At 35.8% G+C, this 144179-nt stretch overlaps 5 protein-coding genes across 9 annotated transcripts; 3 read left to right on the top strand and 2 right to left on the bottom strand.

Annotated features, from left to right (window-relative positions):
• Nucleotides 1–74782: 74782 nt before the first annotated feature.
• On the bottom strand, nucleotides 74783–88211 carry LOC119628645 (uncharacterized). 5 transcript variants are annotated; one of them, XR_009973408.1, is made up of 2 exons: nucleotides 84670–88211; nucleotides 74783–75207 (listed from the first exon to the last, which is right to left on the bottom strand). XR_009973408.1 is itself a non-coding variant. In XM_062669115.1 (2 exons), exons 1-2 carry the CDS (start codon nucleotides 87467–87469, stop codon nucleotides 84163–84165), a joined length of 1752 nt encoding a protein of 583 aa, XP_062525099.1. In that variant the 5' UTR covers nucleotides 87470–88206; the 3' UTR covers nucleotides 80665–84162. The 5 variants fall into 5 exon arrangements, 3 of the variants coding, with proteins under 3 accessions (XP_062525099.1, XP_037867701.1, XP_062525100.1); XR_009973407.1 differs by lacking the exon at nucleotides 74783–75207 and adding an exon at nucleotides 80665–84279; XM_062669115.1 differs by lacking the exon at nucleotides 74783–75207 and adding an exon at nucleotides 80665–84279 and having other exon boundaries at nucleotides 85835–88206.
• Nucleotides 88212–93451: 5240 nt separating this feature from the next.
• LOC119628644 (uncharacterized) lies at nucleotides 93452–98245 on the top strand. The gene is made up of 2 exons (XM_062669126.1): nucleotides 93452–95086; nucleotides 95178–98245. Exons 1-2 carry the CDS (start codon nucleotides 93452–93454, stop codon nucleotides 95184–95186), a joined length of 1644 nt encoding a protein of 547 aa, XP_062525110.1. The 3' UTR covers nucleotides 95187–98245.
• Nucleotides 98246–100070: 1825 nt separating this feature from the next.
• LOC119628643 (retrovirus-related Pol polyprotein from transposon opus) lies at nucleotides 100071–110683 on the top strand. The gene is made up of 2 exons (XM_038011769.2): nucleotides 100071–108258; nucleotides 110199–110683. The coding sequence occupies exon 1, from the start codon at nucleotides 100071–100073 to the stop codon at nucleotides 103797–103799; it is 3729 nt and encodes a 1242-aa protein (XP_037867697.2). The 3' UTR covers nucleotides 103800–108258; nucleotides 110199–110683.
• Nucleotides 110684–114598: 3915 nt separating this feature from the next.
• LOC101742341 (uncharacterized) lies at nucleotides 114599–127390 on the bottom strand. The gene is made up of 11 exons (XM_021347684.3): nucleotides 127167–127390; nucleotides 126378–126403; nucleotides 125597–125636; nucleotides 125186–125202; nucleotides 124426–124443; nucleotides 123644–123667; nucleotides 122542–122593; nucleotides 120969–121043; nucleotides 119302–119498; nucleotides 118479–118694; nucleotides 114599–114766 (listed from the first exon to the last, which is right to left on the bottom strand). The coding sequence occupies exons 1-11, from the start codon at nucleotides 127234–127236 to the stop codon at nucleotides 114614–114616; spliced, it is 888 nt and encodes a 295-aa protein (XP_021203359.1). The 5' UTR covers nucleotides 127237–127390; the 3' UTR covers nucleotides 114599–114613.
• A 1634-nt stretch (nucleotides 127391–129024) lies between these two features.
• LOC101740090 (uncharacterized) lies at nucleotides 129025–135983 on the top strand. Its single transcript, XM_004925628.5, has 8 exons — nucleotides 129025–129136; nucleotides 130098–130132; nucleotides 131428–131445; nucleotides 131522–131573; nucleotides 131770–131844; nucleotides 133062–133258; nucleotides 134900–135115; nucleotides 135753–135983. Exons 1-8 carry the CDS (start codon nucleotides 129067–129069, stop codon nucleotides 135903–135905), a joined length of 816 nt encoding a protein of 271 aa, XP_004925685.1. The 5' UTR covers nucleotides 129025–129066; the 3' UTR covers nucleotides 135906–135983.
• The last annotated feature ends 8196 nt before the right edge of the window (nucleotides 135984–144179 follow it).

Below are 144179 nucleotides of genomic sequence, written 5' to 3'. Positions count from 1 at the left end.
AGGTATTTCGCACGAAAAAACGCCCCGTGATGGACACTAGTAGTATTTGGCTTGGTCTCCCCGAGGCCCAAACCGTGTCCCCGTGAGGGGTCACGATTACCCAGAAGTATGATTGCTGACAATGTTAAAGTTACAGCTAGGCTTAAAGCAGTGCTTCATTTGGCACGATAATAAATCAATAGATAATTCAAAGCTGATAAAAAACCTTATTATTAAGCACATATTTACAACAAAATCTTGATATGGTTCAGTAACCAAAAAATATTCCTGAGGTATAACGCTGTATTTAATAATTGTGTACATATTTCTTGAATTATTTCGAAACGCACTGTCTATTTTGAATATGAAGAGCTATTTAATCGAAATTTGAAAGTATGTATCGTAGCCTACGAAAAAGTTTAAATAATTTATTTAATTATTAAATACAGCGTTATACCTCAGAAATATCTTTTTGGTTACTGAACCATTAATTAAGATTTTGTTGTAAATATGTGCTTAATAATCAGGTTTTTTATCAGAATAAATTTAACGAATAAATTTTAATAATTTATTCGCTACAATACAGACTTTCAAATTTCATTTAAATAATTCTTATTATATTCAAAATAGATAGTGCTTCATACAAATACAATACATACGATAGTTACAAATCTACATAATAATACAACCCCATATACCGCTCTTAAATCGTGTATGATTTCAGAACTGTCATTTGTCTAGACACTTCACTTGACGCAGCTTATACGTAGTTTGAACTCTAAAGCGGAGTGCAATGAACGCATTCGATATATGTCCTCGTACCGGTTAAATCGTATAATCCCATTCAGTACAGTTCACAATTACGATTTATGGCCCGACTCATTAACAGGAAATGTAAGCGCCAAATACGAGATACGTCACCTCAAATCAATAATCATTGGATCGCGAGTTATACGAAGCCAGTGATTACACGGACTCATGGTCTTAATTACAGCGTCTCCATTCGTTTGATCTTAGCGAAAAAGTGGAGGAAAACCTGTAATTTATTTTCTCTCGTCGAGGTGGAAATACAATTTCTGGAAACGGACGGTGAGCTTGGGACTTTCGTAATGTGGTTTATAGACTGAACTTTCTTGCCATAGTATTGTATCTTTTTTCTAATTAGTGAATACCAGCCACTCTTTGATGTTATAATAATAATCCACTAATTCTTTTGTTTGCTTATTTAATGTTTTCTAGGTACGGGCGTATCCCAGGCTCATAGTACAAATTGGTCACAGGACTCTTCTAGGATATGTGGTCAAAGTCTCAATTGTGTAATATAACGACAGTTCCGACCTTCAAGCCGGAACTTATGTTTGCTGCACTGAAGAAATAGACTAGGTACACAGATGGCCGCACCTATACTATCTCGAGGTGGGTAGTGGCACTTACATTGTAGATGTCTATGGGCACCGGTAACCACTAAACACCAGGTGGGCCGTGAGCTCGTCCACCCATCTAAGCGATAAAAAAGAACTACCTGTACGTATTCAAAAGACAGGCGTACGGATAAGGCTACTAGTAGTATTTGCAGCCGTAATATCCTGGGATGACACTCGGGGAACCCTGGTGCCCAGCGCAGACAGAAGTCTATGTCCTACCTATGGCTAGTGACTAGTCCTGCACTGGCCGTTTCCAGCGGATTCTTGCGACCTTTGAGATGTGTTCAGATCACCTTATGTGCAGTTTACTTATGCCACGTCTTGTGTTCTACCTACTTCCACTTTAACTTCTCGTGATTCTTCGGACTCTATCGATTGTCATAGCTCTCCCGCGAATCTCATTATTCCTGATAAGGCTTGGCAAGGAACTTCGAAGGGAGACCTGTTTAGGTGACTTTGACCCTTTCTGATAAGGCTATTGTGAGCGACCTCGTCTCTATACTGTGTATGTCGTTACTGGCTACTTACACAGGTCAAATACTTATCTTGAGACGCTACGGTACTGAGAATGAGAAGATTCTGGATCTACGCCATATCATACCGCATCCCTTAGTTATCCTAAACGACACTTACGGGAAGATTTGAGCTGTTCTGTTTTAAAACAACCCACAGTCTAAGTGAAAGAGTTCTCTTTATTGAAAGTACTTGCGCGTTCTTACGTGGTTTCAAACTAGAAGTGTCAATAAGTACTATAACTATTATCGACTCAATTTTACAGGTGACGTCAGAAGTATACCAAGTATACCATATAAAAATATATATTAAGTGTTAAGAATTTATTTAACAACCTTCTAAATCCAAAACATTCGCATTATGAAGCTTTAATATAAAATGGGAAATCCTTGCAGCTGTAGTTTGTTCTATAAAAAGCAACATACTGTAGCTATCATTAGGGCTGCCTTTCGTGTTCTTTTTCGCTAGCACAAGTAACACTCGTACGTTTTTAAAACAAGTTAACGATTGTATTTTAAGCTTTTAAATAGTTTTTTTTGATGGGTCGACAATCTCTATTAAGTGGTAAGACGAGTTCGAAGATATCGTTACATCAAAACTGCCACCCAGTTTTAGTTATAAAGCCTAATATTCTGTTCTACACATTAGTGAATACATAGCTGACTTAACACCTTGGCTGCGACAGGTTAAATCGCAAATCTAATCTGGTGCGGCGTCGGGTCGAAATGCGCAACGACTTTTCCACCAGTGCATGGCAGGTTTTTCTCGACCTACCCGAACTAGGGTAGATTAAAAAATGCCATAACTTTGCGGGAACATACCGTATACAGTTTGTAGTATATAGTTGTCGGTGTCGAACTCTTCCAAACACCTGAGATATTTGTTTCGCACCAGCGAGAGGGACATGGTTATCTTCGTCCGCACCAGCGGAAAGTATTGCGGTGGGCCGATGTACTCCTATTTCGCATTGAAAGTGTTAAATGAGAAGTAATGCGCTCAAATTGCACTTTCTGCATTAATTTTTTTGACAGAACGGAAAATATTCGTTGTTGAAGGCCAAGTGTAATTGTTATTATCTCGTAAATATTTCTGACATTACAAGAAATCAATCGATAAAATCAATAAATGAATAAACCCTTACTCTCTTATCTAGCTACACGCGTTCAAATTCGCCTCCCCTCCTGGCTAATCCGTAACTGTAATTGCCATTCCCTACTTTGAGATATGAGGTAAATATAACGCATTAATTTTATCTTTGAACTTCCTTGATACAAGACACGTTCACTGATATTCAACAGTATATGGTAGCGGCTATGGTATCAACCCTGGTCATATGTAGGGGGGATTATGTTTGATACGCAGCCCGTATCGAGCGCTCTGTGATTTCCCAGTGGGCTGTATCTTACACAGATAACACATCAAAAGTGAATTGTATGGGACCTTTCCAATAAATTTTCGTTATTTACAATCTTACGCGCGATACCTGTCTATTAATCGTTACAAGACAGTAATTGAAATGGGTCAGAGGCAATTTGTCTTACTATGGGACTTAGGCCTCTTCAAGTTTCTGTTAATAATTTGCTATCATCCAGCGTAGTAAATAATAGTATCGTCACCAGCATTCCTAAGTAATTTCTGAAAATTAGATGCTGTCTAAAATACCGGTGGATGGACATATTACAAGCCTCAGTTGGGCTTACGATAGTCCTTATGTTGAGAGGTCACTGTCACTCGTGAACATTAGATTCCTGAAAATTAGATGCTGTTTTAAATACCGGTGGATGGACATATTGCAAGCCCCGGCTGGACTAACGATAGTCCTTATGTTGTTTTTTTTTTCCTACCTATGCTGATAGCCTTGAGAGGCTATTTCAGCGTAACCTTAACTAGTAGGTGAGCTCGCAGGGCTCAAACCTGACGACGTTGCTAACACAAACCCTAACAAGAGCGGTGCTTCGCAGAATCTACCACCGGTTATGTTGAGAGATCGCTTTTTTATTTATTTTTTATTTCCTTTCTAGGTAGACGAGCATACGGCCCACCTGATGGTGAGTGGTTACCGTCGCCCATGGACTTCAGCAATGCCAAGGGCAGAGCCAAGCCGCTGCCTGTCACTCGTGAATATTAGTGAATCTTAAGAGCATAACTAACCCGCTTCAGACCGCTTATGGTTCTTCAAAAGACAATTTAAAAAGGATACTCCTATCGCTCAGTGAACACACGTGCGTTTCGGTGCACTCTAGAGGCGAATAGTATGGGTTTTTTTTAAATCTGTGAACATATTTTTATGAACGCAGTGGTTCTAGGAAGTGGGATGAAATTTTTGTCGTATCCTCTAACGTTTCGTCAAAGCACTCTCTGTATGTTTCACCGAAACGCATACGGTATCAAAAATACGACATCAATAACTGTAAATAGACATGCTTTAACAAAAACCGACCTCAAATAAATAAAAAGATATTACAAAACAAATTAATATACATTAAAAACAATAATCATCGAAATCGGTTGGCGTGATATTGAGTTATTCATATATTTGTCGCGCAAATTTAAGACTTATATGGTTTTCTCATGGATATCATTATCAGAACTGGACTATACATATAAGGTATATGAATATGGGACCACACGGGAAGCGACAGCTTTCTAAAAAAGAAAAAATCATCAGAATCGATTCACCCAATCAAAAGTGATGAGGTAACAAACAAAAAAAAAACATACAGTCGAATTGAAAATCTCCTCCTTTTTTGAAGTCGGTTAAAAAACAGAGTGAACCGAAATCTCGAAGAAAAAGAGACAAAAAATAACTTTGATTGTTTATAAAATATCTGAAAACTAGAAGTTGGAGCTTTTCGTGAAAAGTCTTTACATAAAGCCTTTAAATAAAATAAACAATATTTATATGTATACACAAATCAAAAACTGTAATTATGAAGTTATTTAAAATTAATTATGTGGCTACAGTTAAATACGTCTGCTTAAAACAAAAGTAAAGGTACAGCGGCTGATTAAAAAGATGATTCCTTCTTGAATCTTAAATGATAAAGTGTAATAAATCATAGTGTTGTATTAACACCGAGCAGGCAAATTCGTTTTAGAGCTTACACAAATCTCAAAGCAATGGCAAAAAGCAACCAATATTCAAACTTAAGTCGTAAACAAAAAAAAAAAAAAACAAAACAACTAAATTCCCGTGAATCGTTCACGAAAACCTAATTCTATTTACCCTTCTATAGCAGTTTTACGAATCCAAGGAGCAGTGACACCGAATCTTGGCGTCCCATTACACGCATGCCTACCGCAGGGTCGATTAGATTGAGGCCTGAGGCCTTGCTCTTACTTTTGTAACTCACTTTGAAGTTATCTGTTCCCTTCACAACGCTTCATCGAGCCTTCACCTGCGAGCTTGACAGAGGTAAAGCGGATTTGGCGTTTTCGAAATCATATATTTCCTGCTTTTAATATTTCGAAAGGACCTTGTTATTATTTTGGGTATACCGAAATGCTTATTCAAACAGGGATTACGTGTAACAGATGTGAGGCGTGATGCCACGGTGCTGTTCCGTGTTTTGTAGCGGTTCGGAAGGTATTCTAATTTGATATAAGGAAAGCGTCTTTTAATAATATATTTACTATATACGAGTATGTAGCATAACAAATCCGTTTTGCTTCGAATCAGTAAAATAAACTAGCACGTTTTTAATGCGCTTTTATTAGCTTCAGACTTATGTATGTTTGTAACGGAATTTTTGAACGTGATTTTGACCCCCTTCAAAACGTCAGATTAACTCAAAATTTGGTATCTACCTATATATAGTTATATTAATACGTGAAGCAAAAACTTTGTATCCCTTTTTACGAAATATGCGCGGACGGAGGAGTATGTAATTTTCCACACTTATAGAGAATATAGAGAAGAAGTGCACAATGCTAATATTTTTTTAAAATAATGCATAAAATATACATTAAATCAATAAAGAAAACATTACACACACTACATATCATGTATTTGACGCACACACGCATGCATACTATTTATTGTCAAACTTTTGTTCTTGACGTCTGTTGTCAAATTGAGATTAAATATTGTTTGTCTTTGTTAATGTTTTTATAGTGTAGTCTTGGCGAAATTCGTGATTGTAGAAGTATAAAACACAATCATAATAGTGTACAAACTTACAATTCCAATTAGTTATAGTCGAATTAAGAATTAAGAATTATTAAGGACCGATGACAATTCAATGTACAAAAAAAAATTAAAAAAAATTAAATTCAACTAAAAATGAAAAATAAATAATAGTTTAAAAAAACCAATAAAATACGCTTTTATAGAAAATCCAACTAAAAAATAGAAAATATTTTTTTATAAATTTGAATTCAAAATAATGTAAAAAAAATGATTTTATTGTAAAAAAAGCGTAGGATGCATGGTATCAGAAGTTATAAATATTTTATAATATGAACAGATATGAGTAGAAGGGTTATTTTGATAATATCCTGAAAAGCACCATATCGAGCTCACAGCCCACCTGGTGTTAAGTGGTTACTGGAGCCCATAGACATCTCCAACGTAAATGCGTCGCCCACCGTGAGATATAAGTTCTAAGGTCTCAGTACAGTTACAACGGCTGCCCCACTCTTCAAACCGAAACGCGTTACTGCTTCACGGCAGAAATAGACAGGCCTTCATTAAGCAATAGGCAGTCTCTTACCTCTGCACCTCGTATTGCATCAGTATTATGTCACAGTCAAGTAAATAATATACCTAAAAACGGTTAATTTTGAAATTGGCTCGAAAATTCAACGAATGTTTTTTCCTGCGAAGTTAATGTTGATTTTACACTTACGTAAATGGGTAATGATTACAGAGCAGTCCCCCGGGCGTTTCGCAGCCGCCTGCCTCTGTTTTGTTACTAAAGTACCGGATCGGAGCGGTTTCCGAATAATTTGATGAATGGTTTTCAACAGTTGACTTAAAATAAGATAATTCTTTTTGCTTTGGTTGCCTTACGTGAATTTTCGTTCATGGCGTACCTCTTAAATATGATTTTAGATAACTTTTATGACATTATAACAGACAAATACATTTGACCTCTAGTTAGAATTTTTCACATTTTATAGGGATCTGACCCGAGTCTTTATTGGTGGTAGGACATCTTGTGAGTCCGCACGGGTAGCTACCACCACCCTGCCTATTTCTGCAGTAATGCAGTAATGCGTTTCGGTATAAAGAATGGGGCAGCCGTTGTAACTATACTGAGACCTTATCAAATCAAATCAAATCAAATCAAATCAAAAAAAGTTTTATTCAACATAAATGAAAGTACATACTAGTTGAACGTCAAAAGAACTACCGCCAATTCACAAGAATTAGCCTCCGTCCTGAGAAGAATTGGCAAGAAACTCAGCGGGCATGTTTTTTTTTTTTATATATTACATTAAAAAAAAAAAATTAGATTTTTTTAAATATTCATTTTTAAAATAAGTAATTATAACATAACAATTTTACAATACTGAAATGCCCGGAGCGAGCAACTCATTCCCACTTTGTGCAATCTTCTAGATAATCATTGACTTTATAGTAAGCTTTATTGCACAGATGTTCTTTAATAGTTTTCTTAAACTTATGTATATGTAGGTTCTGAACATCTTGTAGGATTTTGTTGTACAGGCGCACAGACAAACACCAAAATGAATTTCGTATCTTATGTAACCTACTCATCGGCACAACAAGCTTGTGTTTGTTCCTAGTATTTCTATTATGTATATCCGACATTTTAGGAAACTCCTCAATATGTTTACGAACATACATCAAATTTTCAAAGATATACTGGGATGGCATAGTGAGAACTTTAATTCCTTTAAATTTTTCCCTCAGGGATTCCCTTGAGTGCATGTTATAAATAGCACGTATAGCTCTTTTCTGCAGAATAAATATCATTTCTACATCGGCCGCATTGCCCCATAGCAAAATGCCATAGCACATGACACTGTGGAAGTAACTAAAGTAAATTAAACGAGCCGTGTCCGCATTTGTTAACATTCTAATTTTTTTTACTGCGTATGCTGCAGAGCTAAGCTTACTCGCCAATTTATGAATATGAGGTCCCCACTGCAGTTTGGAGTCCACTGTTATACCAAGAAATACGGTTGACTCAACAAGCTCCAATGATTTCTCAGAAACAATTACATTACTATCTACTTGTCTCACATTTAAAGATGATTTAATACATTTTAAAGTAAATTTAATACATTTAGTTTTCTTACTATTCAATAATAGGTTATTGATACGGAACCAATGAACCACACACGAAATCGCATCATTCACTTCGTCATAGACTTGTAATTGTCGTTTAATTTTAAATAATAAAGATGTATCATCTGCGAATAATACGACCTCGTGTCGGGACTCAATAAAACTAGGCAAATCGTTTATATAGATTAGAAATAAAAAAGACCCAAAATGGAACCCTGAGGTACACCTATTTTCAACGTGGTGCCTGAAGATCTATTACCTTTCACATCTACTGTTTGTATCCTTTTTGATAAATAGGAAGTAATAAGTTCCAATGCACCATCCCTAATACCATAGTGATGTAGTTTCCTCACCAATGTTTCATGTTCAACACAGTCAAATGCTTTGGATAAGTCACAGAAAATTCCAAGACAATCATGCGATTCCTCCCAAGATTGAAAGATATTTTTGATTAGATAAGCACCTGCATCAGTTGTAGAGCGACCCCTGGTAAACCCGAATTGTTTATTATGAAGCAGGTTATTTGAATTAAAATGTTCTAAAAGTTGTGTCAAAATAATTATTTCAAAGATTTTACTCAACGTAGGGAGTACTGAAATAGGTCTATAGTTAGAGGGATCATCAGTACTACCAGATTTAAAAAGAGGAATCACTTTACTATGTTTCATTAAGTCAGGAAATACACCACACTTAATACAATCATTAAAAATACTAACAAGATGAGAAGCAATGATGTCTATTACAGACTTCAAAACCTTTACTGATATTCCCCACAAGTCAGCTGTATTTTTTGCATTAAGGCTATTAAAACTTTTTATTATATTGCTTGAATTAATTTTCTTAAATTTAAAAATTTCATTACCTTTGTTGACATGGTTATGCAATAATATTTCAGCTGCTGTGGGGGATGAATTTAGAGAAGTGGTAGTTGAAACTGGAACGTCAGAGAAAAACTTTTCAAAAGCATTAGCCACATCTTCATGACTAGTTACCAATTTATCGTCTATTTTTAATGTGAATTCTTGATGGCTATTTCTGATTTTTCCACTTTCTCTACCAATGATGTTCCAAGTCATCTTTATCTTGTCAGGGGCATTTTTTTATTAAATCACTTAAATGTAAAGATTTTGCCGCTAAACAAACTTTTCTAAATAGTTTTGAATAGTTCCTGACATATTGATGAAATGTTTCATCATTATTATAAAGTTTTTCAGAGTACAGATCATACAACTTTTTTCTACTTTCGTACACTCCGGTGGTAGCCCACTCGCTGAACACCGTTTTGTTTTTTACTGTTACAGTTTTAGGAATAAATACATCAGTAAAGACCAAATTAATTCTCTCAAACATATTCTGGTATGATAAATTTGGGTTTTTGTTATAAATAATTTCTGAATGTTCTTGCTTAATATTATTTCTAAACTTCTCAATTCGTTTTTTATTAATAGGAACAATCACAAGAGTATTTTTATCTTTAGAATTCATAATAGATTCAAAAGACACAAATTGTCCACTATTGTCTGATGTTAATTGATTAATAATTTTTTTGTTAATCGGTGTTACCTTTGTAAATATGTTATCTAAACATGTTGCCGATGTGGTCGTTGTCCTAGTAGGCTCTAGAAATAAGTTTGGGAGGTTATATGACTTTAACAATGTTCTGAATCTAATAGTGGTATTTGTGTTTTCTAAAAGATTGATATTAAAATCAACACATACAAAAATTTGTTTATTAGAGACAGAAAGCTTTAGCAATACATTTTCCAAAATATTTTCAAAAGAATCATATAACGCATCAGGAGGTCTGTACACACTTACAAAAATGAATCGCTCAAGCTCTACACAGGCCATTTCAATAATCCGTTCCACAGAGAGGCTCACAATGTATCTACGTCCCTTAGATTTATAATCTTTATTAACAATGATCAGTGAGCCACCTCGTATAGCATTCTCTCTGCAATCTTAGAACTCATATCTTAAGGTGGGTGGCGCATTTACGTTGTAGATGTCTATGGGCTCCAATAGCCACTTAACAGGTGGGCTCTGGGCGCGTTCACCCATCCAAGCAATAAAAAATAATAATTTAAAATTGGATTTTAAAGAAAAGAAGAAAATGGTATCAAGCCAATTTCAAATGCAAATACTGCACGTTTTATCATCCAAAAGTAATTTAAAAACTAATTTACATGCCTCCGGCTGCACATCAGCACACCGACCTGGTTTAATCGTATAGGCATACAAGAGCAATATCGGTAAAAAATTACATTTTCTCCATGAATTTTTCATGTGATCAAAGCACAGCAAAATTTATCAGTAAGTTGAACGGTATTTTTTGATGGCAGAAAATATGTTGAGAAAGCATACCAAGGGATCGTAGGGCAGTATAAATGAAATATGATAAAAATCTGTTCCACTAATAACTATAGGATACGGCTATATGACACTCATTTTGAGAAATTCTCTCAGGAATTGTTCAGAGATCTCAAAGAACCTTTCTGTCGCGTACTATCCGGCAATAAACTCACATCCAATCAACCGGTATAAAACATTTCAATTCTAGGTTCGGCTTGCCCTTAATATGTATTCTTTGGTTTTTAAACCATTCTATTCCTTGGATGATTTAGAAGATTGAAAGAGTTTACGACCCACCTAATTATGGTAGGTGGTTACCGTCACTCATGAACTTGGCGCTCATTCTCATGACGATATGACGACCCTATGTTCATTAAGGATACAAATATAAACATCCATATATAGGAATAATGTCAACGTATTCAGTAAATGGAAAAAAGACATGGGAGGAGAATTATAAAAGACTAGCTGTACCCGTCCGCTCAGCTGGGCATTTAAAATTAGCATTATTATTTCTCACCCCCACAAAGATTCTCATCATTAACGCCCCCGCAACTTCTGTAGGGAGTCCAACACTCATATAAATATTAGCCTATCCATTAAGTACATATATTTTCTACATGGATACCAAGTTTCAAGTCAATCGGATGCACGGTTCAGTAGTTATAACGGAACATCCGTAAAAGTCACTGTAGATTTATATATTAGTATAGATTTCGGATTGCATGACTGCTTTGAGGTAGAAATAGTAAGGACGTCGGACCTACCCGCAAGGGTCTACAATACACCCTACCTTTAAAGTAATAGTTTGTTTGTTCGTATTCTATGCGTTCGGAATTTTTCGATTGAGTATTTTCTATAGTTATTATAAAATTCCTTAAAAAAAAGCATTTGAAAATTTCCCAACATTATACTGAGATGTAGGAAATTTCCTTTTTCAAAAGCTCTTTTTAATTTTTAATATTCACGAAGACCAAAGAATGAAATATACAGGGTAAGATCTTTTGTATCATCATTTATTCAGGTACGTATTCATTATCCTTATTGCGTTAATAAATATTTAGGAGACGGAAAATGAACATAATTATAATATAATCGCGTTATTTATGGGTCTTCATAGCCCTTAATCCGATTGTTCCGTTTAATCCTATATTCTAAATGAGATGTAAAAGTTTTTGAGCATTTCATTTTCAATTATGATACTTTCGTATTTTCCTTAACCAAATCGACTTATACATCGCATTCAGCATGACATATCTTACAATAGCAGAGCTAAGCCCGTTAAATATTGTTGTACTATTAATTTTCTAATAATATATAGTATAGCTGAAGTTATTAGTTATTCTCAGTTAGTCTCAGTTTTTTAGAATAACTGTGGCAACACTATTCAAACCGAAACCTATTACTGCTTCAAGGCAGAAATAGGCAGCGCGGTTGTGCCTACCCGTGCAGGCTTACGGGACGCCCTACCACCAAGAAAATAACCGAAACTCCAGACATAATATAATGACAATAAAAAACTTGACATTAAGAGTACTTTTACTCTTAATTATAGCTTTAGTTTAACAAAAAAAAAACCGAATGTTATTATATATGTTACGAATATTGTATACATGCGAGGTTTCCACTAGGTAATTTAGGGCTAACTTGCGCTAGTAGTTTCTCGAATCCAGCCAAACAGGCAGGCATAACATTTCGTACCATCAATACCTTGGACTGACATCGTCACAATAGTTCAGAATTCCAATAAAGTAGTTTTACTCACGAATAATGGAAAATAGGAACAATTTAAATGTAACAGAGTAATTAAAGCCTACAGTTCTGTAAATTAAGAGATTTTCGGAAATTTTATAGACTTAACTTGTGGCCCTGAACGATGCGACCTACGGCTTAAGCTACGGACACTTAATTAAGTTCAGAATTTTATAACGGTACCTTGGTGATAAAGTTTATTTTAAAATTATTCGGTACCATTTTTATTCGTTTAAATATAGCTTAAAAATTTCGAGCTCTTTTTATATTCAAATATGGAGTCGAGGGAAAGGGTCCAAATTGTTTTATGACATCCAGTTTAATTGATCGTAACTGAAAATAATATGTTGGGTGGGTTAAATGGAAAAATTAAAAAAATTATGAATTTCTTCAGGTCAATTAAAATTTAGATAGCGTTAAAATTTACTGCTTGCGTTAATGTTTCGTTGGTTAATGCTGTTGGAACGAAGTTCCTTATCGCGCGTTGTGAAAGGGGGCTAGACGGAAAAAATTCTTACGAAAAGCTGTCACGACACTTTTTACATCCGTCATTCTGACCAATCAACGTGTAGGCGCTTATCGCGTGACATTGCTCGTATCCGGTATTGGTCCGCGTAATGAGTACAGTTTCTCGAGATAGCGTTTCAACAATAGTAATTTAGTTCATAGTATTGTTTTTTTCTTCTTCATAATGCCGTAATTTATTATTATAACTTAAAAAAAAAAATACAATTCCTTCACTAATTAATCGAAAGGAACTTCGTTTCATCCGGGTGTCCCTTGACACCTCTGAAGTTTTTTTTATTTCAGTGTTAGTTTTAGAATCATCGTTACTCGGTCAATTGCTGGTCTTTTACTAATTGAAATATCTGTTTGAATGTAGACACATGCATGTACATTTGCAAATGAGTACGTACTGGTGGTAGGACCTCTTGAGAGTCCGCGCGTGTAGGTACCACCACCCCGCCAATTTCTGGCGTAAAGCAGTAATGCGTTTCGGTTTGAAGGGTGGGGCAGCCGTTGTAAGTATATTTGAGATCTTAGAACTTATATCTCTAGGTGGGTGGCGCACTTACGTTGTAGATGTCTATGGGCTCCAGTAACCACTTAACACCAGGTGAGCTGTGAGCTCGTCCACCAATATAAGCAATAAATTTTTTTTTTTTAAATTTCTTTGTACATTTCCTCTTCCTATAAAATACATTTTATGTTACTAAAGTTTTGATCTCCTCGGTGAAAACTCATTTTGAGTTATCGCTCTTGTTTAGTACAATGACATGCCATTTTAAATATTCCTATATTGCTTTCTATGCAAATCAAAACACCAAAATATCAACAACGAAGTTGAAGTTAAGAAAACACTTACCTAATGTAAGTACAGTAATATTTAATTTGGCTTAAAACTGGCCCCAAATCATCCATCAAGGAAATTAGGCTTTGTATTTCCATACCCGGATAAATTAGTAGGAGTTTGAAATGAAATACCACTTTAATGCTATAACAAAGAAAAATGACATCGAAATATAGGGTTGATACGCGTATCATTAAAAATATATTCAAATTTAACAGCTTGCTGAATAGTCGACCAGACAAGTATTGTGTCTCTTGACCTTCAATAAAACGCTATATAACTATAACAATAATAAATAGTTTTTAAAAGCTTAATCTCACATGTAATGATTAGAAAGATTAAGAGTATGACTTAGAAATATATGCATTATTTAGAGCTTTTTCGTGTAGGAATTTTTCTGGAATGCTGCTGTAGTAGAAAAGTTATCGCTTACGAGACTTTTACCGAAACGAGATTATCCTTCGAGATGATCTGTAACAACGAATGAGATTTTCACTGAATTTTCAGAAGTTGATCCTCTGTGTTATTTGATTGTATATATGAATGTGGTTTCTGTTGTTATAGCTGAGTCATGAAGAATGAATCATCATTATCCTGCCCTTCTCCCAATCACCTGGGGTCGGCGCAGCATGTTTTCTCCTTCCATACTCTTCTATCATATACCATTTCTTCGCTCACTCCCCTCTTACCTATATCGTCTTTCACACAATCTATCCATTTCTTCTTAGGTCTACCTCTTCCTCTATATCTTTCCACATTCATAGTTAACACTCTCTTATGAATATAATGAAGAATGAATATAATAGTTATATTAAAAAAAATCGATTTCCCACCTGATGTCTGACAGCAACCGATCAACGATAATCTATCCTGATATGAGTCGTCAAACCTCAGCTTTGAAATCACAACATCGCAATAGTAGATAGAACCGTGGTACCGGTTTCAAAATAGGAGGAAGTATTAAATCAAGGAGGACATGGCGATTTAGACGAGAAAATAAACTGAGAGCGTGACTATCAAAAAAATATGTAGCAGATACTTTTATTACTACTATTACTTTACTATTATTACTACTATTACTTTATTTTGCCACGTATCATCCGGCTATGGAATGAGCTCCCTCCACGGTGTTTCCCGAGCGCTATGACATGTCCTTCTTTAAAAGAGGCTTGTGGAGAGTATTAAGCGGAAGGCAGCGGCTTAGTTCTACCCCTGACATTGCTGAAGTCCATGGGTGACGGCAACCACTCACCATCAGGTGGGCCGTATGCTCGTCTGCCTACAGGGGCAAAAAAAACGGTGAAAATATTTTTATAAATTTAAAAACGAAACCTAAAAATTAATAACGAAACAAAATCACTTCAAGCATCGAATCGTAACATTATCGATAATATGGGCTCTGTGAATTCGTGCTTCAAAATCCCATGCTCTATGATTTTATTCTCACTTTCATCTGTTATCGAGATATAGCGAAAGACGTCTCATTACTGTTTCCATTTCAACGGAGAGAAAGGTTTCATTGAAAATTTATGTTCGTCTGTTCGCAAATTTAAAATAATCTTTTCAAATCTTTGTAAGTTCTTGCGGTTTATTATTTCTTAGCACGCGCATAGATAAATCATTTGATTTTTTTAAAAATGGAATTAGGGTAATTTGTTTATATGAAGATAAACGAAGTAGATCTAGAAATATTATGTTTTATTCTAGCTTCAACATGCTGGTAATAATTAACTATACTGAGACCTTAGAACTTGTATCTCAAGGTGGGTGGCGCATTTGCGTTGCAAATGTCAATGGGCTCCAGTAACCACTTAACACCAGGTGAGCTGTGAGCTCGTCACCCATCTGAGCAATAAAAAAAAATGATGAACCGATTCCGTTTTACATCATCCTATTAATTAATATTCAAGATCCTAAAGTTGGTAAATTGAGTTCATATAATTTATTTGATAAGAGAGGGTTGGCTTACTTTCATATTATGTTAGTTCGAAGCCGCTAATAGTTTCGATTCTAATCAAAGTATGAAAGTTCCGTTTTTTTTGGTATCACAAGGAAGATTTATTATTATTTAATCGCTCGGTTTGCAGACATATCATTTGTCATTAATTTATAACCGGACTATCTGGGTAAAATAATGGCCGATAATCATTTTGAGTCATACCGTTTCAAGTCGTTCGAGTTTTCCCACCCAGAAACAAAAAAAATTGGAAGATTTAGATAGAGAAGAATTAGATAATGTTAATAGAAATGAAATCAATTTATCTAGTTGATTAAAACTATATTTCTCACTCTGTGTGGATCGAAGGCAGGCCCTACCTACATCAAATTAGTTTCAGCAGGTGCATAATTAAATTATTAATACCGGCGTAAATAATAAACGTCTCGTTAAGCAATCTCTTACTCGTAATCATTAACATTTAATCAGACGACTGACTGTGTCGCGTGACTTAATTGCACATTATTATGACTATGTACTTGATCGCTACGTTACGGAGACCAAATCCATTGACGAGAAAGCACGCCATTCAAAATTGCTTGTCTAATTTTCATATATGGGATTCTTAATTCGTTTATTTTGGTACTAAAAATTAGAAGATCCTGAATTACTTAAGCTAGTACTAGTAGTAGTATATTTCCGTATCCATCTACCTATGGTCATCACCGATTTTGCTATTTAAATTCTCCCACGTAGATATCTAAAGCACTGTTGGTATCTTGGGCCATGAATTAATACCACCAATTCGTCTTAAATAACAACATCCCACCGCTCCTGGATGAGGCCATGCTCGCCCACCTGGTCAAACTGGAAAGGCCTATGTATCGGCCACCAAAAATCCCATCCTTTTAAAAAAATTACTACAACACTAAATCGTCTAAAACTAGAATAATTTAAAACTGTTAAGGATACAACGAGAACATATTACACAGTGCGATTATTAATCGATATCCGAATGATCCGAAACGGTTGGGGGCTCGTGTCCCCTCACGGGGGCAAGGTTCAGGCTTCGAGGTAACACCTCTGCCCGGGCTTGAACTTCCTGTCGAATAGGGCAGGGGTGATGATTAGGTCTGGTGTGAAATATTGTGCAATGTCATTGATATACAGGATGAAAGGCGTGGAAGAGAGCACCGAATATTGTGGAATGCCATCGTTAATGGTCATGGTATCGGAGCAGCAATCGTGATCCTCCGCCCAACCAAATTTCATTAATAATTAGAATTATCCAAATTACATTAATTTTACATTAATAAAAAATATAGAACAGACAATGATGAAATTCAGTCCCAACGGGAAACGCTCATATGGGTGGCCTAACAGTCGTCGAGAATCTTTATATCCAAACTATTATCTGAAGGTGACGGAGCTGCTACGGCAACGCATTATCACCAGTGGAGATGCTTGTGGGAGCCGTTTTCGGATCGATCGTACGTGTTACGAGCAAGACTGGACGCGAACTCCCCGAGCGACTCTACACCGAAAATCCCAGGCGATGACATTATTCCTGACGTACTTTGAAAGACTTTGCTGGGTCTGCAGTTTCGTTCGCTGGGGCGGCAACAAGAGACTGTACCAGGCCAAAGTAACATATTTAAGGCGGGAGTGGACACTTATTGTTTTTTCTTATTGCCCTTGTAGACAGACGAGCGTACAGCTCACCTGATGGTGATAAGGTATCGTCGCTCATGGACGGCGGCAATACCAGGGGCGGAGCCAAGCTGTTGCCCATCGCTAAGACTGATAGGTCTTGTAAATATCGAGCTTAGTCCTGGCCGGAAGCCCGGACGCAAGCATCGGCCATAGCAAGAACCTGGCCGCGGGGTCTGACCGATATTTCCTGACCGTGGGCTTCAATTCAACATTCACACGTCAGATACTAAGTTTCTTTGGGACCTCTGTACTGGGCTGTACAGTCATGCTGCGATCTTTCCCACATTTGACCGCGACTCTACACTGGTCCAGCCACTGGTTCGAATATTGTTATTCCGAACATATAAAGACATGTTTAACTTGTAAATGTCGTTAGCACGATTCATGTTTTTGTCGAATTCCTTAATGATAGCTAAAGCTTTAAATGAAAACCAACAAGTCTTGCTAAAATTTATTAAAAATAAAAACTGAAGTGTACATGTTTTTAAGTATATTATGGCAAACCTTTAAGGAGATCTATAATAAGTAGCAATTGAAGTCTTTAGAGTGATGCTAATACTTTTAAGTACCTACAATAAATAGTATTCACGCTCGCAGATGCGCGAGCACCGTCACACATACAATACATACATTGCAATTTCCTTTTTTTCCCAGCAAAATCTTAAAAACCCCTCGCATTACGTAAAAGCACTAGCCGCCTTGTAAAAAGTGCATGTCTAACTGCTTCTAGACTCAAGTCGGCCACCTTTTCATACTATCAATTTTCTAGGCAGACGAGCATACGGCCCACCTGATGGTGAGTGGTTACCGTCGCCCATGGACTTCAACAATGCCAGGGGCAGAATCAAGGCGCTGTCTACTGCCTAAAATAGAATCTAATAACGATTTCAAGAAAACGACCTAAAAACGCAGCGTTTTTTTCCATTTGTGGATCACACCCTTAAAAACGTGAAACCAGGCAAAGGTATTGTCGGATTTAAGGCAGTTGCGCTTGAGGAAATCTCCCTACGCATTGAGCAAACCTCGTGAAATTATTAATAAGCAACACGTAAGAACGGCCACATATCGACTTTCGCACCTGCGTTACAGCTGCGACAACCGCATATTTGTGTTCCTCATTTTGAAGCTTCACGTAACTAAACTGGTTACGTTTGTGTAACTTAGTTTACTAAAGATAGCTTCGTTTTTAAGGCAGTATATAAAACGTCGTCGTAAAGGATCGTATTAATATATAGGATCAGGGGTAGACATTATCTTGTTGAACACTAAGTAAAACGAAGACAATTTTTGATTCCTGATTTAATCAACAATATGATAACTTAATTCACTTTGACAGTTATAACGGCCGGGGCACCTGGCTTATCTATGAGTCACTCCTGTTGCACGTGCTGTTTTACGAGCGGAATGACACGGCCGGCGCATCTAGCTTGTGTATGAGTCACTCCTATTGCACGTGCTGTATAACAGAAATATCGTTAACGCCGTCAAATATATTAAATACGTGAAGCAAAAACTTTGTATCCCTTTTAACGAAAATTGCGCGGACGGAGGAGTATCAAATTTCCCACAGTTATAGAGAATACATAGAAGGAGTGCAGAAAGCCATTTTTTTTTCAAATTATGCATTATTAATACAATAAAAAAAAACATTACACATACTACCACGTATTTTACGCACACACACATATCGACGCTTGAAAGGCAAACGTGACTAAGCGACAATAACTACTTTGTACATAAATGATAGGCAATAACCATATTCGATGCGCAAAAAAAATATATTTCTAGGTCTATTAAAATCATTTCAATCCTACAGCTACTAGCTAGATTTTACTACAGCTAGATTGGTTAAAATAAATTTTGTTTTCAGGTATTTCAACTATAAATTAGTCTACTGTAAAGTTCACGCATTGTCGCTTAGTCACGTTTGCCTTTCAAGCGTCGATATATATTATACACTTTGTTTATTGTCTAACTATTGTTATTGTTTAAAGTCTGTGGTCAAATTGAGAATAGATTAATATTGTTTATCTTTAATATTATTTGTCTATAGTGTCGTCTTGATGAAATCATTGAAAAAAAGAAGTGTAGTGGTCTTTGAAAATAGAACTTTAATAATGTTCAAACTTATAATTTTAATTAATTATAGTCGAATTTCGACTACTGCGGGATCACTAGTCTATATATTAATACGTGAAGGAAAAACTTTGTATCCCTTTTTACGAAAATTGCGCGGACGGAGGAGTATAAAATTTCCCACACTTATAGAGAATATAGAGAAGGAGTGCAGAATGTTAATATTTTTTTTTAATTATGCTTAAAAATACATTAAATCAATAAGAAAAACACTACACACCCTACCATCGTTACCATGTATTTGAAACACACACGCATGCATACTCGTCGTGGCCTAAAGGATAAGACGTCCGGTGCATTCGTGTTGAAGCGATGCACCGGTGTTCGAATCCCGCAGGCGGGTACCAATTTTTCTAATGAAATATGTACTCAACAAATGTTCACGATTGACTTCCACGGTGAAGGAATAACATCGTGTAATAAAAATCAAACCCGCAAAATTATAATTTGCGTAATTACTGGTGGTAGGACCTCTTGTGAGTCCGCGCGGATAGGTACCACCGCCCTGCTTATTTCTGCCGTGAAGCAGTAATGCGTTTCGGTTTGAAGGGTGGGGTAGCCGTTGTAACTATACTGAGACTTTAGAACTTGTATCTCAAGGTGGGTGGCGCGTCTACGTTGTAGATGTCTATGGGCTCCAGTAACCACTTAACATCAGGTGGGCTGTGAGCTCGTCCACACATCTAAGCAATAAAAAAAAAAAAAAAAAAAAATATTTATTTATTGTCAAACGTTTGTTCTTGACTTCTGTGGTAAAATTGAGAATGGATTAAATATTGTTTGTCTTTATTAATATTTTTCTATAGTGTAGTCTTGGCGAATTTTGTGATTATAGAAGTATATAGTCTTTGAAAATAGAATCATAATAGTGTACAAACTTATAATTTCAATTAATTATAGTCGAATTTCGACTACTCCGGGACCACTAGTTTATGTAAATTCACTAGCTCAAACCATCTATAGTTTGTAAGAGCTTGTATTTGACAGGGACTGTGCGAAAACAAAAGACGCTAGATTCGTTTAATATTTAAATACTCAACAGTTTTTACCAGTTCAAATACTTGTCATAATAATAATTAACAAACACAAACAAAAAATGGGTTGTAATGAATTGGTTTCACGAAATTCTAATACAGAATTTTCTGCGTCTTTGATCCGGCGATTTGACCTCGTGCCAAATAACTTAGTTTGTATCAAGTTGTTCGTTAACCAAGTATTCTAATTATCTTTGCCCTAATTTTGTTAACTCATCTACAAAGAAATTTATTTATATATTTATTTATTTAATCAACAATGTTTCAACAGCATTTAACTAGACACAGGGTACAGAGGATGTTTTCACAAACATGAGCCAATTAAAGAAACACATTATGTTTCCGAAAAATGTTAACATGATTAATGATTAATTTGGAAAGAATATAATTTTTCGAATTTAGAATCGGGAAAGAATAAAATTTAAAAAAAATAAAAAGGTCGTCGATAATAGTCTAAAAACAATTACCAAATAAAACTAAGGAAATCTAACGAGAATAACACACGTATAAAATATAGTAAAAACTATTTAATAACAACAATAAATAAAAATCGGTAAAAAACTTTTAAGTTAAACGGTTTTATTTTATGTGCACTGAAAACTACAAAATAAATAAATAGTTACTTACCTATCAACCTACGTAGGTCATCTCGGTCATTAATATCTCTGATGGTAGTGGTTGTCATAACATGAACCATGTCAGCGGCCGAAAGGCAGTTCATGAAAGAACACTAACACCAGGGTTTGCTTGGTAGGTAAACTAAGCAGCCCACACTATAACAAGTAGGTATTTTGACCTTCTAGTTCAGAAATATTTTAGTACTAGGCAGAATAGCTTTTAGGCATATTAGACTAAAATAAAAACGTGGGGCCCATTATTATTTCTGTATTACTTTCTACTATACTAAGTGTGGATTGTATCGACTTATTATAATCGTCATCATCATCATCCTAGCTTATCCCGGTCGCATCCGAAACCTCATAGCTCCGGAGTCCAGGGTCCGCTGAATCGACTTACTATAATCGTAACTGGAGGTTTTGACCATCAATAACCAGCCGTGGCGGCTTCACCAGCGAACGCCGAGCTCATGATCTACCAAAGTATAAGATATGCTCTACCATAGGTATGATTTCAGAGGGGCCCCACGTTTTTATTTTAGTCTAATATGCCTAAAAGCTATTCTGCCTAGTACTAAAATATTTCTGAACTAGAAGGTCAAAATACCTACTTGTTATAGTGTGGGCTGCTTAGTTTACCTACCAAGCAAACCCTGCTGTTAGTGTTCTTTCATGAACTGCCTTTCGGCCGCTGACATGGTGCATGTTATGACAACCACTACCATCAGAGATATTAATGACCGAGATGACCTACGTAGGTTGATAGGTAAGTAACTATTTATTTATTTTGTAGTTTTCAGTGCACATAAAATAAAACCGTTTAACTTAAAAGTTTTTTACCGATTTTTATTTTCTTGTTTTTAGTATTTAGTGAAATTGTCTACCGAATATTCCTCATTCTATTTAATTCATTCAGTGCATCATTATTACATGGTTTCTTACCTGATAATTTAGTACAATCTAATTCCTCAATACATAGATAGCCCTTCCAGAGACTTGACTCGACTTAGAGCCACGTATGCTTGTCCTTCCTCAAACAATTTTGAACCCAAATATACTACTGCATGGTCGACGGTGCTGCCCTGCATTTTATGGACGGTGGATGCCCATGACAAAACTAAGGGCAACATCCTTCTTTCAGCCGTACCATAATTGAATTTTGCTGGAAACTGTATGGCTTTAGGGTAAATAGCGTGCATGCCGTTACATTGACGCCGGCAAATCCCGAAGTGTAAACGCTGTGGTCACCTTGATGCCATGAAGCCCGAATAATTCTAGCAACGTCATTAATACTAATGAATACATTTGGAATTTCAATTCTTTCAGGCTCACCGTTTTCAGGTATATCTGGCAAACTAAGTCGTATTAGGTCTTGTTCACTAATTTTCGTCAATGCGTACATCTCTATAAAGCGGGTTATTTCTAGTTAACCATCTTAAAGCGCTGTAGACTTTTTCGCGAGATATTGTGAATTCTCTTGTGATGTTCAAATTCTCCAAACGTTCTGTAACTACAACGATACCCACCGGGCTGGAAGATCTTGGAAGCATATTAGGTAATCTTTCACTGACCTCAAAGATATCTTGGGCAAACAACACTGCTTGTCCGCGAAAACCGTACTGCCCGTATAGCCCAGTAAATTTTACGATTTTAACAAACGGGATGATTCTACGCAGCAATCGCTGCTCTGCTTGCGTCAGCGCTTGAATCTCATCTGGTATTGAACCTGGATCCAGATTATTCCAGTACGCCTTTGATGGTGCTTTTGTTTTATTACTGGTCACATGTGTTTGGCAGCGCGAACATAAAAGTAATGTTGTTTTTGAAGACAGTTCTGCAGGTAGATATTCTAATGCAGCTGTGTTGTAACGTACAGTATGAATTTGGTTAGGATAACAATGCTTCGTGCAAATGTCACAAACGTGTATACACGATGTGTTAATGGCATTTTCAAACGCTTGTACATGATTTTCAGCTCTGCGTTGCTGTGCACGCTCAAGTTGGTTATTTAACCTGTCGTGGCGTTGCTCAGGTGTTTCTGAAGCTTCTGACTCCTTTCGTCTCTCACGCCGTCCTGTTAACCTGGCCTCATGTTGCTCAGGTGTTTCTGACGCTAATAGCTCTATTTGTCTGTTACGTTCTAATCTTAGCCTGGACTCATGACGCTCAAGTGTTTCTGGCGCTATTAGCTCTCTTCGTCTGTCACGTTGTGATGCTAGCCTAGACTCATGACGCTCAGATGTTTCTGATGCTAACAACTCTCTTTGTTTGTCACGTTGTGATGCTAGCCTGGACTCATGACGCTCGGGTGTTTCTGACGCTATTAGCTCTCTTCGTCTGTCACGTTGTGATGCTAGCCTGGACTCATGACGCTCGGGTGTTTCTGACGCTATTAGCTCTCTTCGTCTGTCACGTTGTGATGCTAGCCTGCACTCATGACGCTCAGGTGTTTCTGACTCTACCAGCTGCCTTTGTCTCTCACGTTGTGCTATTAACCTGGTATCATGTTGCTCAGGTGTTTCTGTTGCTAACCGTTCTCTTCGTTTCTGTAGTCAACTGTGGGTTTCATTTTCACTTTCCTTTGCACGTTTCGTTCTATACTTTTCTTTTGCCTTTTCGAGCCTTCTTTTTCGTTGTGTAGCAGTTTCGTTTTTATTTTTGTTTGCTTTTTTATTTATTGTTACCATGTTGTTCCCACGATTAAGGGGCATTTTGACGGTCGACCCCGCCAGAAGTCCAGCAAAGGGGCAAGGCTTAATATACAACAAGATGCGCCCAATCTTGAGGGGGAAGCGCTGACGACATTACATTTTTACCCACCCTAATGCCATACAGTCCTCGGCACGCTTTAACCTATTACCTTAACTTGGGTGGTATAGCTACCGCTTACTAACGAGGTATCTAATTACCTAATTTTTTTATCTGCCCCTCTAACGTCACACAATCTTGGACGCAACTGTTCTCGACACGACTAATCATGCCCCCACCTAATACGCCATTTTGTAACTTGTAACACCTAATACGAAATTTTGACATAATGACAGTATTCTGCTAGTGTAGTCCTATTATTTGATACCCATATTGTGGTGGTTGTGGAAAAATATGTACCTAGTCCGCCATATTGGAACGGCGTCCATCTTGAATTTTAAATTTTGACATAATCATCGTGTTTTACTAGTGTAGCCCTTTTATTTGATACCCATATTGAAGGGTTTAAGGAAAAATATATAATCCGCCATTTTGTATCGGCGGCCATCTTAGATTTATAATGTCATTGATTTTATTATATTGTATTGTCATCTAAATTAAATCTGTGTACCAAATTTCAGATCAATCTGACAACGGGAAGGTGCTTAAATTTCAATTTCTAATTTTGACCCAAATAAATAAAAAACAAATTCCGTACAGGTCGAGCTAAATAAAACCGTTTAAAAACAAACATATTTGAGCCTGGTTTACAAATAACACGCTCCAAAGAAACTTTCAGCGGTTCAATCAGACTTCGCATCCAAACTTGAAGGAACAATGATTACTTTGCGGATAGTGGTGATGTTGTCACCTTAAGCTAGAAACTCACTGTCTGACGCATCGCTGTCCGAATAAAGACTGCTGTGACGTAGGTATAACATAATATGTAGTTACATCTTAATTATATTTTATTCATGTATTTTAATAGACCAATTCATGGTCTACCTTGTATTCAGTGATAGCAGGTGTCTATGGACATCACATCGTAGAGCCTCAGAGCTGAGTCTTCGTTAAAAACGCATTACTGTTTGACAATAGAAATTTACTCGTGGACTCATAAGACCACCAATACAATATAACGCGCCTTTTTATATATTAAATATGCAGGATGGTATCAACCTCCGGTGTGGTCTCACAATATCTCCTACCACTATATTGGTAGACGTTTGTCACCCATTATCCGCTGAAACTCTTACTACCTACTTATGTACTTTAAAAGTTCGCGAGCAACTTTTTTTTTTTTATTGCTTAGATGGGTGGACGAGCTCACAGCCCACCTGGTGCTAAGTGGTTACTGGAACCCATAGACATCTACAATGTAAATGCGCCACCCACCTTGAGATATAAGTTCTAAGGTCTCAGTATAGTTACAACGGCTACCCCACCCTTCAAACCGAAACGCATTACTGCTTTACGGCAGAAATAGGCGGGGTGGTGGTACCTACCCGTGCGGACTCGCAAGAGGTCCTACCACCAGTGAAATTTCACGATAATATAGCGCAATAAAAATAAAACTAGCATAATTTATTGAATCATTACTGGATATGGTAGCGACTTATTAGCCTGTTTGGTTAAATAATATACCTGCCTTTTGTGTACCGCTAAGCAGTGATGCGTTTTTGGGAACAATTTCGCTTAGACATTAAAAGTTCAAAAGCAATGTCTTAGGCTAGGTGCCGTTATTTGCATTGCGATCACGATGGATCCCGGAGGGTCCTGGGAATAACATACTATTTTTAGGAAAATTTCAGTGTCAATTGTAGACCACGATATTTTAGGAGTGAACAAAATCCGACTAAGTTATTTAAAATGGAAGATTGTAACAACATTGTAGGTTACGACTTCCCCTGTGTACCCCTCAAAATAATATTGTACTAAAACACAATATTAAACTATGTTGGAGCTTGGAAAAGATCGGAATTAACGATAAAACTGGCTCTGTAATAACTTTGTGTCATAAAATTTGTACAGCTAATAGAAATTCGACAAATCCGACAGTCTTTAAAAATTAAACAACAATCTTGAAACAAGGTTCATCGAAAATGTAAATTGAATCGCAATTCTAATGCAAATTAGTTTTACTAAAACTCGATTTAAGTGTTTTTTTTAATGCTTAGATGGGTGGACGAGCTCACAGCCCACCTGGTGTTAAGTGGTTACTGGAGCCCATAGACATCTACAACGTAAGTGCGCCATCCACATTGAGACATAAGTTCTAAGGTCTCAGGTATAGTTACAACGGCTGCCCCACCCTTCAAACCGAAACGCATTTTCACGGCAGAAATAGGCAGGATGGTAGTACCTACCCGCGCGGACTCTCAAGAGGTCCTACTACCAGTAAAAAAGTGTTTCGATCTAATAAAGAAAAACATTTTCGCTCGACAGTGCGACTAGAATCAAACTATCTAATCGGTAGTAGCAAACAAAAGATTATGTGAAACAACGAAATTGCAAATACTAAACTAAGTAAGGAAATTATTGGCAAGAAGTCAAACAGGCTTTTTTCAGGTCATGACCATTTTAACGATCTTGTAATACCCAAATCATTAAGTAAGTTAAGTAATACCCTAATAATTAAGAAGGACAAATTGTTTGATTTGGCTCTCTGTTTTTCATCAGATAATTTCAAAGTACCTTTTTGCGGCTTTAAATTAGCAAACTTTACACTAATAATATAGACTCCTGGTTCTCTTATTATTAAAATAAATTTGACCACATCGATACCCAACTTATGATAACGCTAAAAATATATTTCAAGCTAGTTCCATATTGAAGAAAGAATAATTAAAAAATAATCTATTCTAAAGCAGGAGAGCTTTAAATGAAGGGCTATCTTAGTCTGACAGTTTGACATCTGAGAATAATTTGGCAACAATATAGCAGCGGAAAGGGAAGGGAATGGGAATGGAATGTCGGAAGATAACGAACCAGAGAAGACATTTGATTTGGTGTCCCCATTGAACCATTAAATAACGCACCTGTGCCCCTTTTTTGGTGTTTTTATTCGCTTTTGTTTATTTCATCGCCAAGGAATGTTTAATTTCCCTATAATACGTCAACATTAAATCTAGCGCTTAGATACTGATGAAATTAAAATTAAATCACGTATAATAAAATAATAAGCGAAACTATTCTACAGTCGAATAGGTACTAGTTATTATTTACGTAAGAACAGAACTTTGCCAAATTGTTTCAAAATACTTATGGCGTGCTTAGTAGAATAGTTTTAATAATATACTAATACCACCTCTATAGTACATACGAGTATTTCAAATAGAAATATGTTGTTTGGGTAAATAAAATCTAGATAAAATGTAATGCTTAAAACTATCACGTAATTTGTTATCATAGACGATGAAGCTGATGCTTTTAAGCCAAGTCTTATATTTTCTTCTTATATTTTTTTATAACACGAAAAATTATGTGAAGCGAAATGAGATGATGTTGATTAATTGGAGACTTTAATTTAATTGGGATGAAATTCAACGAAACGAGATAATATGGGATGAAATAAGTCTCAGTAAAAGGGTGGTTATTTACTGAGACTTATTCTTTTTTTTTTTATTGCCCTTGTAGGCAGAAGAGCATACGGCCCACCTGATGGTGAGTGGTTACCGTCGCCCATGGACTTCAGCAATACCAGGGGCAGAGCCAAGCCGCTGCCTACCGCTAATTCAGTAGACTTTTTTGAGGAATCTGTAGAAATAATAAATTAACAAAACAATTCAAACTATTTTCCTCATCGCGTTCTCTTCTCTTCTCTTCGATCTTATCTTATCTCATTTTAAGGACATGTTGTCATTTACTTTTCATTGTACACAAATGCAACTAGTGGCACATGAGGTCTGAAAGGTTGTTTGAGTTAGATGTACAACTAGATAAAGGTAGACTTTCGAAAACCTTGTAAAATAACAAAATATAGTTTAAGCAAGTTCTGCGTGTAACGACAGTGCCTTTTTAGATAATAAAAAACTACCACGTACTATTTGGCTCTGGAATGAACTACCCACCACGGTCTTTCTGAAGTATTATGTCGTTTTTCAAACAAGCCTTAGAAAGGTAAGGCCCGATCCAGCCAGAGGTACTAGAGAGCACCGTATTGTATTGATGTATATGAACAATAGTAACTACTCACCTTTAACTCGACCTTATCTTCGTATCTTTGACATTAACGAAAAACCGTTCTCCACTTATTATTCGACACGAAGGTCGAAGTCACAAGCCACCGATCGACTACCGACCTATTTATAGAACGTGACAAAATTTATAGCAAATTATCGTTTAGTATTTTAATTGTGTAATTAATATTTGGTCGCGTTTTATTCCTACCGAATATTTTGAAACAGTATTTTAACGTTAGACAATACGTTTAGGAGTGGACATTTTCTCTAATTTTGAAGTATTCTGCTTAGATAACGCTAACAGAGTTAATTAATTAACGGGAAAATTAAAATTACAATGAATATAGATAACATAGTTACTCCACACTAATATTGTTAACACTATTTTAATTGCGATCTATATTAAATTTAGGTACGTACTTACATACTAAAGTAGGCGGAGCAAAATAATTGGATTCAATTTAATGTCACATTTAAGTGTTATTTCGATAACGACTATTACGAGTATTCAATTTGAAGATAAAAAAAAAATTATAAAATTTTTGTCAACGTTCAATTTTGCTGCCAATCAAATGGGAGGTATAAATCAAATCGATTATTAAGGAGTCATTCCCAAAAATGTAACACTTCAACATGTTTTAGACTCTTTCGAACGACCAGCTTCTCGATGAGTTGAACAGAAAATAGTTGCCATTAATACTTGTAGCTTGTAGTGTACACAGCCACGTCCTTACGGATCCATCAGATCCAATAACCCTCGCATTAGACGTCTTCCGCTCTAACACTAGGAGTAGTTTTACTGGTGATAGGACCTCTTGTGAGGCCGCGCAGGTGGGTATCACCACCCTTCCTATTTCTGCCGTGAAGCAGTAATGCGTTTCGGTTTGAAGGGTGGGGCAGCCGTTGTAACTATACTTGAGACCTTTGAACTTATATCTCAAGGTGGGTGGCGCATTTACGTTGTGGATGTCTATGAGCTCCAGTAACCACTTAACACCAGGTGGGCTGTGAGCTCGTCCACCCATACAAGCAATTAAAAAAAAAAAATACACCGCGGTAACCGTACTCGTCGAACTCGGCAAAGAGTTCCATGTGCAACCTAACCTAAGCATAACCCCATTTAGTTTCTCGCGGGATGTTCCCAGCGGATCGCGATTCCGATCCAGTAGTAGATTGATTTGCGAAGCATCAAGCAACTACTCATGAGTTGCTAGGTCTCCCTTGGAGGCGCTCAGGTAGCTGTTAACAAATCCCGCCCCTTCTGGCTGAGCCCTTGTTCGCCCACCTGTCCTTGTGAAACTGGAAGGCCTCCGGGCCACCAGTAAGCTATAACCGTATAAAAAAAAGTGTACACAGCCTTTTTATTGATCAGGACGTCATTTTACGACATAATACGCAATCATCAACGAATACAAGGCAAGTCATGATTTGGGGTGATACACGCTACCTCCATAAAACAGCGTTGTAGAAGAGTTTTGTTTATTTATCTAGTTTTACGTGACTCTAGTGAGCGACATGTGGGGTTTGTGATAACGAACGTTTTATTGTTATGTTGTTTACCACATCACCCTTTTATTTTGGGTTAAAATTATTATAGCTTTGATAGTTGTCGTTAAGAATAGATGTGAAATTTTGTTGGTATATTTAGTATTATAACGGGACATTGAAGGTTTAGAGGGTAAACGGCAAATAAGTTATGTTATTAAAAAAATAAAAAGAGAAAAACATTTTTATTTTAACCCAAGGATGAGCAGCACGCGCAATTTTGCTTGGCATTTCTAAAATTGAATTTATTTTATCGACTTTCTCATGTCTGTTAAGTTTTCTGTTCTTTTCTTGTTTTATGTTTTTATCTTGCATTAAAATTTGTATATGAAATCTTCACCTTTTTTTAGTTTTTATTTTTTTATTCTAATATTTATTATAAATACATTTTCGTAAATCATTCATATGAGTTAAAAAATGAGAGGCTCGCCAAAAAAAAATTGAAATTAAAATTGGCCCATTGATTAAAAGGTTGCTCACCCCTGTTCTAACCGATCTACTTTTTGATTCTTCTTGCTCTTATCACACTATACGGGATCAGTGCAGCATGTTCTGTTGTTGGATTCAAGCAATTGTACGTCATCTCTGCACTGACACCCTTCTCCCGCATATCCTTTTTCACATAATCCATCCCTGTCTTCCTTTCCCTTTCCATTACCGTATATTTTAATACTCACGAACTTTTTGGCCACATGTTAATCTTCTCTTTGCATAACTACAATAACCTTAAGCTCTATTTTCTCTGTCCAGTGACAGAGAAAATAGAGCTTAAGGTTATTATATAACGCCAGTGCGTTACTTTCATAATTCGCGTCATATAGGCCCAAAGACATCCAAAAGTAATTGCTTCACCACCTTAAAAAATTACACGGAAGTCTCCGTTGTATTGTATAACGGCTGTAAGAATAGGTCGAATGCAAAACACCCACACATGTGAGGTTCGAAGTACCAATGATAAATATTTACTAAATACAATGTATTTTTTTGTTACAGTGCAAAGTAGCCGAATCTAAAAATGGTCTATCCAGCTAAAATCGTCTTCGCTTAGCTAGGAAGCGCCAACTCGAAGTCTGTCACATGTACATAATTATGTATAATAACTTCAGCTTCTACTTTCTTTTAATTCTTCGGTAGGAGCAGCAACTGTTGCACAATTATCTTATACCTCTAAAACTGATAAAACTCCCCAAATTATCTTTAGACCCTATGTTACAATAGAGCATACCCATTTCTCCATTTCTAGCGCAAAACAATGTTCTGTTCCTTCAGGGTAAATCATTTTATTTTAAACTAGCTGACCCGGCAGACTTCGTAGTGCAATCGATAAATAAAAGACCTAAACTTTTATATAAAATAAACTTAACACACATCAAGGGAAGAACAAAATTGTTTTTTTTATTTAATTCCGAGCATTTACTAAATATGTGTGTTCTTAGCCAAATCGGTCCAGCCGTTCTCAAGTTTTAGCGAGACTAACGAACAGCAATTCATTTTTATATATATAGATTGTATTTCTCAGTGAAATTGTAATTTCAAAACACAATCTATTACTTCTGGTGTGCTTCTGGAGAATTACTTGAACAGTTTCTTCATTTCATTTAATTAACAACAAAGAAATAGCTACTACACGGTAACAAATTCAGTTTCCTTCTAGTGAAATACATTCATTCACATAATCGGCAAATCGTTATGTAAGATCTTGTTCCACATACATATTATATTTACTTGTAATTTCTTGCTCTAGAATCTAGATAAGCTTCTATATGTACCAGACTAATCTTAATTGTAATAAACCGGGATTTTCTGGCTCCCGGAACGCAATTATTCCTTAAATCTTCCTTTGATAAGAAGTCCTTATCTAAAAGTTTTCGGTCACGGAGATAAACATTATCTATTTAGCTTAATGGTTTTGTTTAGATTTTGCCTGTCATTACAGCGAGTTTTTTACAGCAATAGAAACTATAACAGCATTTTTTTAATTGCTTATATGGGTGGACGAGCTCACAGCCCACCTGGTGTTAAGTGGTTACTGGAGCCCATAGACATCTATAACGTAAATGCGCCACCCACCTTGATATATAAGTTCTAAGGTCTCAGTATAGTTACAACGGCTGCCTCGCCCTTCAAAACGGAACGCATTACGCACACACATTAAGCATAAGACACACTTAATGGAGAGTACTCACTGGTACTCATCGATATCGTTAATCCCAGAGGTCTCGAGCGAAGCGAATAATCTGTTAATTTTTGACGTTTCTAGTAATTTTCTAGATTCCGCAATCACAAAAGCATATTTAACCTTCTTTAAAAAAAATCCTTTTCCCTACAACACAATAGACAACATTATGCCTGAAAGAAAAAAATTGGAAGTACAAGAACTTCTAAGGGATTCTTTTCATGTAGAATCTCGTGATCAAAACAAATAAATCTTGAAGCATTTTTTAAGTAAATGCCTACCCACAAAAATTATAAATGTATGTAATTAGTGCGGGCCGTGAAAGCCACATTATACACAATAACTTATGAGCTCATCTGGTAGCTCATCTGACCACTAAAAGGTAAAACTATAAAAATCTTGGATTTGTAAATTATAGACTGTTTCTTTTTCATTCCCGCAGAAAGAGATTACGAATTGCAAAGACATTGTTTTTGGGTCGGAAATAACAAATCTATCGTATTTAAAAAAAAATACGTCTCATTACTTTAAAGTTATAACTAGTCAGGTCATAAGTATTGTCACACAGTAAAAACTTTTCTTTTAGAACGCTGGCCACAAAAAAGTTTATTGAATTCGAATTTCGAATTGTTCATGAAAATAAAAATGTATACTTTTAGAATTTTACTCATTTTTAAATATGGAGTGGACGCTTAAAGAAGACCGTGTTGCAGTTATTGCGTTGCATCGTTGCGGTTACGCGCCAATTCCAGTTTTTAACATACTGAAAATTTTGAATACAACCAAAAGATTCGTTTATCGTACTATCAAACGATACAATGAAGACTCTAGTGTAGATGACAGGTCAAGAAGTGGTCGCCCTCGGTCTGTTAGGACTCCAGCAGTGATAAAAGCTGTGAAGGCGTGAATTCAAAGAAATCCCAAACGTAAGCAGAAACTGTTGGCCCTTCAGATGGGGTTAAGCAGAACCACGGTGAAAAGGGTGCTAAATGAAGACTTAGGGCTTCGGGCATATCGAAGAAAAACAGGACATCGTTTGAATGCTCGTCTAATGGACCTGAGACTGAAGAAATGCCGCGCTTTGTTGAAGCGGTACGCGGGAAAAAAATATCGGGAAATTCTTTTTTCGGATGAAAAAATTTTTACCGTAGAAGAGAGCTACAACAAACAAAATGATAAGGTGTACGCACACAGTAGTGAAGAAGCGAGCAACCGTATTCCGCGTGTCCAACGAGGTCATTTTCCATCCTCGCTCATGGTATGGTTGGGAGTTTCTTATTGGGGCTTAACAGAGGTACATTTTTGTGAGAAAGGTATAAAAACGAATGCAGTTGTGTATCAAAATACAGTCCTGACGACCCTTGTGGAACCTGTTTCTCATACCATGTTCAATAACAGGCACTGGGTATTCCAACAAGATTCGGCGCCAGCTCATAGAGCGAAGAGCACACAAGACTGGCTGGCGGCGCGTGAAATCGACTTCATCCGGCACGAAGACTGGCCCTCCTCTAGTACAGATTTGAATCCGTTAGATTACAAGATATGGCAACACTTGGAGTAGAAGGCGTGCTCAAAGCCTCATCCCAATTTGGAGTCACTCAAGACATCCTTGATTAAGGCAGCCGCCGATATTGACATGGACCTCGTTCGTGCTGCGATAGACGACTGGCCGCGCAGATTGAAGGCCTGTATTCAAAATCACGGAGGTCATTTTGAATAAACTTTAGTGTCATAAGAATCTATGTTTTGTTAAGTTCATTTTGGTATATGAATAGTTACATAATGAATAAACTTGTTTCAATTATTTTACATTAAACATGTGACAGAATTTATGACCTGACTAGGTAATTTAAGCCTACCCGGTGTATTACTATATTCGTATCGAGTGAGACGGCTATAAAAGTGTTCAAGCCCCGCCGGTACCAGTTTTTCTAATTCTTAAGACATGTTCACGAATAACTTGCACGATGATGTTTAACATCATGTAGTTAAGATCAAACCATTAAAATTTTTAATTTGCCTAAATTTCTTGTGGTGGGGAGTTTTGTGAGTCCGCGTGGGTAGGTACTACAACCCTGTTTATTTCTACCGCGAAGCAGTAAGTCATTTTGGAGGGCACTGAGACTTAGACCTCATATCTCAAGGTATATGGTGCTATTAAGATTGTTGATGTTAAGGGCTCCCGTAACCATACAGCGGGTAGCTATGATTGAACACAAGATATATTTTGATGCTGGCTGAATCGCACGACATTTTCAAGGTTAGCTTGCATTTACATGCATAACATTCAGATCGTTGATTTATCGAGAAACTTCATACGCTCGGTGGAAGACCTTCCCATTGTCATTACTACCAAAACCATTTAGTAGCGGATGAGCCGTGAACCTGTTAATTCTCCTAAGCAATCCAAAAAAATACCACTGTTGAAATACATCACAGCTAATTAATGATTGTAACTAAAGTACTAACTACGTACTGCTTTCCTTGTAGCACGGAAGTGTATCCTTAATCATGACGATGTTGCCAACAAAAGACGACGAAAACCGACAAGTGTTTGACTGTATAAAATGTTACTAAAATTCAATATAGATACATTTCTTGAGTGGCACAGCGCAGTTTCATATTTTGTAACAGTTGTAGCGCTTTGTAGCTGACATCAAAGAAAATCTTTAGTTAACAAAACGGTCTATTTACGAGTATAATGTTTTCATTTAATTCTTGCTGTTCTATTCTTGGTCTATTCCTACTAGTGTTAGGACATCTTGCGAGTCCGCACGGGTAGGTATGTATGAGCAGAAATAGGCAGCATGCCTATTTCTGCCATGATGCAACTGAGGCCTTAGAGCTCTTGTCTCAAGGTGAGTGGCCGCATTTACGTTGAGTTATCTATGGGTTCACCACTTAACTCCGGGTGGGCCGTGAGCTTCTTCAGCCATTTAAGCACTAAAAAAAATTAAAAACTGGGATACTGGTTGATTGTCTGAGACATCACGAGTTGCAATCACGTGCCAATCAAAGCTAACATGGATTTCGGTTTGAAAGATTTTATAGGATTTATATTGTCTCACGAGTTAAAGTGGTTGGTGAGGTGGTGGTTTTGGAGAAATGCAATGAGCAGCTTATTTTGCATTAAATTTCGAGTTGCGGTATGAAATATCAACTTATAAAAACACCATGAATTTCTGCTAAGCTTACTCGTAGCAACTGAATATTGACTTGGCTTTGGATTTTGATTTGGAGAGCGATCTTTACACACCCCGTATATTAAATGTATGTGAAATAAATAATTTCAATACTTTTTGTACAGTACACCACCGATCTGATTGTAGGTAATCACTATCATGTTAGGAGCACAGTCAAGCTGCTACTTATCTATCTTAAAACAATATTTATAGGAAATTTGTAAACAACACCATTTTTATACTAGTGACAAGACGTGTTATAAGCCCGAACGAGTATGTACCCCTTTCTGTCGCGAAACACAACCAGAGCTACAGTTGTAGATGATCTGATGATGTGAGTAATGGCATTCATCTTGTTCAATATGGTCACTGGACTTCGGTAATCACTACACAAGCTGGGTCGTGAACTCATTCACCAATATGCGCAAAAAATATCTAAGAAATAAAAATTAAAGCAAAAATAATTGAAATTTATATAGTACTTTAGCGTGACGCGCACACCACGACGGTCTTAAATCGCTTTATCTATACAGATTTGCTTTAAGACAGAAACAATCTAAACAATACCTCTGACATCTTGAATTTCTCTGTTCGCTACATTTACAGTTTGGCAGTGTAACTATTTATAAGCCCATAATTTAGAAACTTTAATGCGTATTCTAAAAGTAGCGTGACAACAATAGGCCCGGCCCTGGTTAGGTTTTAGTATCGCCCAATTCCAAATTTTTATGTTAGGTCACGTCTCTGTCTGGAAATTTTAAGAACAGATGCTATGAGTCCAATATTTTCTGTTAAATTCTTACCTACAAGTATCCAAAGTTAGATCTTACAAGATAATTACATAAATTGCTGCGGGCGATTCCCATTATCTCTCCGTAGTGATTACCTTCGTAAATAACTATACTTGTTTAATTTTCTAACATCTTACTCCTCTTATTTTAAGTAATGGCTATATAGCATGCAGTGCATCGACGTAGAGTGTTACCACCACCCTGTTTCTTACTGTCCTGCTAAACAAACTTGAATTTCGGTCTAAGGCAATTGCGACTTTATTGTAATCGAATAGAGTCCTTCGATGTTATTTTCCAAGATAAGCAACCGTAATCACATTTAAAATTAGCTGTATTGGCTCGGTCGCATGCTTTTTTAAGCATAGTGCTTTGATTATATGAGCTATGATTTCAGTTAAAAATAGAACCTATTTTTTATTATGGAGCGAATCTATTATGAGATGCATGAGGTATGTAAAACTTCGCTCTCACAGAGGCGGGTCAAGGCGAATGAAAAGCTGTGGTTTAAGGAAATCAGGATAATACTCTCTTATGCACTGTCCGAGCCCGGCCTAGGATAGAACCTAGGAGAAATAAGAAGTGCGACTGCAAACCAATACTATAACCAGACATGGAACCACCCAATATAAGCTTAGACCCAAAGCTAATGTCTCTTAACGGCAACGGCGCTTATGATTGAAAATAACAAATACTATTTGATAACAAGTACTGTATTTACATGATTCCAATATAAGTGTGTTATAAAGATATATTTTTAGTTTTAGGAGAAAATTATTATTACAAAAAAAAAGCCAGATTAAGAATAACATGACTTTTTTTTAACAAACTTCATGAAGTTTGTGCTTATGACAGTTTGGCCTCATTGACACGGTGAGATCCAGTTTCGCACATCTCAACTCAGCGGTTACGCAATTAAAGTATATTATATGGCAGTTGTTAGCTAAGTTGGGTTCGTGCTGTAATTACTAAGACTTAATTTTATGAGTTTTTAAATTTGAACAAATCTCTGTCTGAAAACTTTACTAATTACGCTGAAAAGGGTGTAGGCATTCTCTTTAAAGTTAAACGGATCGCTTCGTTCATAACCGAAGACATGCAAGATTTTCGAGAAACTGTAAACTGTAGCCTTATTTAAAATTGTCTACGAATGTAGATGAAGGTTCGTATTTATTTTTTATTTAATATATTTTGTACACACAGCTGTTAGAAAAGACACGTCAATAAGGATACATAGTACAAGGGCACTACTTATTTCATGCTGAAATCTCTTCCAGTAGGCCCGCAAAAGGAAAGAAGAATTAAGAACACAAACCTAGTGCATACAGTAAACATTACATATAATAATATATACATATTACAAGATACAAAACAATATATATACATACAAATACACACACACACACACACACATATATATATAACATACACACATATACTTACTTTATATTATAATACATTATACAAATATATATAATTTATTTAAGATGGTAAGGATAAATAATGTTCCTTAACAGATTTCTTATGTTTCGTATGTTTCTCTCAGCATTGCTCTTTCACTATCACTTTTTCTATATTTGCTTTTTCTCATTTCTTACTTTAGTTTGATAGTTCATCGTAAAGCTTCGATAAAGTTTAATACAAAGTATGAATTATGTTACGTTTTTTAATTAGAATATCTAGGTGAAAATATAAACATGGAACAATAAGGACGTGTGAACAAAAGCATCTCTTAGTCATTTTAATTATATCTTCGTTTTGCTCCCTCAAATCTCAATAATCACCTCTTCTTTTGTTGTATCCGGGAATACGTCATTACTATACCGGAAAAGTCTATTAGATCAAATACATTTATCAAGTAGATGAGTTATCATTTGGTTGAATTCTTGAGGGCACTACATAAAAGTACTATTCATAAAGAATTGTGTGGGTAATCTGCAGTTGGTTCGACGATAAATTGTCTGAGTTGTTACTGGCTGAGGCGATCTTAAACCCTCTCGAGGCCACTTCCTTTCACGATATACTACCTACAAAGTAGACTTGTACGCTGCACCAAAAATAACACTAAGTAATTTTTGCAGTTTCTATTAAATACAAAAGTCTTTTCAGTTGTTTGCCTTTACAGTATCTCTGTTCCACTAAATATCTTCATTAGAAATGACAATATATGCACAACTAATGAGCTCTATCAGCTATACACCGCAGTCTATAGTATCGTATGCTACGGGTAAACTCTCGGCAGCTATATTCTCTTTAGATTATCCGTTGATTCGAAATGATGTAATCTTTTTTTTTTTAAATAGTAATGTACATATTTATGCTCAACATGTGAATGCCACACGCTCATATTGCGACATAAGGTCGAAATCTCAATTGTGTACAACATCTGCCCCACCCTTCAAACTGGGACGAATGAGTTTGCGGCAGAAATGTCATGTTTATGTCAAATGCCATACTACGCTTTAATTATAAATGGCATACTGTTGTTGGTTAATGTTAAAATGGTTTTTACACTAATTTTTTTTCTGTATCGGAAAGGCTAATATCCAAAACGATCCAAAATTAATATCACCGAGTTATAAATTTCAATAATATTCTTCAACTTTCCTGACTCGTACACATAATTACTATATAAATAATTTTACGATTTAATCTCTCGTTATTATTTTTATTCGATTATTGACTGACTTAAAAAATGAGGAGGTTCTCAATTGAACTGTACTTTTGTGTGTTACCTCAAAAGTTTCTTTAGGTGAACCGATTTTATGATTCTTTGTTGGCTGGAAAGCTGGTGTTCCTGATGTGCTCACATTTGATTAAGGTCTGACCAGTAGTTTTTCAGTTATTATTTTATTACATTATTTCCTAATACAAAATAATTAAAATTACACGGTAGTTGGCACAATTCAAACGTCAACGAATAAACATGGAGGATATTACATGATCACTGTAAAGCTTTCAATTATTAAATGATTTTTTCTTAAGGTCAATTAGAAATCATAACATTAAAAAAAAAAAAAAATTTTTGATTTCGTCATGATAAGTTCTCGCAAGACCCAAATACGTAAATATGACTAAAGACTTATTTCAGTTCCACCTATAATTTTCGCAGACAAACCGCTTTCCGCGAAGAATATTCTTGGGAATGGCTGACAAAAGCCACTTGAGATCTTATGTATAACGTATGAATTGTATGATGTATCTAGTTTACGAGGGTTCCGCGAATTGTTTTAGTGTTTTATGAATACTTCAACGTTTGATAACGTCATGGATTTCGGGCTAGTAAAAACATTGGGTGTTTTTATGGTTGAATCTTGAACCTTAGCGCCGGATTTTATGCTATAAGTTTTTAGTGCATGCAGAACTTAGTTTATTTAGGTAGTACTGGTTTTTGGGGGTGTCGTGTCAAATTCTGACGTAAATCATCTGGATTTATTAGTGTGATGTGAAATGTAGGTTTTTTTTTTATTGCTTAGATGGGTGGACGAGCTTACAGCACACCTGTTAAGTAGATATGTGTCGTTCGTTCAATTTTAGAGATTCAGATCAGTACTGACCTGTTGACAAAATGATCCGGTTCGTACGACCCGTTCAGTCGAACGAACGACTAAGCGGGACGGGCGCGGGGCGAGACGCGGCAACCCGAAATGACCCGAATGACCGTCGTACTCGTATGGCTCTTTTCTCCTGATTCGTAGGTTTTGTGTTAAACGAGTCGATTTAGTGAACGACTCATATTTTTTGAAGTGACCCTATCGTTCGCGCGGAAGTTGAGACCCGGGTCGTGTGACTCGTTCGTTCGCGAACGACACATATCTACTGTTAAGTGGTTACTGGAGCCCATAGACATCTACAACGTAAATGCCGCTATCCACCTTGAGATATGAATTTTGGTCTCAGTATAGTTACAATGGCTGCCCCACCCTTCAAACCTTAGTCTTCGGTAATATCACAGAAAAATATTTCTAGCTTGAAACTGGTGTATATGCAATGTTTAATTAGCTCGTTTTTTTTTCATGATTATTGTTTCCCGAACCTCGATAATAAACAGACATTTAACATAGCTATTGGTAACAATTTATAATCCATATACTCTCCTCAAAGAATTAGAAAACATGTTAAGATACAAACTGTTGTAACGGAAGAAAAGCTTCTTTGGAAATACTCCACATACATGCCTACTACATTTAAGTGATGGTAAATTTAATATAAAAAAAAAATAAAAAAAACGTATGTATATTATTATCAGACTGGTTCTGAAAGAGAGCTACTGGGAAGGAGTCACCGGTAAAATCACTAGCCCGCAGGATAAACCATTCCAATTTTCTCACTCGATATAATTATGTATGATTCATTCTTCGTATATTATAATAATATTATGTTAAAATATACCGGTAACAATGACGCAGTTTTACTGTAGCGTAATTTTAAAACACAGGTAGATGCCACCTTTGCTACATACACCTTTTCATAAATACCAAATCTTATATGAAAAAATATACAATAGTACAAATCTTCGTGGCTTTAAACTTGAGAAGCCCCGTGAGGTGACTATGCGAAGGCGACAAACCGCTTAAAGTACCGATATTTATAAAAAAAGTTGGTAACACGTGCTCACCAAAGACTTGCACACCGAATATATAATAGTGTCTAATTAAAAACCAAACCCGCAAGATTTATAATATTTATAGGTAAATTGCTGTAGAAAAGGCGTATTGTGCGGTCGGAGGTATATTTTTACTGATTAAGCTACATATATTTTCAATTAGCGTTATTATTAATCGGGTATATCATTGTAATGATATGTTAAATAGGCACATATTTACTTACAAAAATCATATGCGAGTTTTGTATCAGGGCATTATCGCATACAAAAGGAGATGCTATAACATGTCGTTAACTCGATCTGCCAGATAAAGGTTTACCATGCTTATATCAAAATAAAACTTAACCGCGTCCGACCAAACTAACGTAAAAAATACAATGGTAACTCTGTCTGTTCTTTTTTCAAGCCTCTATTACTCAACCGATTTCATCGAAAGTCGAATCGGATAGGAATAGTTCGAACCCTGCGAACGAATATAGGCTACCTTTTATCTCACTGCTGAGTACGGATCTCCGTTCGCGTGAAATAAAGTGTAGTTCACGCTGGAGAAATTTATGTAGAGCTAGTTTTAAATACATGAAAATGATGACCATTAATACGCTTTTATTAGCTTCAGACGTATGTATGTTAGTATGTAACGAAATCTTTGAACATGATTTTGACTCCCTTCCAAACGTTAGATTCACTCGATATTTGGTATACTTATTAAGGACCGATGACAATTCAAAATTAAAAAAAAGAATTAAAAAAATATTGAAAAAATTGAAATTCTACTTAAACATAAAGAAAAAATGATTTTATTGTAAAAAAAAAGCGTGGGGTGCATGGTATCAGTTGTTATAAATATTTTATGAACAGATATGAATAGAAGAGTTATTATGATAATATCCTGAAAAGCACCCCACGCTTTTTTTACAATAAAATCATTTTTTCTAACACTATTTTTAATTCAAATTTATTAAAATTTATTTTCTATTTTTTAGTTGGATTTTCTATAAAAGCGTACTTTGTTGGTTTTTTTAAACTATATATTTTTTATTGTCATGTTTGTTAATCGTTCTTAGTTATGACAGGTATTTTTTTCTTTGCTTTAGGCATAACTTTGGTAGAATATGTTCGGCTCCCATTATATCAAATGCGTCATTTTTTTTTTTTTTTAATTATCACGAAGTAAACTTCCCAGAAAGAAAAACGAATAGTTAATTCAATTGTAATGTAATGTTTTTTTCGTATTTTTTTTTTTTTTTTTTTTTTTTTTTTTTTTTATTTATTTATTTAAGGTCGCTTTTTAACAACTAGGGTCATTAACGACCACAGTTTACAGTATCATTTTAAGTTACATTGACTTCGACATCATACTAAATTATACAAACCAGTGATCTTTAAAAAACTAAGGGTCTGCTTATACCCATCTTGAGTCAGACAGTCTGTTAAATTATCAGGGAGTTTACAAAATTGTCTTTCTATGTCATATGCTTTACATTCAATTAACAAGTGTACCACAGTTTGATCCAAACCACACTTACATTTGTTTTTATCTGTTTTGGTAATAAGATGTATGTGAGTTAAATTTGTGTGTCCAATCCGCAATCTTGTAAGAACCACTTGGTCTTTTCTTTTAGTTAAGGAAAAGGAAAGCTTATCAAAAATTGAATTTCTAATTTTAAATAAAAATGATGTGTTCTCAAATTTCCAGTGATGATCCCAAAGAGTTTTAATTTTGAACTTGAGATATTTTTGAACATCTGATGCAGTGGAAATGATTAGCTGTACCTCTTCAAAATCACTTGTTGCATTTTTGGCTTCCTGGTCAGCCTTTTCATTACCGGCTATTCCTTGGTGACTTGGAATCCATATAATTTCAAATTTGTAACCATCTTTTAATAGATCTACCATTTTTTGTTTAATTTCTAAAATAAGATTATTTAAGTTGTTTAGGTTTTTTAACGCTGTCAAACATGATTTCGAATCAGTGTATATTATGTATTTGTCTGTATTAGGTTGACTGTGTATTAATTCTAAGGCCTTAAGGATAGCTATTCCCTCACAACTGAATATAGAATTAAAATTTACTAGTCTATACCTGTAGTAATTATTAGCAGATACTACTGAACAACCTGAATGTCCATCTTTTACAGAACCATCTGTGTAATAAATTTTGTAACCTCTATATCTATCATTAATTTCACAAAATAAGTTTTTATATATACACTGAGGGGTATCACCTTTTTTATAGTTGGCTAATTCAAGGTTAACTGGCAATTCTAAGTTTTCCCATGGACCAGAAGTAAGTAGTTTTTTTGTAAATAATTTTGGAATTTTAAGATTCAATTCATCTAAGTATTTGACTGCTCTGATTCGTAAGGGTTGAGGTAAATTAGGTTTGAGTTCATATTCAGTGTCAACTGCTGTTACTTTAGTGTAATAATGGTAGGTGGGATTTTCAGGTTGAGTTAATATATTTGCTACATATGTAAGTATAAGTTGTTTCCTTCTAAATTCTAATGGCATTTCACCAGCTTCAACTAGAATACATTTAATGGGGCTTGTTCTAAAACCACCAATACTTAGACGAAGAGCAGTATTTTGGATACTTTCTAAGGAATTTAGTGTTCGTTTTTTGGCGGAATCATAAATAATGCAGCCATAATCTATTTTCTGCCTGATCAGAGTACGATATATATTAATTAAGCAACTTTTTTCTGACCCCCATCCAGTGGATGATAAGGACTTTATTATGTTTAGTCTTTTATAACATTCTGATTTAAGGTTATTTATGTGTGTATTCCATGACAGTTTTTTATCAAATATCAAACCTAAAATTTTTAAATTGCTTTCTTCTTTAATACTATGATTATTTAAGGTTAATTGTGTGTTTCTAAATACTTTTCTTTTATTTGTAAATATCATAAATTCCGTTTTTGTTTTAGAAAATTTAAATCCAACTCTTTCTGACCATTCCTGTAAATTATTAAGTGTATTTTGAATAAGCTTCAAGGTAGGGCATAATGTTCCGCCACTACAAATTATTGTAAGGTCATCGGCAAATAGGAAACCCTTCACTGGTTTTTCAATATTATTAAGAACGTCATTTATGGCCACTAAAAATAAAATAACACTTAGTACTGAACCTTGGGGTAGTCCATTTTCTATAGGGACAGGATCAGACATGTAGTCGTTAATTCTGACTTTCATCGTTCTACTTGAAAGAAAGTTCCTGATAAAAGCTAAAGTATTGCCAACAATGTTAATATTCTGTAATAACTTCAGAACTCTGTGCTTCCACACCATTTCATATGCCTTTTCGATATCTAAGGCTACTACCACTGAATAATTACTATTTGCAAAACTATCGAGTATTTCACTTTCAATATTGATCAAATAGTCAGTTGTTGATCTGTATTGCCGAAAACCATACTGAAACGCTGAAAGATATTTATTGGTTTCCACATACCACCTAATTCTTTTGCTGATTATTTTTTCCAGTATTTTACACATATTGCATGTCAAAGATATGGGTCTATAGCTGGATTGCAAACTTGGTATTTTGCCTGGTTTTAAAATTGGAATAACCAAAGCTTCTCTCCAACTGTCTGGGAATACTTGTTTTTTATATATAAAATTATAAAGTTGAAGTAAATATTCTAATGCCCTCGCAGGTAAATGCTTAATTATAATGTTTGGTATATTATCTGGTCCAGGGCTGGAGTTTTTGGATTGAGTAATTACTTGTATCAATTCATGTAACGTTATGTCATCATTAATTGGGTTAGAGTTTTCAGTAATATTAAAGTTTGAATATGTCTCTTGATAGTTTTTGTTATCAAGGAATTTTGGATCATAATTTTCAGAGCTAGAATTTGTAGCAAATGTTTTCGCCAATAAGTTAGAAATTTCCACAGGATTAGATGTAAATGATCCATTATTTTTTTCTAGAACTATATTATTAAATTTAGTGTTTCGATGACTAAGTTTTTGTATCTTTTTCCATATATCACCCACAAGAGTATTATTATTTATAGATGAGACCCAATTTTCCCAATATTTTTTTCTATTTTCTTTAACTAGTCTTCTGCAATAAGCTCGTTTTTTTTTATAATCAATTTTGTAATTTGAATTAGGTTCATTTCTGGCATATCGCTTAAACAGTTTAAATGCTTTTTTAGTTTCTTTAGTTGCAGTTTTACATTCATCTGTCCACCAAGGTAAGTTATTTTTTCTTAATATCCCGAACGTTTTAGGTATAGATTTTTGTGCTGCTTTAAGAATAACTTCAGTAAATTTTTCAAGGTATTCATTGACAGAATATTTAGGCGTATCTATATTTAAAGCAGGTAATTCTGTAATATATTTATTAATCTCTTCACTAAACATAATCCAATTGGCTTTATCAGTCTTCCATTTTTGTGGTACTTTAATATTTTCTGGGACATTATCATTAGAGATTTGAGATTTAATTAAAATTGGAAAATGGTCACTATCATATAAATCATCTAAGGCATTCCATTCAAAATATGACATTATATTTTGTGAAGCCATTGAGAGGTCTATATTACTAGTGCGACCAGTATTACTATCAAAATGGGTGGGTTGTCCATTATTTAATAAAGCAACATTATCATTTTCATCGAGCCATTCTGCTATTATTTTACCTCTACTATCACATTTGTTCGAGCCCCAATAAAAATGATGGCTGTTAAAATCACCTAAAATTATATAGGGTTTTGGTAGTTGCTCAATGAGCTTATTAAATTCTTGTTTATCTAATCGATGACTATTCGGTATATATATGTTACACATTGTAATTGAAAATGGAAATTTAATTTTTATTGCTATTGCTTCAAGGTTTGTGTTTAATTTTATTTCCTCAGGAATTGTATGAGGTTTAATATAAATGACTACTCCACCACTAGCCCTACCACTCTGTGTTCGATTTCTATAAAACTTTTCATATCCTGACATAAAAGCGCAATAGTTGGAGCTAAAATTAGTTTCTTGAAAACAGATACATGTTGGCCATGTATGATTTACCAATAATTTAATATTTTCAAGTCTCTTGAAATAGCCATTGATATTCCACTGCAAAATATCCATTCTAATCAGATATAGAAATTTATATTAATTATTTTAGTATATAGTTTGTTATAGTGTGTATAAATATATATTGTTGTTGTGTGTATAAATTATTTCCTATTTGTGTGAAAATAAAGTTTCTTATTCGTCTCTGTCTGACATCAAGATAGGGTTAGGGTTTAGCAATTCATGTAGTTTCCTAGATAGGCGTGAACATCTATTTTTCAAACTTTTGTTCATTTTACTATGTAGTTTGTTGCACATTTTTATGAGATCTTTAACATTATCTGTATATGAAAATACTAATTCTCTAACATTTTGTTTTCCACTTGAGTTTTCTAATAAACTGATAAATTGGTCTAAATTGATAGGGAAGGAATTTTCTTTAATTAAATCTGTCATATTTTCACGAATATTGTCCCAAATTTCCTCATTAGTCCGGGTGTCAGTTTTCTTTAATTTTTTTTGTGTTTTCTTGTTTATGTCAACATTATCTTCTATTGAGATATTGCTTCCTGTTTCATCAGTCTCAAATTCCATCTTATCTGATTCATCATTTTGTAGTTCTTCATTGATTCCAGTTTTTGAAGATTCGGTTATGGTAGGTGAGTGAATTCGTTTTTTTCCTTTTAATGGGGTCGGTAAGGAGAAACCTTGTAACTCATTGAAAGATTCAGTTATTTCATTGTCAGTTTCTTTTTCTAAGTTTTGTTCATTTTGTGTGCAATTCTTGGCTAAATGACCTAATGAATTACAAGAAAAACATTTCAAAGCATCGGTAGAAGTATAAATCCAATAGTTGGTTCCTTCGAATGTTACTTGAAAAGATTCTGGCAGGTGAATTTCGTCCTCGGGACTAATAAAAAGTTGTCGCCTAAAACTCAAAATGTGTGAGAAGCCTGGGTCACTCACACCAATTTTCATGAAGGTTATAGGTGACATAATCTCTATGCGTAGTTCTTCAAATTTTTGTTCTATAATATGATTAGGGATGACTGGACAGACGTTAGATAGGACGATTCTTTTATTTCTTGTAATTAACGGTTTTATTTCGAGTGCGTTGGATTTTATGTTAACTTTTACTTTTTTATCGATTAAGTTGTCGGCCGTTTTCTTAGAGTCTAAATAAATGCATATTCTAGCATTCGATATGCGTGATATAAAACGAATGTTTGCGGCTGGTGTTATAGCTGATAAGGCAACAAGATACTCTTTAAGGGTTATTCCGTCAATAGAATCCAATATTATGGCTTGATCTTTTTTTGGAAAACATGTTGAAGACGTTACGTTGGCATAACTTGATGGTTTGGGTGTTGATGGCATCATTGTGGGTTGTGACGTTGTTGGTTTTTGGGACGTTGGGTGACTAAACATTATTTTTGTAGGGGCTCCTGTTTCCAGGAGTAGCCCTATTTAAATACACTATGATCACAATTAATGTAGGGTACTTCACTAACTCGTAAGTAGACAAAACACGACTCCGACTGAACGACGTGCGGCACGCGCATCCACTGTGACTACTCGAATGAGACTGTCTTTCGTATTTTTTATTTTATGCAGAAGACAATAAAAGTTTTTGAAATTAGTTTTTTTCTAAGCGATTACACTATTTCGTAATTCGAATTTCCCTGAGAAACTCAATTGCGGAATGGCTTTTAGCGCGAACACTGTGAACACGGACGCTATCTGTGTCCCTTGAGGAGACTAGACAGTTTAACCCAAAGCGGGGAACGAGTGTATTGTGTAGTTACGGACCAGTAACTGTAGGTGTTTGACGCAGAGATGCTACACAATGAACGATCTAAAAGAATGAGTCTCAGAATAACTTTCGTCAAGAACTATTTAATAAAAATGAGCCATCGCGGGAAGGCTGGGAGATGTGAAACAGTGATATTATTTTGTGCAAATCGGGTTTTTCGTAAAAAGATAGTTTACGGCAGAATGGAAAGCAGTCGAAGTCGCCCAAAACACGTCATTTCGGATCCTCCCGATCCACTGACGGTGCTTTTAGGTACCTCAAACACCGGTCACCGTTCTCGTCGAACCCGTCGCTTGCGACGAAGGGCTCGACGAATAAATTAACCCACAGACACAGCCCACTGAGTTTCTCGCCGGATCTCTCTCTTTCCGATCCGGTGGTAGATTCTGCGAAGCACGGCTCTTGCTAGGGTTCGTGTTAGCAACGTCGTCAGGTTTGAGCCCCGTAAGCTCACCTACTAGTAAAGGTTACGCTGAAATAGCCTCTCAAGGCTCTCAGTTTATTCATGTGGTATAATGAAAAATAATGAAAAACAAAAGATTAATATTAAGAAACCATCGGTTGTGCATGGCATCGCCATACCTTACACACTCCTACGTATTATTTATGTTTTTATTTTTTATTTTTTCTTGCTTAGATGGGTGGACGAACTCACAGCCCACCCGGCGTTAAGTGGTTACTGGAGCCCATATATATCTACAACGTAAATGCGCCACCCACCTTGACATATAAGTTCTAAGGTCTCAGTATAGTTACAACGACTGCCCCACCCTTCAAACCGAAACGCATTACTGCTTCTCGGCAGAAATAGGCAGAGATGGCGCCGTCATATATTTTAATCTGTCTTCTATCTTCTATTAGATGTTTCTAATGTGTTCATTCAATTGTGCCGAAGCTTGAAACACTTGTTCTTGCTACTCCAATTCCTCTATCCTAAAACCACGAAAGTACGACATGTGCTGCGCGAATAGTATCAAGAAAACGATATTTTTAGTCGTTTATCGATGGTCACACTGAAGTCGACTAGTTACAATAGTTCACATAAGATTATTTGGTATTATTCAATCGATAGGAATGAATTGATTGATTTTCTTTGAAGCCTTTCAGCCCTATGATACTAGTTCAGCTCATTAAAACAGATGTCGTAATAATGTCAGTCAGCACTCGCAACAAATTGATTTGAAGTCCGTTTCCACTTTTGTTAATAAAAGTGTCAACTTCGTTATAATATTAACTGGGGGTTTTTTGGATTACATTTTTGTTATTGCTTTTATAATTTTCTAATTAAAATTTACTTGAAAGGTATTAACATAAGTAACCATAAATATTAATCGTATTAATAAGTATTAACCATAAGTATTAACAAAAGGTATTAACATAAGTAACCTTGCAATGAAACTCACGATAACAGTTAGTGAAAGAATTGTTCTATAATTTCATTTTTAAATTACGGTAAGGCTGTACGTATTTTCATTATGAATACGAATGTTAACGCTTGTGCTCTGAAAAATATGATTTTTTTTGTATCATACTATTTTTCTCTAAGCATTGTGTGGTATTTTACTCCTCCATTCTATTAATTGGGATGAAAATCGTATTACTTCAGAATATGTTTTTTTTTTAATACTGAATTTTATAACTTTAAACTTTTATTTTATATTCTTTAGGTTTTTATCACACTTTTGATTAAAATCAAACCGCAATGAATCTTCGTATATTCTTTCTTTTTTAGATTATTTTTTAGATTAGACAATTTTTAGATTACATTTTGAAAGTTTATTCTACAAATTCGTTTACGTTTTTTGTATTATAATATTTAGGAATAAAAAAAAAATATGAAGTCAAAACATTATTCTGTTTCTATTTTATCTGTCACAATATTGTGCTTTCAAGTTGATTTGTCATTAAACAGTTGTTAGTGAGTTTCTAAAGACGACAATTATTGGACGGTAATGTAAAAAGTAGATTAGAGACTCTTTTCTAAAATATGATTACACAAGCGTTTTATAAATAAACTACCAAAATAAAGTATGATATTTTTTTTCGACATACACGTCTGGATTTCAAAGAAATACCCGAATCCTCTCATTAGTCGTAATATGTTTACGTAATAACAATCACTAAAATAAAAGTCAGAGTTACAGTCGTTTTAACACAGAAAAGGGTAACAACACAATTACAAAATACAGACTTGAACTTAGAAGGAAAATGTCAAGGAGTTTTGCGGTGTCTAGCGAATGACGTAATTAAGTTTGTGCTTGGCGGAGAGGCGTGAACTTTTAATGGGCTCCCTAGCCTGGGGTAACTTGAGACATTATTCTTAGCAGGCTTAGTCTTGGTATTAACAGACGACGTTCTGAGCTCAACGGAGCGCACGTACTGGTCTATAATAACCTTAACACCTTCGCTGCAGTACAAGGTCATATTGACCCATGCAGAAGTTTTAAAATGGAATTGCAATAAATCTGAAAACGCATCCAAATACATATTACTGTTCATCATCATAAGGCCGTAATCATTTTAAAAACCCCCTATCGCTATTTTGTTCTTAAAGCTGAAATAAATTTACCCTTAACACGTTGAACGCCACATCAAAAAACGGGTATTTTCATTCCGGCCACTATGCTCACCGGTGAGCTTTATCTTACTGAACCGTTCGGGCCATGAGGGTCACCCGTGAGCCACGTGAGGGTTCGAACGTAAACACTTCCTACAAGCCACAGATTGCTGCTATCAAACAAAACACGCGTGGAAGTGAGCCGCGTGACCCTTCACCCGAACCGAATGCCTTAGTTTGGAAATCCAATAGAAAATTCTAGTTTTTATCGACATTATAAGCCTTTTAAAATATCTTAAAAACTAAACGTTAAAAGTCACTAATTTTTATCTTCCGGCAAATTATCGCATTTAAAAAATTTCAGAAAATGAAAATCTCAAGTTGATGAAAATTACTGATTCCCTAATTTTAGCTTGGCCCGAATAGTATATAATATAGTACGCTAGTCCACCGGTGCGCCACATGGCGTTCAACCTTTTTATACGCATAGTTAACATTTCTATTTGTCTAATCTACAACTCAAAGCATCTATCTACTATCTAGCTAACAATCAGGGGATGCGAGTAATAAATGTTGATCATCTTTAGCAGCTCTTGTACAGTCCTTTAACTTTAATGTAATAAATTTTTTTTTCGGGCTGCGGGCCGAACCACCTATGAGGTCCCCGCGCCTAGGGGCGCTCGGGGTATGTGGGACTTGACGATTTGCAAAGTGCTGGGAGCAGACCGCGGGCCCAAGGAATTTTAGGGCCCTACCGCACTACACGACTCCCCTGCACTCTTACACCCGACGTCCGACCTCTGTCCGGGGTCAGAACCCGGTCATAGTAGGGGGTTTCCCGCGGTCAACACTACAACCAGACACGCAGCGCCACCCCAACTTTAACGTAGCAGTAATAACCTTTTTAGTATTATCTACTCTCTACTAAATTCAGCTTGGTTATAGCACCCCGAAATTTACTAGTCGCAGAGCACAATTGCTTAATTGAAGAGTGGATAATTCTCATTTAAAATTATTCAACTAATGATCCGGAACGGCATCACGAGGTACGAGTTGGTATTACTGCTTTGACAGGCCTCGGATAGCCTGCCAATTGAAATTCCCGGTGCTGTGATGCTGACGACCGCAAGATCAGCGTTCCATAACCACCAAACGAGTGACAGGGATAGCTGCGCTCTGCGAGATTTACTCCGACCATACTCCAGGCCACCTGATTTTTAGTCCGTACAACTCCGACATGCCCCGTCTACCGTCTCCAATATATACGGGAAGTTCTGTGATTTTTCCTTAGCTAAGAATCTTCCATTTGGTTGGTTGGTTCCAATGGTTGGCATTCAACGGTATTAAAGCAAATAATCTAGATATTATTCACTTTGCAATATTGCGGACTCATATGAACGAATCAGACAAGTTTTCTTTTAATTAACATTAGCGCAACTCATTAACTAGTTTCAATGTTATGACAACCGCGAACCGTCGGACCGGTCTTCATTTAACTTTAAAATTGAACTTGGAATTGAATTAATTCAACGTTCAGGGCGAAAATAAGGTTTTCGTTGAGTCGTGCAGTGAAATGCTCGGAAACGGTTCGCTTAGAATGCATTTGTAGCAGTGTATTAGTGAGCTATCAACGAATCAATGACTCAGTAATTTCCTACATCAATTCGGTGTTCGTATAGCGAATATCATTGTGAGGGCCATTTTTGGTGTTAACTAACGCTGATTGGTGAACGCATCAGAGCTCAACACAGCAGTGACGGATTAAGGCTTTTGGATTTTTTGCACTCAACATCCCACCGTGCTCAAACTTGAACCATCATTGGTCGAAGTCTCAATTGTATTGCGTTAAAACTGTTCCCACCCTTCAAACAAGAACGCCTTCTTGCTTCATAGCAAATATAGACAGAAGGGAGGAGATGACGAAAAAGATTACCTATCTACGTGTGTTCATGCAACTCAAACAGAGTTATCTGGGCTAATTTTGATCAATTTTGATCGTACGCAAATAGAAAGCACACAGACACTTTGTAAGTCAATTTGATACCGATCTCGAATTACAGATCAAGGTCTCGCGCAATCTTAATAACTGTTCTAAAGTTAGGAGAACTACATTAATATTCATATCGATCAACTCTAACCGTAACGATTCTTGTTACTACGCTATTGATTCACTTACAATACATTTCGTTTAATTAAGGAGAATGAGGGAAAATGAGCTGCTTTCCTCGTGACTCATCTATCCAATGGAACGACTGACCATCACGGGTAATCACCGTTTTACCTAACGTGTATAATTAATTTGCGGAGGTAGTTCAGTCGTTCCGCGCTCGACAATTATTAATTCTTTGGTGCGATTTTAATTTTAGATTGTGGTGTAAAATTTGAGTGCCACTGTTTTTTTTTTGTTTTAACCATTTCGGTTGATTTTTGTATTGTTTTGTTTATGTTGATTTCTTTATAGAAATATCTTAAAATAAAACGGCAAATAATATTTCAAAAGAAGTACGCTATGTTATCTCTGCAAACTTAATTTAAAGAAGGTCGTCATATTCAGAATATACTTATATATACGCTGAAGGGATATTCAACCCAAAGCCGGTGACGGTCCGAGGCAAAAACATATCTAAAAGCGCAATGCAAATGAAAGCTGTGTCTCTAGGTAGTATGGTAGAGATATAATGGGATCACTTCACATCCTAATTGCATTAAGTTCTCCTGTTTTATCCATTTACGAGCCGGCAAATTGTCTAATTTAAAAAAAAAATCGACTCAATTTTGCGTACAAGACCTTAGCATAATAATTAGAGCAAGAGCTTACCTAAATTAATATTATAAAATTGTTCTTGTATTACTTGAGCTGAACTAAAAATTTATTTATCCTTTTACCCTTGGGATCATTTGTGTGATTCTAAAATAGTAGTTAATCAAGTAATTAAACGTTGAAAATTAATTAAAATCTAGAAAATCCTAACATAATTTCATTTATCTGATCATAACCAGCCACAAACCTATTTAGGTTTCTGAAATATTTAATTTATCACAGTCCTAGTTTAATAAATTTATTTTATTACTTTGTAGCCTTAAGTAATATAGAAATATAGATAAGAAACACATAGACAAAGAGTAAATAAGTCTTTTCATCACACGAAGGCTTGCCCGATGTGGGGATCGAAGCCTCGACCCTCGGCGTAGCACTGGTGGTAGGACCACTTGTGAGTCCGCACGGGTAGGTACCACCGCCCTGCGTATTTCTGCCGAGAAGAAGTAATGCGTTTCGGTCTGAAGGGTAGGGCAGCCGTTGTAACTATACTGAGATCTTAGAACTTATATCTCAAGGTGGGGGCGCATTTACTTTGTAGATGTCCATAGTGGGCTGTGAGCTCGTCCATCCATATTATATGCAACAAATAAAATAAAATAAATCTCTTTTAATAATAAATACCACAATGCTCGCTGGTTGATTATACGTAGCTTATACACCAGAGAGTGAGACAATTAACTCTTTATCCTTAGAAAATACAACGTGTTGTAGAATTTTTGAATCACAAATTTTGTGAGGGTAAAGCCACTAGGCATGCCTAGGAATGGTATAATTAACATTTTGGTAATTTTATGCGTTGGTTTTTAAGTAGCTGAAATTTAAAAATACTGGTGCCATCATGTGAACAAATAAAAAACAACCAGAACAAAATTGTTTGTTTTTATATAATTCTGATCATTTTCGTAATTTTTCACCTTTTAAACCTTCTCTGGACTTCACGAATAATTCAAGACCATAATTAGCCAAATCGGTCCAGCCGTTCGCGAGTTTTAGCGAGATTAACGAACAGCAATAAATTTTTATATATAAGTGTATATATATATATGTATATATATATAGAAGACTGTATGGCTATTTTGTTGTGATAAGATGTGTTATGCGCTAGGGTTGGGATAAATAAAACGTCCACTGAAGTACAAATTAAAACTCTATTTAACACCGGGAACACTCACAATTTCAGCACTTTACAATTTGTACGTTAATTACATTTTTACTGGTGGTAGGACCTCTTATGAGTCCGCACGGGTAGGTACCACCACCCTGTCTATTTCTACCGTGAAACAGTAATGCGTTTCGGGTTGAAGGGTGGGGCCGCTGCTTTACTATAAAAACTGAGACTTAGAACTCATGTCTCAAGATGGATGGCGGCATTAATGTCGCTGATGTCTATGGACTGCGGTAACCAATTAACACCAAGTAGGGCCATGAGCTCGTCCAACTCATTATTTTATGCTCGTCCAGTTTATTATTTTATGTTAAATGGTAAATAAAATTTATCACCTATGTTTTGAAAAATATTATAACTGAAAACACTTTTTCAAAACAAAGGCATTTCTTGAATACATTTTCAGAGCGCGTTCAAAGTAGAAAAATTTTCCAGCCAAGTAATTTCAACCAGTGCATTTCTCAGCGGAATTGGTCTCTGCTACATTTATCTTTTCTTTTTTTTTTTCGAATTAACACCGAACCCGCACGCGTGTCGCCAGAGAACTAACTTTTGCATGAACTTCGTAGATGCCTGAAAATGTTCCAGAAACGGCGCCTTTATTGTGTACGTCGCAACGGCGAAATTACGATGGCAGTTTAAAAATCCTTACGTTGGTTTTAATTTTTATGAGTAAATCTTCTTCCTTGAATCTATTTACAAGTTTTCACAGCGTCTCACGGCGCGACTCGATAAGTTGAATATTTATCGCTAAGAAAAAATTTAAATCCGCTTTCGCATTCAATGGCTATCTTATGGTGGTTTGCTACCTAAGTAAATCTCGCGGACAAAACAGCGTAAACGCCTCCATCCACCTTGAGACATGATGGACAGATTTCGATTCTCCACCACTATTACCACCACATCACCAGTTAAGGAATTATCAGGAATTATCAGGAATAAAAACTCACTAAAACTCATTAAAACTGTTTGTTGTAAGAGTCCGTTAAATAATAATGTTTACTAGAGGTCCCGCAGTAGTCGAAATTCGACTATAATTAATTGGAATTGTAAGTTTGTACACTATTATGATTATATTTTATACTTCTATAATCACAAATTTCGCCAAGACTACACTATAAAAAATATTAACAAAGACAAATAATATTTAATCTATTCTCAATTTAACAACAGACGTCAAGAACAAAAGTTTGACAATAAATAGTATGCATGCGTGTGTGCGTCAAATACATGGTATGTAGTGTGTGTAATGTTTTCTTTATTGATTTAATGTATCTTTTATGCATTACTTTAAAAAAATATCTGACTGCTGAATCGAAGGCGTTACGTAGTGGTATATGTATGGAACGAAGGTGTACTTCCTTTAACATGAATTTTGCGGCATTAATTAAAAATCTAATTTAAATTGGTTCAGCGATTGCGTATATTAGCGTACCAAAAAGCTCAAACAAACAAACTATGGTATACACTAGTGTAGGATTCGCGGTATAAGCAATGAAAGTCTACTCTACTAAGTGTCTAGTTGTCAGTCTGTTTTTATGTTCGTCATCAACATCATCACATCAACTTATAGCTATAGTCCACTACTGAACATAAGCCTCTCCAATCACGTTGGACGCAGGTAGCGGACCGGCTGAACTGGGGAAATAATATCTAATACTCAAACTCTCTGAACTCTATCTAATATTCTAACTCTACTCTAACTCTACTCTAACTCTAAATACTCTACCTCTAATACTCCCACACATTATTCGTCAATCGTCCATCTATTATATTATTCACTAATCATTTTATCATTTTACGCTGATAACCGTAACTGGAGCCCATAGACATCCACAACGTAAATGCGCCACCCACCTTGAGATACAAGTTCTAAGGTCTCATTTATAGTAACGACGGCTGACCCACCCTTCAAACCGAAACGCATTACTGCTTCACGGCAGAAATAGGCAGGGTGGTGGTACCCACCCGCGCGGACTCACAAGAGGTCCTACTACCAGTAATTACGCAAATTATAATTTTGCGGGTTTGATTTTTATTACACGATGTTATTCCTTCACAGTGGAAGTCAATCGTGAACATTTGTTGAGTACGTATTTCATTTGAAAAATTGGTACCCGCTTGCGGGATTCGAACACCGGTGCATCGCTTCAACACGAATGCACCGGACGTCTTATCCGTTAGGCCACGACGACCACTGATATGGCAAGTGAGACGTGTTGGAGTTCAACCCAATAAATAAAGTCAAGCCGTCTGATTCTCACCGAAACAGAACTCCTAAAGAACCACTCCTTTAGTGTTGGATTTCATTTAACTGTCATTCTGAATCTGTCGTTATTCTATCGAATATTTCCAACTTACTACTCAATAGTTGTACGAGTTTGGCAAAAACTGAAACATGTCGACGCTTGAAAGGCAAACGTGACCAAGAGACAATGCATGGACTTTACAGTAGACTAATTTAAAGTTGAAATACCTGAAAACAAAATTTATTTTAACGAATCTAGCTGTAGTAGAATCTAGCTAGTAGCTGTAGGATTGAAATGATTTTAATAGACCTAGAAATATATATTTTTTGCGCATCGAATATGGTTATTGCCTATCATTTATGTACAAAGCAGTTATTGTCGCTTAGTCACGTTTGCCTTTCAAGCTTCGATATGTTTTGTAGAATTTCATTAAGTCGTTTGTAATTTTATTTTCTATATTAATCTAGACATACATATTATATGTCCCCGAGGCGTTCTATCCATTGTGAACGTTAAATTAATTTAGATGTTATAATTTAGTGACCCCTACGTCTGGTTCGTTGGACGTTGGATCGCGTGTTTTAGTCGAAATACGTGTGGTCGTGTTCCGTTTGTATTAAAAGGTGTAGTGGTTAATTAACTGAGTAAAGTTTTGTAATTTTATTTACGAACCAATTCTGCAGTCGCATACGTTTTTATTTTATTTTATTTTTATTGCTTAGATGGATGGACGAACTCACAGCCCACCTGGTGTTAAATGGTTACTGCAGCCCATGGACATCTACAACGTAAATGCGCCACCCACCTTGAGATATAAGTTCTAAAATCTCAGTATAGTTATAACGGCTGCCCCACCTTTCAAACCGAAACGCATTACTGCTTCACGGCAAAAATAGGCAGGGCGGTAGTACCTTTTTTTTTTTTTTTTTTTTCTTTTTTTTTTTTCTTTTTTTTTTTTTCGGGTAGAGGGCCGAACCTCCTACGAGGTCCCCGCGTGAGACTCAACGATCTGCATGGTGTTGTGAGCAGACCGCGGGCCCAAGGATTTTGGGACCCACCCACTAAACGACTCCCCTGCACTCTTACACCCGACGTCCGATCCCCTCCGAGGTCAGAACCCGGATGAGGCAGGGGGGCTACCGCGGTCAACACTACAACCAGACGGCGCGGCTCACCCCAAGGACGCCCAGCCGACGGAGCCTTCGAGGCGAATCGAAGGCTCTGAAACGTCGGCCGTCTCGGTACGGCAGCCCGTCGGGCCGCCCAGACGGTGCCGCTGGTGTCCCGGAATACCCCGCTGGACCAGAACCAGCCTGCCGGGTCGGGACGCGATACACCGTCGACCGGTCGCTCTATTCACTCCACGGCAGCGCGCTAGAGTGCTGGTAGCGCGCCGCGCGGCCTCACCCCCTCAGGTCGCCCCTTGACCTTCACCGGGGGGAGGCCGCCACCTACAGGGAGGGCGGTAGTACCTACCCGCGCGGACTTACAAGAGGTCCTACCACCGGTAAATTAATTACCACCAGTAATTAAGTAAACGTAATTTGTACAATCTAGTCGAGCTTTTTTTTTTTCAATAATCTTTGCGTAGACTAGAAGCCCTATTAGTGGGCTACTGAATACTTTATTTATTTATTTATTACACTTCATGTAAAATCTACAATAGTGGACTTAATGTCTAAGGCATTCTCTACCAGTCAACAAAAGGTAGTGCAGAGTAGATAGTGGTAGGTGCAATGAAATTTATATTAAGTTACTAAGTTAAAAAGTTTAGTGTCTCGGGAGGGATAAGGTGGTACAGCTATACTAAACCACCATGAACATATTACTGACTTATACCATGGATTGAATCTCACAATAATGAAGAAATTGCTCTTAAAATAATTATCATATTGTCGTTTAATAAACATTATTATTTAACGGATTCTTACAAAAAACAGTTTTAATGAGTTCCCCATCATTATTTTTATTACTACGATTTATGGACTAGCTCACGGTTCATTTACTGTTAAGTGGTCATCGGAGCCCATAGACATCAACCACGTTAATTCCTGTCGTGGTACCTACCAGTGCGCGATCACAGACGCCCTACCCTACCAGTAAAAAAAATTTATTAATGATCACCCTACATTTTCCAAATTCAATTGAAGCAATCGACCTTAAAATTCTGATTATAAGACTGATGTTAATGGCATCTTCCATACTCATAAGCGTTTTTGTAATGGTCTTACATCTATGAAATACTGAAACATTTAATAATAATCACTTGGTTTAAAAAAAATTTATTCCGACACACTTTGTCACATATTTTCAAAAAACGGGTAAATGGCATCAGCAATTCCATAATAAACGGGCCAAGTGAATGGTTGGTACAGTCACGAAATGCTGCGGATGACAGAATCGAACAAATCGTACCCGTTGCCAATTTGCGAACGCCACGTCCGGAAGCGAGTCGAAAGCCAACAATTCTCTAAGAGTACTACTTTATTATGATTTTCTAATGCCAAGATTGGAACAGTTTTTAACAGACTATAATTTTTTTCTTTCGAAACCAATAAGGTGAGGGTAAAAAATTATCGCATAGGACAGTTGAAGCACTGATTTATACCACGCGGTAAGCGGCTTTTTCCCCTAGCTGTTCGCTGGATGGCTCACGGGCTCAGCCTGAGAGAATTTGCTAACACTAGCCTTAGCCAGATCGGTGCTTCGTAGAATCTGCCACGGGATCGGAATCGCGACCCAGTGAGAAAATCCGGCGAGAAACTCAACGGACTGTGGGCATTGATGTAGGATGATCAATAACAGCTATATCTTGAAATGCGTTGCTCCATGGTGGATGTGTAATTCTAATTCAACTCCGAACTTGTTTCCAATAAAAGCTTGAATAAGTACTTCGTAATGTTATTATTAATATTGGTTTATTTTTATTAAATAATATTCCTGAAACAACGCGTCGACTGAAGAAACGACGAGACCAGTCTTCCATAACTGGGTGACTACATAAAAGAAAGGGTTGGCTCCGTTGGGAGTACACACCATCTCATCTACATCTTATTTGCTTATAGTCCACGCGACTGCATGATAAGGAAAAAAAATCATTTGTAAAAACGTTCGTATTATTGTATTTCTTTTAACTAGGATAGTGATATGAGCTCAAAAGGAACACTGTTGCTTTTTCTCATTTTTTGATGTTTTGAATAAAGCGTTAGTGGGTATGTATATTCCACCCATCATTGGTGGTTGTTTAGAGATTAGGAACAAAGCTATGAAACAGAGAAATAAGCTATTGATACTATTATGCCTGCTGATGTTTGGTTTCAAACTCAGGCAAATCAGCTGACCTAATTTCGTAATACCATTTTTTCGGGAGACCAACAATTGGTGCCAAATCTCTTCAAACGTTCGTATTTTAGGCTCTCTAGCCCATGCTGGCTATTTTAGAACAATCGACAGAATAGCCAACTATGCACAATAGGAGAATCGATATCCTAATACATGGGATAGAGCAGGAAAAAAGAATTGATCTCATCGAACTTATCGGTATAATCATTTCAGTTCTACATATGCCACTTTAAGCTAATAGGTATTTTTTCTTTTGACAATTGAAGATAAAAACCAATTAAGACAATTTTATACCTATTATGAGCAATATCCGTGTACACAATACAAGAGAGCTAAACTTCTCAAGTTGATTTGTTCATTTCAGTTCTACATCTGCCACCTTAAGCTAACAGAATGGTACTTTTTGTATTGACAATTGAAGATAAAAACCAATTAACTTAATTTTATACCTATTATGAGCAATATCCGTGTACACAATACAAGAGAGCTAAACTTCTCAAGTTGGTTTGTTCATTTCAGTTCTACATCTGCCACCTTAAGCTAACAGAATGGTACTTTTTGTATTGACAATTGAAGATAAAAACCAATTAACTTAATTTTATACCTATTATGAGTAATATCCGTGTACACAATACAAGATAGCCAAACTTCTCAAGTTGATTTGTTAACAATTCTCGCAAACACTTGCGTTCCACAACTATCCGGTCGAAGTCATACAATAGGAGCTATTCTATTCATTGTTCGTATCACGAATTGTACCGGGTACAGTCGTGGACGCATTTCATTTCAACAATGAAACGGTTAGGGATTCGGCGAACTACGTTAAGTAATATTTTGTATTTTCATGTGAATGAGATTCTTGGCCGGATCCTTTGTTTGTTTTATTTAATTAATGTTTTTTTTTTGTGAAGAGTACGCTCGCTACGATAATGTCGGATGTTGTAATTAATTAGTAGCGAATTTTAAGTTTCAAAAATTAGATCTACTACCTTACCCGTAATTATTAAAACATGTTATTTCTAAAGAAATACAAAATTTTTCATTACAATTTAGGTGAGGTCGTTGGCAGTGCAGATTAAAATTAAATGTATAAAAAAAAACTGTAATATTGTTACGCGCTGGCGTTCGGAATAAATAAAAATTCTACCGAAGTACAAATTAAAACTGTATTAACACTTAGAACACTTAATAAGCACTTTAAAATTCTCAATTGACTTCTTCCGATTCGCTTCGGGTGATCCGTTCGCTGTTTCGCTTCGAGTAGTTCCGATTACTGACTGCTTTCGTGCTATCTCTGCAACGCTTTTATAATCGATATGACATCCCTAGATTTACCGAGAACATCTTGGGCAAGTCGAGTAGCTTCTATGTGTGTTTCTGCTATCTGGCAATAGATGGCGTTGTGCTTCTCGATTTTACTACTACTTTTGGTGTTCGTTTCTGTCTTTCGGCGATAAATGGTTTTACTCTTACCGGCGTAACAATATCACCATGACGTTATTGGTGTATATCAAAATTATAATTTATTGAAATCATTTTGTTAATTTTTTTATTACACCCAGTAGTCTAAAGGATGTGTAACGAGTGTGTATAATAAAATTGACAATTTTTTCTAGTCTATAGTATTCACAAAGCGTATATCACCACCCACCTTGAGACATATCACGGTTGTCTTAATAATATCACATTGTATGATAAAATACGCCCTTTCGATCCAACACTATGCCTAATTTGTATTAAGATTAGCGAGAAAGAAGTGGTCGTGGCTTAAAAAATAAGGCCTTCCGGTATCCTCGTACTCATATCTGGTGCGCGATAATGCTAAGATTCGTATATTCTTCAAAAAGTTCATTCTTTTTTTTTTCCATGGAATTAGCCGTATACATTCTACATAAAAACAAACACTTCAACAACTTCAATAAATGGCATTTGACATTACCAAAAACGTTAATAAAATGTACGACTTTTGTCTTTAACACGGGCGCCTACGTTATCATTTTCCTTACATTAAATTTGCGGTTTCATATAACGCTTAATAGCTTTCATAAGCACTTCTGTACGCCCCTGTATCGGTATAAGCCAACACCCAAATAATTACATGGATTGTAATGTTCTGTGAGGCTAATCCGTTATAGCAAACGAGTTTGGCAATTAATTCAGACTCTCTGTTAGGTACCAGTCTGTTATGTACCAGTAATCTACAGAAAATTAGGAGGCAATGGAGTTTTGGGAAACTTAAATATTGGGTATTGATGTTTAGTTTAAAAAATGGTCGAATAGATACTACAGATAAGCGTCTTGTACTGGTGGTAGGACATCTTATGAGCCCGCACTGATAGGTACCATCACTCTGCCCATTTCTGTCGTGAAGCAGTAATACGTTTCGCCTTGAGGGATCGAGCATCTGTTTTACTCAAAACTGAGATTTAGAACTCAAGGTGGGTGGCGGAATTAACGTGATTAATGTCTATAGACTCCGGTGGCCACTTAACACCAGGTGAGCCATGGGGAACTCATTAAAGCTGAAAATATTTAAATTGTTGTAAGAGCCCGTTATAATAATAGTGTTTATAAACCGTCACTTTTTTTTAACGCTGGGGAAGCCGTTTACTGATGCCCGGTCGAGGGGAGTAGCAGACCGGGTTATGGCGCCTCCAGAGAAGAAGAGGAAGACTAGGAAGACTGAGGTCCTCCTTCTCCGATTCCTCCTAGGAGACTACGCATTTTACGCAGACGGGATTTCATTCCCGGGTTATAAAGCGACTCTCCGCAAACTTATTACAGTTGTGACATATTGTGATATACTGATATTGACATATTGTGAGTTCACACGGGTAGGCTCAATCATCTAGCTCATTATTGCGCCAAAGGAGTTAGACATTTTGTGTATTACAAGTCTAGTTCATCGTAATATCTAAAGACGGTTAGGTGAACGTCTAGGACTAGGTGAGTCGTAAGTTAGTTACCCCATCAGAAGAGATTTAAAAATGCCACTCCCAAATATTGGTGGCATTTGATTGTAAAGAAATTTAGTTTGAATATTTATTCCTTTCGTCCTCTCTATATTAGCGAAGTAAGTTCGTTTGGGTTTTTCATTTACTGAAATTCGGATGTTTTAAATTACATATTTTCATTAATGATAATTCAATAATTACATATTTTCATTTCATTCTGATTTAATTTTACCATACAATGCTGGGCTCTCTGAGGACTATAGCTAAATTACCCGAAGATAGACGAATTCGAAATAAGAGATGCTACTGTTACGAGATGCAATTAAATTTCAAATTAAAAGCACATTAACAGTGTAACATATTATAAACAAGACGACAATGGTTTTAATTTCGACCACATATGCAACCATATGTGGTCGAAAGATCCTCGAATGGAGACCACGTACTGGCAAGCGCAGTGTGGGACGGCCACCTACGAGATGGACCGACGACCTGGTAAGAACCGCTGGGTCACGTTGGATGCAGGTGGCAACGGACCGGTCGCACTGGAGATCACTTGGAGAGGCCTATGTTCAGCAGTGGACAATGGACAGGCTGAGATGATGATGATGATGATGCAACCATATTCTAACGTTTTAAAAATTATAATGTTAACTTTAACAACCAAAAGATATGAACAACAGTCGTAAAGGCCGGATAATAAAGTGAATATATACGTGAAGCAACAGTCTACACCTGGGCGAGATGTCTACAGGGCAGGACGCATTAAAATGATTAATAGTGGCATTTATCTAAAAACCCGGGAATGCTTGATGAGAGCTGCATACTAATGAATTACCGACGTTGAAAATTTTACCTGTAACTAAAAGATTTTAACATAAATCTATTTTTTTTGTGGTTTTTGAACAGGACGACTGAATGTATGATTTTGAATTTGCCTATTTTTTTTAAGTGTTCCATAGTTTTGGTATGTCACGCATTATGTCAACCGTTCTGTGATTTCATACAAATATTTTTTGTCTATTTGAAAAATATTTTTATTTTTTATAAAGCTATCTATGTTTACACGCAACATTGTTCGCCCAGTATTGTCATTAATTTTGACATATAAAATGGTTACAGAATTACCTCAAATTGTTACTATAAAAAAATCATCCAAAATTACATAATAGAAAACCTAGTTGCCATTACTAAAAATAGTAAAAAAGTAGTTATGCATTTTAACTGAATTAAAACAATGACAATCGAAATCAATTACTATTCGTGGAAGATTAACGATTTCTATTTTGTGTCACACAGCAAAAGATTTTTTTATTTCAATGTTTATTCACGATGTTCACATATGAACAGCCTTTCTGTATTAGTGTTATAATGTATGGTTATCTAGTCGTCCATTATAACCCCAAATAACGTCTCGAATATATTAAGTGTATAATCTATGTCACTTAAAATATTAAATGGTCGTCTCTCTATCATAAATCTAAATAAGGCTGACAAAAAACTAACTAACGACTATGGTAGAGGACATGATTGAAACTATTTTTACGGTGTTTTCATATTTAAAAAAATACATTGTGTTTAGGTTTGAAGTCGTCGTGGCCTAAAGGATAAGACGTCCGGTGCATTCGTATGAAGCGATGCACCGGTGTTCGAAACCCGCAGGCGGGTATCAATTTTTCTAATGAAATACATACTCAACAAATGTTCACGATTGACTTCCACGGTGACGGAATAACATCGTGTAATAAAAATCAAACCCGCAAAATTATAATTTGCGTAATCACTAGTGGTAGGACTTCTTGGGAGTTTGCACGGGTAGGTACCACCACCTCGCCTATTTCCGCCGTGAAGCAGTAATGCGTTTCGGTTCGAAGGGTGGGGTAGCCGTTGTAATTATACTGAGACCTTAGAGCTTATATCTCGAGGTGGGTGGCGCATTTACGTTGTAGATGTCTATCGGCTCCAGTGCCCACTTAACATCAGGTGGGCTGTGAGCTCGTCCATCCATCTAAGCAATAAAAAAAAGGTTCAATTCCTAAATTAATACACTTGTACACTTAATGCACTCTAGCACTTGTAATTATCGTTTTGAGGAAGTTGTAATTCTTGAAACCCCTTATATTATTATAGTAACAACAGATGGATGAGTGAAGATGAAGGCAGGTAGGCAACTATGTAAATTCCACCACTGTTGTTTATATGTAGATACGACCGAAACAAATACATTGTAAAAATTCAATTTTCTTATTCCAAGTTAGAATCTTTTTATTTATAAAATTACAAATTATTATTAGACATATTTCGTTGTCAGTGCTTTCTTAGTGGTCATATTTTAAAATGTCTAATCTTAATCCTCGGCACGACTTCAAATGATTTAAGTTGTTTCGTTAGAAGTGTTTATGAAAAAAATGAATAGTAACTTTAAAATATATATTCTGTCAAAACTGATTGTTATTTATTTATTTTGTCAGAGTGTGTACAGTTACAATTGGCTATACGATCCGCTGATAAAATTTTATTTGATAAATTAATCTGAATATGATGTAAGGGTTTAAACCTCGCAAGGATTAAACCCCTTCAAATACTTTTTTAAGGAATTTCTACTTAAGCAGCAAAGTGCGGAGGCAGGGATTCTGTAGATTATGCCACATATTTAAATTTAGGTATTATTAGATTTTTTTTATAGATTAGTCTATATTATTTTAATTTTAGTAGTTTAGTTTATTGAAGTGAAACTTCCTTATCGGCGTTGGAAAAAAATTTACCGTCACATTTTTCGGTTACGCGTCACATTTTTCCGTTACGCGCCATCTTTTTTGTATTCATGTCTATGATAATAAAATCCTTTTGTTTAAACTTTATCTAATTTAACTTTTTTGTATTCATGTCTATGATAATAAAATCCTTTTGTTTAAACTTTATCTAATTTAACTTTATTTAACCAATTTCTAGAAAGTTGCATGTAGATCATTTTTCGAAAAATAAGGCCATAAAGAAGTTTCACTTCTTACGTGTGTACACTAGTACACGCACACATTTTTTATTTTACGGATTAGATTAGTTTATAGATTAAGATTACAGGCAGCGGCAGAATAACAGCGATAGTTTCAGCTATCACAAAGCTGAGCCGCGGCCTTTTTATCTCCACTGAGTCAGTTTAATTAATATATTGTAATTTTGTTTATAATTAGAATTTTTATGTCATATTAATTGAAAAGTTATTTGTATTGTGGAGTAAATAAATGTAATTATTATTACTATTATTATAAGTATTCCCAAATAACCGGCATCAAAGTTTTCAAGCAATTAAATCAAAATCGTAACCGTGTTAAAATTCTACAATAAGTCTAATTAAAGTGCTCCATTAAGCTTTAATCACGGTGAAGCCAGATACCGTTCACCCTTATTCGGCTTTGAAATAATTTAATCATAATTCAAGGATAGTCCCAATGCCGTATTATATGAAACAAAGGAACCAGACCGAATAAATGAGACCCTCGTGAGCAGACGCCTTCGTAATTTTTGACTGTTATTAGCTAGGACATTGACATATCGAAACTGGAATGGTCATTGAGATTTTCGAAGTAGTGAAATGGAATGTAACAAATCACTTATAGCTCGCATCCATTTTTACCGTTAATTGTGCTATAAATTTTTTTTTAAAGACTACCCAATGTCCTAACATCTTCAGAAATAATTCTTTTTCGTACAAAGTAACATTTTAACAAGATTACTCCAAGTACACACTGTTACGCCGGTGAGAGTAACGCCATCTATTGCCGAATAGTCGAACGAATATCGAAGGGTTTAGTAGCAGCTAGAACGCTCGAGATTTACAACGCCATCTATTGTTAGATAGCGGAAACACAGAATACTAAACTTTTGTGGAATAGTCTCGACGATATAAAAACTTAGCAGAGATGGCATGCAGTCAGTTAGTAATCGGAACTACTCGAAGCGAAACAGCGAACGGATCACCTGAAGCGAAGCGGAAGAATTTAATTGAGAGTTTTAAAGTGTTCTAAGTGTCAAATACAGTTTTAGTTGTACTTTGGTGGAACATTTATTTATCCCGAGCCCCAGCACGTAACAATACTATATTAAATACACTTGTTAGATCAATTTAAGCTACACTTCTTACTTGAACGTCGACCAAGGAGCAGATGGATTGACGAAATAATAGAAACAACAGGAAAAGAATGGAGAAACAGAGCCAAGAATAGGGAAGGGCGGAGTAAGCTTGAGGAGGCCTATACCCGAAGTAGGGTTCCAATGACATACGTTTTATATTTGTAATTTTTATTTGATAAGATGTTTTCTTTTTTTGGAAACAAAATGGGCTTACTATTTTTATTATTATTACTTGAACGTCTTATCATCTACTTTGTTTCAATAATACCTTGGCATTCTGTCATTCAACTCTATTTATTTTCTTTTTACCAACAAATTTTAAATTAACTAGCCGTTTTCAGTTTTTTTTTTTGTATTTAAGAAAATATTAATTCAAAAATTATTACTTTTGTGTTGTCCAGCTGGAGCACTGGTATGAATACTCCAGAGGGTCCCCCAACAAGTTCGAAAAGGAATGGTAGCGAGCGAGGTGCGGGCGTATTCTCGTGTGTATGCTTCGGTGGTTGCGGGTGAATTGTCGGCGCCCGAAAAGGCGGTAGGCGCTTGGGTTGATAAAGTTCCTAAATTAAATTATTTACTCTGCACTACCTATGGTTGACTGGTAAAGAATGCATGAAGTATAATAAATAAATACATTATAGTATAAACTCACTGTTTATGCAAGTTTCAATGAGGAAAGAATACTAGGAGATTGATATCGATTTTCGCGTCGGTATTTCGCTATCTTGTGCATAATGTTATTCAAATATACGTATTCTAGATTTTTCTTCACGCCAAAATAATTTCCTTATTGATCGTCTGCGTCACGCATGATACTCCACCTGCCAATTAATTGACTTTTTTTTTTTATGATTGAAGAATTACTGGTGGCCCGGAGACCTTTCCAGTTTCACCAGGACAGGTGGGCGAGCAAAGGCTCAGCCAGGAGGGGTGGGATTTGCTAAGAGCTACCCGAGCGCCTCCGAAGGAGACCTAACAGCTCAAGAGCAGCTGCTTCGCGAATGAATCTACTACCGGATCGGAATCGCGACCCGCTGAGAAGATCCGGCGAGAAACTCAGCGAGCTGATTCATGGGTTAGGTTGCACGGCGAACTCTTTGTCGAGTTCGACGAGTACGGTTACCGGGGTCCCTAAGCCTGCTCCTAGTGTTAGAGCTGAAGGCGTCTAATGCAAAGGTTATTGGATCTGATGGATCCGTAAGGACGTGTCTAGGGCGTCGACGGTGACTGGCTCCTGCGTGATCTGGATTCGGAGAGTAGTCAGCGGCGGTAACGATAAGGCGATTATCATGACGCATAGCATTAATTGACTTATAGACAAACAGAACGAATGAATAAATTTTTATAGGTATAATGTTTTCATTGTATTCCAATGGTGATTTTATATCTTTGTTAGAGTGACAAGTTTATTAACCCTCATCAGCCAGTGTTAAAGAACGAAGGTGGTAAATAGTGAAGGGATTAGTGGGATAGAGCAAGGATTTTACTAAGCGCTCCGCCTTGATTCCAGACGGGACATTGATTGATGAAACTACACGGGCTGCAAAATTGTACTCATTGCCTATCAACTTAGAATATATATTTTTAGTATTCGTACCTTAAAAGCTAATAGTTTCGAGTCGTAGTGAAATGATAATGGTTAGGTATATGAAAAATTTAAACATTTTGTTTTGTTTCATGACATTGAAATTAAATGTTGAAACTTAAAAAAAGTAATTAAAGTAATAATTTTTATTCGTTAATGGCGTGTTTAGAGAAACCCGTTTATGTTACTATAGTGAGAAACATCTGCGAAGAGTTGCAATGCAACCTCATAATTGAAAAAGTAAATATAAAATCAAGTTAAGAATATGTAAGCATTACTGTGTAGAAAGCATTACCTCAGAACGGACAATATCTTCAAATTCAGAATGCACGTAGCACATGATAAATCTTAGTTTAATACTCGTACAAAAATCTTTACAAAAATGCCAGTGCATAATATTCATAACCTCACAACAAGAAATACGATTTAATCTAGACACTGGCTGCATCTCTGTATAATTTCCTCGCCTTTCCTTCGTATCGTAACAATATCTGGTTTCATATTTACATTGTGCAGCGCAATTTAACTCTGCGTGTGTGTGTTTAACAATTGTGTACAGTTGATATATTACTTCAGCAGGACAAAATAAAATTTGAAAAATAAAATATTTTTAATTTTTAAGCTATTGCATAGATTTTATCGCGGGCCTTGAGCGCAGCTTGAGATCGGAATCATGAAATTCCCTAACGAAAAAAACCTTCCACTCCTCACTACGCCTACTATGTATGTAGCTCGCGTTCAACACATTCACACGTTGCGCTTGTGTAGTGTTTGAAGTAATAAGTCTAAACACCGATTTATGTACTATCAAAATATGTGATATAATTTCGTGGGTAACACAACGATAGCGCGATTCAGCTTTTGCGTCAAGCACCATCTATCGGCGACAAACGGAATTGTAAAATAGAAAATTATATCACATTACAATGCGTTGGGCGTGCTATTTTCTATCGCTTAGTCGAAGAATTTTATTACTACTCCTTCTACTCATTCAATGATTAGAGTGGCATTAAAAATAAACTAGCTAAACCGTTGATTCTGGGCGAATGAGAGTTAGAGCTAGCATCCAAAGGCGTGTCTCTATCCCATTTAGCGCCCTCTAGTGAGTGCGCGGTCAAAATGGAATACTCACAATGTAGCAGATTCATTGAAAGTTAGCCCACTGTGTTTCTCGCCGGATCTTATTTTATTGTTGTTTTAATATTAAATTATTATTGTCGATTTATAATTGCATAAGTTGATAAAAACGCTATGAAATAGCTTTACCGCGGCAGTCTCCGAGTGCCACTCGTCTTTTTTTATATTGTATAGAGAAAAAAACAATTTCGTAATTATACTTTTAAAGTAAATTTGGAGGAGACAATGCAGAGACTATGATCTGGCGAATATCTTTTTCAACGCGCTACTCTAATTAAATACCAGTGCTTAATTAATCGTTATTTTTTATGATCTCTGTAAGCCCAGCTCGACTACTCGATAAGGTTTTAAGCTAAATAGGCTTACTCTGAAGCTGGAGCAGCTGGGTACAATTAGAACAGCTTTAAAACAAAGAGGTGATTTATTGACAATGCAATCAACGCAAATAAGGGACGGGAAACTTGAGCACTAAGTAATCTAAACACTTAGCTAAGTCGGAAAACGTGTCCACGCCTTATTTCTATTCTAAGTGAGGATGGAAAACGACTAAAAAAATTAAGTAAATATTGATCTGACGAACGTCGACGTGCGGTCTATGAGGCGATCGTATAGCCATTTTATTTATTACAAGCGGCACGCTCCGGCTCCGCTCGGGTCTTTAAGAAAAATTTCAACGATATTTGACATTGTTTTATTTTTTTAAATAATAGTTTTCGCAGGGCACGCGGTGTAAACAATTTTTTTATTTATTTTTTTACACCTTGGGTTACATTATTGGAGTTTTAGTAAGGATCCCAAATTTTTTTCAAAAAATATTATAGCCTATGTCACCCGGGAATAGTGTAGCTTCCAAACAGTGAAAGAATTTTTCAAATCGGTTCAGTAATTTCGGAGCCTATTCAATACAAACAAACAAACAAATTTTCCTCTTTATAATATTAGTATATATGTATATAATATTTAGGACATGATAATATAATTCTTAACATAGTTCTGTTGAAAAACAATAATCGGTATACTCCAAAACAACAATTAGTAAAATCACTATTGCTGTATTCACTGTGTCTCGTCCAGAACAAATCGTATTGGGACGAACTAACTATATAGTTATACGAAGTTTCGAGCGCAATGCTTTCTAGGATTCCAGAAATAAAGGATTCATTTTAACAAAAAATATTACAATAATATTGTGGTCCATAATATGCACAAATTATACACGAACTACAAATCAGTTACAGGAGACCATAGTTTTGAAGTCGTCGTGGCCTAAAGCATAAGACGTCCGGTGCATTCGTGTTGAGCGACGCACCGGTGTTCGAATCCCAGGCGGGTACCAATTTTTCTAATGAAATACGTACTCAACAAAGGTTCACGATTGACTTCCACAGTGAAGGAATAACATCGTGTAATAAAAATCAAACCCGCAAAATTACAATTTGCGTATAGGTACCACCACCCCGCCTATTTCTGCCGTGAAGCAGTAATGCGTTTCGGTTTGAAGAGTGGGGCAGCCGTTGTAACTATACTGAGATCTTAGAACTTGTATCTCAAGGTGGGTGGCGCATTTACGTTATAGATGTCTCTGGGTTCCAGTAACCACTTAACACCAGGTGGGCTGTGAGTTCGTCCACCAATCTAAGCGACAAAAAAAAGTCACTTTAACTTGAACGCAACTAACGATTAGATTGTCGTGGCGGCCGGCCCGACATCCCAAGGAGGCGTGGAAAAGAATCCGCGCGAACCTGATCTTCAAAAATAACCTAGGAATAAAATAAAAATTAAAAAAATTGCTCTAGTGTCTTCAGTTAAGAACTTCAGTATCGCTAAAACTCGAGAACGGCTGGACCGATTTGGCTAATTTTGGACTTGAATTATTTGTGGAAGTCCAGAGAAGATTTTAAAGGTAGATAAATCTTCTATTTATCTTTTATTTATCGATTGAGGTACTACGAAGTCTGCCGGGTCAGCTAGTAAATCAATAAAAAATAGACAGATTCTCCACAACATTAGAGTCGATTAAGTGGCATCTAAAAATACGATGTTTTTCATGTTGTATTCAAAGAAGTCGGAAATAACGCTAGTTTGTTTACTGTGGCAAGCAATTGCGGTCAAGGGCATGCTTTTGTTACTGAATCGGCCTTTCTCGTGTTGTGAAAAACAAACATGAAGGACCCGTGAAAGACCATGATCAATATAAAAACTCTGAACTGAGTTTTAGTGGCGTGTAACTTATAGAACACAGAGATAATTATTTTTTGTGAAAAATATAAGCGTATGACAATGACCCACAATCCGACAAGGGCAGTAAATTTCTTGTCATAAAAATAAATATACCCGAGAATACTGGGCTATGATATAAAATGTCAATAAACGAGGTACAGCATTACGTGTATAGAATCAGTCGATGCTTTGTCAAGTGTGAAAATAAGGCATGCGAGTGTAAACATACGTTGAAGTTTTATGACAATTCGTATCGTCAGTTGGGCGGTAGTTTATTATTTCAATTTTCCTTCCATTGCCCGTATGCATCCCTTTATAGTTCAAATTATATAAAATGTATAAATGAATGAGAATTTTCCATGACAAAACAATATGAACAACAAACACGCGGCTTTTTTTCCGCTTATGCTGATAGCCTTGAGAGGTTATTTCAGCTTCGCCTTAACGTGTAGGTGAGCTCACGGAGCTCAAACCGGAAGTATTGCTAACACTGGCCCTAGCAAGAGCAGCGCTTCGCAGAATCTACCACCGCATCAGAAACGCGACCCACTGAGAAGATCCGGCCAGAAACCTGTGTCTATGAGTTCGGCGTGGGTGGTGACCGGTGCTTGCGGTACCTAAAAGCACCATTAATGGATCGGGAGGATCCGTAATGACGTGCTTAGGGCGACGTCGACTGTTTACCATTCGGTCCACAGGATCGGGTATGACACGCGGCTAATGAAGTTCTTCTAATTTCTTCTTCACAAAATGGTATAACAGGATAAGTGATTGGAAAGAAAATTAAAAAATAATGATATATAATGACATTATTCCGACGTTAACTTAACTTATTATAAGTAAATAAATATTTATACACATAGATGATTATGTAACATTTTATATCGGCATACATTATTGTATATAATTGCGTACATGATCATAATTATTGTACTTAAACAATTATTTAACTTCACATCAATAAATAACTACAATAAAAATTTATAAGAATAATAAGTCAGTAATTTCAATCACGCAATAACACTTGACATAAATAACACCATTAGTTAATAAATCAGTCTATTTTCATGTTGAGCTAAGTGGGCCTTTATGTCTAGTAGTCTGTGGGTTAGGTTAATTCGGTAAGGTCGGAGATATTGTGAATAATGATGTCTTCGTCCTATTTCTATCATGAACGAGTTATTCGTTATGCCTTGAAGTATGGGATGCTGTGAACTCATTGTAATTTGGGAATACGACCTCAAGCCTGAATCTACTAATAATCTAGCTAGTCAAGAACGCCATTTAACAGAACAGGTTTGTTTTTTTAATAAAACAAGGGGAAAGGATAGATCGAGACTGAAGAAATATCATTCTTTAAAAATTTTACTGGTGTTAGGACCTCTTGTGAGTCCGCACGGGTAGGCATCACCGCCCTGCCTATTTCTGCCGTTAAGTAGTAATGCGTTTCGGTTTGAAGGGTGGAGCAGCCGTTGTAACTATACTTGAGACCTTAGAACTTATATCTCAAGGTGGATGGCGCATTTACGTTGTAGATGTCTATGAGCTCCAGTAACCACTTAACACCAGGTGAGCTGTGAGCTCGTCCACCAACTTAAGCTACAAAAAAAATTTATTAAAATTCAAAATTAAAATAAAAAACTATAATTAAAATAAAAAATTTAAGCAATAAAAAAATTAACTTTCAATTACATGTTAAATTCTAGCAGCAAGACGCAGCGGTCTTATTCAGGAATCAGTGAAGTGTGTGTACAAAAATATAGGATATTTTCACCTGCGCCTTCGGATATATCCGTGACCGTGTTGCCAACATGCGCTCATATGTTGCTCATTCTCTTCCAGACGTGAGCGAAATATACTTCAACTGAACTTTGACTTTGGTATTCAGCGTTAGTTCCGCTTACAAAACGAATAGATTGTTGGATTTGCGAAGATTGAAAGATTTCGTTTATAAAAATTTAATTTTTTTTTTTTATTGCTTAGTTGGGTAGGTTCAGAAATGTTTTTTTTAATATACCTACTAAGTTGATACATGATGAGGAAAACGTTTTTTTTTTTTCCTGAACGAAAATGACTTCTTTTGACAGACTAGCTATTCAACAACACGTGTCGACCGATGATGAAATTTATATTTATAGAACGAATAGTGCTCATAAAAATAAGAGATTTTTCGAAAGAATATTCACAACGTATGGACACGTAAAACATACTCTCTGAGTTTTTAGTGCCTACCCGGGGAAATAGCCCATAATAATATTTTGGATGAACACGTCGCATTATACAAACTCGTTTGGAACTCGATTCAATTCCTGAAAACGGAGTTCGTTAGAAATTTGTTCTAAAAATGAAATTTAAAACGACGCTAAAAGGAAATTCGCTTCATACGTAATTTGTGCGCACGTTTTTATGTTTCGTTACGTTTTTCTTAAATAGATGATCTGATTTCTGTATACAATATGTTTGTTTACTATATTTCATTGTATATTGTTACGCGCTAGGGTTAAATAAAAATCTTACCAAATTACGAGTAAAAACTCCACAAACACTTAAAAATTCTCAATTCGCTTCTTCCGCTTCGCTTCAGGTGATCCGTTCGCTGTTTCGCTTCGAGTAGTTAGGATTACTAACTGCGTACCATCTCTGCGACGCTTTTATAGTCGAGACTAAATCCCTAGAATCGTCGAGAATATTCCACAAAAGTCGAGTATTGTCTGTTTCCGCTATCTGACAATAGATGACATTATACTCCTCGAGCGGTTGCTAGCGGATGCTACTAGATGCTTCGATATTCGTTCGAGTATTCGGCGATAGATGGCGTTACTGTTACCGGCGTAACAATTTTTATTTTATTTAACGACAAATAAGTACTATTACCAAGCAACTGTGCCAACAGCATCGATATTAGTTTGAAATTAAAAGCGATTCGAAACTAAAATATGGGTGTGAAGAGTGCATGTATAATGGGACATCTGGCTTTTGCTCATTTACTTTAAGTGACGTCATGATCCGGTAACAATTTTAAAAGGCTTCTGACTTGATCGTAAAATTTTGTTCTATTACTGATATTCTTACTATTAGCATAAAAAGCTGACTCTACTTAAATTACTCCTCCTCCTCCCCTTGCGTCGTGTTCCTCAGTGCTGAGGGTCGTGACCTTTACGGAGCTCTTTTGTTTGGACTATGTTTCTTAATTCTTAACTTAAACAAAAAAAATGGCTAATCCCAATTATCGTAGTAAGGATAACGGCTTAAAATATTAAATTGTCATCGACCTTTGATAAGTATGTCAAATTTCGAGTTAATTCAACGTTTTGAAGGGGGTCGAAATCATATTCGAAGATTTCGTTATATGCATACATACTAACATACCTGTGAAGCTAATAAACACGTATTAAAAAGTGTAAAAAAAATACGTGTGGTGTCGTGGGTCACCGGATAGGAACGAAGTTCCTTATTATAAAAATATTAATTTTAAGTTCTATTCGAGGTATAAAGAAAATAATTATTCAGGTAGGTATACATTTTTTATTATGATTTTTATATTGATAAAAAAAAACTACTTTACAAAGTTATCAACTTTATTTTATTCACAATGATTTATAAAAAAATATATAATAATAATAATATACAAAGAAACAGCTATTTATATGAATAATAATAATAGCCGTCATCACGTAGACTATACATTGGACAATGTATAGCCATCATACTAAGACTATACATAAATAATAAAAATCTTACGTTACGGACGTTTTTTCCCGGCTAGGGTACCCCTCCCATAACAACGTCCCATAAGGAACTTCGTTCCAAAAATGTAGTTGTAAGAAAAATAGAAAAATAAACCCGTCAAACCACGTTTTAACTTCAGAAATGGCTTGAAGTTAGCTTTACAAAATTTTTCTCAAAAGTAGCGACGCTGCACGAGTTCCGCTGAAGTTTCGGAATGAAAGTCACTAGAATTTTTCCGCTTCGATGATCAGATTTCCTGAAAAATTGTTAGTTTTAGTAATTCTATTCCTCGAATCGTTCCCTTAGTTTTAATGAGGCGATTATAACTGTTGGAAAGAACACCTTTTAATGTTGAATCGCACATTGTTAAATAAAGTCGTCGTGGCCTAAAGGATAAGACTTTTTTTTTATTGCTTAGATGGGTGAACGAGCTCACAGCCCACCTGGTGTTAAGTGGTTACTAGAGCCCATCGACATCTACAACGTAAATGCGCCATCCACCTTGAGATATAAGTTCTAAGGTCTCAAGTATAGTTACAACGGCTGCCCTGCCCTTCAACCGAAACGCATTACTGCTTCACGGCAGAAATAGGCAGTGTGGTGGTACCTACCAAAATTATAATTTGCGTAATTACTGGTGGTAGGACCTCTTGCGAGTCCGCGCGGATAGGTACCACCACCCCGCCTATTTCTGCCGTGAAGCAGTAATGCGTTTCGGTTTGAAGGGTGGGGCAGCTGTTGTAACTACTTAGTCTGGCCATAAATACTGTTACAAAGGAAAACAAAAAAAATCTATGGCAAATAACATTTATTACCTTTACAGTGTGTTAGTTTAATACATAAATATAAAAAAATCTAAAGTATAAATATAAAATATAAAAAGCTTATTCGAAGTGGTCTCCATTGGCTGCAATACAGTCCTTTAAACGTTGAGGCCAGCTATCAATAGAAGCACGCACTCTTTCCATGGGAAAATTTTTCACTGCCAATCGTACGGATTGTTTTAGGGACTCCAAATTATCATCGCGTTTAGAGCAAGCCGTACTCTCTAAAACTGACCATAAATCATAATCCAGTGGATTAAGATCGGAACTAGACGACGGCCACTCTTCAGCTCTGATGAAGTCCGAAACGTTCGTTTCCAACCAAGACTGCGTAGACCGAGCTTTATGACCTGGCACCGAGTCTTGCTGGAATCTTGCTGCATTCTTGATTATTGAACATGGTGTTGTTAAGGGGCTTCATTACCTTCTCAAAAATGTTATCTTGATACACTTGTACCGATGTTTTGATACCTTTTTCACAAAAGTATGGCTCAGTCACTCCTTCATAGCTAATACCCCACCAAACCATCACTGAAGTCGGATAGTGCCCACGTTGCTAATTGGGAAGCTTCCTTAGAGCTTTGAGCATAAATACGGTCATTTCGTTTGTTAAAATGTTGCTCAATTGTAAAAAAATTCTCATCCGTAAACAAAATTTTTCTATGACCTCCCTTTGCATACCACTTCAGTAGCTATTTCGCTTTTACCACCCTATTCTTTTTTAAATTATCAGTTAAGAAATGACCAGTACGTCTCTTATAGGCTGCAAGTCCTAAGTCATCTTTTAAAATACGCGACATGGTTCTAGGTGCTATTTTCATCTCCCGAGATAAAATCTTTTGCTTTCGGACAGGATTTCTTCGAATTCTTTCCCTTACTGCTTTGACCACCTTTTTCGTACGAACACTACGTGGACGGCCAGGTCTTTTTTCTGTCACAAATAGAGGAAGTTTCATTGCACCTATTAATAGCCCGGTACACAAACATTTTACTAATACCAAGCGTATGGAGAGTTTTGAAAATTGCCTTTGGCTCCATACCTACTTTGTGTAATGCAATCACAGCGATTCGGTACTCTTTATCACCCCACTCCATTTTAATATCGTAAAATATTGTACAATGTATTGGCGCCTAAATGAGAAAACTCAATGAGCAATCATATAAAAATGACAGATTCCAAATTCAAATGTAATATTTTGTTTATTTTTACTTGTAACAGTATTTATGGCCAGACTAAGTATATATAGGTATATATGCTGATATATGTTGCCATATATGATGCTGATATATATACCTCATTTATCAAGCCTAAACTCGTGGTCACAATCTGAAATGCACCACGAATTAAGTCTGTAAACGCCTTGACGTCGAAAGTCGTTAAAAAACTTAAAAAACTGAATCTATATACATGAAACTTTAATTAACAATTAAGGTTTTTATAGCGCCGTACTTTATTGAAAAATATGCACATGATTTTGCATGAGTAGTTCTCGCAGCGGGCAGTAAAAACAGATTCTAGTACTAACACGAGCTATGAAAGCACGCTCTGAAAACTAACGACTAGGATAGCTTTGGGTCGAATCTGTATTAGATACTTGGGTCGTTTCAGCTATCGATCCTGCTTGCACGCGAAGCGCTCTTATAAAGTGCGAGTGGGATGGATGTAGTTCGTGAAATCTGGCTTATAGATTTTAATCCGAGGTCACGAACTTGCTTAACCGAGCGGAACAGACAGTGAAAGTCTTGCAGATTCACATTTCCATGTGATCTTAAAAATGTAGGTCAGAACATCTTGATGAAAATACAATTTCCAAGACAAAAGATATGTGTATCATCACACATATATACTATAAAATATACTATATATCACACATGTATACTTAAAGCACATCATTACGGATCCTCTCGATCCACTAACAGTGCTTATAGGCACCACAAGCACCGGTCACCGTCTTTAAGCAAATTAACCCACAGACACAGCCCACTGAGTTTCTCGCCGGATCTTCTCAGTGGGTCGTGTTGCCGATCCGATGATTGTTTCTGCGAAGCTCTGCTCTTGCTAGGGTCAGTGTTAGCAACAATCCGGCTTGAGCCCCGTGAGCTCACCTACACACGATAGGGTGAAGCTGAAACAACCTCTCAAGACTATCAGCACAGGTAAGGAAAAAAAAAACTTTTCTGTCGTCTGTTCGTAGCCCCTATAACCTTACTTATTCTATGACCCTGAACATCTTCTAACCGAATCTTGACTTAAGTACCTTCTGTGGACGCACGATATGCTCCCACCATCCACTACAGCCTAATTCTACAGTGAAGTACTTATATTTTATTTTTTTTATTGCTTAGATTTGTGGACGAGCTCACAGCCCACCTGGTGTTAAGTGGTTACTAGAGCTCATAGACATCTACAACGTAAATGCGCCACCCACCTTGAGATATCAGTTCTAAGGTCTCAAGTATAGTTACAACGGCTGCCCCACCCTTCAAACCGAAACGCATTACTGCTTCACGGCAGAAATAGGCAGGGTGGTGGTACCTACCCGCGCGGACTCACAAGAGGTCCTACCGCCAGTCTCCAGTATATCAGTAGCCAGTATATCATTTTAATTCTTGGGGTTCCGGTCTTTAAGCGAAAAGAGAGGGAATTCTTATATATAATTTAATTGTGAATCAAGATCGTTTTTCTCAGAAACAGGTGTCTAGTTGAAATTTGTGTTATATTCTAGAATTTACGGTGGAGGGAAGTCAAAAAAGAAATAACATTTTTGTTAAGGCTTAATAATTGTACTGCTCATTAATTTCTCGTAGCGGGGCTTATAAGTATAATCGATTCTCAAGGGTTAAACTCCAAAACGTCAATGGACCCTTGAAGACCTTTGAGAAAATAGGAAAACGGAAGCCTTCCTATCAAATTTATGTTTCGTTAAAAAAATTGCATCTATAATATAATAAAGGAAATCCAATGAAAATTATATTCGAATGAAAATTTATATCTATAAATCAATTGAATGCTAGACAAAACTTTATTATTAGATTTCTTTGTAATAATAAAAACCAATTACAGTTTGCAAGGTTCATAATGAAAAGTTTAGATAATTGATATTCGACTTTGTAGGGCTAACTTAAAAATACATTATACATTATTTAGATTCCATTGGTTGGACGTTTTAACAACTAGTGGGTGGGCGATTTGCCTTTTTTTTCTACCTATTCTGGCGACCTCAAGGGGTCATGCTAGATTCACTGGACGAGTAGGTGAGCTCAAGGGTGACGTAGCCTGGTGACGTAGCTTACACTAGCCGCAGCGAGAGCATTGCTTTGCAGAATCTACCACAGGATCGGAAACGCGGCCCACTGAGAAGATCCGGTGAGAAGCTCAGTGGGCTATGTCTGAGAGTACATTTTGCCACATGACATTAAACGTATGGGTTAGAGTGTAGGATGCCTTTTTTAATTGAGATTTCGATCTCTGTGATGAATTTTACAGGGTGTTTGTCAACACGTTCGGTCTTCCACGGTAAAAATCGGTTTGACTAGAAATCATCTTGTTCGTCTGATTTTTTGTGAGTAAGAAAGACATTTTGACGGCTTTATCTACCTAAATATCACACTTTCGAAGTACCGGAAAGATGATCGTACCTATAAAAAAACAAAACCAAATTTTTTCTTATTTCATTTAGTGTTTTTTATATCTTTATTTATTTACAGGTATATACAAGATGAGATTGGTAGAAAAAATAATATTTTATAGAAATAAAAATAGTAGTAAAATTTTTAATTTTAAAATCTAATTCTATGTTTTTAACAGTGAGATCTTATTTATTTATTTATAGTTAGTCTTCTTACAAGTTAACAGTATAACCAAAACATTTGTAAGATAATAATAAAAACTTCAGAGGTGTCACGGGACACCCGGATGGAACGAAGTTCCTTTCGATTAATTAGTGAAGGAATTGTAATTTTTTTTTAAAGTTATAATAATAAATGACGGCATTATGAAGAAGAAAAAAACAATACTATGAACTAAATTACTATTGTTGAAACGCTATCTCGAGAAACTACTCATTACGCGGACCAATCGGATACGAGCAATGTCACGCGATAAGCGCCTACACGTTGATTGGTCAGAATGACGGATCTAAAAAGTGTCGTGACAACTTTTCGTAAGAATTTTTTCCGTCTAGCCCCCTTTCACAACGCGCGATAAGGAACTTCATTCCAATAATAATAGCTTAAGTAATTTCTGGAGTCTAAAAGACTTAACTTAAAAAATAAACTAATGGACACATGCCTGCTCCCCTCTATTACCTACGGCTGCCAAACGTGGAAATACACGCTACGCGTAAAGAACAAAATCAGGTCTTGTCAACGAAGTATGGAGAGAAGCATTACGAATGTGAGAAAAATACAAAAAATCCCACATAATGTCATACGGGAAAAGACTTAAGTTATAGATGCACTAGATTTCTCACAAAAGTTAAAGTGGCGCTGGGCAGGCCATGTAGCCAGGATGAGCGATGACCGCTGGACCTGTAGACTCACGCTATGGCGGGGGCCTGCAGGTATTAGAAGGAAAGGAAGACCGGTAACGCGTTGGGACAACGATATAATAAAAATCGCTGGTAAAAACTGGAAGACAATTGCCAAAAATAAAGACAAATGGAAAAGTCTGGAGGAGGCCTTCACCCTCACGTAAGAGGGGTTCTTGCATGCCTGCATGCTAGATTAATATAACCTTTTTTATATCTTTTATGTTGATCCGACAAATATTATACACAATTTATTAAGAATTCTATCATAATTAGTATCTATTATTATTATTAATGTATTATCAACAATTTTTATAATTTTATAATGTCACTTTTTTTAAAATGCAAGAAATAAAAGGCTTTTTATTTTATTTTATTTATTATTTATTAAGTAATTTCTAGCAACAACTATAAACCGCTGCAAACCATCATGGAATATATCCACTTCCGGAGCATAGGCTAGCAAGCCATTGAGTAGGGAGACAATTGATAGAGATAGCGATCTTGTTCAAACAACCGTTGATTCTTGTTCAAACAACCGTTGATGAGTAGCGGTGAAGTACAATGTTAATACAGACTGTCTATTAAAATCTCTAAACATATTCAATATATTTATCTATATATTAATACGTGAAGCCAAAACTTTGTACCCCTTTTTACAAAAATTGCGCAGACGGAGGAGAATGAAATTTTCCACACTTATTGAGAACATAGAGAAGAAGTGCAGAATGCTAATATATTTTCTAAATTATGCATAAAAAATACCTTAATTAATTAATTATTGATTAAGAAAACATTACACACACTACGATGTATTTGACACAACACATACGTATAAATATCATCATCTCAGCCTGTCCATTGTCCACTGCTGAACATAGGCCCACGGAATAGATAAATAAGGTACCTTATATATCTAGGTCCGTGCATCCGTGCATAGGCCCCTCCAAGGGATCTCCAGTGCGGCCGGTCCGTTTAACGTATAAATATACTCTTTGTATATTGTCAATTGTGAAACTTTTGTTATCGTTTAAAATCTGTGGTCAATTTGAGAATTATTAAATTTTTTTATCTTTAATATTATTTGTCTACAGTGTAGTTTTCGCGAAATCTGTATTATATAGAATATATTAATATCTGTATTATTATAGAAGTATAATAGTGTTTGACAATAGAAGCATAATAATGTTTAAACTTAAATTTCAATTAACCATAGTCAAATTTCGACTACTGCGGGGACCATTAGTATATTTAAAAACTTATATACGTATGCACGCCAGTCTCACATAATGAAGTTTCCGAAGTCGGCTCAAGAACTAAAAATATCAGTCTAAATACTTATATATTATTAAATGATTTCATAAACCAATATTTTCAGAGTAACACTTTTCCGAAATAAATTTCAAAGGCTTTTCATTAAATTTTCAGGTCGTCAAATGACAAAGTCGTTTCATTGATAATATAAAGTCCGGTTACTCTCAGTTCATTAGTTCGAGACGTTAAAAACTTCGTACACTTTATCTTAATGCCGCAGTTACGGTGCTTTCTGCTTATCCGCTCATTTGACAAGGGATGTTTCTAGAAACGTTACCAACGTATTGTTTCATTATTTGGAACATTGTACATGTTTTCTTAAGCAACAAATTAAAGAGCGGATGGTTAGCGTGGTATGGACATGTGATGCGTAGAGAGGTGCACGTGACTAGGAGATGTATGAAAATGGTAGTGCAAGGTAGAGGGAAGAGGTCGACCGAAGAAGACATGGATGGAGTGTGTGAATGATGATATGAGAGAGAGAGAGGAGTGAGTGTTGAGATGACGGCTGATAGAGGAGAATGGAAGAGAAAAATTAGCTGTGCCGACCCCACCTAGTGGGATAAGGTGGAGAAAAAAAAGAACTACTTTTTTTTATTGCTGAGATGGGTAGACGAGCTCACAGCTCACCTGGTGTTAAGTGATTACCGGAGCCCATAGACATCTACAACGTAAATGTGCCACCCACCTTGAGATACATGTTATAAAATCTCAGTATAGGTAGTTCTCTTAAGATTATTCAAGCCGTTTTCAATAGGGCTGCCTCCCTACCTATTCGTTGGTAGTCTAGAGGCTATTCCAGCAACGTCCGGATGGGTAGGCAAGCTCACGCGCTCAAGCCGAGAGGATTAGCTAACACTAACCCTAGCAAGAGCTGTGTACTTCGCAGAATTTACCACCGGATGGAATTCGTGACCTGCCTGTTGATATTCAATGATCACTAGGCCGTTGAAGTTACGCGACATTTTCTATTTTAATAAAACTAATCATTTCAAATCTTTCCGCATCTAGCATATCTTCAGGAACGTCTTTCACGATAATAGAATGACACAAGCAAAAATCAAGGTCGCAGACTTTTTAAGGGCCAGTGCCACTGGTGTCACCAAATACACAGGACAGAGCAGCAGATTTTAGTTTGCATTGCTGATGTCCATAAGAGACGACAACCACTCATCCTCAGTTCGGCCATGTGCTAGTCTGCAAGGGAAATAAAAGCTGCAGTTTGAAAATTGAGACCAAAAGTCTATTATTGTTAACAAAATGTATGTTATTTTTTAAATGGTTTTTCGTAAGATTCAATTTCCAAATCCTTTCATAAAATAAAACTCGGCTAAATTATATTTCCTCGCCCGCGCAAAACAAGAGAAGCTTCGTTCAGACAGGCCTCTAATGCCTCTAATGAGGGCCTCTAAAGAAAATCACTAGCAATAAGACAATCGGCAACGAAAAATGAACCAGCTATTACTGCCGAGCGGAGCTTTGCATAAATATTACTCTTTTTACTGTATTTTACATTATTAATAAGTTTTCTCGCATTTCTTTTCAATGGAACGTAATCTAAAACAAAGCAGCACCACGCCAAGATCGGATAAGTGATTGACCGTTAAGTTTTGAGATTTTGAGAATCCCCAGCCGTAGACTGCCCCTTGGCTTCCCCTAACATTGTTGAGGTCACGAGCGACAGTAACTGTTTACCATTAGGAAGGTCGTGTGCTCGACTTTGTAAGTAACGAAAACAAAAGAAACTAACCCAAAGAATGCTCACGCTAGCGGTCAGAAATGCACTTACTTTGTAAGCTAATACTAAAGGAAATTATTGCATTCCAATATTGGAGTACCACGATTTAGTTTTAACCCAGCTGTACACTCTCGTCGAGATTTTTCAAGGCAAGCCGAGCGCGAGTGTGTACCTGTCCTGATATCACACAAACGGTCTTGTTATTCGCCAGAGTGAAAGGATCTAGTTAGCTCTCACGAGGATAGCAAGAGCGAGTACGTCGGGTAGTTACCTGAAAACTTTGTTTGCATATGTTTGTATTTCAAGAATGTGACCCGACGGTGGCAAGATAGAATTTGTAGAGCTGTCTCAAAGTCAATAGTGATGTTACGCCGGTAAGAGTAACGCCATCTCTCGTCGAATAAAGGAAACGAATATAAAAAGAACTAGTAAAATCGAGAATGCTCGAGAAGTGTAACGTCATCTATTATCAAATAGCGGAAACACATATCTAAAACACTGGTCTTGCCGGGAATGTTCTCGATAATTGTATAATAGAGATGTTGTATCGACTATAAAAGCTTTGCAGAGTTGACACGAAGACCGTTTCCATCAGATCCAATAACCTTTGCATTAGACGCCTTCAGCTCTAACACTAGGAGCAGGCTTAAGGACCTCGGTAACCGTACTCGTCGAACTCGACAAAGAGTTCGCCGTGCAACCTAACCCATGAATCAGCGCGCTGAGTTTGTCGCCGGATCTTCTTAGCGGGTCGCGATTCCGATCCGGTAGTAGATTCATTCGCGAAGCAGCTGCTCTTGAGCTGTTTAGTCTCCTTCGGAGGCGCTCGGGTAGCTGTTAGCAATTCCCACCCCTCCTGGCTGAGCCTTTGCTCGCCCACCTGTCCTGGTGAAACTGGAAAGGCCTCCGGGCCGCCAGTAATCCTTCAATCATAAACAAAAAAACGAAGACAGTTAGTAATCGTATCTAAGCGAAGCGAACCAGCGAACGGATCACCTGAAGCGAAGCGGAAGAAGTGAATTACGAATTTTAAAGTGTTCCTAAGGTGTTCTAAGTGTTAAATAGAGTTTTAATTTGTACTTTGGTGGAATTTTTATTTATCTCGAACCCCAGTGCCTAACAGTAAATATACTATCTAACATATTTTTCGTGTATCTCAGGAATGTGGACAAGATAGGACTATTATAACAAATTACATTATTATTTTAGCAACGTTTCGGTCTTTTATTAGACCTTCATCAGGCATCTGAAAATTACACATAATTGATAACCTACAATACAAAAACAACAATTGTCCAAACTACCATATTTACCATAATATGAATTTAAATAATCTCTATCATACACTGCACAATTGTCTCAGACATCAGAGACTAATACAAATCTACAAAGCCACTAAATTATTTAATTACTATTTTTTGATTCCGGAAACAAAGCCAACACGACACATAAAATTGCTAATTGCGTGACAAAGGTTAGCCCACTATTGAAACTTCAGTACATAGACTATACTTTACAATATTTTATACTAGCGCAAACCTCGCTAAGTATCAAATTCAAATATATCTGAAATGAAGGTTATTTTTTTCTATTAGATTTATACTCTTTTAATATATCATTATATAAAATACTTAAATTGTTAGTGTCTGTTCGTTTGTTCACAGTATCATTAGTTTTTATAAAGATCATTTCACTAACATTACGTTTCCACCAATTCATTTCTTTATCCAAGATTTCTATCTTATCAAACTTAAAATTATGATGTTGGTCAAAGTGGTGGGTTGCTAATGCTGTTTTATTCTCTTTTAATATATTAATATTTTTACAATCATAAATGTGTTGTTTTACTCTATTACTCAAATACTGCCTAGTTTGTCCAACACAGCATAAGTCACACGAACAAGGTATTTTATACACTATTCCAGTTTGTTGTTGTTTATTTACTGGATCTTTTAACTTAGAATAGATTGAATTAACTCTTAAGATGTTATAAAATGCTAATCTTACATGAGTTCCTATAAAAACTCTGTTTAATTTATGTGATAATTCTGCTATATAAGGAAACCGACAATATCTAATGTTATTATTATTTGAGTTGACCAAACTCCTTGGTTTATTATTTAAGTTCTCTTTAAATTTATTTATAACACTGTCTACTAATGGTATTTCATAATTATTATTCAACAATATGTTACGAATCTTACTAAAATTAATTTCATAAAAATCACTACTACTTAACTTTGTCATTCTATCAAGTAAACCTTTTATCATACCTATCTTCTGAGACCGAGGATGATTTGAATTCCAATTTAATAGCCGACCTGAACTAATGGGTTTGACAAACCAATCAGTTATCAATTTATCATTTGATCTTTTGACTAACACATCTAGAAAAGATAAACTATCATCCTTTTCTACTTCCATGGTAAATTGTATATTATTGTCAAAGCTATTAAATAACTCTAAGATATTATTTACTTCCGACTCCGGTATGGCTGCGATAGTATCATCCACGTATAACTTTAAGAAGTGAATTTCAAACGGTAGAATCTTCAATATCTGATCGATGACATAGTTCATAACGATGTTAGCTATGACTGGACTTGCAGGGTTTCCCATACTGCTGCCTTCCGTTTGTGCATAGAACTCTCCTTGATATACAAAGTAACTTGAATCATAACAAAACGTAATGAGGTCAACTAACACACTCTTAGGAATTTTTACTAAATGCTTCATGTTATCCCAAGTTTCCTCAATTACTTTAAGAATCAAGTCACGACGTACATTCGTGAACAATGACACTACATCCAATGAAATCAGTACATAATTCTTCGGTAAGCTAACCTTTCTACTAAATGTCACGAAGTCAAATGAATTTTTTACATTATATTGAAACTTCTCAATCACTGGAGTCAGTATTTCATGTAGGAACCGTGCCAGGCTGTAACTCGGGGAATTAACACAACTGACCACTGGACGCAAACAACAAGTCTCCTTATGTGTTTTCCTCAAACCATAAATCCTGGGTGCAACAGTATACTTTGCTTTCAGATGTTTACCTTGTTGTTCCTCAACAATTTTTGCTACTACTAACTTGTTCACTAAACTGTTTGCAACTTTTTGCCATTTATTTGTAGGATCCTTTTTCAGTAATTTATATGTCACCTTGTCATTCAACATCTTTCTCATTTCAGTGTCATACTCAGTTTTTAACATTATCACTGTTGTGTTCCCTTTATCCGCTCTTGCAACTATTAAGTCCGGTCTCTCTTTTAGAAATTTTCGAGTAATATATAAATTTTTTATTAATACTGTATGATTTAGTCTATCATTTTTTTTTTTTGTTTTTGTTTTTTTGTAATAGTTAGAAATTACATTAATCGCTTTAGATCTCAAATTATTCTTAACAATATCTTTTCCTTCATCGTTACAATCATCCAACTGTACAGCTTCAATTCCAAATTCTAAATCCTTAATCACAGTTGGTATCACCTTCCACTTTTCTTTTATTTCTATACCAAACTTAGGTTCTAAGTTCAATATCATTTCTACTTCAGTTGGTAGCTGTACATCTGTATAATTGTAAATATGTTTACTCTTGCTTGATAATGTATGACGGTTTATTTTTTGTTTAATTAATATATCAAATTTTTTAATGTTGGTATTTTTTATCTTATTAAAATTATATTCATATCTTTTGTTGATCATTACCACACATCTTCTAAATAACTGTTCTGAGACCAAACCTTTAACTTTATCCTCCATGTCTACTATCCGTTTATTTTGTTGCTCTAATTTCCATAGTGTCACCTTTATCTCCAGACTCAATATCGAACCTTGAAAACCCGTAATCAATCTATCCGACATCTTCTTAAAAGGATGATCCTCAATATTTAATGATAAAATACATTTCATATTATTACTGATATGTTTAGGAATAATATTATTTGTACGGCATTTTAGTAAGAAAATTTTTCTGTTATGTAATGATGCCAATTTAATTATGCTATTCGACCATTCCTTTACTGATCTTACTACTTCATCTCCATGTGCAATTCTCATTACTTGAAAAAAACCCCTCGGTAAATTACTATTATCAATATTGTCGTCCATAATTATTATAAAATATTTTTCGTGTATCTCAGGAATGTGGACAAGATAGGACTATTATAACAAATTACATTATTATTTTAGCAACGTTTCGGTCTTTTATTAGACCTTCATCAGGCATCTGAAAATTACACATAATTGATAACCTACAATACAAAAACAACAATTGTCCAAACTACCATATTTACCATAATATGAATTTAAATAATCTCTATCATACACTGCACAATTGTCTCAGACATCAGAGACTAATACAAATCTACAAAGCCACTAAATTATTTAATTACTATTTTTTGATTCCGGAAACAAAGCCAACACGACACATAAAATTGCTAATTGCGTGACAAAGGTTAGCCCACTATTGAAACTTCAGTACATAGACTATACTTTACAATATTTTATACTAGCGCAAACCTCGCTAAGTATCAAATTCAAATATATCTGAAATGAAGGTTATTTTTTTCTATTAGATTTATACTCTTTTAATATATCATTATATAAAATACTTAAATTGTTAGTGTCTGTTCGTTTGTTCACAGTATCATTAGTTTTTATAAAGATCATTTCACTAACATTACGTTTCCACCAATTCATTTCTTTATCCAAGATTTCTATCTTATCAAACTTAAAATTATGATGTTGGTCAAAGTGGTGGGTTGCTAATGCTGTTTTATTCTCTTTTAATATATTAATATTTTTACAATCATAAATGTGTTGTTTTACTCTATTACTCAAATACTGCCTAGTTTGTCCAACACAGCATAAGTCACACGAACAAGGTATTTTATATACTATTCCAGTTTGTTGTTGTTTATTTACTGGATCTTTTAACTTAGAATAGATTGAATTAACTCTTAAGATGTTATAAATAATAGTTGCAAGAGCGGATAAAGGGAACACAACAGTGATAATGTTAAAAACTGAGTATGACACTGAAATGAGAAAGATGTTGAATGACAAGGTGACATATAAATTACTGAAAAAGGATCCTACAAATAAATGGCAAAAAGTTGCAAACAGTTTAGTGAACAAGTTAGTAGTAGCAAAAATTGTTGAAGAACAACAAGGTAAACATCTGAAAGCAAAGTATACTGTTGCACCCAGGATTTATGGTTTGAGGAAAACACATAAGGAGACTTGTTGTTTGCGTCCAGTGGTCAGTTGTGTTAATTCCCCGAGTTACAGCCTGGCACGGTTCCTACATGAAATACTGACTCCAGTGATTGAGAAGTTTCAATATAATGTAAAAAATTCATTTGACTTCGTGACATTTAGTAGAAAGGTTAGCTTACCGAAGAATTATGTACTGATTTCATTGGATGTAGTGTCATTGTTCACGAATGTACGTCGTGACTTGATTCTTAAAGTAATTGAGGAAACTTGGGATAACATGAAGCATTTAGTAAAAATTCCTAAGAGTGTGTTAGTTGACCTCATTACGTTTTGTTATGATTCAAGTTACTTTGTATATCAAGGAGAGTTCTATGCACAAACGGAAGGCAGCAGTATGGGAAACCCTGCAAGTCCAGTCATAGCTAACATCGTTATGAACTATGTCATCGATCAGATATTGAAGATTCTACCGTTTGAAATTCACTTCTTAAAGTTATACGTGGATGATACTATCGCAGCCATACCGGAGTCGGAAGTAAATAATATCTTAGAGTTATTTAATAGCTTTGACAATAATATACAATTTACCATGGAAGTAGAAAAGGATGATAGTTTATCTTTTCTAGATGTGTTAGTCAAAAGATCAAATGATAAATTGATAACTGATTGGTTTGTCAAACCCATTAGTTCAGGTCGGCTATTAAATTGGAATTCAAATCATCCTCGGTCTCAGAAGATAGGTATGATAAAAGGTTTACTTGATAGAATGACAAAGTTAAGTAGTAGTGATTTTTATGAAATTAATTTTAGTAAGATTCGTAACATATTGTTGAATAATAATTATGAAATACCATTAGTAGACAGTGTTATAAATAAATTTAAAGAGAACTTAAATAATAAACCAAGGAGTTTGGTCAACTCAAATAATAATAACATTAGATATTGTCGGTTTCCTTATATAGCAGAATTATCACATAAATTAAACAGAGTTTTTATAGGAACTCATGTAAGATTAGCATTTTATAACATCTTAAGAGTTAATTCAATCTATTCTAAGTTAAAAGATCCAGTAAATAAACAACAACAAACTGGAATAGTGTATAAAATACCTTGTTCGTGTGACTTATGCTGTGTTGGACAAACTAGGCAGTATTTGAGTAATAGAGTAAAACAACACATTTATGATTGTAAAAATATTAATATATTAAAAGAGAATAAAACAGCATTAGCAACCCACCACTTTGACCAACATCATAATTTTAAGTTTGATAAGATAGAAATCTTGGATAAAGAAATGAATTGGTGGAAACGTAATGTTAGTGAAATGATCTTTATAAAAACTAATGATACTGTGAACAAACGAACAGACACTAACAATTTAAGTATTTTATATAATGATATATTAAAAGAGTATAAATCTAATAGAAAAAAATAACCTTCATTTCAGATATATTTGAATTTGATACTTAGCGAGGTTTGCGCTAGTATAAAATATTGTAAAGTATAGTCTATGTACTGAAGTTTCAATAGTGGGCTAACCTTTGTCACGCAATTAGCAATTTTATGTGTCGTGTTGGCTTTGTTTCCGGAATCAAAAAATAGTAATTAAATAATTTAGTGGCTTTGTAGATTTGTATTAGTCTCTGATGTCTGAGACAATTGTGCAGTGTATGATAGAGATTATTTAAATTCATATTATGGTAAATATGGTAGTTTGGACAATTGTTGTTTTTGTATTGTAGGTTATCAATTATGTGTAATTTTCAGATGCCTGATGAAGGTCTAATAAAAGACCGAAACGTTGCTAAAATAATAATGTAATTTGTTATAATAGTCCTATCTTGTCCACATTCCTGAGATACACGAAAAATATTTTATAATAATTATGGACGACAATATTGATAATAGTAATTTACCGAGGGGTTTTTTTCAAGTAATGAGAATTGCACATGGAGATGAAGTAGTAAGATCAGTAAAGGAATGGTCGAATAGCATAATTAAATTGGCATCATTACATAACAGAAAAATTTTCTTACTAAAATGCCGTACAAATAATATTATTCCTAAACATATCAGTAATAATATGAAATGTATTTTATCATTAAATATTGAGGATCATCCTTTTAAGAAGATGTCGGATAGATTGATTACGGGTTTTCAAGGTTCGATATTGAGTCTGGAGATAAAGGTGACACTATGGAAATTAGAGCAACAAAATAAACGGATAGTAGACATGGAGGATAAAGTTAAAGGTTTGGTCTCAGAACAGTTATTTAGAAGATGTGTGGTAATGATCAACAAAAGATATGAATATAATTTTAATAAGATAAAAAATACCAACATTAAAAAATTTGATATATTAATTAAACAAAAAATAAACCGTCATACATTATCAAGCAAGAGTAAACATATTTACAATTATACAGATGTACAGCTACCAACTGAAGTAGAAATGATATTGAACTTAGAACCTAAGTTTGGTATAGAAATAAAAGAAAAGTGGAAGGTGATACCAACTGTGATTAAGGATTTAGAATTTGGAATTGAAGCTGTACAGTTGGATGATTGTAACGATGAAGGAAAAGATATTGTTAAGAATAATTTGAGATCTAAAGCGATTAATGTAATTTCTAACTATTACAAAAAAACAAAAACAAAAAAAAAAAAATGATAGACTAAATCATACAGTATTAATAAAAAATTTATATATTACTCGAAAATTTCTAAAAGAGAGACCGGACTTAATAGTTGCAAGAGCGGATAAAGGGAACACAACAGTGATAATGTTAAAAACTGAGTATGACACTGAAATGAGAAAGATGTTGAATGACAAGGTGACATATAAATTACTGAAAAAGGATCCTACAAATAAATGGCAAAAAGTTGCAAACAGTTTAGTGAACAAGTTAGTAGTAGCAAAAATTGTTGAGGAACAACAAGGTAAACATCTGAAAGCAAAGTATACTGTTGCACCCAGGATTTATGGTTTGAGGAAAACACATAAGGAGACTTGTTGTTTGCGTCCAGTGGTCAGTTGTGTTAATTCCCCGAGTTACAGCCTGGCACGGTTCCTACATGAAATACTGACTCCAGTGATTGAGAAGTTTCAATATAATGTAAAAAATTCATTTGACTTCGTGACATTTAGTAGAAAGGTTAGCTTACCGAAGAATTATGTACTGATTTCATTGGATGTAGTGTCATTGTTCACGAATGTACGTCGTGACTTGATTCTTAAAGTAATTGAGGAAACTTGGGATAACATGAAGCATTTAGTAAAAATTCCTAAGAGTGTGTTAGTTGACCTCATTACGTTTTGTTATGATTCAAGTTACTTTGTATATCAAGGAGAGTTCTATGCACAAACGGAAGGCAGCAGTATGGGAAACCCTGCAAGTCCAGTCATAGCTAACATCGTTATGAACTATGTCATCGATCAGATATTGAAGATTCTACCGTTTGAAATTCACTTCTTAAAGTTATACGTGGATGATACTATCGCAGCCATACCGGAGTCGGAAGTAAATAATATCTTAGAGTTATTTAATAGCTTTGACAATAATATACAATTTACCATGGAAGTAGAAAAGGATGATAGTTTATCTTTTCTAGATGTGTTAGTCAAAAGATCAAATGATAAATTGATAACTGATTGGTTTGTCAAACCCATTAGTTCAGGTCGGCTATTAAATTGGAATTCAAATCATCCTCGGTCTCAGAAGATAGGTATGATAAAAGGTTTACTTGATAGAATGACAAAGTTAAGTAGTAGTGATTTTTATGAAATTAATTTTAGTAAGATTCGTAACATATTGTTGAATAATAATTATGAAATACCATTAGTAGACAGTGTTATAAATAAATTTAAAGAGAACTTAAATAATAAACCAAGGAGTTTGGTCAACTCAAATAATAATAACATTAGATATTGTCGGTTTCCTTATATAGCAGAATTATCACATAAATTAAACAGAGTTTTTATAGGAACTCATGTAAGATTAGCATTTTATAACATCTTAAGAGTTAATTCAATCTATTCTAAGTTAAAAGATCCAGTAAATAAACAACAACAAACTGGAATAGTGTATAAAATACCTTGTTCGTGTGACTTATGCTGTGTTGGACAAACTAGGCAGTATTTGAGTAATAGAGTAAAACAACACATTTATGATTGTAAAAATATTAATATATTAAAAGAGAATAAAACAGCATTAGCAACCCACCACTTTGACCAACATCATAATTTTAAGTTTGATAAGATAGAAATCTTGGATAAAGAAATGAATTGGTGGAAACGTAATGTTAGTGAAATGATCTTTATAAAAACTAATGATACTGTGAACAAACGAACAGACACTAACAATTTAAGTATTTTATATAATGATATATTAAAAGAGTATAAATCTAATAGAAAAAAATAACCTTCATTTCAGATATATTTGAATTTGATACTTAGCGAGGTTTGCGCTAGTATAAAATATTGTAAAGTATAGTCTATGTACTGAAGTTTCAATAGTGGGCTAACCTTTGTCACGCAATTAGCAATTTTATGTGTCGTGTTGGCTTTGTTTCCGGAATCAAAAAACTAGTAATTAAATAATTTAGTGGCTTTGTAGATTTGTATTAGTCTCTGATGTCTGAGACAATTGTGCAGTGTATGATAGAGATTATTTAAATTCATATTATGGTAAATATGGTAGTTTGGACAATTGTTGTTTTTGTATTGTAGGTTATCAATTATGTGTAATTTTCAGATGCCTGATGAAGGTCTAATAAAAGACCGAAACGTTGCTAAAATAATAATGTAATTTGTTATAATAGTCCTATCTTGTCCACATTCCTGAGATACACGAAAAATATTTTATAATAATTATGGACGACAATATTGATAATAGTAATTTACCGAGGGGTTTTTTTCAAGTAATGAGAATTGCACATGGAGATGAAGTAGTAAGATCAGTAAAGGAATGGTCGAATAGCATAATTAAATTGGCATCATTACATAACAGAAAAATTTTCTTACTAAAATGCCGTACAAATAATATTATTCCTAAACATATCAGTAATAATATGAAATGTATTTTATCATTAAATATTGAGGATCATCCTTTTAAGAAGATGTCGGATAGATTGATTACGGGTTTTCAAGGTTCGATATTGAGTCTGGAGATAAAGGTGACACTATGGAAATTAGAGCAACAAAATAAACGGATAGTAGACATGGAGGATAAAGTTAAAGGTTTGGTCTCAGAACAGTTATTTAGAAGATGTGTGGTAATGATCAACAAAAGATATGAATATAATTTTAATAAGATAAAAAATACCAACATTAAAAAATTTGATATATTAATTAAACAAAAAATAAACCGTCATACATTATCAAGCAAGAGTAAACATATTTACAATTATACAGATGTACAGCTACCAACTGAAGTAGAAATGATATTGAACTTAGAACCTAAGTTTGGTATAGAAATAAAAGAAAAGTGGAAGGTGATACCAACTGTGATTAAGGATTTAGAATTTGGAATTGAAGCTGTACAGTTGGATGATTGTAACGATGAAGGAAAAGATATTGTTAAGAATAATTTGAGATCTAAAGCGATTAATGTAATTTCTAACTATTACAAAAAAACAAAAACAAAAAAAAAAAATGATAGACTAAATCATACAGTATTAATAAAAAATTTATATATTACTCGAAAATTTCTAAAAGAGAGACCGGACTTAATAGTTGCAAGAGCGGATAAAGGGAACACAACAGTGATAATGTTAAAAACTGAGTATGACACTGAAATGAGAAAGATGTTGAATGACAAGGTGACATATAAATTACTGAAAAAGGATCCTACAAATAAATGGCAAAAAGTTGCAAACAGTTTAGTGAACAAGTTAGTAGTAGCAAAAATTGTTGAGGAACAACAAGGTAAACATCTGAAAGCAAAGTATACTGTTGCACCCAGGATTTATGGTTTGAGGAAAACACATAAGGAGACTTGTTGTTTGCGTCCAGTGGTCAGTTGTGTTAATTCCCCGAGTTACAGCCTGGCACGGTTCCTACATGAAATACTGACTCCAGTGATTGAGAAGTTTCAATATAATGTAAAAAATTCATTTGACTTCGTGACATTTAGTAGAAAGGTTAGCTTACCGAAGAATTATGTACTGATTTCATTGGATGTAGTGTCATTGTTCACGAATGTACGTCGTGACTTGATTCTTAAAGTAATTGAGGAAACTTGGGATAACATGAAGCATTTAGTAAAAATTCCTAAGAGTGTGTTAGTTGACCTCATTACGTTTTGTTATGATTCAAGTTACTTTGTATATCAAGGAGAGTTCTATGCACAAACGGAAGGCAGCAGTATGGGAAACCCTGCAAGTCCAGTCATAGCTAACATCGTTATGAACTATGTCATCGATCAGATATTGAAGATTCTACCGTTTGAAATTCACTTCTTAAAGTTATACGTGGATGATACTATCGCAGCCATACCGGAGTCGGAAGTAAATAATATCTTAGAGTTATTTAATAGCTTTGACAATAATATACAATTTACCATGGAAGTAGAAAAGGATGATAGTTTATCTTTTCTAGATGTGTTAGTCAAAAGATCAAATGATAAATTGATAACTGATTGGTTTGTCAAACCCATTAGTTCAGGTCGGCTATTAAATTGGAATTCAAATCATCCTCGGTCTCAGAAGATAGGTATGATAAAAGGTTTACTTGATAGAATGACAAAGTTAAGTAGTAGTGATTTTTATGAAATTAATTTTAGTAAGATTCGTAACATATTGTTGAATAATAATTATGAAATACCATTAGTAGACAGTGTTATAAATAAATTTAAAGAGAACTTAAATAATAAACCAAGGAGTTTGGTCAACTCAAATAATAATAACATTAGATATTGTCGGTTTCCTTATATAGCAGAATTATCACATAAATTAAACAGAGTTTTTATAGGAACTCATGTAAGATTAGCATTTTATAACATCTTAAGAGTTAATTCAATCTATTCTAAGTTAAAAGATCCAGTAAATAAACAACAACAAACTGGAATAGTGTATAAAATACCTTGTTCGTGTGACTTATGCTGTGTTGGACAAACTAGGCAGTATTTGAGTAATAGAGTAAAACAACACATTTATGATTGTAAAAATATTAATATATTAAAAGAGAATAAAACAGCATTAGCAACCCACCACTTTGACCAACATCATAATTTTAAGTTTGATAAGATAGAAATCTTGGATAAAGAAATGAATTGGTGGAAACGTAATGTTAGTGAAATGATCTTTATAAAAACTAATGATACTGTGAACAAACGAACAGACACTAACAATTTAAGTATTTTATATAATGATATATTAAAAGAGTATAAATCTAATAGAAAAAAATAACCTTCATTTCAGATATATTTGAATTTGATACTTAGCGAGGTTTGCGCTAGTATAAAATATTGTAAAGTATAGTCTATGTACTGAAGTTTCAATAGTGGGCTAACCTTTGTCACGCAATTAGCAATTTTATGTGTCGTGTTGGCTTTGTTTCCGGAATCAAAAAATAGTAATTAAATAATTTAGTGGCTTTGTAGATTTGTATTAGTCTCTGATGTCTGAGACAATTGTGCAGTGTATGATAGAGATTATTTAAATTCATATTATGGTAAATATGGTAGTTTGGACAATTGTTGTTTTTGTATTGTAGGTTATCAATTATGTGTAATTTTCAGATGCCTGATGAAGGTCTAATAAAAGACCGAAACGTTGCTAAAATAATAATGTAATTTGTTATAATAGTCCTATCTTGTCCACATTCCTGAGATACACGAAAAATATTTTATAATAATTATGGACGACAATATTGATAATAATACTATCTAACAGCTGAATGGCAAAGCCCAGTTGTAACTCAAATCCCATGAGAGAGAGAGAGTATGCTTTATTGTACACCAAAAAACAAATAAACAGTGCGATACATTAGTTACAAAAAAGTACAATTGGCGGTCTTATCGCTAAGAGCGATCTCTTCCGGACAACCATCAGGTGGACAAGAATCATTTGGAAACGATTTACGCGCCGTGTACCAATCCAGTGAAATATATATATATGTACACATACATATACACACATACACACACACAAACATAGGTACAGTCATATTCGTAAATATACATAAAATTAATACACAATGTAATGTAATAAAATAATAATTATTAAAAATTCAAACTTAAAAATTATGCTTCTTTACACATAAATAAGAATAAGTAATTTACATATAAAAGATACTTAAAATAACTTTGAATGTGCGCGAACGTGGCCGCATTTCAACTGATTCAGAGCTTGTCCATGACTTATGCTCGGCGAGTATGTACGATCGTCATTATATTATAGCTACCCATCAAGTTTCAAGATCGACAGTATTTGGATGGACCACTTTGCCAATTTCAGCCGTGAAGCAGTAATGCGTTTCGGTTTGAAGGGTGAGGCAGCCGTTGTAGCTATACTTGAGACCTTAAAACTTGTATCTCAAGGTGGGTGGCGCATTTGCGTTGTAGATGTCTATGGGCTCCAGTAACAACTTAACACCAGGTGGGCTGTGAGAGCGTCCAACCATCTAAGCAAAAAAAAAAATTTGTTGTACTCAATATTTCTCTTAGCTCAATCACCCACCCTATTCGCCCCTACAATGTCTGACGATGGTTTTAATAATTATGGCTTCTCCAACAAATATAATAATATATGCATGCTTTCAGTATTATTACAGATGCCTTTATTCACCGCCATTACAGATTGTATATTCGATGATAATACACTTATAGATTTAATCTAAGTAATACAATTTTTATACGCGCGTCTTTAAATAAGTAAAATGGACACTGAGAAATTTAATTTGAATCTCAACTAAATCCGAAATGAATTGGATTCTTTTAGTAAATGAATAAAATTAATTTGGTAAATTATCAACAACAAAAAAAAAACGCCAAAGCTAAGTTCTAAGTAATTTAGAACTTAGCTTTGTAGAAAAGCTTTTTTTTTTATCTTAACAAATGTACGTAATTTTTCAAATTATACTCCCGAAGTCTTCGTAAAAACGGACTAGTTCGTTAGCTGGAAATCTACGGGTCCCTGAAACAGGGCACGATAAATTGCGCGTTCAAAAACCTGAAGGCTTCTATCGTAACAATTGCCCTTAAGGGTGAAAGGAAGTCGGATCGAAGAGAACGCGATAACCATGATGAATGTTCATTTGGCAAATAATCGCTCGATTTATGTCGTACAAATTTTATTTGTCATTGACGAATTTAAAAATACTAGAGGTCCCGCAGCAGTCGAAATTCGACTATAATTAATTGGAATTGTAAGTTTGTACACTATTATGATTGTATTTTATACTTCTATAATCACAAATTTGGCCAAAACTACACTATAAAAAATATTAACAAAGACAAACAATATATAATCTAGTTACGTCGGGCACCTCTGCTGACGCATGTCTGCAAAGGCAGATCTTCGGCGAACTCAACTGCTGAATTGTGGAATTCGCAGACGACGGCATCCGCTGGACCGGTGGTCCGATGCCCTTCCCGTTAGATTAAGATTAGTAATAAGTTAGTCTTAAGTCAGATTTGGTACGGAATAAACGTTCATAAAATATAATTTCTATTTTTTAAAACGTACTCCGCGTGGCCCGCAACTTGACTGGCGCAGCCGGTAGGATTTCCGCGATCGCGAACTCAATCTGGAAGTAATCGCGACGTACGTTTTTACGCGTTTAACGGAAATTCGAACAAAATAAATTCGTCAAGACAACACGACCACAACAGCTCCGGAAGTCACCACCATCTGCTTGAGATTCACCCCGAGGATATGGACAGTCTGTGAGTAGACCCTAATCGCTATTTTCATTCCATTCCATTCCTTAGTATAATAGTTATACGTTTTTCTAGAAGACAGAGCGCTATTTCCAAAATTCGAAAGGTGTTTTTAGTTTTCTTTTAGTTAGGAATTAAGTGTAAAATTAATAAAATTACAAATAATACATAAAATTAAAGAATATTGAAATTTACTTTTAGTTATAAGAATTACAAAATTTTATACGACATACTTATTAAAATTATTTCGATTTTATTTAAACAAATTAATTATTAAAATAAATTAACATGTTCAACATATCTCAGATACCACGTGAAATTGCTAACGTCATCCCCAAATTCGACGGTGACGAAAAGTTATTAAATTTATTTATTAGAAAATGTGAATATGTAATTCGATTGTGTCGTGTAGATGATAGTAGAGAACAGGACTTATATATATTTCATGTTGTGACATCCCGATTGTGTGGGAAAGCCGCAGCTCTTATTAGCGAAAGACAAGATTTAGATACTTGGGACTCATTAAAAACAGCCCTAGAACAACATTTCGGAGATCCACGTTCGGAAGAATGTATTGCAATAGAATTAGAAACTTTAAAAATTAATAACGGAGAATCGTATCTAGATTTCTGTAATAGAATACAGCATATTAAAAGTACTTTGATTGCAAAAGTAAATTTAATACAGGATGATAGCCTTCGTAAAAGTAAAGTGATAATATATGACAACATGTCTATGAATGTGTTCTTATATAATCTACCGGAGGACCTTCTTCGTATAGTTAGATTAAAAGGATGTGATTCGTTAGAAAAAGCACTAAGTATAGTATTAGAAGAAGTTAACTTTATGTACCAATATAGTTCACGCAATAAAATGTTAAAACAACAAAATACCCAGTGTACGGCTCCTAGACCTCAACCGTTCAACAATTTTCAGTTTTCAGATAAAAACGTAATAAAACCTCATTTCGTTAGTAACACACAGCCTCAGTATAAATTCGGTATTCCACAGAATGTCGCAACCATGTCAAATCAACCTCAACAGCAAAATAAATTTAAATTTGGAATTCCCGCTAGCAAACAAATAAAATTACCACAAACGCAACAATTCGGATATCGACCTCAAAATCAAACTCATTTTGGATATCGACCACCTTTGAACCAAAATCAATTTGGTTACAAGCCAAACTTAAATCAACCTCAATTCGGTTACCGACCCCACTTAAATCAAAATAACCCCCAATTCGGTTATAAACCCCAACAATTCGGATATCGTCCCCCACAGGTGTTACAACCTAGGAACGGACCGACTGATGTTAGTATGCGTACCGCTAAGCCATTAGGAATACGCATGAACGAATTATACAACTTAAACGATGACGATAATAATTATAACCATTCTGAAATTCAGAACCCTTCATACGATGATTATAGTAATACAGAAGTAATGGAAGAGTTTGAAGCAATAAAAACTGATCAAACCGAAGAATACGACCCCGTAGAAGAAAATTTTCACATAATTACCAACAACCAACCCCCGAGATAATAAACTTAAATTGTAACGCATTAAAATTACCATATATTAACATCCCTGAAATCAATGGTAAATTTATGATAGATACCGGAAGTTCACGCTCATTTATTAGCCCTAAGCTGGTTACTAAATATTTCGAAAATTTTAAGTACTATGAACCCTTTGAAGTAATTAGCACACACGCAACTAGTAAGCACGACGAAGTAATATATATACCATTATTTCCAACCTTTAATAGTGACGATATGCATAAATTTTATATATATGACGTAGACGGACGTTACGACGGACTAATAGGAAGTGATCTACTAAAACAGCTAGATACAAAAATTGATATGAAAAATTTATTACTACATACAAATACCACTAAAATACCTATAATATATAATCCCGGTTGTTCAATTAAAATAGCCCCACGTTGTGAACAAAGAGTTAGGTTACCTACAAACCTACGGAACGGACAAGCAATAATGAATTATAAAATATTTTGTGATGGAGTTAGAATGCCTAGTGCAATAGTAAGATGCGAAAACGGTTTCGCGACGACGGTCATACAAAACATTAAAGACCGCGAAGTAACTTTAAATTTCCTTACACCAGTAACCGTAACTGAATACAATAGTGACACATGTGAAATTAACAATATAACTGACATTGACATGACAAACATAGACGTAGATAGTATATTAACCGAAAATTTAAATAATAAATTACGATTAGATCACATGAATGAAGAGGAGAAAACATACATTCGTAAACTCTGCTCAGAATATAAAGATATATTTTATTCTGAAAAACTACCCTTGACTTTTACCAACGATGTTAAACACCACATTCGCACTCGTAACGAAGACCCTATTTTTATACGACCATATAGACAGCCCCAAGTGATTAACGACGAAATAAATAGACAGGTTGAGAAAATGTTAGAAAATAATATAGTAACTCACTCTCACTCACCCTGGAGTGCACCCGTGCACCTAGTACCAAAAAAAATGGACGCTAGTAATGAAAAGAAATATAGACTTGTAATAGATTACCGTAAACTTAATGAAATTACCATCGATGACAAATACCCATTACCAAATATTACAGACTTATTTGACAAATTAGGACGCAGCTGTTACTTCTCTACCCTAGATTTAGCTAGTGGTTACCATCAAATTGAAGTCGCTGAAAAGGACAGACAAAAAACCGCATTTAGCACAAATACAGGACATTATGAGTTTACTCGTATGCCCTTCGGACTTAAGACAGCTCCGGCTACTTTTCAAAGAACCATCGATAATGTGCTGCGAGGACTACAAGGAATACACTGCCTAGTATATTTAGATGATATTATCGTCTATTCGTCTAGCCTTCAAGAACATTTAGACAAATTAAGGACCATTTTTGACAGACTTCGAAAAACCAACCTTAAGGTACAATTAGACAAGTCAGAATTTTTGAGGAAAGAAGTTCTATACTTAGGACATACAATCACGAGCAATGGCCTTAAGCCTAATAATGATAAGATTAAAGCAGTTTTAAACTACCCCCTACCCCGTACTACTACCGAAATAAAAAGTTTCTTAGGACTAATTGGTTATTATAGACGTTTCATAAAAGACTTTGCAAAGATTACACAACCTATGACCGCTAGATTAAAAAAGAAACGTTCAATGCCAATAGACGACGAAAAATATATAGCCGCCTTCCAAAAATGTAAAGAGTTATTAGTAAATGCCCCTATCTTACAATATCCAGACCCTGAAAAACCATATATATTAACAACAGACGCTTCAGAATTCGCTCTCGGTGCAATATTATCACAAGGAACAGTAGGAAATGACAAACCTGTGGCGTATGCCAGCCGAACTTTAAATGATGCTGAAACACGGTATAGTGTAACTGAAAAGGAATTGCTTGCAATCGTTTGGGCAGTCAAACATTTTCGACCCTATCTTTATGGTAGAAAATTTACAATTGTGACTGATCATAAACCCCTCACTTGGCTTAATACCCTTAAAGAGACAAACAGTAGACTGACCCGTTGGAGACTTAGACTATCAGAATACGACTTTAACATCATCCATAAAAGTGGAAAACTGAATAATAACGCAGACGCCTTATCGCGTATTAAAATAAATGCCTTAGACAAAGATAATAGCTCAATGAAAGTAAACGTTGACAAAGATATAAATAGAAATAAACGTGTAAAAGAAATTATTAAAGAAATAGAAAATTTGCGTAGAGAACCCGAGGAAAATTTAGAAACTATGTCTATTTCCGACACAGACTCTGAGCGAACTTTAACAGCCCATTGTCGCTCACCTTACTCAATACCATACTCTAGTTCCACCCTGACCGCATCCGAAGGTTCACCTAGTAACACAGAAACTGCTCATTCCGCACAAGATACAGAATCGAAAGGTATTCCTATCTTACAAGAAGCCATAGATACAAAACCAAATCAAATTTTAGTCTATACATGGCTTATCGACAAACTCTCAGTTAAAAATATGTCTAGAGAAAAACAAAGAATTTTAGAAGTCCACCTACCAGTTAATCGACCTGACCTCGTTAAACAGTTTCTTAAGGAATACATAAAGAACAACACTAAATACTTCATTTATTTCGAAGATGACCAACATAGGAGACAATTTACAGAAGCAGTAATCTTTTTATTCAAAAAGGAAATGGTACAATTTTTCGAATGCACTAAAAGAGTAGTTTTTATTGAAAATGAATTAGAACAAAAAGAAATCGTTGAAAAATATCATACAGGTAAAACATGTCACCGAGGTATAAGAGAAACACTTACACACATTAAACGCACATACTTTTGGCATAAAATGGAACAAACCGTTTCAAGTGTCATAAACTCTTGTGAAGTATGTAAACGTATGAAATACGACAGGAAACCTCTCAGACCTACACTACAATTAACACAGACACAGACTAAACCTTTAGAAGAACTTTTTATCGACTTATTTACTATCGAAGGACATTACTATCTTACTATTATTGACGCCTTCAGCAAACTGGGACAAGCACTAGAAATTACAAACCGATCTACTCCTGAAATAGTACGAGCCCTAATAAAATACTTTTCATTTTATGGGATACCCCAAAAAATTAGCTCGGATCCTGGTACAGAATTTAATAATGCACTTCTAAAAGAACTCTTAGCATTTTACAAAATAGATTTACACATCAGTACACCTAACAACCCGAACTCCATGGGACTCATAGAAAGGTTCCATTCCACAATACTAGAAATATATAGATTGGCTAAATACGAACAAAAATACACGGATGCAGCATCCATAATGACCTATGCTATTATGGCCTATAATCAGTCAATTCACTCCAGTACTGGCTACACCCCATTCGAGATATTCCTAGGTCACACAGACTCTAGAAATACTTTTGATGCCGACTTTAATAAGCAATATATACAACAATTAATAAAAGAACACGCAAAAAGAACTAAATTTTTATACAAACATATTTCGGAACAAACAATAAAAATGAAGGAAAAACGAAATGAAAAAAGAGCAGGAGAAACAGAATTTAATATTAAACCAGGAGACACCATATTTTCCAAAAACACAAATAAAAGAATTAGCAAAGATAAGCCGCGTTACCAAAAAGCTATAGTTACAGATGACATAGTCAGAAACACAGTTCCCGTTCAAATAAAAGAACGCAGTACAAAAGTTCCACTAAAAAACATTAAACGCCCTTCACAGGCACCTCCGCGTCCTCCTGATGACGATCATGACGATGCAAGTCCACGCCATTCAACTTCAGGTATTAAGTAACAATCCCGGAGTTTTACCCGTCAGGGAAGGCACTGCTGTTTTGAGCAAAGACAAGTGGATAATAGCAAGAGTATTGGACTTTAAACCTATTAGAGAAGACTTAGATATTAATATTCAATGTTTCAGGGAACTAAATAGTTTAGTTAGTGTTAAGTTTATTAAGAACTTTACTTATAATTTTATAGATGTAAGAGAACAAGTAGAATATATGCAAAATCTAACAGTAAGCAAATTCGAACAAATCACTCCTACCTTTAAAATCAAACGCGGACTGATTAACCCAATTGGATCATTAATTAAAATCATTACAGGAAATCTGGATCACGATGATGCCATAAAATACGATAAATTAATTAGTGAAATAAAATCAGATCAAGACGCTAATGATAAAAAAATAACGTTAATCTCTGAAATGGTGCAAATTCTATCTAATTCAACCATTACCTTAAATAGAAACCTCATTCGATTGAATAGAGAAATTGCAACATTGTGGCAAAATTATACTGAAAATTTACGAATTGAACACTTTGAAGTTCAAATCATATCCGCATACAATAAAATATACCATAACCTTCAGACGATTCATGTTAAACTAAGTGAAATAGAAACTAGTTTTGCACTTAGTAGATTAGGAATATTACATCAATCCATTATTGATTCAAACAAATTATTAAGTTTACTTGAAAATATTCATAAGAAAGATAAATTAGTTTATACCCCTATTTTAGAAAATTTAGTTAAGATAGAGCAAACGATAACACTTAAGGCTTATTTTAAGAAGAGCCAAATTACCTACGTTTTGGAAATACCTTTGATCGAAAAGGAAAGCTATATCTATTATAAGCTAATACCATTGCCCGTATCTAAAAATCCCACAGTAATTATCCTTCCAAAATATCCCTACCTCTTAGCGAAAGGGTTGAAGATCAGACTGCTTGCCCAGCCATGCCAGGAAATCGACGAGGCCAGCTTCATCTGCATCAACGATGAGATGCTACAATTCATACAAGACCCCTGCATAACTGATCTAATGATGTACGTAGAAAACGTGAAATCATGCATTCAAATTCCAGTAATTATAGAAGACATCAAAATTCAGATTCTACAACAAAACCAATGGATTTTATACGCTGGAGATGAGACATTACTCACCAAAACCTGTCCTGAAGAAATATCCCGACAGAAAATCCAAGGCACCTATATACTCACCCTTGATGACCCCTGTGAAATTAAGATCCGAAATATAACTCTGAAAATGCGCCAAACCAATGTGGAAAATGTAGAATATACAAAATCACCGATGCTCAATTTACCCCTACTTGATTCAACGAGTAAAATAAAAACTGCAGAACCAGTGCACCTGGAAGACGTCGATCTTACAGACTTGAAGATCCTCTCATTCGCCCTGAAGAAAAGTGTTAGTGGTTGTGAAAACAGTGAAAAGGCAATTATCCGTGTGAAAAGTGTTAGCGTTTGGACTCTTTGCATCTATGTAATTTTAATAACTTTCATGTTATGTGCCTTAGTATATAAGTTCCGTATGAAATTTTGTAAGATTTCAGTACGTAGTTCTCCTGAAACAGAGAACTCCGTTCTTAAGGAGGGAGGAGTTACGTCGGGCACCTCTGCTGACGCATGTCTGCAAAGGCAGATCTTCGGCGAACTCAACTGCTGAATTGTGGAATTCGCAGACGACGGCATCCGCTGGACCGGTGGTCCGATGCCCTTCCCGTTAGATTAAGATTAGTAATAAGTTAGTCTTAAGTCAGATTTGGTACGGAATAAACGTTCATAAAATATAATTTCTATTTTTTAAAACGTACTCCGCGTGGCCCGCAACTTGACTATCTACTCTCAATTTGACAACAGACGTCAAGAACAAAAGTTAGACAATAAATAGTATGCATGCGTGTGTGCGTCAAATACATGGTATGTAGTGTGTGTAATGTTTTCTTTATTGATTTAATGTATCTTTTATGCATTATTTAAAAAAAATATTAGCATTGTGCACTTCTTCTCTATATTCTCTATAAGTGTGGAAAATTTCATACTCCTCCGTCCGCGCAATTTTCGTAAAAAGGGATACAAAGTTTTTTATTCACGTATTAATTTAAAAATATTTTGAGATCAACGATTTGTTTTTCTAAATAAGCTTCTAAAACATTATTTGAAACCGCTTTTTGCTCCTTAGTACGTTAGCTGTTTTTCCCCCTACCTTTTCGCTGGTAGCCTAAGAGGCTATTCCAGCTACGAACTGGCTGGTAGATAAACTCAAGAGGCTGATAGATTTATCAAGGAATCTTCTAATAGTAAAGGCTTCGTCAAACAGAACGCGTACTTAGCGCCGCGTTTTAACGTCGCGCTCTTTTCATGTCACACCAATTGACTAATGAGTATAACGCTCCTTGACGCAACGCATTCGACAAATCATAGTGCCTTTCGATAGCAGTGTAAAAATTTAAAAGTAATAAGATATCGAGTGATTCAGATGTGGCATTGTATAAGCATGGGTATTTTCTAACTATTTATATCATTTTTTCGGGCATTATCTAGTATTTTAATACACATTCACTCGGACGCTAAAATAAAATTTGTAAAAAATTACAACGCCTGACGTCAAAGCGTCCTAACGCCGCGACAGAGCGGTGTGTACTTATAGCGCTGGGGCTGTTTGACGGTATTTTACCATAGTAGTACAACACATCTCCGCGTCATAGCGCGCCGTCAGTTTAGCGCTCTGACGCGCGCTAATTACTGTTTGACGAAGCCTTAAAGTTAGTGGGAAAGGCGTACGAACAATCGGCGGCTGTAAACAGAGATACTTACTAACTTTACGTAAAAACAAACCAGAAACTTTAAAAATAATTCTCTTTTGTTTGATCATTTCATGCGTTCTTACTCCGAGCTATTGTTTGTTTTGTTAAGAAATATTGTTATTCTCGTATTATTGTTGTTTAAAACAAAATCATTGAAGCTTAAGTTTTTAATATAGTACTAATAGCTGTGTTGGAAGGTGAATAGAAAAAAAAACTAAGAAGCGGTCATTGAACATTTGAATGATGTTTTTTGGAACGTAGTTCCTTATAAGACTTTTTTTCTTACTTATGCTGATAGCCTTGAGAGGCTATTTCAGCGTAACCTTAACTAGTAGGTGAGCTCACAGGGCTCAAACCGGATTAATGCTAGCACTGACCCTAGCAAGAGCAGTGCTTCGCAAAATCTACCAACTACAACTTTCCTGCCTATGCTGATAGCATAGGCAGGGAAAAAAAAAGATCCGGAAGGCGTGATTGCTTCGCGAGCGGAACAGGCAAGATTGTGATGTCCATCCATGCGGGCCAACCCTACGATTTTCCATCACTAATTAGATAATAGTAACATAGTCTTTCTGTGAAATATTATGGAATTTAAAATATGACATCATTCATTAAAACAATGTGAAAATTCTATCAGAGTATAACTCTCTTAATTAATTATTATTATGTATCAGTGAGAATATAAACTGTTTGATCTGTTTTTAGATCTTGTTATCGAGCAACACTTCCGGCCTCACATAATAAATTATTTACGAACTTAGGAAATATATAGAACTTATTATTCTTATAATATAATTAGTAATTTCATAATCAAGTAAATAGTTCATTCATATTTTCTTTATACTTATAATATTTTATTGGCGCCTTCCGCTTGACAGCTTCCGGCGCAATAAGCCTTAATGTTATTTGTTACATAATTCGATATTATTAAATAATAATTGTACGTAAATAATCAGCAGAATAATTAAGATGAACAATGTTTAATATTACCTACTCAGTTTGTATTAAAATAGGTCAAGATGATTGTATAAATACCGACGGTTAGCATATCTCTGTTGCATTCGTATTCTACCCACCATAACGTGTACTAAAGAGAATATATTATTTCGTGTGGATGTAAATTGTCTGAATTGTCGCCGCCACCCTGAGGATCCGTTTATACTTCAGAAGCGGGATTATGCCAGGCCCATACATTGACGGATTTGAGACCGCTGAGAAACACAGGCGATACAAAATGCGACGTGTCACCCAAACCGATGCGGAGGTTATTCCAACGTTCCGGCCGGATGAAAAATCTAGCAACGTCAAGGGATGGCTGCACAAGATCGACCAGTTGGATCACGTATATGGATGGGACAACAAAGACTGCCAGTTCATCATGCAGATATGTCTTCGTGGGTCGGCTAGAGATTGTGCGATACACCACCGCAACTATACTACACATCCGCGAATGGCTACCACATGGAGAAGGTGCTGTTGCTCCAGTTGCAAGAGGGACCGACTTTCAACCAAAGAAATGTTACGCCTGCCGAAGAGAAGGTCGTGAAACAAAGAACTGCAAAGAGCCGCGCTGCGAGGTGTGCCATCGCCCGAGACACACGTCGGTCAGCTGATGGTATGCGGCCAGCTCTTCACACCCAAAAGTGAGTAATATCTTATTTACAACATACAGCGTATGCATAGATTTGCAAAAAAAATAGTGTTAATTAATGGCTCTAGTCTCATTGCATACATAGACATGGGCAGCAAATTAAATATTCTGTGTGGCATATGCTGATAAGTTAAAAAAATTAAAGATTGTCTTCCGTGGTTACAATGAGAGGTTTTGGAGGCTCATACTCGTCGACCTCTTTAGGAACATCCCCGTGAATGTTCATATAGACAACATTATTGTGGCTTTGTGGAAATAACGAATTACGACATCGCTGATATAGATTTAATAATCGGAGAATCAATGATTAATATCAATATCACAAAATTCTGTTAAATTCGTAGGTAGTAGTGAAACTTTTAATAGTACTCTTAGTGAAATAAAATTACAGACAGACTTGTCCAATGTATTTAGGACACAGCTGTATAATATCACAGTAAAGTGCTGCTTTGGTACAAGTTTATCTCAATATTAACACTAATGAAACATTTCTTATGAATTCTGTATATTTTGAGCTGGGCTGCATGTCCTATGTACTTTTGGGTGGACTTGTAAGGTCGAAAGATTGCTTTTTAAAAATAATTAATATCTGAGACAAAATCATTGAATGGAAACATAATTGATTAATAAGCACGCGTGGAAATTATTACTAATAAAAATGAGTCTACAAAGTAGTATGAACGTTATGATACTTGACCAATCTACTGACTCAGAATTGCAAGTATCTGATAAAACAAAATCAAACTATTTCAGGATAGAGGCTGCATCAGTTAACAATAAAAGCTGTGTGATGTAAAAAAATAATAAAAAAAGCTGTTATATACAAAAAAATAAAAGCTGTGTTATATACAAAAAAATAAAAGCTGTGTTATATACAACAAATAAAAGCTGTGTTATATACAACAAATAAAAGCTGTGTTATATACAACAAATAAAAGCTGTGTTATATACAACAAATAAAAGCTGTGTTATATACAACAAATAAAAGCTGTGTTATATACAACAAATAAAAGCTGTGTTATATACAACAAATAAAAGCTGTGTTATATACAACAAATAAAAGCTGTGTGATGTACAACAAATAAAAGCTGTGTGATGTACAACAAATAAAAGCTGTGTGATGTACAACAAATAAAAGCTGTGTGATGTACAACAAATAAAAGCTGTGTGATGTACAACAAATAAAAGCTGTGTGATGTACAACAAATAAAAGCTGTGTGATGTACAACAAATAAAAGCTGTGTGATGTACAACAAATAAAAGCTGTGTGATGTACAACAAATAAAAGGTGTGTGATGTACAACAAATAAAAGGTGTGTGATGTACAACAAATAAAAGGTGTGTGATGTACAACAAATAAAAGGTGTGTGATGTACAACAAATAAAAGGTGTGTGATGTACAACAAATAAAAGGTGTGTGTGATGTACAACAAATAAAAGGTGTGTGTGATCTAAGATAAATAAAAGGTGTGTGTGATCTAAGATAAATAAAAGGTGTGTGTGATCTAAGATAAATAAAAGGTGTGTGTGATCTAAGATAAATAAAAGGTGTGTGTGATCTAAGATAAATAAAAGGTGTGTGTGATCTAAGATAAATAAAAGGTGTGTGTGATCTAAGATAAATAAAAGGTGTGTGTGATCTAAGATAAATAAAAGGTGTGTGTGATCTAAGATAAATAAAAGGTGTGTGTGATCTAAGATAAATAAAAGGTGTGTGTGATCTAAGATAAATAAAAGGTGTGTGTGATCTAAGATAAATAAAAGGTGTGTGTGATCTAAGATAAATAAAAGGTGTGTGTGATCTAAGATAAATAAAAGGTGTGTGTGATCTAAGATAAATAAAAGGTGTGTGTGATCTAAGATAAATAAAAGGTGTGTCGTATGAATTAGATAATACAAGATATAATTACTGCTTAAACATGTCAATTTCAGGTGCCATACACCAGCGACAAACCAGGCTCCAATAGCAGCGCTGAACGCCGTGGGACACGGCATACACAGGATGGCCGAATGTTATCGAGCAACACTTCCGGCATCACATAATAAATTATTTACGAACTTAGGAAATATATAGAACTTATTATTCTTATAATATAATTAGTAATTTCATAATCAAGTAAATAGTTCATTCATATTTTCTTTATACTTATAATATTTTATTGGCGCCTTCCGCTTGACAGCTTCCGGCGCAATAAGCCTTAATGTTATTTGTTACATAATTCGATATTATTAAATAATAATTGTACGTAAATAATCAGCAGAATAATTAAGATGAACAATGTTTAATATTACCTACTCAGTTTGTATTAAAATAGGTCAAGATGATTGTATAAATACCGACGGTTAGCATATCTCTGTTGCATTCGTATTCTACCCACCATAACGTGTACTAAAGAGAATATATTATTTCGTGTGGATGTAAATTGTCTGAATTGTCGCCGCCACCCTGAGGATCCGTTTATACTTCAGAAGCGGGATTATGCCAGGCCCATACATTGACGGATTTGAGACCGCTGAGAAACACAGGCGATACAAAATGCGACGTGTCACCCAAACCGATGCGGAGGTTATTCCAACGTTCCGGCCGGATGAAAAATCTAGCAACGTCAAGGGATGGCTGCACAAGATCGACCAGTTGGATCACGTATATGGATGGGACAACAAAGACTGCCAGTTCATCATGCAGATATGTCTTCGTGGGTCGGCTAGAGATTGTGCGATACACCACCGCAACTATACTACACATCCGCGAATGGCTACCACATGGAGAAGGTGCTGTTGCTCCAGTTGCAAGAGGGACCGACTTTCAACCAAAGAAATGTTACGCCTGCCGAAGAGAAGGTCGTGAAACAAAGAACTGCAAAGAGCCGCGCTGCGAGGTGTGCCATCGCCCGAGACACACGTCGGTCAGCTGATGGTATGCGGCCAGCTCTTCACACCCAAAAGTGAGTAATATCTTATTTACAACATACAGCGTATGCATAGATTTGCAAAAAAAATAGTGTTAATTAATGGCTCTAGTCTCATTGCATACATAGACATGGGCAGCAAATTAAATATTCTGTGTGGCATATGCTGATAAGTTAAAAAAATTAAAGATTGTCTTCCGTGGTTACAATGAGAGGTTTTGGAGGCTCATACTCGTCGACCTCTTTAGGAACATCCCCGTGAATGTTCATATAGACAACATTATTGTGGCTTTGTGGAAATAACGAATTACGACATCGCTGATATAGATTTAATAATCGGAGAATCAATGATTAATATCAATATCACAAAATTCTGTTAAATTCGTAGGTAGTAGTGAAACTTTTAATAGTACTCTTAGTGAAATAAAATTACAGACAGACTTGTCCAATGTATTTAGGACACAGCTGTATAATATCACAGTAAAGTGCTGCTTTGGTACAAGTTTATCTCAATATTAACACTAATGAAACATTTCTTATGAATTCTGTATATTTTGAGCTGGGCTGCATGTCCTATGTACTTTTGGGTGGACTTGTAAGGTCGAAAGATTGCTTTTTAAAAATAATTAATATCTGAGACAAAATCATTGAATGGAAACATAATTGATTAATAAGCACGCGTGGAAATTATTACTAATAAAAATGAGTCTACAAAGTAGTATGAACGTTATGATACTTGACCAATCTACTGACTCAGAATTGCAAGTATCTGATAAAACAAAATCAAACTATTTCAGGATAGAGGCTGCATCAGTTAACAATAAAAGCTGTGTGATGTAAAAAAATAATAAAAAAAGCTGTTATATACAAAAAAATAAAAGCTGTGTTATATACAAAAAAATAAAAGCAGTGTTATATACAACAAATAAAAGCAGTGTTATATACAACAAATAAAAGCAGTGTTATATACAACAAATAAAAGCTGTGTTATATACAACAAATAAAAGCTGTGTTATATACAACAAATAAAAGCTGTGTTATATACAACAAATAAAAGCTGTGTTATATACAACAAATAAAAGCTGTGTTATATACAACAAATAAAAGCTGTGTGATGTACAACAAATAAAAGCTGTGTGATGTACAACAAATAAAAGCTGTGTGATGTACAACAAATAAAAGCTGTGTGATGTACAACAAATAAAAGCTGTGTGATGTACAACAAATAAAAGCTGTGTGATGTACAACAAATAAAAGCTGTGTGATGTACAACAAATAAAAGCTGTGTGATGTACAACAAATAAAAGCTGTGTGATGTACAACAAATAAAAGCTGTGTGATGTACAACAAATAAAAGCTGTGTGATGTACAACAAATAAAAGGTGTGTGATGTACAACAAATAAAAGGTGTGTGATGTACAACAAATAAAAGGTGTGTGATGTACAACAAATAAAAGGTGTGTGATCTAAGATAAATAAAAGGTGTGTGTGATCTAAGATAAATAAAAGGTGTGTGTGATCTAAGATAAATAAAAGGTGTGTGTGATCTAAGATAAATAAAAGGTGTGTGTGATCTAAGATAAATAAAAGGTGTGTGTGATCTAAGATAAATAAAAGGTGTGTGTGATCTAAGATAAATAAAAGGTGTGTGTGATCTAAGATAAATAAAAGGTGTGTGTGATCTAAGATAAATAAAAGGTGTGTGTGATCTAAGATAAATAAAAGGTGTGTGTGATCTAAGATAAATAAAAGGTGTGTGTGATCTAAGATAAATAAAAGGTGTGTGTGATCTAAGATAAATAAAAGGTGTGTGTGATCTAAGATAAATAAAAGGTGTGTGTGATCTAAGATAAATAAAAGGTGTGTCGTATGAATTAGATAATACAAGATATAATTACTGCTTAAACATGTCAATTTCAGGTGCCATACACCAGCGACAAACCAGGCTCCAATAGCAGCGCTGAACGCCGTGGGACACGGCATACACAGGATGGCCGAATGTTATCGAGCAACACTTCCGGCATCACATAATAAATTATTTACGAACTTAGGAAATATATAGAACTTATTATATTATAAGAATATAATTAGTAATTTCATAATCAAGTAAATAGTTCATTCATATTTTCTTTATACTTATAATATTTTATTGGCGCCTTCCGCTTGACAGCTTCCGGCGCAATAAGCCTTAATGTTATTTGTTACATAATTCGATATTATTAAATAATAATTGTACGTAAATAATCAGCAGAATAATTAAGATGAACAATGTTTAATATTACCTACTCAGTTTGTATTAAAATAGGTCAAGATGATTGTATAAATACCGACGGTTAGCATATCTCTGTTGCATTCGTATTCTACCCACCATAACGTGTACTAAAGAGAATATATTATTTCGTGTGGATGTAAATTGTCTGAATTGTCGCCGCCACCCTGAGGATCCGTTTATAATCTGTTAAAATTCGAACAACTAATTTAGATAGATGTTGATTTTGCCATCTAGCGGTATTTTAAGAAAACTATTACTGTCTCTAATTTTGAACGTGTTTTACCAGTTCTTTCTGCTTCTAGTTCTTTCAAACGCTAACAGATGGCACTGAAAACAACATAAAGTTTCAGCCCATTTCATAAATTTCAGGTTTATTTTGCAAACTCTTAGTATTTATCGTCTATACTTCAACTTCTAGGCCTTTGTAGATATTTGCGAAACTTAATGTTGAAATAATACACCGGAATAGAATAAATCGTTAACGGCTTAATGCAAAGTGGAAAAACAATGAACATGATTTGCAAAAACCAAAACTTATATAAACAAAAACGGTGGCGCCATTAGTGATCAAATTGCGAACTATTTTGAAATTATAGATCAGTTTAGAACTTGTTTACAATCTTCCAACACTTAATCCATATTTGAGCTCCATCAGTCGCCAGTAATTTGCTTAAATAAAAATACTTTACGTAATAATTTATTGGCCAGATACATATTTTATATTTACACTAAAATTTACGCATACTCTCACAAAAAAAAAAAACACCTTTTTATGTATAATACATTTATTGGAGTTTATTGGAGTTTACTCCTTTAGAATCGATTTACATATATAGGCCCGGGGTATGAAAATTATGGGGACCAAAATCGTACTAGCATGTCACACGAAATGCGTTATGCGCCTGATTGCGCATGTCACACGAAATGCGCGCCGGGCTGCTGCGCCGGCAGTCCGCCACAAAGCCTCGTACTGATCGCGCGTTTCTCTCATTATTGTATTTTCATATATTTGTTAGTCGTTTGTTTTGTGTCTCGTTAATTTGTTAATAATCTGTAGTGTATCGTGTTGTCGTAATATAGAACTATTTCTCGTATTGTTTCGTTTAATTTTTTATATCCAGTAAACTCCAGTCGTGCGTCGGAGCGGACACACACACTTTTTTTATTTATTCAAAACATAATTCAATATTTTCCACGGAAACATTTAGATTTGCTTCAGTGGAGCTGAAATTAAAGATGATGTCGGTGACCGGCAGTCGAACAACCATTTCCGTTTCCATTGTAACGTCAAAGTATTCACATGGCTTAGCAGTGGAGTTCTGAAAATTTTTGGTAATTTAATATGAAAGCTCAATGCTACTTATTTTTCAAATATCCCAGGTTAAGACTTCAAGACTTAGTTTACAATTACTATTTATACGAGATTAGGTACTACTTTTATTTGCCACGTTGGATGAAGTAACAGCCCGTCCGGTGTTAAAGGTGTTACTACATAGTCAGGTCATAAATTCTGTCACATGTTTAATGTAAAATAATTGAAACAAGTTTATTCATTATGTAACCATTCATATACCAAAATGAACTTAACAAAACATAGATTCTTATGACACTAAAGTTTATTCAAAATGACCTCCGTGATTTTGAATACAGGCCTTCAATCTGCGCGGCCAGTCGTCTATCGCAGCACGAACGAGGTCCATGTCAATATCGGCGGCTGCCTTAATCAAGGATGTCTTGAGTGACTCCAAATTGGGATGAGGCTTTGAGCACGCCTTTTCCTCCAAGTGTTGCCATATCTTGTAATCTAACGAATTCAAATCTGGACTGGAGGAGAGCCAGTCTTCGTGCCGGATGAAGTCGATTTCACGCGCCGCCAGCCAGTCTTGTGTGCTCTTCGCTCTATGAGCTGGCGCCGAATCTTGTTGGAATACCCAGTGCCTGTTATTGAACATGGAATGAGAAACAGGTTCCACAAGGTTCGTCAGGACTGTATTTTGATACACAACTGCATTCGTTTTTACACCTTTCTCACAAAAATGTACCTCTGTTAAGCCCCAATAAGAAACTCCCAACCATATCATGAGCGAGGATGGAAAATGACCTCGTTGGACACGCGGAGTACAGTTGCTCGCTTCTTCACTACTGTGTGCGTACACCTTATCATTTTGTTTGTTGTAGCTCTCTTCTACGGTAAAAATTTTTTCATCCGAAAAAAGAATTTCCCGATATTTTTTCCCGCGTACCGCTTCAACAAAGCGCGGCATCTCTTCAGTCTCAGGTCCATTAGACGAGCATTCAAACGATGTCCTGTTTTTTTTCGATATGCCCAAAGCCCTAAGTCTTCATTTAATACCCTTTTCACCGTGGTTCTGCTTAACCCCATCTGAAGGCCAACAGTTTCTGCTTACGTTTGGGATTTCTTTGAATTCGCGCCTTCACAGCTTTTATCACTGCTGGAGTCCTAACAGACCGAGGGTGACCACTTCTTGACCTGTCATCTACACTAGAGTCTTCATTGTATCGTTTGATGGTACGATAAACAAATCTTTTGGTTATATTAAAATGTTTCAGTATGTTAAAAATTTGAATTGGCGCGTAACCGCAACGATGCAACGCAATAACTGCAACACGGTCTTCTTTAAGCGTCCACTCCATATTTAAAAATGAGTAAAATTCTAAAAGTATAACATTTTTATTTTCATGAACAATTCGAAATTCGAATTCAATAAACTTTTTTGTGGCCAGCATTCTAAAAGAAAAGTTTTTACTGTGTGACAATACTTATGACCTGACTAGGTATATAAAGTCCACAGACATGACAACCTAAGCCAACGACTCTTTGAGTCATGAGTCATGAGGTCTCTATTGTATTAACTTTCGGTTGGATTCTTTTAAAATGAACTAATTGATAATAAAAAAAAACATCTTATACTAATTTCTTCACATTTAAAAAAAATCATCTATGTTTATTGTTTCGTAAGAAAAAATACGACCCAACAACACTATAGACGGTAATGATTAGACTTTATTAGAGTTTTCATTCGCCGGATATTCTCAGCGGATCGTGATTCCGATCCGGTCATACATTAACTGCTCCTGCTAAGACAGACGTTAGCAAACCATTTCAGGCTGAACTCCGTCAGCTCGCCCGCCGGTCAAGGTGAAGCAATCAATCAAAAAAATCAATCAAAAATGTTTTATTTAACATAAATGAAAGTACATACTATTACTTTGTTGAACGTCAAAATGAACTACCGCCAATTCACAAAAACTGTTCTTCTCAGGACGAAGCCTCCGTCCTGAGAAGAACTGGCAAGAAACTCAGTGGGCATGTCTTTTTTTTAATACATATTCGACTTTTTTTAAATATTAGATTATTATTATATTAGATCATTATTATTTTTAATTTCGATTTTTTTTAAATATTCATTCTTACAAGAGATATTTTAACGTAATAATTATTGCAATATTGAAATGCCCGGAGCGAGCAAGTCATTCCCACTTTGTGCAATCTTCTAGATAATCATTAACTTTATAGTAAGCTTTATTAAGCCAGAAGCCCTTCCAGGCCATTGGCAGATAGGTGGCCAGCAAAAAAGAAAGCAGAATACACACTACGAATTTGTTTCACTAAAATTCCCCGTAATACAAAATCTGTAAATCCCTAATCGAATTTTCAAAGTGTATATTCAATGATTACTGAAAATTTCGGGAATTAACGAAGTGACACAACATTACTATTTAAAAATGTATTTATTGCTTTTCGAAGTATTCTCCGCGAAATTTGACACATTTTTCCATACGATGGAACCAATCATTGAAGCATCCATTCCATTCGGAAGTTGGGGTCTCCAAAATAGCCGTTTTGTAGGCGTCCACAGCTTCTTCAGGAGATGAAAATCTCTGTCCACGCAATTTATTCTTTATTTTAGGAAAAGTATAGAAATCATTAGGGCTTAGGTCGAGGCTGTACGGCGGATGGTTTAGACCATCCGCCGTACAGCCTCATACAAACATAGAATTATTAGTAATTCTATGTTTTCTTGCTCTAAAAACTCTTTTGTTCTGTGCGCGGTGTGAGAACTCGCATTGTCGTGATGGAGGATGATGCGGCGGTTGCAGTTCTCTTTACGGAGTTCAGAAACGACCTGTGTGTAATGCTAGCATACCATTCTGCATTAACCGTTCTTTGTCCCTCAAGAGGAATAGTCGTAACATGGCCGGTTTTGGAGACAAACGTGGCCACCATTTTTTTTGCAACACTCTGTGCACGAACAATTTTTGTTGGCTTTAACTCATTTTCGAACACCCAAACTCGTGACTGGTTTTTTGTTTCGGGTTCGTACGCGTATATCCAGGATTCGTCACCTGATGCAATGTTGTATACAGCATTTGAGGATCCTGCGTGGAATCTTTCGAGAGTTCTGTCGCACCAAGTAACGCGAGCCGCTTTTTGCTCTTCACAGAGCGAAAGCGGTATCCATCGGGAAAACAACTTTCTAACACCTAATTGTTCATGCAAGATTATTTGTATTTGACTCATGCCAATGTCTAAAGTTGCCTGAATTTCGCGGTATGTCACATGTCGATCTTCCTCAATCAGCTTACGCACAGCATCAACGTTTTCTTGGGTGACTGCAGTTTTTGGACAACCTTGACGGGGATCATCACTGAGCTTGACACGTCCACGTTGAAACTCAGCAAACCAGCGATAAATTGTGGTTTTGGATGGGGCTTCATCACCAAATGCAGAAATCATCCGGTCAACACACTGTTTTTGTGTTAAACCACTTCGAAAGTCATAATAAATCATCGCTCTTGAATTTTCTCGAGTCAATTCCATTTTCTCCACGACTAAACAAGTTTGACAAAACCTCGTGACAAGACCGAGAATCTTTTTTTAAATAAATAAATGGTATTCGATTTTTAAAACCAAGGAGTTTTCAATTAAAAAGATTTTAATATGACAGGAACAGTGGAAATATTCCATTCCCGATACTTTTAGTGCACCCTAGTATATAAAATACATACCGTTTCTGTGCACGAATCAGGAAATACGACGTTGTAATAGAATGGCGCTGAGTCTGTAGAAGCAGAACCGATTATGACGTCATTCCACGTGAGCAACTGAACGAACGTGCCGATGGTTCCGCGGTTTTGCGCTGTCACATTCAACCCGTGGATCCTTAAAGTTTGACGAGCCGAATTCACTAATCCATGTAGCCACGTGATCTGGCTCGAACGTATCTAAAACATAAATCGAAACACGTAAGATAGAAAACCAGCAAAAGTTTTTATTGTTTTTATTGTTAGGCTGACCCCAATGCCTCTCGCTTTTTTTTTTACCTAAGCTGTGTAACCTTAACTAGTAGGTGAGCTCACGGGGCTCAAACCGGAGTGATGCTAACACTGAGAGTGCTTCGCAGAATCTACCACCGGATCGGAACCGTGACCCGCTAAGAAGATCCGGCGAGAAACTCAGCGGGCTAATGCATGGGATAAGTTGGACGTCGACCTCTTTGTCGAATTCGACGAGTACGGTTACCGGGGCTCCTCAGCCTGCCTGAGTGTTAGAGCTGAAGGTATCTATTGCAAGAATTATTGGATCTGATGGATCCGTAAGGATGTGTCTAGGACGACGACGGTGACTTGCTTCTGCGTGATCAGGATTCGGGAGTCTTTGTCCAGGCGTGAAATGTCAACGAAAGCCAAGTTTGCTCCGATACAGCACGAAACATCGACTCAAAGATGCCCTAGAAAACCTACAGGGACCCCGAAATTGTAGCCCCATGATAAATGAAGCCTTGAAGCTTATCAGCATTCAATACATAGCATATCAGCATTTAATACATACTCCTAGCATATCCTTCAAAGAATGGCTTGCAATTTTGTTCCAATAGACGAACTGGCTTTCTCCAGTTAAGTTTTTGTTAATTTCAATGAATACCGCTGGAAGAAAATTTTCTCGTGCTATGCATGTTTGGTCGCCTTCGACACATTCGATTTTAAAAGAATCTAGTTCGTTTTTACCCAGCCATTGCTGCTTTTGATCTGGAATAAACGAAAGAAATTCAAGGACATTGTTTATGGGTTTTTCACTTATGGGTTGTTTACGGTACTTAACGGTAGGCAGCGGCTTGGCTCTGCCCCTAACATTGCTGAAGTCCATGGGCGACGGAAACCACTCACGATCAGGTGAGCCGTATGCTCGTCTGCCTAAAAGGGCAATAATGATGAGTTCTGAATATTGCGCTATTGCGTAATTGGCGCAATTGACCACGGGTAGATTGTCTACTGTTAATACTGAAAATCGTGGTAAGAAACAGTTGGTAAGAAGCAGGCCAATTAGAAAACTGAAATCATTTAATAAATAATCAATTGTTTTAATTTTCATACCGACTATAGAAAACCAGTTCCCAATAAAACAAAAGAACATGCAATAGTAAAAGAACATCAAATAATTTGAAACATTACACACTTTAAGGAATGTTTTAAAACTAGAACTCAGTTGAGTTTATAGAATTTCCTTCGGTTTTTTGTATGCTTCGTAGGCATAATTAATACCTACTTTTACAGTAGGTATTAATTATGCCTACATGGTAGTATTACAGTAGTAATACTTTTACAGTTTAGGCTCGCATTTTCCTTGTCATTATATTAGTATATTTTTGATGTTTCGAATGCTTTACAGACCGTTTCGACCAGAGTCGTTTATGACCACGAAAACTGTGAATTATTTTAAGAGATTAAATCATAAAAACTAGTTTTAATTATATTGCATTAAGGTTGGTTTGCACTTTATTAAGCTAGCATAAAAGGTGCTTAAGTTACTACCTATTGATAATTTTTTCCCGTATGCTATGTGTATAATTAAATACGGTTTTGATGCTTGGTTGCGTGGGATAGCTTACGACCCACCTTGGTTAAGAGATCCGCGGAGCCCACAGACATCAACATCGGAAATTCCGCAACCCACCTTGAGACATAAGTTCTAAATCTTAGTTTTTACAATAAAACTGGTGCTCACTCTGACCTGGACCCTTAAAGCGGCTGATCGCAAACGCGTGGGTGCTTTTGAGATGTGGTGCTGGCGAAGAATGCTCCGGATACCTTGGACAGCGAAGAGAAGCAATCTGTCTATCTTAGATCAACTGCGGATCAAGACTAGACTGTCCACACTCTGCCTTCGCCGCGCACTCGAGTACTTCGGTCATATTGCTCGGAAGACACCGGATAGCTTAGAGAGACTATTCGTGACAGGGAAGATGGAGGGAAAGAGACCGCGCGGGCGCAGTCCGACAAGGTGGTTCGACCAAATCCGCCCTTCATGCGGCCAATGATCGGAGGCGCTGGCGGGACATTACAAGGAGTAAAATCATGTCGAATTATAATGGTCACGACCCTCAGCAGTAAGGAAACGACGCGAGGAGGAGGAGGACAATACAACGGCTGTTCCACCTTTCAATTATGATAAGATTTTAGTGTCTGTTTAATCAAGATATAGTTTTGCGGTATCCTCACCTGACTGCGATACATTCCTACAAGTTCTTTTCGAAGGTCTACTTCTTGATTCTCCCTTATCATTTTCGGTGGTACCTGAATTTGTTAAAGAAAGTCTTATTATTATTTTATTTTTTTATTGCTTAGATGGGTGGACGAGCTCACAGCCAACCTGGTGTTAAGTGGTTACTGGAGTCCATAGACATCTATGACGTAAATGCGCCACCCATCTTGAGATATAAGTTCTAAGAACTCAATTATAGTTACAACGCCTGCCCCACCCTTCAAACCGAAACGCATTACTGCTTCACGGCAGAAATAGGCAGGGTGGTGGTACCTACCCGTGCGGACTCACAAGAGGCTCTACCATAAAAAACTAATTATTATAACAATCATTATTATAATTATAAAAAACTGACTAATTTCAATTTATTTTTTCATTGATAAAACTGATTATCGTATACAAACTAAACAAAAAGAGGTCAACAGCTAGTTGCCCATTATATAAACATGACAACAATATATTTACTAGTGGTAGGCCGTCGAGTGAGCCCAATGGGTAGGTTAAACAGGAATGCGTTTATGTTTGAAGAGCGGGAGAGTAGCTTTTCTATATAATTGAGATATAGAGCTCACGTCTGAAGACTCATAAGTTTGGTAGCGACATTCACGTTCCGATCTCTCCTCGCTTCGCAACCACTTAACACCAGATTCGCCTAGTTCGCCTGTCTAAGTTACAAATCAAATCCCACATGCATAGCTATACCGAGTTTACGAACATTACTTCCTGAACTATAGTAGAATTATTTTGTCGCTGCAGTTTGGGTCATAAAACATAGCCCGACTAGGGCGGTGAGCATGTAGCGCGGGCGCAACGCCATTATCGATAAAAACAAATGAGTCATCGAAGGCAGGTACATGGCGGCGGGGTGGTATACGAAGGGTGGTGAGACATTGTTATGTTATAAGTCATTTGTAGTTACCTGCAAGTTATAGTACATTATGTCGAAGAGAAATGTGTTTTATGCATTTGTTCTCTGAATTTCTTTAGTGACACAATGGCTACTCCTTTGTTTTGTATCAAAACGGCAGAATATATTCAAAATAATATTTGCACGTGTTGTTATCAACAATGTGTTAAAATTTTCACTGAAATAAGAATAAATCCCGAAAAGTTACAAAGCGTTAATTTCTGCCGTTCTCGTTAACTTGCTGCGGCGATATGTGGTGTATTTTTATCACTAACCCACAAAATGACAAAACTAAATACACTATCGATAAAGCTTATCGACAACAATAATGCGCATCACTATGCCCGTCCATAAGGCTCGTGAGTGGAAGAGAGAGCGAAATATTCGCTTTACCGCTCCGACTTTTTATGACCCAAACTGCACGGACAAAATAATTCTACTATAATTCCACGATCAACGAATAACGTCGTATCATATCCCGCCTATGTCGGCCGCTAAATCTTTGGGACAGTTACTATGCCAATACAGTTAAATCGAGACCTTGGAGACGAGACATTGATCTTGTACTTCATGACCTAACACAAAACAGTGGTGGCCGAATTTTAATTCTTTTAAATACGCACCTCTTGGTATGCAATCGCATTTTCTATTTACACCAGGCAATCCTTGTTCACCCTGAAATAAAAATAATAATAATTAATAACTACACATTCAATAGACTACATGACGATAAGGAGAAACACCGACGGGGAACATTATGAAGGACTTAATCCGCGAACGACCATCAGCAATTTGGAAGAAAACGCGAAAAGGACACATTTTTTTCTGGTGGTAGGACCTCTTGTGAGTCCGCGCGGGTAGGTACCACCGCCCTACCTATTTCTGCCGTGAAGCAGTAATGCGTTTCGGTTCGAAGGGTGGGGCAGCCCTTGTAACTATACTTGAGATCTTAGAACTTATATCTCAAGGTGGGTGGCGCATTTACGTCGTAGATGTCTATGGGATCCAGTAACCACTTAGCACCAGGTGGGCTTTGAGCTCGTTAACCCATCTAGCAATAAAAAATAAAATAAAATCATTCAGGTTGTACCGGAATCGACACTGAACAAAAAACAAAGTACCGGCCTAAAGAAAATGAAAAACACTATTCACCATCTGAAATTTCTTTATTGTTGCTTAGACGGATGTACGAGCCACATCGTCATAATTTTCCTGCCCTTCTCCCAGTCACCTGGGGTCGGCGCAACATGTTTTCTCCTTCCATACTCCTCTGTCATATACCATTTCTTCGCTCTTTGATGTTACGAGCCATAGCACACCTATTATTTAGTGGTAACCACTAATAGACATCAATTCTCAGCTCCATAATAAAACGGCTGTCTTGCCCTTCAAATCGAAACGCATGACTGCTTCACGGCAGGAACAGATGGGGCCGAAATATTAATAAAACTTTTCGCTTTAATAATTACGTGTTTTGTTTGGGTGCGGCGTAAATCGCGTGAGCGTTCGTATTCAAAGGCGTGACAATAAAAGTAGAACCTCGACTAAGGAACTGGAGAAGATTAGGTGTTTGCTACGTCTTCCTATTCCCAAGAGACGTCGGACTGCCGGTCGTCTACGCGGTGTCTCGTGCAGATCACACGCTTTATTATATTTTTAATAGGTACGCTTTAGTAGCTTGATCTGTAAAAAAATAATGTACTATGACAAAAAAGACAGACATACCATTGCACCTTTTAGCCCGAGAAGCTGAAATGAATATAGATTATAATTAATATTATTACAGAACAGAATATAATTATTCTACTTAATTTCATTTATAAGTGTGAACATATGACACGTGCCGTCTATTTTATTTGATGTCTAAAGGTGGGTATCCGCAATTGTATGTGAAATTAAGTTTGGGATCACGACAAAGGTAAGATCTTCCAGCGAGAGTAACAAATGCGATTCAAAGGACGCTTTATTCTTATAATCTTGAAGGTTGACGTCATTGTACAATGTAGTGTGCTCTTTCTAGCATAAAGTTAAATTGTTTATAACTCACTTATAAACTCGACCACGGTCCGAGTCATGGTGTGATTATCGTCATATGTTTGAAGTTCACCCAGTTAATACTATTGATGAGCTAGTAAATTATACCGGGAAGATCTTCTAAAGGGCAGATATAATTACTCGGTATACCGACGGTACAAATGCTGTTGATCGGAACTTGTATAAATGTACCTAAGCTTATCTTGAAAATGTCGTTAACGAGAATCAGGCAACTGTCAAATATCTTTTGTTTTATGATGGTAACGGCAAAATGAGTATCTAGTAAGCTTGTAGAGCTAACATTTTTAATGGCCTTTGTAGGCAGAGGGATATAGAGCCTGCTGCATTATTATTGCTTATTGCATGCTGTATTATTAAATATTTGGTTTATAGCTCATCCATCCAAGCATTCAGACATCTTCGTTAAAGAACTCTCTGTCAGGAAAAGAAAATTAAATCAAAAATAGACTTACCAAATCGTGTATTGGTGGCTGAAAATTAAAATAAAGAATTATGTCAAGAATTCATACATAATACAATAACTTTTAGAAATTAAGAATGTCGACTTAATGGGTAGTAAACACGAGCCTGTCTCAGTTACTATGATCATACTTTTAAATTCGATATTGTTTATATTTTCTAAGTTTTTTTTTGCATTCAGAAGACTGTACCTACCTAATTGTCAGCTTAAGAGAATTTGCTAACACTAGTCCTAGCAAGAGCAGGGCTTCGCAAAATTTACCACCGGATCGAAATCGCGACCCACTCATAAAATCCGACAAGAAACTCACTGGGCTTTGTCTATGGGTCAATTCCTCATCGTTCGTAGAGCTCCAAACATGGTTTTCTGATAAAGACAAAAATCGCTAAAGCTACCATTACCGGTGAACATTGAAAACTCACAAGCTCTTGCGTGAGCTCGCAAAATATATATTTTTGCTTAGATGGGTGGACGAGCTCATCACAGCCCACCTGGTTGTTAAGTGGTTACTGGAGCCCATAGACATCTACAACGTAACTGCGCCACCCATCTTGAGATATAAGTTCTAAGGTCTCAGTATATGTAGTTACAACGGCTGCCCCACCCTTCAAACCGAAACGCATTACTGCTTCACGGCAGAAATAGGCAGGGTGGTGGTACCTGCCCGTGCGGACTCACAAGAGATCCTACCACCAGTAAAAATGGAGAGACCAATTTGTCGCGGGGAAGATAGTTAATACAAATTCACTTACTGTCGTCGAACAGTCACCTAGAAGCAAAGAAAAAGCAGGTTATATACGAAAAACAAAATTATCAATTTATTATTATGACACTATAAAATCGTTAAAACGAAATAGTGACGGTTTTCACAGGTGGTCGTTTATTACGGCACTGACCTCTAATTAAACTAAATAATAAATATTATTAGAGATAATTAAATGAATAAAGATAAACAATATTCTATTCTCAATTTGACCACAGACTATACAAGCAATAAGTTTGACATGTTTTATGCATAATTTAAAAAAAATATCATGCTGCACTCCTTCTCTATATTCTCTATAAGTGTGAGAAATTTCATACTCCTCCATCCGCGTAATTTTTGTAAAAAGAGCTCCAAAGTTTTTGCTTCACGTATTAATATAATTATTATAGATACTTACTTATTTTTGATGTGCAAGTTTTTTCCGAATCGTCGGTGACCTAGAAATGGAAACATTTTAAGCAAGTTGTATTCCGCTAAAGGCTATCTAACTGTTTATATGCAGAAAGGCCCACGATTTATGTATTTCAAGTCATTGCTTCTCAAATTTTTTTCGCCGCGCCCCCTTTTTCTCTCTACACCCAATTTGACAAAGACAACGAAAACCAAAGTAATATCGGCTACCTTGATCATGTAACCATGGGATCGCTTTGCAGAGCTCGAACTATAGTAGCAACCATAATAATTATTCTCTACCGCCATTAGTGAATTTGAATATTTTGAAGTCGTCGTGGCCTAAAAGATAAGACGTCCGGTGCATTCGTATCCAGCGATGCAATGCAACGGTGTTCGAATCCCGCAGGCGTGTACCAATTTTTCTAATGAAATACGTACTTAACAATTGTTCACGATTGGCTTCCACGGTGAAGAATAACATCGTGTAATAAAAATCAAACCCGCAAAATTATAATTTGCCTAATTACTGGTGGTAGGACCTCTTGTGAGTCCGCATGGGTAGGTACCATCGCCCCGCCTATTTCTGTCGTGAAGCAGTAATGCGTTTCGGTTTGAAGGATGGGGCAGCCGTTGTAACTTAGAACTTATATCTCAAGGTGTGTGGCGCATTTACTTTGTAGATGTCTATGGGTTCCAGTAACCACTTAACACCAGGTGGGCTGTGCGCTCGTCCACACATCTAAGCAATAAAACAAAATTAGTATCAAAATATTAATGTGACTTACTATAGTGAATTCGCTCTCTGCCTTAACTGCAAGAAAAGAAAATAGTACAAGTCGATTGACAAATTAATGTAATTATTATTCAACAATAATAAATAAAGAGAATACTTTTTGTACTCGCATCGAGCGATCTAACTATTACGGGTTTCTAAGCCAATATCAAGGACCATACTAAGGACTTCCACGTTGAGGGAAGAAAACCAACAGTAAATAGGTAATTTCAGGCGGTAGGTTGTGGCGGTGCAGGTATGTACCGTCATTCTGCCTAGTCCTTCCTGTTGTTTTTTGATTTATCAAGGTTAGTGGCGTAAAAGCTACCCAGGCGACGGGGAAACGCATAGCCGCTGTCACCCGAAATATGTCTTATCGTATCCCCCGGATCCGCTTTCGATGCTTTTAGACTCTTCAAGACCGGTCATCCCCCGGAACTTCTCCGAACTAACACATAGCCACTAACACAGCCCACTAAGTTTCTCGCCGGTTCTTCTCAGTGGGTCGCGATTCCGATCCGGTGGTAGATTTTGTGAAGCATTGCTCTTGCTAGGACTAGTGTTAGCAAATTCTGCCAGGTTGAGCCCGTGAGCTTACCTACCCGGCCGTGTGAAGCTGGCATAGCCCCTTAGGTTATCACCGAATAAGTAAGGAAAAAAACTACTTAAGTAGTCTAACAAAAAATAACTCCTTTTCCAAGGTGTATAATGTACATCAAATTCTTCTGTCTTCAAAGGCATCAACGCATTTACAGTACAACATATTTCGATAACAATAAACGTGAAATTAAAATGTACTCACCCTGTGCCAGACATAGACACAAAAAAATACCAACAAAAATAATAATAGAACTGAACTTTGATGCGTCCATCGTGCGAGACGTAATTCTAATTATATATATTATTTTGCACAGATTCCAATAATACCTACCTAGTATAGAATTTATTTTCCTTGTTTAAAATATTGCATTGTTTCCTCATAACATTGGAACGGATAGGTGTTGTGTTAAAATGGGAATGTTTCTTAATTTATTGCGTATTCGGGTGAACAAGCCGATGGCCAGTAGGTAAATAGTTGTTGAGTTTAATCGAGTTCTTACAAATACGGCGCACGTCTTATGGGATCCTTCCGATCCACTCTCAGTGCTTTTCCCAAGCACCGGTCACCGTTTTTCGTGAAAATTAACTCACGGACACAGCCTACTGAATTTCTCGCCGGATCTTCTCAGTGGGTCGCAATTTCGATCCAGTGGTAGATTCAACAAAGCACTGCTCTTGCTATGGCTAGTGTTAAAAAATTCGGGATGAGCTCCGTGAGCTCGCCTACACGCTCGGTGAAGCCTTAAATAACTCCTTGAGGTTCCTAGTACAGGTGGGAATAATATATATTATGCAAGATCGAAGTTTCAATCGTAATGTTGCAAAGTTGTCCCACTCTTCTTGAAGAAAATTCAGAATGGTCACAATCGTTCAAGCCTAAGTAGGTATTACATAACTCAAAAAATGGTCCTACCAATTCTCAAGCGAATCCATAGTCGCCTTAACTAGTTTTAGGAGTAGTGCTATTCTATGGCGACACATCGAAACATATTGATTAAATTAAAAGTTGGTAATAACGAGGCTCCATCTATACTAATATTATAAAGAGGAAAGATTTGTTTGTTTGTTTGTTTCGAATAGGCTCCGAAACTACTGGACCGATTTGAAAAATTATTTTTCCATTAGAAGCCGACATTGTCCCTGATGAACATAGGCTACTTTTTTATTTATTTTTTTATTTTATTTTTTTTGGTTTCATGTGTGTTTTAATTTTTCCGAAGCGAAGCGAGGGCGGGTCGCTAGTGCAATATAAATTTGAATAAAGATGACAATTTGACTCGGAAGGGGTGCGTGCTACAATAAAAACCTGCCCAGTGCACTCTGCTGGTACATTTCCGAACTATATAGCTCAATCAAAGGAAAAAGCTAGAAAATATTCTCTCAACCATGTCTTAGTTCTATTATAATCCAATAGATGTCACTAAACATGATTTTTGCAACGAGACTATTAGCGTATCAATCAAAACGAACCCGACGGAAGACTCATTATTGTATGTGATTTCTTTAAAAATATTTTTAATACAAAATATGAAAGATTTTAGATATCTTGGCAATTAAGTCTACAAACTATCCATCAATCTATTTTATCCATTTATTAAAAATTAATAAATGGATAAAATAGACTTATGACATTGTTGGATAATATTTATTAATTTATTAATTTATACCATCACTTTGCCTGTTTCCGCCGCGAAGCAGTAATGCGTTGGAAATTGAACTCATATTGGGTCAAGGTGGGTGGCGGAATTTGCGTTGTTGATGTCTATGGGCTCCGTTATCCACCTAACAGCAGATGGGGCATGAGCCCTTTTACCAATCTAAGCAATAAAAAAATAAAAAACCATAATAATAAAACAAAAGCGCACCGAAATAATTGCAATAAGTTGTACCATAGAAACAAAGTTACAGAGTCCAAAAACTGTGGTCACCAGCCGATATTGGATATGTCCAGTGGAGCGCTTCTGCTTATAATTATAATATTCGGTATATACGCTTTGAACTGGTTTCATTGGACGAGGATAATGAAGAGGAAAATTACCGTAATGTTATTAAAGGAAACAATTTGAAATAATAGTCTATTTTAATAATTAATTTCTTGCACAATGGACGTTTTTAAGTTCGGCTTTGTTGCTTTGTTCGCAAATAGTTTATTGAATTTATCACTGGCTCAGAGTAAGTGAAATCTCTTACATATTTGAATTACAATTTTATTTAACTGTCGATCATCTCAGTGCTAGATGGACACTCGAATCTGTAGAGATATAACGACTTTGAGACATGAGGTCGAAGCCTCAAATGCATGGTACCGGTGTGTTCGACCCTTTAAAGAGCACACAGATATTCAAGTTAATCGGACGTGTTGGAGTCTGTGAAATGATGTTCAAAGATTCCGTTATATACGAATTAAGATAAGATTAAAACATAACTCTATTTGAAAAGTAGTAAGAATAAGCAAAAAAAAAAAACGTGTGGCACTCGGGAACTGTCGCGGTAAAGCTATTGCATAGCATTTTTTATCAACTTATGCAATTATAATTAGACAATGATAATTTAATATTAAAACAATAATAAAACAAGACCACGCTATATTAAACATTAATAAAAGCAAAACATTAACTGTCCCCTTCACACTCATAAGATAGACCGCGCGAGACAGAGATGGGCAGACTTTTCATGATGCGCATGCAGTGTGACGTCACGCCACGCGCTTATTCACAAACACTACACAAGCGCAACGTGTGAATGTGTTGAACGCGAGCTACATAGTAGGCGTAGTGGGGGTGTCAGATTATTTTCGTTACGGAATTTCTTGATTCAGTCACCGCGCTCAAAGCCCGCGACAAAATCTATGCAATAGCTTAATAATATAGTGAAAATACTATAAAATCCAGAATAATACAAATTCATGTAAACTACCATAAGGTACATTAAATCATAGAAGAAACTAATTGAATAAATTTTCGACTTAGTTTAAGAGGCAGATTGCCCGATTGCGAACGACTGCTTTAATGCATAATAAATTAGTCAATAATAATTGACTTAATTGTAGACGCTATTATCTAATTGTTTCGGGAATAGAAAAAATCATTTGTTAAGTGCACGATACATATCAGCTTCGTTTATTTCATTCCAGGTGGCCCGGATTTTATCAGTTGTAAAATCGATGCTGTGAGTAACTATTCGCTTAAATTGTTTCAAATCTCTTAAACTAATGGTAGTACTTCTATGGTAGGCAGCGGCTTGGCTCTGCCCCTGGCATTGCTGACGTCCATGAGCGACGGTAACCACTTACCATCTGGTGGGCCGTAAGCTCGTCTGCCTACAAAGGCAATAAAAAAAAAACTAATACTAAACAAAAAATATCGAACTAAATTAGAACATTTTTTAACAGCGATATTTTTAGGAGGAAACGGCAAGTTTAATATTATGACAATCGCAAAATTTTCTAATTTTCTAAATCATCAGTACATCCATTAGTAGTCAATAATTCTCATATCATCATCATCACATAAATGCTCTATATATTTATGAAGAGAGAGATAGAAATAAAAATAATAAAAAATATACTAAAAGTGTTATATAATAAATAATAATAAATAAATATTTACTAACAGTCACGCCACGTTAACTGGTCCCGTAATAAGTTCGTAAAGAACTTGTGTTACAGGTACCAGATAACGGAAATAAATATAAGATTTTTATTATACACATACACATATTTAATATACATCCATAACCCTGGAAAAGACATTTATATTTATCATACAAATATCTTCCCTTGGCGGGATTCGAACCCGCGACCCCCTTGTGTAGTGACTATGTCACTTACCACTACACCAGACGGCCGTAAATAAGTATATAAGTATAAATTTTTAATAATTCTCACACATTTGCTTAATTTTGGTAACATAAATGATTCAACACTAAAGTTGCCGTCGAGCATTTAAAATTTGAAAAGTTTTCACCTTTGGTTGACTTGTTTGCAGTAGACAGGCTGTTGTTATTCCGTTTGTTACCCAGAATTATCGGGAAGTTTGCAAAGATTACAACAAAATACATTCTCGTAGCAAACGAAACGCATTACTGCTTCACGGTAGAAATAGGCAGGGTGGTGGTACCTACCCGTGCGGACTCACAAGAGGTCCTACTACCAGCAAAAATACTAGGTACGCAAAAAAATCTCATTAACAAGCAACCCAAGAACAGAGATACAATGATGGCTTCCCACTGATATACTCATAAAAGAAATGTCAAAATATCCCCGCCACAAGCCAGAATTATCTCTGCAGCGATTGAAAAATAAAATATTTAATGCACCGTAGGAGCGAAATACGCACGATGACATACAAGATGGGCTTTTATGGGCACTAAATTAAGAATTAAAAAAAACTGTAAGTACCTAATTGTATCTAAAAGAAAAAATATAATGAGCTGAATCTAATCTCGTAATTATTGGTTTACAGGGACTAAAAGGAGAGAAAGTAAGTGTTAATCAGTTGATGTTATTTAATTAGTTTGTGTTAATCGAATTTAATTAATTATTCTTATAAATTACAGGGCGACAGAGGACATCCCGGTCCCCCTGGAATTTGCGAGTGTAAACCAACAGGTAGGTATCAGTGATCACTTGATCATTCTTTAAATTAGTACATCTCTTGAATGAAATAGAAGTTGTCGTGAAAAATAGTTAAAATAAGATAATCTAGTAGGAGGTTCGGGTTTCAGCCAAAAAAAAAAAAATTACAACTTAAAATTTTTGTACATAATCATAGATTCGTCAATTTTATTAATTTTGGTTTCTTTAGATAATTCAGAGAATGAAAGAGGAGATTCGGCAAGTCGACCTTCGAAAACAACCTGTAGCAATGTGCCGGCCTCAGGTGAGGATTGCATTAAGCTGTGTGGATTGTATCACACGACATATTGTGCTTATTTCTTCTAAAAATAGTATTAAAATTATCCAGAAATGAATATAGCTACTAATAATTATTATTGATCAAGCAATTAGTTTATTTGTAAAATTCTTATATTGGGTATTGTTTGTCTGGAAGAGGAGGACACGAGACTTTTGTGATCACCCCCGATTACTCTCTTTAGACAACCCATACCCTGGGCCAGGAAGGTCAAGTACCTGGGCGTTACCCTGGATGCATCGATGACATTCCGCCCGCATATAAAATCAGTCCGTGACCGTGCCGCGTTTATTCTCGGTAGACTCTACCCCATGATCTGTAAGCGGAGTAAAATGTCCCTTCGGAACAAGGTGACACTTTACAAAACTTGCATTAGGCCCGTCATGACTTACGCGAGTGTGGTGTTCGCTCACGCGGCCCGCACACACATAGACACCCTCCAATCTTTACAATCCCGCTTTTGCAGGTTAGCCGTCGGAGCTCCGTGGTTCGTGAGGAACGTTGACCTACACGACGACCTGGGTCTCGAATCTATCCAGAAATACATGAAGTCAGCGTCGGAACGGTACTTCGATAAGGCTATGCGTCATGATAATCGCCTTATCGTAGCCGCCGCTGACTACTCCCCGAATCCTGATCACGCAGGAGCCAGTCACCGTCGACGCCCTAGACACGTCCTTACGGATCCATCAGATCCAATAACCTTTGCATTAGACGCCTTCAGCTCTAACACTAGGAGCAGGCTTAGGACCTCGGTAACCGTACTCGTCGAACTCGACAAAGAGTTCGCCGTGCAACCTAACCCATAAATCAGCTCGCTGAGTTTCTCGCCGGTTCTTCTCAGCGGGTCGCGATTCCGATCCGGTAGTAGATTCATTCGCGAAGCAGCTACTCTTGAGCTGTTAGGTCTCCTTCGGAGGCGCTCGGGTAGCTATTAGCAAATCCCACCCCTGCTGGCTGAGCCTTTGCTCGCCCACGTGTCCTGGTGAAACTGGAAAGGCCTCCGGGCCACCAGTAATCCTTCAATCATAAAAAAAAAAAAAATTTGTGATATATTATTATATTATATTATATAAACCGCTTAAGTTCAGATTACTTGTGAGCTAGTTCCTTAAGACAGAGACCAGCCAAAAGCATTTCTCTCACAAGATTCAATCGAATCAATTTTTTATATGTTCTGATAGATCCAAAGCCGCAGTGGATGGGTGAGAATGAACTTGAATCTTTCAAAATAGAATGTGATGAAGCAGAAAATATGACGTGCATTGCTCACGAAACGTTCTCGCAAAAATCAATTTTAGTAAAGAAAAATTTTACGATGCAAAAACAATCTTTCTGGTGGAGTACGTTTGCAGACCATTCCTTGAAGAACATGTATGGAGTGAGTATAAAACTGTATCAATCTGATAGATCCTGTCTGTAACAGCTAGATTAGATTTTTTTTATTGCTTAGATGGGTGGACGAGCTCACAGCCCACCTGGTGTTAAGTGGTTACTGAAACCCACAGACATCTACAACGTAAATCAGTTCTAAGGTCTCAGTAAAGTTACTACGGCTGCCCCACCCTTCAAACCGAAACGTATTACTGCTTTACGGCAGAAATAGGCAGGGTGGTGGTACCTACTTGTGAAATCAATTTTGTGGTTTGATACACATTGCAACAACAGCACTATAAGTTTTCAGATGCGCTATGGGTTTTGTTATTTCGATCAGTTCAGACGCTTGCGAGTCTGTTAAGCGCGTCGATTCCGAAGTATAGTTCGTTCATTCTCTCTGGATCACTGCATTCATCTACAGTGCGTTCAATTTTTGTTTGCCACCTATCTTTCGGGATTCGAGTGAACTCTCTCCTCCACGATGTTTTCCGCGTGCTGTCACGTTCTTATTCAATGGGACGTTTGAGAAGTATCTTCAGCAGTAAGCAACAGCTTGAATATGCTCATGATATTGCTGATTGCTGAGATATTTCCATGGGTATCGTTGACTACTATTACTACTACTGCGCTGGCGCTATGACCCTGAAGTGGGTCTTGGCCTCCGACAATAAGCTTTGCCATTCATCCTGGCGCTGCGCAACACCATGCCAGCCCGACACTTGGAGCTCACGTAAATTTCCTTCCACAGCGTCAGACCAGCGGTACTTGGGCCTCGCTACGGGGCGGCGTTCCTCCGGTACACCCGCGTACATCCGGTTTACAGCCCGATCCTGCTCCATACGCCCTACATGCCCGAGCCATCCGAGCCTCCATGCCTTCATCTCCCCCAGAATATTTGGTTCATCAAAAAGCCTCTCCACATCTTTTTTTTTCCAGACGTGCCAAGAACCGTCAGTTTTCTGAACTGGTCCTAGTATCTTTCTCAGTACCTTTCGCTCCGTCACGAGAAGTTTTGTCTCTTCTTTCTGTGTAAGCGTCTATGCTTCGCATCCATACAATAAGATCGGTCTGACTATAGTCTTGTATACCCGAATCTTGATGCGCCTGCTTATTAACTTCGAAGAGAGAATAGAATGTACGGCTGCACTGCATCGTAGGTTATTTTGTACACGTATTTCGGTCTCATATTACACATCATTGTTGTCTATTACAGTGCAGTGAAGGTACCGGAATTTGGCCGCTCCTTTGTACCTCGTATTTCCCACAACTAGGTCTTCTCGCTTCTCTATACTGACAGACTGCTAACTATAAATTAGGCCGTATCGCACGTCTGCTTACAAAGGCAATAAAAAAAACTTTTCATTACAAAATAACTATACTTTGCCATTCGGGGCTAAACTTGTATAAACAAAGCGGGCTTTTAAATCCTAAGAACAAGAAGAATTTTTACTTGGTTTAATGATTTAAAATCAAATGTTGCAGATTTTTTGCAAAGAAATATGTTTTTGATCTGAAATGTAACGGATCAGTATCCTTCTATCCCAGAAACCAAATAATTTTTCGAATTAAATGTAATTATTCTCAAAATAACCAATACGAAAATGTTGAAGTAATTATATTTCTTAAAAAGGTATATTTTTTTTAGTTACGTTCAACCCAGATCATGTGGCTACATCGATTAGCTAATTCAGCAAGTCAAGTGATAAGGATCCGCGGTTTGGATATCAAAGCTTCGAGCCCAGAGCTAATCCAGTCAATCGTTCAATTACTGACATGGAATGATGTTGCAATTGGTTTTTATCCTACTTCAAAATCGCTATTCCATTACGGTGTGGAACTGCCTACATCGTGCACGGAGAAAGTAAGTTTTAATATTGTTTCATTATTTTTAAATCTATATAATAATACGTGAAGCAAAAACTTTGTATCCCTTTTTACAAAAATTGCGCGGACGGAGGAGTATGAAATTTTCCACAATTCTAGAGAATATAGAGAAGAAGTGCACAATGCTAATTTTTTTTAAATAATGCATAAAAGCTATATTAAATCAATAAAGAAAACATTACACACACTACCATGTATTTGAAACACACACACACACACACACACACATATACTCTTTGTTTATTGTCAAACTTTTGTTATTGCTTAAAGTCTGTAGTCAAATTGAGAATAGGTTAGTATTGTTTATCTTTAATATTACGAGTATTTGTCTATAGTGTAGTCTTGGCAAAATCTGTAACAATAGGACCATAATAATGTTGAAACTTATAATTTCAATTAATTATAGTCGAATTTCGACTACTGCGGGACCAATAGTTATATTAAATTTTCTAAAATTATTATATTATTTTTCAAAATCAAAATTGTGATTAAAAATGGAAGAAGAAAATATTACAAGTAAGTGGGCGCCGATACTACTAGAAGACATGTCTAGAAAATTATAGCACTACCGTAACCGTGTCGTAACAAGAATATAAATTTAATTTCTATTTCAGAACTCCACTACTGAGCCGTGTGAATACGTAGATATCATAATGAAGACGGACATGGTCGGAAGGCTTCCGATAACTGATATATACTTTAAAGTTAATTTAATGGAAAAGGATTTGAAAATTTCCGTAGAAAACATCAGATTATGCTTTAATTAAATTGTGCAATAAGATCCCAAATGGGATGGTTTGTAACAAATTAAAATTCCAATAAAATTTTCGAAAGAGACTAATAAATTTGACGATTCTTTTTACTTTACAGAATTATAGACTACATAACGTAAGCTTATAGACTTTATTTTAAGTGATAGAAAATATTATAAAATCATGCTTATCTACAGAATGTGGAAGAAAAGTTTAAACTAAAAGAAATGTTATTAATAGGTCCATAAAAATTAACAAAAAATGTTATTTTAATTTTTTTTTAAATTGACGTGTTATAAATAGGTATACTGTGTACTTTTAAATATTATTAATCACAAAATGAGCTACCTCTATTTTAAATTTCAAAGTTTTCGTTGGACTACATATATATTGTAGTTGGATGATGTCAGATCACACCTCATGATAGACTACAGATTTTACAATGCGACCCCAAAACCTGGGACATGAATTCTAAGCGTAAAATGGCTGTTATATTCTTACTGGCACGCATCATTGCTGTCTGGCCTATATAGACGGAATTTAAACGGACTCCAATTAGGATTTAATATTATATTAATATCGGAAATACGTTGTTATAAACATACTGACTCCGATAACCAGGAGCCAGCTGATCTACTAAATTTTAAAGCTATCATACACGGGCTCCCAAACTTATTTGGTCTACTGCCCACTTTGAGAATAAATTATTTTTTAGCGCCTCCGTTTTTTCACCTACTTAAAAACCACTATAACGAGAGCTCAGTCGGTGTCTAAGAGTCCTCCTAGATGAAATTACAAATCGCCTCCGAAGCCTCTACACAACGCCTCCTTTTTTTTGGATCTCTTACCGCCCCCTTGAGGCCTGCAGCGCCCACAAGGGGCCTTATCGCCCACTTTGGGAAAGGCTGCTATAATACTGTTACGCGCTGGGGTTTGGGATAAATAAAAATTTGACCAAAGTACAACTAAAACTGTATTCAGCACTTAAAACACTTAAACACTTCACAAACACTTTAAAACACCCAACAAACACTTTAAAACTCAATTCGCTTGTTCCGCTTCTCTTCAGGTGATCCGTTCGCTGTTTCGAGTAGTTCCGATTACTGACTGACTGCGCGCCATCCCTACAACGCTTTTATAGTCGATAACCTCATCCCTAGAATTATCGAGAATATTCCACACCTCTCTAGTAGCATTCCGCTATCTGACAAAATATGGCGTTTTAATTCTCGAGCATTCTGGATCCTTTGATATTCGTTCGACTATTCGGCGATAGATGGCGTTACTCTTACCGGCGTAACAATACATTGTTTTACAATTAAAAACAATTCTTTTTGCGTCATCTAAGGTTGCCACACGCGTAATAACAGTGAGGCCGGCGTTGAATTCAACATTCATAAAAGGGGTTAGGACCGAGCAATGTTAAAAGGCTTTAGACTGATTTTTTTCAGAACAAAAACATTTCGCGGTCACGTAAAAACGTAAACAGGCACGTTATAATAAAAATAATTGCGTTTTTATTTTTAAAGCAACCGCCGGTTTTTGGTACTGTTTTACACATTATTTATTTTCGTTTGGTCGTTGAGGTCGCGTTTCGACAAAGGCGCTTTTCCTTCTATTGTGTTTAGCGTTATGTTTCCAAAAACATCAACCAACCCTCAGGTGAACTGTATTGTCTTTGATGAATGTTTAAATTTTTTTAGTCCGTAAGGCCGTAAACTACACCTAAGTTGGTTTTAATTTTTGGAGGCAGTTAGAGGAACCGGCTCCCGGCTTAGCTCTTCGGAACCGGTATAGGCATTATAATATCAATGACGCCATTCCGCATCTTCTATTCTTGATACACATACAACGAAAAACTTATACAACCAAACCAAAGCTATTTAAGAAGAACCAAGATTTTAATGGTATTATTATTTTAATGCTTATTTTTTGACGGTTGATTAATTGATTTCAAAATAAAATAATTGAAATGAAATAAATATGCATATCTTATTTATTTTTCTTTGACAATATGCAACTTTATTTCCCTGCAGTAGACACAATTCTTAAATGCTCCTTACCTTTTTACAAACTCTCGTCTTAATTACTTAAGGTGCCTTGTGTGATTACGCGTCCGTGTCGATTAAAACAGTTTTTTTATATCGCATTTCTTAATATATATAATTGTTGTGTTCGTGTGTATGTTAATGAACTCCTCCTGTTAAAGAGGATCCATCAAAGTCACCTAAGCTCTTAGTAATTTATAATATAATACATTAGTGTATAAACCCGAGAACAAAATTAACAACGCCCTGCGCCGTAAATATCATTAAAGCGTTGAATCAATCAACAATAAATGTCTAATTAGAATAAAAGTATTATCCTGAAAACTATTTAGTCTGCGTAATTTTATTAACAAAATGAAGTTTGCGACCGTGCCATTAGCAGAGACGAGGTGGCCATCACGGCAACATGTCCGCCGTGATGTATGGCGGTGCTCGCCTAATTGCTTGTCTTTTCACACAGTACGAGCAAACGGGCAGATAAAACTTTGAAAAAAATACATTTGCAAGCCTCAAAGAACTCGCTCCTTGTCATACTCATAGATACTTTAATATACTTAACTTAGAGTGCACTAACAACTTAATCGAATCATTAATATGTTTATAGGAGATACTTAAAAAATATGGGTTGTTTTTTAAATCTTAATTACGTAAGATAATTTGCAAGTTTTAAATTAACTTCAACCAAACAAATCTAGAATCCAAAAAGGCCATTAAATTTATAATCAGACGTTACAAGAAATTTATAAGTAAAAAAATAATAAAAATTGAACTGTCATTTTGGCTTAGTGTTCGAATCTTAAAAATATCACATTCTTTTTTTATTTTACAAAATTAACTGTGAATATATAATTTATACAACGTAAAAAAAAAAAAACATCTGTACATATTCACAGTACTACAAAGGCATCCCATACTCGTGGCTGCGTATGTGAGAATTGAATCGGACGAAGCGTGGTCGTTAGCGAACAGCTTAATGGTTCAAATTCAACTCCCGAAATGACCTGTTACGTAATTGTACACGGGGATTTTCGAGTTGACATTTATGATTACCATTAAGTAGGCACCATTAAGTGGGTAGCCATTAAGTGCTCGTGAATCTGCTCTACAATGACACAATAACACGAAGATTATCATTCTAAATAGATTATTTTGTCACAAATACAAATATTTTCTCCGCTAAAACAAAAATACAAACTCTATTTAAAGCTTATCAAGCTTTGCTAGTGTTCTTAAACACTTTTATTTTGTCAATCGATTCAGTAACAGTGAGTTATGTTACGCAATACTAGTGGTTCTTGTTTTTCGATTAGAACATTAAAAAAATGTTTTTCAAGTCTAGGAATAGTTCTTCATGGCCGAAAACAAAGTGTTTTTATTAAACAATCAAAAATACAAAAACTTAGACGTAAGCATAGCTTTAGTTTCAATAGTAAAGTTAATTGGCGTTTTCAGAATTGGTTCCTAAATTTTACTTGGATATATGTAGTATAAAATATGTATTGGATATGAGGGAGATTGTTGGTACCGTGGTGTTTTTAAAATGATGACGTCAGCGTTGCTGACGCCATTCTCTTCATCATTATCATTGCCTTTCATAGTGGCAGTAATTAAAACTCACTTTTCCAATGAATTCCATTTATTACATTTTAAGTGTACAGTGATAACAACAGAGAGCTCCGCTCCGCTCGACTGCTCGAGTCGGAATTTTTTGTGCGACAATAGTCACTCGTATTTACAGTAGAAAGTGAGAGTAGCTTAGTCATGAATTCTCTTGAAAACCGTCTTAAGCAGTTGTTGATATACGTAACATTAAGGAAACAGTTAACTTAAACAATTTTTATTTAACTAAATAGTGACGTTGCGCCGAACATACAAAATATTGTAATAAATGTCATCATTGTATAAAATATGTATTCTAGCACTCAAATTTTAGATAGTATAATTTTAGATAACATTGTCAAAATATCAACTTTAAGAACAATCAAACTAATTTACAGTGAAGTCACTATAAGCTTCTAATCTTCTTAATAACTCCAATGAAAGCTTTGCTCTTCATTCAACATCTTCATTTATCAAATATATCATTGGAGCTTCTTACCTTTAGTTTGGTTTAATTGGACTATTCAATTTTTTCTTTGGTAATAATGGTTTTTGGTTTTAATATAAAAATTATTTATAAAATGGCAATAACAAGGTGATTAAGAGAATCGATTTGTTATGACAGTATTTAAAAGTAGATATAGAGATATTTTTTAATCTTTTTGCAAGACTAAGCAAACTGGGTCGTAATGTTCCAACCAGAAAAAACGTGGTAGGATGAGCCTTTTCAGACTACATATAACCAACTTGATTATGCTTTATGGCGCTCTTAGAGAGTATGGCTATACAGTCGAAACCTAACCACAACAATTATTGTGTTAAACTCAAACCCAAAATGATTCTTCTTAATAAAAATGCAAATATTTTAACACTTATCCTAATGCAGTATTAAATGTGTCATGAAATCGAAATAAAAATATGTTTTCCTTGTTACATTATTTATGGCAAGATAAGGACTATGGCGGGCTTAGAAAATAAAATAGCGTTTATTAGAAAACCAAGTGAAGATTGTGTTTTGGGTCGAATCTTTTTTCACTTGAAGGATAACAATCGTCGTTCCGATAAGATATTTCTTTTTTTGGGTTTGCACATTAAAATGGCTTTTGCAAGTCATTGTTTTTATACAAAATTAGATTTGCAGTTGCAATGTAATACAAAATAGACACAAGATATAAGACATAGGGTAATTATACCCAGAGCTAGTTCAATGGCAACGCATCGTAATCATATATCTAATAAGCACTCGTTTATTATGCAATAGTGCATTATGGAATGGAATGGAATGGAATGAGAAAGATAGTGGCAAGCCTATTTTTAATTAAGAAAGCAGGATTCATGTTTCGGTTAGGAGGAAATCGCCGGATTTCCATTTCCCATGGGGGGAGGAGGTAGGTGTTGCATTTGGGAGTTAAACCGACTAAAAGCCCTCTGTCACCTAACAACCCGCATCTTGGTCTCCTGTACGGGTCCCAAAACTACCATACCAGTGACCAGGATGCGGGCGAGATCTCTAGCTCTCCCTGTCTGGACGTGTTGGTGCGGAGCAAGAGCAAACAGGGCAAGAGGATAAATTTATGGCATTAAAGAATCCTGCTATATGCTTGCATTGTTCGTCATTAGAATAAAATTCCCATCGAACGATTACTTTAGTTATAAGTCATTAAACTTTCACGGTTATTTAGGCTCTATGTTGCTAATCCGAAGCACCCTATTCGTATTTCGCTTAATCTTAACATAATACATTATTCTGTAAGTAGCATACACAGGAGAATACTAAAGTTGAGTGCGACAGTACGGACGGCCGGCAGTATCCCGTGTTATGAATAATTTAGATGACCCGAGAACTCCTTGCGAAATATCGCAAGGTATGAGTCTCATACCGTTGACGACTATGCGCCTCTCGTTTGGAGGAATTTCATCGTTGAAAAGATTTCATGCAGGAATGCCCTATTAGACATAAAAGGTATGTAGTCATCTCAATGAATGTACTTTTTGTCTTAAACGATAGCCATTCTGCTTTCATAGCATTGTTCTATCTATAAAGATTACTTCCAATTGATAGGGAAGCGTTAGAAAAAGTTTGGAAAAGCGTTAAAGGTCCATCTGGTCTGATCTGGACATTTTTAAGGTATAGTGCTCCTACCAAATATGGAATACCAATATAGTTATGTGTAAAATAATTGCAAACCATATTTAATTTGGAATCTAGAAGCTATCCAGTATTAAATAATCTGCTTCGAGCCTTCGAAGTGACTTTTACAAGGGCCTTGAGTCACTTTTACAGTTCATAAAATGAACCTGGCTTAAGACGTAACCTACAGATTTTTAAAAAAGGAGTAAATTTTATATATCATTTTATTATACTTTAGAAGTATTGTGGCCTTATCCTCGGCACTATATGCTATAGCTAATGTAATATACTCTAATAATATGTATTACAAACTTATAGAAATCGTGGAGTAAATATTATAGTTAAACAAATAATTTTGCATATCTTTACCTAATTAAATCGTAGTTTTTATAATTACAAAAAACTAGGATTTAATTAATCTATCAGAATTTATCAGCTTAGTATACATGAAAGTGGATTAACGCGTACAATTCAAATCAATTGAAGAACCTAACTAAATCACCCCTACAAGATATTATTTTAACGTAGGACTTCATTGCATCTGACTGAGGGAATAGTGTTTTACAGAGAACAAAGCGCAAAGTGGGCCGAGTTAAATCCAATGACTACTAAAGACAAAGGAAACAGAACTCAAAGCAGCCAGCTCTCAGGATATTAGACTTTACATCCGAATGAATTTAATGCTTATCTGCAATGAATTGTATGTAAAGGTAAATTTATTTGACTTAAGTAATATTGTTAATTTCGTGAGATATCATAATAAACTTTATTTAACATAATAAACTTTAATTAACAATTTTATCTCTCACTAGCGACCCGCCCTCGCTTCGCTTCGGAAACATTAAAACACACATAAAAAAAAAAAAAACTAGCCTATGTTCATCAGGGACAATGTCGGCTTCTAATGGAAAAATAATTTTTCAAATCGGTCCAGTAGTTTCGAAGCCTATTCGAAACAAACAAACAAACAAATCTTTCCTCTTTATAATATTAGTATAGATCAACCGAATGATCATGGTCCTATAGTCTTCGTATATACGAGTGTTACTTTGCTACTTATAATATTTTGTATTCAAGTTTAACAATATTTGCTATGTGTATGTGCATTACTATAATTCTCATGTTGTATTTGTTATTTTAGTTATGTGCTATTTGTTCTACACACACTCATCACTTTTTATTATTAATCTCATTATCCTCTCGCAGGTCTGCTGGAAGAGATTTCTTAAAGAATAAGCCTTTGTAAATAATTTTCCTATTAATCTATTACTCTGTACTGTGTCTTCTTTTCTGTGTGTATATAAATAAATAAAATAAATAAATAAAAATAAATTAACTGGTGGTAGGACCTCTTGTGAGTCCACACGGGTAGGTACCACTACCCCGCCTATTTCTGCAGTGAAGCAGTAATGCGTATCGGTTTGTTGGATGGGGCAGCCATTGTAACTATACTGAGACCTTAGAACTTTCTCAAGGTGGGTGGCGGTATTTACGTTGTAGTTGTCTATTGGCTCCAGTAACCGCTCAACACCAGGTGGGCTGTGAGCTCGTTCACTCATCTAAGCAATAAAAAAGATTTTACCCTGTGACGTTATACCTACTCCGTTTTACCGAATAGTGCTATTCCTATAATTGTGTAGTAAAAGTTTGAAATACTTTAAGAAGCTTTTGCTATAGCTCGGATACAGCAGCCTGGTATAGAAAGCAACCTCAACTCGCCATATTTTGTGAAGATGTTTCTCAATCTGGATCTCTAAACACTTTTATTATAAATTATATAAGCATCTAAGGCACAACTTATTTTTAAAACCACTGTAATTTATTAGATCTACAGAAACATACTCTAGTCAAATATTGATAAAGACGTTTTCACAAAATATAATAAATTTAAAAGTATTTTTTATATACTATGCCCTATGCTACAAAAAGCACTAGCAACTATGTCCTCTTGACTATTACTTTCGTGAATGATGATACCATCAATAGTCAGAAATAAAATATGTAGTCAGAAGGGCCTCTGTGGAATGAAACACAAGTTTAAATAAAGACCGAGATGGCAAGTGAACTTCATTTTCGAAGAATTTGGAAATGGAAATCGTCTTTGGCTGTGTGTTTTAGACTGTATCCGAAAATCCAGAAATACATGAAGTCAGCGTCGGAACGTTACTTCGATAAAGCTATGCGTCATGATATTGCCTTATCGTTGCTGCTGCTGAATATTCCCTGAATCCTGATCACGCAAAAGCTAGTCACCGTCGACGCCTTAAACACATCCTTATGGATCCATTACATCCACTAACTCTTGGACTCTAATGCTAGGAGCAGGCTTAGGAACCCCATTAACTGTCCTAGTCGAACTCGGCAAAGAGTTTGACGTGCAACCTAACACATGCATCGGCTTGCTGAGTTTCTCGTGGGATCTTCTCAGTGGGTCACGATTCCAATCCGGTAGCAAGTTGTTAGGATTATTTCGGAGGCGCTCGGGCAGCTGTTACGTAATCCCACCACTCT

This window comes from Bombyx mori, chromosome 6 (genome assembly GCF_030269925.1).
Source record: "Bombyx mori chromosome 6, ASM3026992v2".
In the NCBI taxonomy this organism is placed as follows: Eukaryota; Metazoa; Arthropoda; class Insecta; order Lepidoptera; family Bombycidae; genus Bombyx; species Bombyx mori.
This window is presented reverse-complemented; position numbering and strand designations above follow the sequence as displayed.

Bases quoted from the DNA above. Each gene is read 5' to 3' on its own strand.
- LOC119628645 (XM_038011773.2), bottom strand. From the start codon at position 87,469: ATGGACGACAATATTGATAATAGTAATTTACCGAGGGGTTTTTTTCAA.
- LOC119628644 (XM_062669126.1), top strand. From the start codon at position 93,452: ATGGACGACAATATTGATAATAGTAATTTACCGAGGGGTTTTTTTCAA.
- LOC119628643 (XM_038011769.2), top strand. From the start codon at position 100,071: ATGATAGATACCGGAAGTTCACGCTCATTTATTAGCCCTAAGCTGGTT.
- LOC101742341 (XM_021347684.3), bottom strand. From the start codon at position 127,236: ATGGACGCATCAAAGTTCAGTTCTATTATTATTTTTGTTGGTATTTTT. The intron at 126,404-127,166 runs GTGAGTACATTT...CTTTTCTTGCAG, and splicing joins GTGTCTATGTCTGGCACAGG to TTAAGGCAGAGAGCGAATTC. The intron at 118,695-119,301 runs GTATGTATTAAA...TTTATGTTTTAG, and splicing joins CTTTGAAGGATATGCTAGGA to ATACGTTCGAGCCAGATCAC.
- LOC101740090 (XM_004925628.5), top strand. From the start codon at position 129,067: ATGGACGTTTTTAAGTTCGGCTTTGTTGCTTTGTTCGCAAATAGTTTA. The intron at 131,574-131,769 runs GTAGGTATCAGT...TGGTTTCTTTAG, and splicing joins TTGCGAGTGTAAACCAACAG to ATAATTCAGAGAATGAAAGA. The intron at 133,259-134,899 runs GTGAGTATAAAA...TATTTTTTTTAG, and splicing joins CCTTGAAGAACATGTATGGA to TTACGTTCAACCCAGATCAT.